Genomic DNA, 141,555 nt, shown 5'->3' with positions numbered 1-141,555 from the left:
CCTCCTCCAGGTATCTCAGGTATGGGGTCATCCAAGTTGAGCTATGTTCTACCTGCAGTACCGTGTTTGTCTTTTTAAAAGCAGGTGTACGGACATGCTGTATATATACCTCATAGGGGAGCTGTTCTAACTCTTCTTTGGTCAATCGACTAAGCAGGTCTGCTTCCTCATTTTCTTCCCGAGGTATTCTTTGAAATCTGACGATAACTCCCCGACCCGTGAGCTCGGCTTCTATAGTTTTTACTTTATCAAGATAGTTCTGCATGATGGGGTCCCTAGCCTGATATACTCCCGTCACCTGGTTGATCACCAACTAAGAGTCGCTATTCACCTCGAGGTCGGTTACTCCTACCTCCGAAGCTACCAACATTCCATTTACCAGGGCTTCATATTCGGCCATATTGTTAGAAGCCGTAAATTCTAAACGCAAGGCATAACATACTTTAAAACCTTCTGGCCCTTTAAGCATTATCCCAGCGCCACTACCCTCAGCACCTGATGCTCCGTCTACATACAGCTTCCAGCTAAATTCTTGGGGGAGCTCTCCCTCTCCCCCCTTTCTTGATATTTCTGAGGATGATCCTCCCTTCTCCTCATTGAATGCGCACTCCGCTATGAAGTCAGCTAGAGCTTGAGATTTTATGGCTGTTCGAGGTCGGTACTCTAGACAGTAAGGGCTAATTTCTACGGACCATGCCAACATCCGCCCTGAAGTTTCTGGCCTACGTCGAATCTTTTTTAAGGGTTGGTCTGTCATCACGACTCCTTGGTGGCTTTCTAGGTAAACTCTGAATTTCCGGACTGCCAGCAATAAGGCGTAAGCCAATTTTTCAATGTTCGAATATCTGACCTCAGTGTCTCTGAGTACCTTGCTAACGTAGAAAACAGGTTTCTGTTCTCCTTCTTCCACCCTTACTAGCACTACGCTGACTGCTTGTTCTGAGGCCGCCAGATATATCAGGAGTTCTTCTCCTTTTATGGGACTGCTGAGCACATGGGGCGAGCTAAGATACTTCTTAAGCTCTAGGAAGGCCTTTTGGCAATCTTCTGTCCATTCGAAATTCGGTACCTTCCTCAACTTTTGGAAGAATGGCAAGCACATTTCTGCCGACCTCGACATGAATCGGTTAAGCGCTACTACTCTCCCGGTTAGTCTCTGAACATCTCTTACACAGGTCGATTCTGGCATATTCAGTATGGCTTCCACTTTCTCCGGATTGGGCTCAATGCCTTTACCACTCACCATGTACCCCAAAAATTTTCCTCCCCTAATGAAGAAAGCACATTTTGCTGGGTTCAACTTCATTCTGTATTGATCTAACACCCCAAATATCTCCCTCAAATCTGCTATGTGTTGTTGGAAAGTTGAACTTTTGACCACCATATCATCCACATACACTTCCAGATTTCGACCGATCTGGTTTTTGAAGATTTTATTCATCAACCTCTGATAAGTTGCCCCGGCATTTCTCAATCCAAAGGGCATAGCTCTATAACAGTAAGTTCCATCTTCAGTTATAAATGAGGTCTTTTCCTCATCCGACCTTTCCATTGGGATTTGATGATAACCCGACATAGCATCCAAAGAAGACATATAATCAAAACCGGCCGTTGAGTCGACCATTTTATTAATATCGGGGAGGGGGTAACAATCTTTAGGGCAGGCCTTATTTAGGTCGGTAAAATCTATACACATCCTGTATTTGCCATTGGCTTTTTTGACTAACACCGGATTTGCCAACCATTGTGGGTACATGACTTCCCTAATAAAGCCTGCCTCTTCTAGCTTCTGCACTTCTTCCCGGGTGGCCTGCTGCTTCTCTTTTCCCACTACTCTCTTCTTTTGCTTCACCGGTCTGGCCTCGGGGAGAACATTCAATCGGTGTGTCATTACTTTAGGGTCAATTCCCGGCATGTCTGAGGGCTTCCATGCGAAGGTCGGTGCGTGACTTCGGATCAGGGTCATGACTTTGCCTTTTTGTTCTTTGGTGAGGCTGGCATTAAGACTGAAAACATTGTTTGCATCTGCTTCTGATAAGGGGAAGGTTTCCAACTCTCCAACTGGCTCTGTCCGGGCTTCTTTTGTTTCATCTCTGACCTCCAGAACTTCCGAGTCGAGTGCTTCTCCAGTTGAGCTCGGCTCTGTTACTGTGGCCAAGTATACCGTCCTTGCTTCTTCCTGGCTGCCCCGGACCATTCCCACTCCTTCTTCCGTTGGGAACTTGAGTGCCAAATACCTGATGCTAGTGACAGCTTCAAAGTCGAACAACGCCGGTCTCCCCAAAATCGCATTGTAGCTCAGTGGGAGTTTGACCACCAAAAACACCTCATGATGGGTGCGAGCTCTGGGTGCTTCTCCCAGGGTAAGAGCCAGCTTCACCTTTCCTTCTACAAGTACTGGTGCTCCTCCGATCCCCTTGATTGGTGACTGGTCCCGAACCAGCTGTTCTTCTGGGATTCTCATCTGCTGGAAAACCCGATATGGCAGCAAGTTGACCTTACTCCCGTCATCTACCAGAACCTTCTTTACTCGAAAATTATTAATGACAGCCTCAATGACGAGCGCATCATCATGGGGCATCTGAATGCCTTGTGCATCTTCCGGAGAGAAAGTGATAGTCATGGGAGAGTGCTCAACGATCTGCATGACTTCACTATTGCTGGTCTCCCCTTCCCTGTTTCTCTTCTTTCCTCGACGGCTCATCCGTCCTCCCGTTCCTCCAACAATCATGTTGATGGTCCCACTGGACCCATCATTCACTGGTCCAGCTCCTATTCTCCTAGGCGTCTGAGTTGTCGGACCAGGCTGAGGCCTCTGTCCCTCTGGTTTCTTCACAAAATTTTTGAGGTGCCCCTTTTGATCAGCCTCTCAATCTCCGCGATTAACTGAAAACAGTTATTCGTATCGTGCCCATGGCTCCGGTGATACTGACAATACTTGTCAGGATTTCTTTGATCTGCTTCCGACTTCATGGGTTTGGGCCACTGGAGGAACTCCTTATCCTGGACTGCCATGAGCACTTCGGCTCTGGAAGCGTTGAGGGGGGTTGGTTTCTCGGGAACCCAAGGAGGGAGCACTCTTGGTTCAAGAGCCCGAGGAGGAGGAGGAGGCCTTTGATCCCTTCTCTCCCAGGCCTGCTTGTACGGCTCAGGTCTCTTTCCATGTTTCTTCTCATGTCTCTCCGGCCTCCTCTCCTCCGGGGCCTTCTCTTTTCCTGCCATTCCTTTAGCAAATCTACTCGTCACTAAGGCGTCATCCTGTCTTATATACTTCTCCGCCCTCGTCATCAACTCAGCCAGTGAGGTCGGAGGTTTCCTGCTCAAAGAACCAAAGAACTCGGCAGAGGTTGTTCCTTTTTGCATGGCCTCCACCGCCCTTCCTTCATCCAGCTCGGAAATCTGCAGGGCCTCCGTATTGAAGCGGGCGACATACTCTCTAAGTGATTCTCCTTCTTTCTGTTTCATTGTTTCTAGATAGCTCGTCTTCCTATCTGCTGGCACCCCGGCTATGAACCGGCTGATGAAGCGGGTGGCAAGATCTCCAAAACTTTTAATGCTTCCGGCCTCCAGGCTGTTGAACCACGCCCGCGCTGGTCCCGAGAGCGTTGTTGGGAACACCTTACACATTAAGGCATCTGACAGAGTTTGCAACTCCATGAAGGTCTTATAGTTCATGACGTGCTCCCTCGGGTTACCAGCTCCGTTATAGGCCGCCATCGGCGGCATCATAAACTTCTTGGGAACGGTCTCCTGCTGCACTATCTTTGAGAAAGGAGAAGAAGTGGGCAAGGAGGTTTGGCTCTAATCTTTCTTACCTAGCTCGGCTAAGAGCTGCTCCTTCAACCTTTTCAACTTTTGGTCCATTTTCTCGTCTGCTAAACCGGATCTTCCCTCCAAGCTGCATTCCTCTTCTTCTGCTGTAGTTCCCGTTGTTTCGGCAGAATAGTTGTCCGCCCCCTCATTTCTATCATCTCTCTTGCCCTCCTCCCATGGATTCGGGCCTCCGGTTCTTCCTCTTCCTCGGTATCACGGCTGTTAGTTTGGGGGCGGTCAAAGGTAGGTCGGGGTTCATTGGTTCTGGGTTCCTCCACCACTGGGAGTGCATTTACTGGGGTGCTAAGGCCCCTCTGTTGCATTATCTGCCCCAACCAGTGAGCAGTAGTCTGTAGCTGGAGAGCCATGGTTTGAATGTCCTGGTTAGACAGGGTCACGGTGGGATTAAGAGGAATAGGCGTTTGGTTATTCAACGTTGTAGGGCTAGAAAAGGAGAACTGCTGCCCATCTTGGGCAGAGCTCAGGTCATTCGGAATATTAAGGTTATTTTCTTGGTGGTTTGCCATTGTGGATCTCAGTGGGTTTTGAAAGTGAAAACTCCGGTGATGAAAAGATCTCCTTCGTTTCCCACAGACGGCGCCAATTAATGATCTGAGATCCAATAGAATAGGGTTTTACAAGGGTTTTGGTATTGAGAAAAATAGACTTAAACTTTCTGGGGAGGGGATTCCCCTTTTATCCATTTCGCTATGCTTGCTGGTGACGTGTAAAGGCCTCTCCATGATTGGGACACGCGTCTCTGACATACAGATTCGGGCGTACGAGGGTATCAGCCGCCTGCTCCATGCGTAACGGCCTCTGATTCTCCTCGTGCGTACGCTCGAGCAGATCTGCTAGGTTGTCTGAGTATGGCTCTGGAAACTGGGCTGGGCCGAGAGTCGGGCCGGACGCTGAACCTGAGAGGAGAGGGCCTGCTGGTCGCGGACTGGACCGATCCGAATGAAGAAGCTTGGTTGAGCCCGGCCTTGAAGGTTGAATGAGCCAGACTTGTTGTGCATATCAGGTGTGTGGGCCTCTACGTTATGGGCCATTGGCTGTGGTCAAGCCCCAGATAGTCTGAAAAGTTAAAGGCTTGATCTTCATATCTTATTGATCGGATTTTTCTATTACTTGGTCAAATCGGATGGCTACAAAACCTTTCCGTATTTTGTATACATATGTCTCAATCCAACGGATTTTTTTTATATGCATTATTAGTATCAATGATTGAAAAAAGAGTATGCTTCAACAAATTTTCAGTAAAACAAACATATTTCAAACAAACAACAATTAATTAATTTATTACATCATATTTATTTTAAAAAATATTATTTAATTTTATAATATAGAAAAATTTATAAGGTAACTCATTTATTTTGATTAATCAGTTTCATTATTGATTTTAATCAATTAATCAGTTTCATTATTGATTTTAATCAATTAATCAGTTTCATTATTGATTTAAATCAATAAGTATTATAAATAAATATAAAATATTTTTAATATGAATAAATTAATTAGTAAATATTTTATAAAATTAATAGAATAACTATAATAAATTTTTTATACCGTAAAATTAAATAATAAAATAATTAATAAAAAAATTAATTAATAATTTTTTTAAAATCGAATGTCGTCAATTAATAAGTTTTATAACTTTGTGATAATGTCCGAGAGAACATGAAATGAATAAGGTTTGAGTATAATGAAATTAAATATTATTTTAAAAATAAAAATTAACACTACATTTATTTACTCGTTATATTTTATTCAATTGAAAACAGTCCTCCAAGCTTTGCCAAACTATGTTATGAGTTTGTTTTTACTGTCTCGGACTTTATGTGCTGATTTGTAGCGTATGATGACCCGATATTGGTGGAGTAAGGGTGCTGATCAAAATCGTGGTATTCATTGGCTGGGTTGGCATAGAATGGCGAAGCACAGACTGGATGGCGGGTTAGGGTTTAAATCGCTCCATGAGTTTAACTTAGCCATGCTTGGTAAGCAAGGTTGGAATATTATTACCAGGCCTCATTCTTTAGTGGTCTGCGTTCTTAAGGCTTGTTATTTTCCGACAACGTCTTTTTTTAAAGTTTCTTTGGGCCACAATCCTAGCTTTTTGTGGCGTAGTATATGGGCGATTCGAAGTCTGGTTAAAGCTGGTGCTTATTGGAGAATTGGGAATGGCATGTCAGTTTCTATTTGGTCTCACCCTTGGTTGAAAGAGGCGCTCGACTCATTGGTTTCTACACCCCTCCTCTGAATTGTACTCTTTCTGTTGTTGCAGATCTTATGATCGGCCATAGATGGAATGAGAGTTTAATAGCTCAGTTGTTCAATGACAGAGATATGAGTTGTATTTTGAACATCCTTCTAAGTCTTTTTTTCGCACCCAGATACGTGGTGCTGGAAGTTTGCGTCCAAGGGTCACTATTCTGTCAAGAGTGCTTACAGATTTCTGGTTGCTGGGTTTCGACATAGGGAAGGTAGTGAGATATGGAGTTGTTTTTGGAAGACGAAGGTGCCTCCTAAAGTGCTTAATTTCTGTTGGTGTGCTTTAGTTAATGTTGTTCCTTGCCTCTTTTTGCTTCAGTCCAGGAGAGTTCCAGTTGATTTGATGTGTTCGTTGTGTCATGAGGCTCCTGAGACTGTCTTGCATATTCTTGTTCAATGTCCTTTTGCTCGCAGTTGCTGGTTGAGTTCGCCTGTGGGTTGGCCTGCTGTATAGATTTAATAGATAGAAAATTCTAAAATTTATATGTAATTTAACTAAAATTTAATTTATGGATATAATGAAATGACTCTATGTTCTTTGATAGAAAAATAATGTGGGTGGATATAGTGACAATAAAAAAAAAAAAGAGAAATGAAAGTGATAAGAAAAGTGAGATATAGTGTAAATATAATGTTTAAAATAGAAGATAAAAAAATAGAAATTTAAAAAAAAAAGAAAAATAAATAAGGTATATTGTGATAAAAAAAAATAGGAAAAAAAATTATATTAGAAAACAATAATAATAATAAAAAGAATAATAGTTAATTAATTAAGGATTAAATTATGAATTTGTAATTTATGTAGGTATATTAAATTAATAGAATTATATAATATGACAATGTTTAAAAGTAAGGTTTTAAAGTGGTGTTGTAAAATGATAAAGTATTATAGTTGCATAATTGACAGTGACACTGTATTGCACGTTTTTGTCCCTGTTTAAATGTATAAATTATTTAAAGTGTGGCCCTGGTAAGTTTGATGGGAATTGTGAGTTAGTTTAAGGGTGTGGCATGCCATATACAGATCTTGCAGTACTGCACTACAATTACACGGATTTTTGGGATACAATGAGGTATCCTACAGTCATAGACTCGGCTTTTAAGCCATACAGTTATTTGGCACTTTGTGCCCTACAGCTACAGTTTCCTTATCTAACTTAACAGTCCCATTTAAATTTATAGGGGCCAACAGAAAAATAATAAATAAATAAAAGTATTAAGAGAAAATAAAACCTTTTACATGATGAAGAAAAAGAAAAGATTGTGAAATGAAAATATGTATATATGTAAAATAATAATATGATTTAGCTTATGTCAAATGATTTGTTATATAGTTATTTGTTGTTTGTTTGTTTGAATTACTGTTATTACATGAATTTTGATTTAAATTTTTATTTATATAAAAAAAAGTTGAGCACCACTAAGCAATTTACTTAGCGCGTAGGAATTTATTTTTCCTCGCGCAGGTTGTAGATTCAAAGAGCAGTAGATCAAGATCTGCATCAACCCAGCCAAAGTTACATCCTCATCTATATTGGGGTATATTTTGTAAATTTTTATATGAACTTGATTTTGGAAATATGGCATGTACATAAGGTTTTAGAGATAAAGTTGAATATGGTTTGAAACAGATATAGTTAAATATTTTAATTTTAGTGTAAATGTGGATGATTAGTATAAGTTTCTGTGTTGAGATTAATGAAATGTTATGAAGCGTTTGATCGAAATTGAAACTGTTTTGATGTTGAAAGAAGTTTGGGGGTTAAGGCTGATATTGATAGAAGTGTGATATTACTTTTTACAGGTGAAATTAAGTCCATATTTTAGGGGAAACTCTGCCGGATTTTCAGGAAAAAAAAAAAGTCATGATGTTCATGATACAAAGTAAAGGAAAGATAAGAGAATTGTTACAAATGTAATGTCTCCGACTCGATTAATTAAATAATCGGGTAGGGGGTGTTACACCTGCATTCTCCGTTGCCTCGCTTAGGGAGTGGTTCTCTTTAGCCTTCCTTACTGCTTCTGTGGAGAATGCTTCCCTTATTCTAATGATATGTTGGGCTTTGTGGCATAACAGAAATAATTTTGTTTGGAAAGCTCAGGGTCGAACTGCGAGTGGTGTGTTCTTCATGGCACTGAATTTTTTGCAGCAATGGAGGGTGTAACAGCCCGGCCCCGTACGACCGGCCCTGTTACCGCTCACAGCCCGTGACCTTCCTCTGGGCCCAGCCACTGTGAGCAGCTCTTAACATCCCTTCACCCTCACGGGTTCCAAGCAGGATTTGTCCCTCGGGGAAGCCATTACGGCCCGCCCTAGCCCGAGTGGATTTGGCCCAATTCCTTCCTCTGGGAATTAGGTCGCCTCCCCCACTGCTCGAACCCTTGACCTCCCACTTTAAGGGAATAGTCTGGTGAGAGTGAGTACCAATTGTTCCAATTGCCAGGGCGTAGTCAAAGGCTCCTGGACTTTGCTATACCTGCCAGGGCGTAGTCAAAGGCTCCTGGACTTCCTGTCTGAGACTATTGGATCATTCAGCATTCACTCACATCACCAAATAACGATGCAATGCAACATATTCGTGAATACTAATGCAATCAACCTATAGCATAAACATGATGCATGAGATATGCTAAAAGCAGTTTGTGGTTCAATTAAAAATCATCAGTTTAGTTCCACTCACCTCTGGCTATCTAGACTGACTAACTCTGCAGGCTCTGAACCTCTGGAGCAGTACTCACTGCTGCTCTCTCTGGTTCCTCTGGTCTGTACCTATACAGATGGACTCAAATGAGGGACCAAACAAGCGTAGAAATAACTCTCTTAAACTCCCCAAGAATCCCCTTAAACTCACTCAACTATCCATGCAAAGCATGCAAAAGAAAGCTGGACAGGACACTTTCGGCGGCAGGTTCGGCGGCCGAAAGTCCTCTCCAGAGACGAAACTCAAGCACCTTCGGCGGCACCTTCGGCGGCCGAATCCCCCAAACAGAGCCGAACATGCAAAACAGGCTGTGGCAGCCAAACCACCATGCAAGAGGTTCGGCGGCCGAATGAACCTTCGGCTGCCGAACCTGAGTTCATCCAGAACTCAGCTTCAACGGCAAACCATCTTCTCCATCCCTTCAACCACTCAAACCATATATACTCCAACTCCTCAACACACATATGATCACAGGGGTCCAAAACTATCTAATAACCCCAAACAACCAAGCAAACATAACACAGAAACATGTATACATGCATAACTCACCAAAACCACTACTTCTCACCTACACATGCATCTCTCTCCCTTAACTTCCATAAAACCTTCAGAAAACACATAAACAGGTTCAAGAGCATTACTTACCTCCTGGAACAAGAAGCTGAACACTCTGAACTACGAAAAACGGACCAACTCTCCTCAAACGCTCAAACTCGCACAAACGAAGCTTTTTGCTTCAAAACATTCAAAACTAAGTTTGTTTTCACTTCAAACCTGTCCACACCTGTGAAACCCTTAGCCTGAGCAAAGCGTGCAGATAAAGCATGGGAGATGTGACCAACTTTTGGACATGATCTGGTGATAACACCTGTCCAAAATGCTGACTAAGGGATACAAAACTGCTGGCTAAGCAACTCAGCTTCGGCTGCCGAATCGCATGCAAAACCATGCAACATTCGGAGGCCGAACCTGAATTCGGAAGCCGAACATTGGGCACTTTCGGCGGCCGAACTTACCTTCGGCGGCCGAACTTGGCTCCTCTGCCTTGGTTCATTTCAACTCCAAACTTGGTTCCATGTACCTGTAACACAATAAACCACACAACATTTCTTAAGAAACTCATATCTCCTACCCTCTAGAGGATTCTGACATCCCGGAGTCCACCGGACGACAAGAATTCCGGTGCCGAACTCTAGCCGGGTATTACAGAGGGGGCCTGCTCTGATTCTACTAGCTGCACCAATGTTGTGTCGGCTTTGACTGTCTGGTCTCCTCCACTGCAGGGTTGGATTAAGGTTAATATTGATGCCTCTTTAAACTCACAACGAAGTTCACTAGGCTTCGACTGTGTCGTCCGAGATGCTAATGGTAGATTTATGGCGGCTAAAGCAGGCTGTTTTTGCAGTCAGATGGAGGTTAAGTGTGCTGAGGCAATGGCTTTTCGAGAGGCGTTGAGCTGGATTAAAGAGTGCGGATGGGATCGAGTTCTTTTCGAATCGGATGCTCAGGTTCTTGTTGTGTCCATTAACAATATTTCGTTAAATGATTTATTATCTTTTAGTCTTTTGGTTCAAGATTGTAAATTGCTTCTATCCAGTTATGAAGATGCAAGATGTGATTTTATTCACAGGTCTGCGAATGATGTCGTTCATGTTCTAGCAACATCGGCTCATTCTGAATTAAATCAAAGAGTTTTGGTTCATATCCCTCCTCCTCATATAGTTTCTTTGATCGTTTTGTATTAATGATATTTCTCTTATTTTAAAAAAAATAACATTCATCAATAATTTAAAATTATTAATATATATTATATAATTGCAATACATGATAATTTTCTATAATTAATTATATTATACATATTTTTAGAAGCAAAAAAATATGGATTTATTTTGTCGGGTTTGAATTTATAATAAAAATAAAAAATATTAAAGAATAAATATAAATATCACCGAATAATATACAAAGGCGAAAGAAGTCACGGTAACGCCTCAAAAGTGCGAGTCAAAGTCGTATCGATCAACAAAACAAATAAAAAATTATCAGCCTTTATTTCTTCCGCCTCCAAAAAGGCACGACACAGATCAAAGCTAGTGCTTACCTTTTTCATTCTCCACTAATTTTCTCGCCCCTCAAACACTCCCTAAATGCCCGCCAATACACACACACCTCTTCTCCAACCACCAGCGTCCATCCCTTTCCTCAGAAAATTATTTAGTTCTTCCACTGGTGTATGCGTAGAATCATATTTTCTCGTCAATTCAAGTGAAAACTGTATTGTTTGAGCAGTTCTTGCGAGTGAAAACTATAATAGCAAGACTGCCATACATTTTCAAGACCTATAATACCAATATCAATAAAGAAGATCGAGAATTCCAAAATCGAGAGTTCCATGATCGAATAAACAAGAGCAACAAGTTTACTTGTGTTTTAGACCGGTGATCGTCGATGGTTGAGAGCTCTGTAAGTGGTGCCTGGGGAAATTCTAATTCATTTATCGAGTATATTAAGATGGAAAATAAAGATGGAATGATTTTTCCCCGCTTGTACTCTGCTTTACCAACATCAACAACATCCTCATTCTCGTCACCACTGCAGAAAGACGAAGCCGGTCACCGGAAAAAGAAAATTAAGAGGAAGTTCTTGTTTGCAGTTAAGGCTGTACTCTTCGAGACATCGTTTGTGAGTTTTTTTTTTTCTTATATATATACGCACACTGTTTGTTGAAATGTTATAAACATGAGATAGATTGGTGCTCTGTTTCTGAATTTTGGGTATTGCATGCTTTGTTATTTGACAGGCTAAGATGATAAAGAAAAAAGCGTTTCAGAGAAAAATGAAGCAAGCTAAAACTGATCCATTAACAAAAGTAGAAAAGGATTTGAACCATGTGAAGGGAAACTCACCGTTTAGAAAATTTTCCAAGAAAAGTGATGGAACGAGTATAACTTTTGCTCGTTCTTCGATTTCTTCTGCCTGGTCTTCACGTAATTCATCACCGAATCCAGGGAATTCCAAGCCATTCGTTGACAATAGACTTTCATTTGAATCGTGCAGTTCATTGGAGACCAAAAAGAAGCAAGACATGGAGCAAGATAATAATGGAAAAGGGTATCATAGTTCAAATACAGGGCTGTTATTGCTTCTCGTGACTCTCTTGGTTTTGGTCTTTTGGGGCAAGGTATATGCTATCTTGTGCACTTCGACATGGCTTTTCTTCGTCCCTAACTGCAACTCTGGAAAAAGATTACAGAGAATTAAGGCTAATTCTCACTCTATGGATTTCGAGGAGTACAAGAAGAAGATCGTTATGGACAGGAACCGCAGCCGTCATACGTAACTCTTGTTAGTTGGGACCATTGAGATAAGATTATAATTTTGTAGTTTTTCTAAGTGTATATAGTTATTACTTGTGCAAGTTTTTACATTTTTTGGGATATAAAGCTAGTAGCAGACATGCATTAATGCAAGCTAAGGCCTTATTGTTTTTGATTTTTTCTTTCCTTCCCAACTTTCTTGCGGTGGCATCAAAATCTTAGTACGTTTCTTCAGGAAAAAAAGAAGAAGGTAAAGTACATGAAAACAAAACAAATCTATGGATTTAGGAGTCTATTGATTTAGTTTTCTGGTATTTAAAAGGAAAATATGAACTTTAAATTTTACCAGTCAAATTAAACTTGTGGCCTGTGAGCACTTAAAAAGTAACTCCACCTGAAACTTTCCAAATCACATTTCCATACACGTATTTTAATCGAAATTGAGATTCCACTCATTATTGAAATTTGAGTAATTCATTCAATTGTCTGATTAAAAAAAAAAAAAAAAGAAAAAGCATGGAATCAATGGAGCTGTCCTTTAAAAAGTTCCAGATATTTTCTTTGTTTAAAAAAAAATCTGGGACTTTTGTTGCTCAAACTGCATTGTTTCACTAATATTTTTGTTAAAATATTATTATCATCATCAGTGAAAAGTAAAAGTTCTTTGAAAGATTAAGTTATTCCATAAATAATAATTTAAGAATTAAAGTTTCTAATATATAACAATTTTAGAATTAAAGTTTGATTAAATTTAAAAACTGGAGGATTGAAGTTTGATACCTTCAGCAAAAAAAAAACTTTGATACGTTTTAAAGAATTAATGTTGAAAAATAATTATAATGTTGTAAGTTTATTAATAAATCTCATCAACTGAAATTTTGAAAACAAAAGCACGAAAGTGAAGGATTTTTTTTTTATTTTTTTCTCGGAAGAAAGTGAAGGATTCTGCTGCTTGAGGAAATAAATATATACATATATTTTCGGATGAAAGGAAATTTCTAACTCTGTTATTAACCCAAAAATATATAAAGGGACGCCTCTGGCCTCTCCTCTATCTTCTTTCTGCTGTTCAGGTGAGCAAAAACCCTGAGCTAGTAAACCCTGGCACAAGAATGAAAAATCCCAGCTTAGGGCTTCCAAGTTTCAGCAACAGCTCTCTCTGGTAGCTAATTGTTAACCAAATCATTCATTCATGGTCACCAAGTTCTTCCTCAGACCCAACCCTGTTCCCCTCACCATTGTCTCCCCGACCCACTTGTTCCTCTTCCCCAAGCCCCCTCTCTCCAAGCTCACCACTATTTCTCTTTTGTCGACAGCTACTCATGCGATAATCGCCCAAGCAGAAGCCCTCCCCTATGGACCTTCTCTTCTCAAAGGAAAAATCCCATTTCAATACTCACCACAACAACAACAGCATCAAGTGCAATACTGTCAATCCCAATTGGGTGCAAAACTCCTTAATGGGAATAAACAAAGCCAGGAGGACGATGAACAAGAGGACCACGGTGATGGTGATAGCGTAATAGACAAGGAAAAATTCACTCGGGTCTTTGAAATAGCTGCCCTTCGAGTCCCTGCCAAAGATTGTTTTGCTCTGGAGAGCAGACTTCGAGGCCATTTATTGAATTGGCCGCGAATTCGCAACATTGCTAGAGTGCCTGGAGATGAAGTGGAAGAAGAGCTCGCGCCTCTCTTGGGAGCCACCCAAAATGGGAACACAGATGAGGAAGGAAATTTTGATGCCTTGAATCGAAGGATCTACGGGAGAGCCGAGGGTGATGGTGAAGAATTAAGTCCTGTTTTGTATAGGGAAAGATTGGCGAAGGAGTTTAATGCTAGGGGGTTTGTTAGGTTTAGGAATTTAGCTAAGGTTTCGAGGCCGCCAAGGAAGAAGAGAAAGCAAGGAGAAGGAGAGGAGAAGAAGAGAGAGAGAAATGAGAGGAAGGGGAGAGATGAATTTTCTATGGTGGAGGTCGTGGAAGAGGATGTCGGAGAGGATTGGAAAGGGTTGTTAGGGGATGAGTTTAAGGGAAGAAGCAAATGGAGGGGCTCAACAAGGCTGTTGCTTTTGGATGAGAGCTACGCTGATAAGGGAGTGGAGGATTTGCCTCAGGCTATCAAGGTGGCTAATCCAAATACCTTTGGTACTTTGCGAGTCTGTTTCATACTGTTTCTCTTTTTGGCCTTCGTGGCATTTGTATTGCTCTTGTTTGTGACTTTGTATTATATTGTTTCTTGTCATGATTCAGCAATGTCAGTTACTTTTCTTATACAAATGGCTGTGCAAGAAGTTCACTGTTCCTTATTATGCTTAAATGTTGCTTTGTTAGTTGATTTTCGTTTATTTTAGTTAGGTAGCGTTTCTGTTACTTTACTTTGTACTTCCTGTGTTTTACAAAACTGTTGGATGATAATCAATAATATGGTTAAATTTTCTAATATCATTTAGAAGGAAAGATTGGTGATGCGATGATTCATGTGTAGAAAACTGTCTTTATTTGATTGTCTTATATGCATCCTCGCTTTGTTTCTTTTGATGCTTGGACTCTGTAGGCAGTTAAATGTTGTTCCTTTAGTTCAGTGTATAAAATATTGTCAACAAACTTTTAAAGATGTGATTGGCTATCACATATTAATTCATGCGTTACCCTGCTTAAGTCCTTACATCTAGAGGGTCTAGGCCTTCTATTACTTGAAATTCTTTATCAATAAGCAATGTTCCTAAACCATATTCACTTTGTCACTAATAGTGAATTGGCTATTGTTCTCTTTCCCTCTCTTTTATTGTGCACCATCTTGGTGTATCCTACACTGGGATTGGAATCATTCTATACATCGTAGCCTTAATTGCAGTTGCTCCATGGAGCTTGATCTGCCGAACCACAACATCAATGTTCCTTTGCAGCATTATTTGATTATGTGATCATGACAAGTTTCAATATTATATCTTTTTGTGTTACAGCTAAAATGATCATCCTCTTCTTCAGGTGGCTTTACAAGAATCTATGCGAGAATACTCAACTTCTACCTTTGAGCTTATTAGATGCAAGTTGACTTTGTTTTATGATTACTGGCAGATGAATGAGGTATTTCTCACCCAAGCTACGGTTATCTTGTGTGTCTGCCCATTTGTTTTTCTCTGTTCAAATTCATCTCTAGCCTATGGAGGTAGATTGATTCATTCAAGTGAATTTTGAACTCATGAATGTTATACTATATCCTCCTTTGATGAGAGAGTAGTGGGGTTACTTATGCTTCTCAGAGACAGGAAATTTCCTCATATTTATGCCCCTCTTGTGTGCCTTCAACTGAACCGGGTTACTAACAAACAACTTGGTCGTGTTTGGGCTGGTTTATCTGAAAATAAACCAAGTCTAGAAATCTCTTTGGCGGTTGTTTATCTTTGCTCTTGTTTTGATGTAGGCTCATGAACAGGTGCAACAGGAACCTGATAATGAAAAATTTGTGCATTCTATAATTGTTAAGTTTATTTTATGGTTCTTTTACCTGTTTATTTTAATTGTCTAAAAGTAGATTTTTGAGTAATTAAAACAATCCTCATTCAAAGTTTAAATTATGATGTTAAATGATCCAAACTTGAGCATACATGCTTAAGGAAGTCGGAATCGAGGTCAAGCTGACTTAAAGCTTGATCAGAATCTGTACATTGTTATTTTGAATAAAGCTGCTTGAATTGGAGGGATCTATTAATAAGTACAACCGTCTTGCAGCACTACACTCCTACCCATACCTTAGATTTCTTTTAGTTGCTGCCATTGGTAGGTAGGTTGGTTGGTTGTACAGGTGTTCAATTTCTCACACCAGTAAACTAGGAGGTCATGCTGCATCTATACTTTTGCAGGTCCTGGAGGCCTTGCTACCTCAAGGTATGATTATTCCATCAGCTTTTGAAACAATTGGGCATATTGCCCGCTTGAACTTGAGAGATGAGCATCTTCCCTACAAGAATCTTATAGCAAAGGTGCTTAGTTCTTGAGTGTAATTTCTAAATATAATGTAGAATAGAAAAGCATGTGTAAGATATTTCATAATGGCTGTATTTTACAGGTAGTTCTGGATAAAAATAAGCCAAAGATACAAACTGTTGTAAATAAGATTGACGCCATACACAATGATTACAGAACAATGCAGCTTGAGGTTTTAGCTGGAAACCGCTCCCTTGTCACCATGGTAGTTGAGAATGGATTACGATTCCATGTTGATTTGGCAACGGTGTATGTATGCTTTGCTTGCAACCTACTTTGGAATTCAATTGTAATATTTAGATGACTGGTCTTATGTTATGTATCAACCAGATGAGGGTGCTCCTTTCTTTCTCTCTTGTTTAGTTGGAAGTTGGAACTCCAACATGATCCTGTAGTTGATGCTGTTTAGTAACTATTGTTCTTGAGGTTCAGCTGTTCAGGTGGACCCAGCATCAGTGGTACCTAAAAAAATTTGTTTGTGATTTATAAACCCCCCAAAGTCGTTTATTAGTGGTTTTCTCTTAAAACAGTGTATGTGTTATATGGTCCAGAAATCCTTGGTGCCTAATATGCTGTGTTTTTGTGGTCATCTAACGTTTCTGTTGCAAACTCTTAACATATTCTTATTTATTGCAGGTATTGGAATTCAAGGCTTGCAACTGAAAGACAAAGGCTTCTGAATGGCTTTACACGTAGTGATGTTGTTTGTATGTGTAACCTTCGCTAAATTTGAGTTCATACACATGCAGAATTTTATTGTTAAGCATGTAGCTAGAGTTGTGAGCTAATGGATTCCCATATTTGATCTCTAGTTCTTACTATGATCTTGAAGTGCTGAATTGTTTCTTTTTATGATATTATTCAATTGATAGGCGACGTTTTTTCTGGTGTTGGTCCAATGGCCTTGTCTGCTGCAAAGATAGTGAAACGTGTTTATGCCAATGATTTGAACCCTCATGCAGTTGATTATTTAGAGAGAAATAGTGTCTTGAACAAGCTTGAGAAGAAGATTGAGGTATAATGGAGTGGCTTATATGTAAAATTGGTGTACACATGTTAACAATTATGCTTCACATTGAGGATCTTGTCTTGTCATTTTATAGGTATTCAATATGGACGGAAGGAGATTCATAAGTGCTGTGTTCTCAAGTGAGAAAGCTCAGACCATTACACAGGTGGTCATGAATCTGCCAAATGATGCATCAGAATATCTAGGTTTGTTATGTTTTCTTAATTCAACTCTTTTCTTTTGTTATTTTCAGCAAAATTCAGATTTAAAGGTTGACCAAATAATTTAGAATCTCTGTTCTGTTAGAACATTACTTCCATATCTAAGTCATGCATTTATTTATTATCACTTAATGAATGTTTTGGCGTTTTATTGTTTTTGTTTTTGGACTTGGGACCTAATTGTGAGAGAGATATATACTCTTCAATAATTTCTTTATTTTGTCTGGATTAGAAAGCTGGTTGTCAAAGTGAGGTTCGAGAAACTCAAGTTTCTTGGATAATCTGTGTTAGAAAAGTTGTATTGTTAGACACTTATGACTAATTCCATAATTGACATAGGCAAATAGGAGAATGACCAGATAACTGTTAGCCTAGAACCTGACAGTTTCTTAACAACAAATTTGAGAACTCTCTCTCAATGTTGTTGCCTCTATTAACAGATGCATTTAGGGGGATATTGAAAGATAACCACAAGAAGAAAGAACTTACTTTGCCTATGATCCATGTTTATGGATTCTCCAAAGCTCGAGATCCAGAATTTGACTTTCATGAGGTATGTTGCCAAAATCATCAAAGGAATCTTTATATGTCCTTTTTCCTGATTGCATGAGAAACTTAGTTGCACATATTCTGTTTTACATCTCTCTTCTGCCCCTGATCCTCTGCTATTTATTTTATTTTATTTTTTTAGTATTGTTGTGAAATTTATTTTCTGAACACTGTAATTGTAGAGAATAAGGATTGCATTGACAGAGGTGGCAGTTGATGTAGAAATGCGTAGGGTACGCCTGGTTGCTCCTGGAAAATGGATGCTGTGTGCATCATTTAGGCTTCCTGAGAGTGTAGCATATGCAAATACTATGTTAAGTAAATAAATCAAGTTCATATAAGAGTACGGTTCTTTCAGTTTTTATATCGTAATCAATTGAGATTCAATGTTAGTATGTTGCCATGAGCTCAGTTGTTTGATCTAATGGACTTACTTCTAAGAATAGTTGGGCGAACATGTGCGCCAGAAATTGGCAGTCTTGTTTTAAATATATGTGCGCTGTGCATATGTATAAGAGATTGTCATCATAAATGATACATGGTTTTGATTGTGTGGTGAAACTGCAACAATTTACCTTAGCAATATGGAAAAATACTGTAAATTTGCCTCAAATTCCCGAATTTATTAAATTGCTATTCCTGTATGCTTGCGTGATTTAAATTATCAATTCAGATTTTTTTTTGTCTGACCAATTCAGATTTAACAAGGTTGGTTTCTTCGGTAACTTGGATCCAACGAGGATGGTTTTATTATTATTTTTTCCTTGCTAACTGTCCAAGAGAGAGATTTACTGTAAATTTTCCGCTTGAGAAAAAAATCACGGGTCCATCTTACTGGTCGCGACTGCCATTCTTTAATACAAAATATTCAGTAGCCCACCTCCGCAATAGTGCAAGATCTCAAGCTGAACCCAACCTTAAGCGCATCTCTTTGAATAAGAAGCCAGGAAGGAGGCATCACCTGGCTTTCGCCCTTTCTCTACACAGGGAGCAAGGATTATACTGAGAACAGATCAATTAGTCTCGAGGAAAATGGCTTATTCACCTCTTCATTTGGTGAGTTAGATTTCAATTTGCAACCGTCCTTTGTTCCATCTAGACGTTTCATAGGCATAATTGGCTTTGATGTCCGAGTCTTTATTATGTAGAGTCTTATTATTATTATTGCAGTCTGAATTCAAAACACAACTAACAAATGACAACGACATCTTCACGCATCCAATGCATAAACTGTAAATAAATGCTGGAGAAACCTGAATATTTGATTCACAGATTTGTCCTGTTTGGACGGCTCAGATTCATTCCCCCCAAACATTTGCATGCCCATTGATTTTGTCCTTCAGAAACAGATCTTTGTGCATGACATGTTGGCCTGAGTGGGCTATGTCATATGGAATTCTATTTAGGAGTAAGGTTTGGGAGAAGATGGTGTGTGTGGGGTTGATGGGTAGGGGCAAAAATGGGGAAGAGAAGGCAGAGAAACAGTCGGAGGAAAAAAGGGGAAAGCAAATCTCAGTTGAGATTGAGATCTAAATAATTACATGTATCTGTGTGGTCCTTATGTGAGTTTTCATTTATGGATGGAGAGATGTGAGAGGATCTTTGGGTATTTTATCCTAAAATAGTTAGATCTTTCACAAGTTGTATAAAGCCAAAACTAACAGTTACTCTAACTTGAGGTTCCCTTGGGCAACCCCACTGGAAAACAACAATGCTTACCACCTTTCTCTCTCTCTCTCTCCCTCATTTATATAACAAAACCCTCTTCCCCTTTCTTAATACATGCCCCTTCTACGTAATGATGCTGGAAATGGCCATGTGATAGAGGCTAACTGTATTTACCTCCCTTGAGTTGCATTACCTACGTTTCATATTTCCTTTTTCAGAACCAAATATGGGTTATTTTTCCTATTCATCCGACACAACTTGTAGCTGGCTTCCCAATTTTATAAACACCACCCATTCAAAGTTATCTTTATTTCACATCTTACCTTTTTACTAAAAAACTCTCTGATTTTAATTACGCGTTATTTTTATTATTATGATTATGTAGACCTGCATATGAAGTTCAATTTTTGTCATACTTTTATTTTTTACTAAATGACTATCACTGAGATTTAATCTAATAATAAAAGAAAAATGTATAAATAGAGTAAATTAAAAATAAATTCACACAAAAATACTAATAAATAAAATTTAATTAGCACGTGAGCTATCGTCTTTGAAGCAAAACATGATGGAGCAATAGCTTAAGAGATGGGTATACAAAGCACACATACACGATAATAGTGCCCAAATCCCAATGTATTCCATGCAGGGCACAATCTGCTTCTCAGAACCCAAGAATCCACCATGTCTGTCTAAACCCAGCAAGGCAGCAACCCACTTACACGTGTCTCCTCACACGTGCTATCTCTCCCCTTCCCAGCCGCCTCTGCTCTTCTCCTCTCCTTCACACTTTCTCTCAAGTACCACCAAATTATAATTCTCTACACAGCCACAGCTAGCAGTAGCGTCCCAGAAGGTTTCAGTAGGACCACGAAATCAAACCATCACCTAGATTGGCTTGTGAGGATCGACTAGTGGCCAATGGGCTTCATGGCCTCAAAATGCGATGAGAGAATTTCCCATAAATAGAAAAAAAAAAAAAAACAACTCTAAGCCCACAACCATACGTGGCCAGAAATGATTGGCTGTTATGACCTAGGAGGACGGCGGGAGTACGTACACCCTACCACCATGACATGCGTTTTGATGGTGATTAAGATCTTCTCCCAGAATCATGTTTCAACACTCGTTCGTTTAGTCACGCGGTTTAGATTTGTTTGTTGGCCAACCCAAAAGCAAAACTACTTTTACAATTTACGTTTCGCATGTTATCCATATGATTTGGACATCCTCTCCTCCAATCCACCCAAATTCAAAATAATATATCTCTTTTTTCTTTATTTTTTTTACCGTTAGAATAATGCTTTCTTAGGAACAGATTAATGTCTGTCTAATACTTTAATGTTTTATACATATATTATTTGATTAATTTAAATTCATCCCTCTTAAACTCAGTAAGAGTACAAAATATTTCTCTTAAATTTTAAAATTAATATATATTTAAATTTTAAATTTAAAATTTTAATTAAAAAAATTATTTTGTGAATTCTTTATTAAATAAAACTAAATCCTTATAAATATCGTATAATTTAAATTATATTTGATATATTAGCGATTTGACTAGTTATTGGTGGTTAAATTGTTAGTTGTTTATATAATGTTATAGAGCAGGAGCGTTCGGTATAAAATAAATACTAAATTAGTTGTTAAATATAAAATAATAATAAATAATATAAATAAATATATAAATTTATAAAAATTATAAAAAATGTAATTATAAGAGAAAAAATTAATAATTGTCAACCATTAAACTTTAGGAAGAATAGCTTTTCAATATTAATTAGTTAACCATTAGATTATATAGTAGTTACTAAATAATAAAAACTAACATTTTAACTAAATAACAAACAGCATGTTGCTGAACAAAACGTTAATGCAATAGAGATTAACTGAATGATTATATGCTAATATATATAACTGAATTTTAAGTACCACTAATAATGTTGATTTATTGAATTTAAATTTGGATAAATATGAAATAAAAAAGATTATATGTATTAGACACACATACAGTTAGGGTCTTTAATTACGTCCATTAGTCTGATCTTTTATGGCATGTTCGTAGCTCATGATGAGAACGTGCTTAGATATATACTAATGGTTTGAAGTCGCTATACAATGCAGCAACTGATCTGATCTGATGCTGATATTATCCGCTACTACCGTTACACGTATTCATATTAATATAAAATCATAAATTAATGAACGGATTATTTCCAGTTATTAAATTTTAAAAGGTAAATAACTATTCTAAACAAATAAATATATAATAATTAATTAGTAAAAATAATTACTTTTATTTATAAAAAAAATTATCTTTTTAAACAAATAAAGATATAAATGTATGATTGTTTGTTTATATGCATAGCACGCGGGTTGACATTGAGTTATGTCTGTAAGAGGACACATTATTTGCTACTCTTCTTGTTTGTCTTAATTAGCACTATCATTAACAGCTAGATTATGCAATAAGACACATGAATTTTGGTATTTACTCTAAATTAGGACATGTAAGATAAAGTTTAGGAAAAAAAAAAGATTGTCGGAAAGCTTCTGGTGCAGGTAGTGCATGTGGTAGGTCTTCTCTACATATATAATGGGGTGTGAAAGGATTATGGGAATGTTAATGATAAATATATGTTGCTGATCATTTCCATTAAAAGATTGCTTCTTGAGGATGCAGTGTGAAATTCAAGCTTATCTGCTCACTGACTTGCTAATTTTGGCTTTCTATTATCTGATAGGGCTTCAGGCATTTGTTTTGCCAGATTCTTCCTTCACCATTTTCCAACTACTCATCCTTGCATTAACAAAATGTCTACCACTTTGTGTTGGCTAACTTCTGGGATTATAACCCCATATCACTAATATTATCCATCTCTAATTATTTAATTATATATATATGTATAACTTAAAATAATATAAATATTTTTTATTATTTTAAAAAATATTTTATTAAAAAAGGATTTGATGCTGGGATGAACCGACAGCGGCTGATTTCGATTTGAATTCATTGTGATTAGTGTGTATTTTATAAAAAAAAATATATATATATATATAAATAGGTAGGTTACCATATAAGAATGTACCACATGGACTCAGCTTTTTGATGTTTCCAAATGTGAAGAAGGCATCATTGCAACCCTAGCTATACAATAGCCAGATTCATATATTCATGACCAAATCTTACTCCCTATGATTGCCCAAAGCTCCACTCCCCTTCTGCCTTTGATCATCACAATCTCACCACCGTCGAAGTGCCACCACTGTGCTGCAAAACATCAACTAATCTATTTGTTGTTGTTTTTTTTTCTATCAAATTTTGATTATCACCAAAAAATTAAAAGAACCCTAATCATATTTTCCCATTTTGGACAAAACTGACACTGTGCTATAATGCAAAACTGCTTTCTTGTTTTTACATTTTCCCCACAGGATAATATCCCTCATGTCTCCTATCGTGCCTGGTACAATCGGCTAACTTATCTAAGATCTTAACACGTGTCACTGGGCCCACTGTAAAAAACTAATTTGCTCTCCTTGGCCCGTGTTCTGCAATCTTCCGTGGACAGTTCACCTTCATATGGGGAGTGAAATGCACGAGCGGTAACTGAGAATAGGGTTACTCTGTCGGCATTTGGGTGTTAAAAAGCAAAGGAGCTATTTCCAAAATCATTTTGCTGTTTCCAGGGACACTCTTCGATGGAGGAGGAAGTTCCACTTACCGTAGTATATCTGGAAATAGCAATTCTGAGTGACTAAACCATGCCGTTTTGGCGTTTCACCCGGGTTCATAACCGGTGCTTCTGCTAGTGCCAGCTTAATTAACCCACTTCTCTCCTCCTCCTCCTCCTCTCCTCTCTCTCTCTCTCTCTCTCTCTCTATACATATATATGGAAACACGGAGGTGAGGACAAAGCACCATTTGTCTCTCATCAACCTCTGAAATCCCCAAGCTCTGTTCAAAATCAAACTCACCTCTCTGTCTCTTTCTCTCTGAGAGGAACAGTCCAGACTTCAATGGCTGCTCCACTTCCGTTCTTCCTCTTGGAGCAAAACCAAGGAACCTCCAAAATCCACACTGAATCAGGTTCTTCCAAACCCGAACCCACAAGTAACCGGGGCAGAAAACCAAGCAAAGGTCCACCAGCTTGCAAGAAACAGCCCCAAAGAGGTATGGGTATAGCTAAGCTAGAGAACCTCAGGTCCCAAGAACGATTGAAGCAAATGAAGGAAACACAACTCGAGTCTTTTAATTTTCAACCCGCTCAGTCTCTTGTGCCTGATCCGATTCATAGTGTTCCGATTCAGTTTGGCCCAGTAAGCTATGGCGTACCCATGTTTAATGGTGGCAGTTTTTTGGGTCTTGACCAGGGTTTACTGGTTAAACGGATGGAGAATGGTGCGCTTGCTGAGTTGAAAGGTAATCCTAGTTCGGGTCAGTTTTTGGTGAATCCCTACGTTTTTGGAGCTCCAGATACGAGAGTCTGCGGTGGCACTACTGCTGCTGTGTTTGGGACCTCGAAAGAGCTCTCTTCAATGCCAAAGCTGATGCAGCATCATGAGCACGCTCCCTCTCATGTCTGCTTTAAGGTTTGTGTTTGAGGCTTTTCTTCTTCTTCTTCTTCTTCTTCTTCTTTTCTCGCGAGGGGTCGGGTTGGGGAGGGTGGGGGGCGGGGAGAGGGGGGATCAGTGATATTAGTATTTCCGTTTGTTTCCGGGGGAATTATGTGAAAGAGAAAGGAAGGAGGACAACAATTTGTGTTGAGCCTCAAACTTAACCATGTCATATACACTGTTGTTATCTCTAATGAGTCTGAGACATCTCTTCTCCCAGATTTTTAAATAGCTTGTCCAACCCTCATGTGTATATATATATATATATATATATATATATATATATTGTGATGTACTCGTGTGTCAGATTCTTCTAGTGCCTGGCTAATGTTTGAATGTCTCAGTGGTTTCTGTTTGGCTTCCAAGAAAGTGAGGAAGGAAAAGAAAATAGTTTGGAGTTTTTCATTCTTCTTTTCTAAATAGATCTCCATTCTCTAACAAAGTTAGCCACATGGATGGTTTTACGTAGAAGACTGACTTGAGGGTTTTCTTATCTCGTATCCCGAATAAAAAAGCATTTCTGATTAAGTTATTATGTCTTATTTCGATACAATCTTCAAGTAAATTTTTTTTATTTTAATATTTGTTATCAATTTCTAATGAAAATCAATATTTTTTGCAGAAGAAGAGATTCATTATTGGGGAGAATATTGGATACAACAATGGAGCAAGAGAAAAGTTTGGAGAGATATCATCAACAAACAATGGTTCTGATTCCCTGGGATTGAATCTTGAAAATCACATCGACTTTAATGATCAACTGGGAGGATTCAGTAATAGAGCTGCAAGAAGTGCCTTCCATGCCAATCACAATCTAAGCGATGTAATTATATTAATCCAAGCAAATGGAGTAATTCTTATTTTCTTTACGATTTCCATGATGAATATCAATTAACTTGTTTGGTCTACGTGGGTATTGCAGGGTGTAGAGGTAGTGGCAATCCACAGGAAGGGAAACCAAACTGGTGGAAGTGTGTTGATGGAATATGAGTTTTTCCCGGAAAAAAAGAGTGGGAAAAGCAGCACATGTTTCAAGGAAATGGAATTTCCTGCAGAAGCTTCTGTTGCATTAGTGGGAAGTGGTGAAGCTTCCTGCGTTACAACTTCTGATTACAGTGGCTACAGTGCATCTAATGCTGCTTCTAATTCTGTTGATTTGTCCCTCAAGCTTTCATATTAGAGGCAAAGAGTAATGTCTATTTTGGTTTTGATGCTTTTGGGTATCTGTGTGTGTAAGATTACCCATACCCTATAAACCCAAAAAATTTATCTTCCATTTCGTTCTTGGACTGATACACCTACCAAAGGAATGCCCTATATATGCTCTCTCTCTTCAAGATTGTCAGAACTGCTTAGCTTTTATATGATCTGACCATTGTTCCACTTATAATCTATGTCCTACTCTTGTAAATCTCTATTAATTGTTTGTCACTAGCTTAGTTACTCTTATAAAGTGTTGATAGATCTACAGGGAATAGCATATTTAAGTATATAAATATTTCAGATACCAAACAGAGTGTCAAAATCTTTTGGCTACCCATGTCGGTGCTGTACCAGTACAGCAAACATGTCCGAAAGAAATTTTAGTTGGATGCATCACATTTAATTAGTGTTGTTTTTTGTTGTTTGTACATGTTTTAAAATTCTGTAACTTGTAATCTAGTCCCATCTGCATTAATCACATTAAACATATAACTAACTCTTATACTAATGGCTTTGCATGGATTAGGTTATTAACTGTTAACCACTTCTATCATGAAATAAGATTACAGAAATTTCTAACATTTTGGTTTAGGATTCATAAGAAGTTTTATAACATGCACATGCAATATGAAGAAGGGAAAGAATGATACCAAACAAGAAAATTAATTAATTTGTATTACCTTTCGTGAAAACAACTCTTCTGCATTTCTTTATATATATATATATATATATATATATATATATATTAAAGTATATATAGCTTTTGGTGTGTGAAGCTGAAAACCCTAGAGACAATCTCTCACTTGGTTTTGAGGTAGAATTTAATAGGGAGAAGGATTAGTGATTTCTGTTATAGAACAAGTTTACATCTGTTAAGTGCTGAAACACAAGAAGAGCATCTCTGGAATACCGTTTATGGGAGTCAAGCAACCTTTTTAAGGAGTGCTTTAAAGAAGGCGAAAAAGATGGGTAAAAAGCATGGCCGTAAAGACAAGTAAAGTTAAAAATGTAACCCTTGTTTTTTAACAGACATACTGGTGACTGGTGACTGGCTGCTGGCTGGCCAGTAAGCGGCTGCTAGGGCTGGCTACTGATGAGAGCACAGTACAGATAATGTACAAATCCTGCACATGCAGGCCACAGCACACTATATAACACACACTAGTACTAATCTGCAATAAGTATGTATATACAGAGAGAGAGAGAGAGAGGTTACTGGTAGTCTGTTGTTAGTTCTCAGAATAGTATTAGTAGAAAGGCTGTGAGGAAGCTTTTTCTAAGTTCGTTTTTATTGGTGGGTTGGTTGCTGATCAGTGATCAACCCTTGTCCTACTACTTACGATCACTCATCAGCTTTATTACCCTCCTCTCTCTCTCTCTCTCTCTCTCTCATCCCATCTCTCTTCTTGTATGTTTTTTTATTGGCAACAGAACTCTCCTTTTTTCTTATCTGTTGTTGTCTCTTTGCATCGGTGATGGTGATGTTAACTCCATTATTATTTGATCATTTTTCTATCCTGTCTTGTATCCGTTCTCTTCTTGGTAATCGAAGGCTACCGTTTTTGCAGAAGTTTCAACCGTACCCTAAAATTTGAATTATTTAAGAGCTGCATGCAAAAAAAGATGGATCCTTAAATAAATATATATATATATATATATAGATGTCTGGAATTGATATTTTGACTGATCTACAAAAACAATATGATTGAATGGGAAACCATATAATAGAACATAGAAAAAGAACGTGAACGGCAGGATTCGAACCTGCGCGGGCAGAGCCCACATGATTTCTAGTCATGCCCGATAACCACTCCGGCACGTCCACTTTTGAGCTTTTGTTTTCTTATTCCTTATAAGAACAGAAAGTTTGTAAGTTAAATATTTAATTAATGCATGTCCAAATAAATTTCATTTTATTTTCTTACATTTCCATCAAACCAAAGAAAGGGTGAGAGAAGAAAATTGACTAAAGAAAACATTGGGCTAAGGTCCCACTAAGAGAGTGAAGGCCCAACCCACGTAATGATTTATTCCCGTCACTTTCATGGGTTTCTTTTGTCTTTATTATATACTTTGCTCTCGGCTTTCCTCCCCTGTCCCTGTACTACCCACCTTACTTGCCACCATTTCTGTGCACTTAGCGTTTCGGTTTCTCTACCTTCAGCTTTCAAAGATGAATCCTCAACAGAACTCTGTAGATCCCGACCACCCTCAGCTCCCCACCATCAAGATCCACCACCCCTCCTCTCCTCGCCACCCCCACCACCTCGCCGCCACCCCTACCCCCACTGCTGGCGCTCGCCGCAAGATTGGCGTCGCCGTCGACCTCTCCGATGAGAGTGCTTACGCTGTTCGCTGGGCCGTCCACCACTATATCCGTCCAGGGGACGCCGTCATCCTTCTCCATGTCAGCCCTACCTCCGTCCTTTTCGGTGCTGACTGGGGTCCACTTCCCCTCCCCAGCCCCACCCAAACCCCTACTCACTCCTCACAGCATGACCTCAATAAAGACAATTTCAATTCATCTCATGAAGAGCACAGTGATGACAGTACTCAAAAACAGCGGCAGCTTGAGGATGATTTCGATGCTTTTACATCATCGAAAGTGGCGGATCTCGCCAAGCCGCTGAAGGAAGCACAGATCCCCTATAAGATCCACATAGTAAAGGACCATGACATGAAGGAGAGACTGTGTCTGGAGGTGGAGAGGTTGGGGTTGAGTGCGGTAATCATGGGGAGTAGAGGGTTTGGAGCAGCCAAACGAGGAAGCGATGGGAGGTTGGGTAGCGTGAGTGATTACTGTGTGCATCATTGCGTGTGTCCGGTGGTGGTGGTTAGATATCCAGACGACAAGGACGCTGGTGGAAATGGTGAAGGCGAGCCCATAGTTAATGTTAACGTCCCTGTGGAGGAGGAAGACGAGGAGGACGCCAACCGCAAAGGTCAGATTTTGCTCCTTGTTAAATGTTAATGGTTTCTGTTTGGTTTTGCAATTGTGTTCTAGGTTCTCTATAGGCTTTCTGATTATGATTAGCCTTCTTTTTTCGTGCACTGATCATGTGCTTGGTTTTGTTATATGATTGCGTAAGGTTTTTTAAAATTTTGTTGGTTTAGTTGAATTGTTGGATTGCTAGTTGCTCTGTGGTTCTTATAAGGCTGTTTACAATGATGAATGCGTCAAGTAATGGAGAGAGTATTTATATAGTTGGATAATTAATTAGCCAACAAACTTAATTTTCTGGAGGTGCTACTTATGATTGTGAAAATTGGATTATGTTTCATAGCAGTAAGATGTGTCATTACTAATTTGAGGGTTGTTTTGATGCAAATTGGTCTAGTTGCAGTGGCATGTCATGCAAGGCAATGTATATGAAACATTTAAGTTCATATTATTGACTTCGTGTAGTCATTCCTAGACCTTTTCTTAGTGCTTCAAGTTGTCTGCTTCTTCTCCAAAGTAGTTAATGGATATTATTATTTATTAGTAGCTAAAGCAGAGGATCCTTATTTATTACTTGCTGCCTCTGTAACTTTGTTGGTCTTGTTGATTGAATCTCTGTACGGAGAGTGGGAAAACGTCTCCTCACAATTGGTTGCAAGGTTATAGTTTCTAGCCTAATGCGAAACTAGTGAAAGGAATATTGAATTAATTGATCATGGGAAAGTTGGGCAAATGATCAAACAGCTTTATTGAATGGTTGCCTATGTTGTTGGATTTATGTAGGGCTTGATCATGTAAAAACTTGAGCATGAAATGTTCTCCCATATTGTCCTTTATCATGGTTAATTACTTAGAAATCCTATATTATCCTGTCTGTTCAGTAAATCTAATGGGGTGAAATGCATCGCATGTTATTGAAAAGAAGAGTGCTAATCTATCATGCTTAGTGACCCAACACGTGTTACAGTGACTAATTTTCCTTTCTTCCACCTTCACTCTATTCATATCAGCAAATGTACAAAATGCTAACTAGCTCATATCTGAATCAGATCTTTTGATGCCTTTGAAACTGTAATTAAACCATTTTGGTTACATATTAGTAAAAAGGCAAGGTTAATACTTGGTTATTAGAGGATGAGATTTTTTTAACAGTGTTTTTCTGTTGCTTCTAAGCATAATCACGGGGTGGGGTGGGGTGTTGGAAGGTTGGTTCAGATTAGGGAGTTATATTATATTCCATGCATCTTCTCTTGTTGTTTTCCCATCTAGAAAAGTATCACTAATGATGCTTACTGCAGTTTTATTGTTCTCTGCTTATGTCTTTATTTATTTCTTAGAATTCATCACAGGACTAGATAGACAATGATGTGAATCAAGGGTTTCTGTGTTCTGTTTAATTATAACATGTATTCAACATCACCATGTGATATAAGGCACTTGCATTTGAGACACTTGGAATATTTATCTAAATGGGCAGGCAGCTAGCTGGTAAACTAGTGAAGAAATTCAATGTGGATAGGTCATAGATGATAAAGGGTGAGGCCAATTAGACTAAATTAGTTGAAAAAGGTAATTTGTGGAACATCTTCAAGGATCTCATATGTTAGTATGTTATATAGTTGGCTAAGCACCAAGTATAATGTGGTCTGATTGAAATATGTAACACATTTGAAATGCAATGGAATACGTTTGCAGCTGATTACCATTATAAATTATTCTGAAATTTATATCATCAATTGCATGTTTTTATTGGACTTATTTTCCCCTTTCACATTAGGTGTTTTTCAAATGTTTTGTCTTGCTATGGGGTATAAATAGGTTATAAGGCAGTATTTTGAGCGTTTGACGCTTATCTTATGTAAAGCGTTGTTCCTTACCATCTCCATTTAATTTCTTTACTTCTTTCTTGGAGAGTTTGTTTATTATTGTTGAACAATGTTTGATTTTGTTTGGCTTGCTTATAGCTTGTTGATGTATATGTTAAAATATATGCCTGATCTATTGCTCTAGAAAGTGCTCAATCTCTACTTTGCTATTCTATCTATGTACACTGTTCATTGTGACCTCATGTTTCTCATCTCTGGTTGAAAAAGAGATAAGTTGTCATATCATGTGTTCTGACTGTTATTTTGCTCCTTGATGGTAATATTGATGTTTGATGGTCTCTTATGCATGGAAACGAGAGAACAGCGATAACATTTTGATCCCTTCTTCTTTCTTATGAATAATAGAACTTCAATTGTTGTAGAAATGTGGTCTTGGGGATCTAATTTCATCCAAATCCTTGTCACAAATGTAGTCTCAGCATCCATATTGTATTTTTAAGATGTATTTTATAGTCATAATATTGTGTGCAGACAAACAAAACCAAGACCTGTAAAAATGAAAAACTGGATGCATAGTCTTGGCATTTTTTATGAGTTCCTAATTTCCATAAGATTGCATGTTAAATGACATCATTTTTTTATATTTTTTCTCATTTAACAGATGTGTAGTCTTGAGCATGGGAGTCTTTAGTTAACTCCACTTCATAGCAGGTATGCTGGCGCCTGGCTGTTGCTTGAAATCTTAATTTGGTGTTTCATTCTTCCCTCCAACTTGATATTTTTTGGCCTTTTTCTTTTTGGATAACTTTATAATATTTCATGCTTTCGCACGTTAATATTTTTTCATCCATCCAAGGGAAACGCGCAGTAGCTCAGTATTTAATACATTAACCTTTCTCCACCAATTGATTGTGCCATGTAGAATCAATTATACATTTGGGCTGCGTTTTTATCTTACAGATAATGTAGCAGTCTTCAATCATCAGAGATTAGGTGGGGCATGGTAAGAGAGACGGTGTCGTTTTTGTTGGCTTACCTACAGTATTGAAGTTTGTAGAAACGCCATCTCTCTCTTGTGAACGGTTCCCATGTATGAATCTAGAGAGAAGTTGTGATATTTGTGTGGTTGATGAATGTAAGGTTTTCAGAATTTTTTTTTTTTCTAGGCCTTTGGAAAGGTGTTTTTACCAGGTTGTGACGTACGTCATTTTTCTCTTTAAGATTGCATCTCTCCGAGTTTATGTGCCGTTTCTAAAAAAATTGTTTTACCCATTACTAAACATCTCCGTTGGGCCGTTTTCATCTGGATGTAGGGCACATCATTCCATCTGTTCAACTTGAAATCGAGCCAAAAGCACCGACGATCGAGATTTCATTTAAAATTGTCACCGAATTGAATTGATTTATATATGCAATCAAATCTAAGCAAAAAGCAACACAACTAGTTTGATCTTGTATAGACATTACAAATTAATAAGAGATATGGTCGCAAATTCAAATAAATGTTTAAAACAAAATAATTACAAATAAGATTCCCATTATTTAGGTTCACTTTCTTTTGAGAATGACTGGAAGTTTCAATGAAATAACAAGTTTAATATATATTACAGAAAATAGATATTTGGAAAAAAAAAAAAAAAACAAGGCCGGAGTGTTGGGATGAACGACATTGCAAAGGCATGCTACTGCATTGTTGGCAGGAGGAGCTGTGAGGAGGTAATATGATGCTAAGCAAGTTTGGATAAGGGGGAGGCAATGCTAGACCAAGGTAGTGCATGCAGACTTGAAGGAAATAACAAGAAAAAGAAATCAAGTGGGAGGCGAAAAATAAACTTGGAATTCTAGGTGGAAAACAAGTAAAATAGGGAAGAAATGAGGATGAAGAGAACAAAATAATAATAATAATAGTAATAATAATAATAATAATAATAATAATAATGAGAGAAAGGAAAGATAGGTGGACGGCTAGAAGAGGAAGATTAGAGAAAAAACAGCAGGGTTTTGTGGAAAGAGTATTTATACATGAGGATTTGGTGGCTAAGATTGTTGCAAGTTGGGTGGTTATGATAATGAAAATAAGCAAAACAAATAGCAGCATGAGCTGATTTTGAACACAAGACCTGGAATTATTTGTAAGTGCATTTTATCATTAGTTACATACGCGTAAGTTCTTATAATTTTTCTAGAAGTCTTATTTCAAAGTTGATTATCGATCTGTAATCGGTCTGTTAAATTCTTTATGATTGGCATTAAAGAATGAGACCTGTAGAAAGAAAACGGTCATGGGTTCACCGAAAAATTTCCGGTGGAGACTCTCTAATGTTCAAATCAAATATGAAAATTTAGTGGAGTTTTTGGTGGAGATCCTCTGATATTCAAATCAGACATGAAAATTTAGTGGAGTTAAAGGAGGAAATAAAACAGAAAAGAGAAGATAATGGTGGTTCTTTATTTTTTCTGTACAATTGCAAGAAATAGATAGGATCTTTTTTTCCTGAAGGAGAGATCATTTTTAGAGTTAGTTCGATGTATAAATACATCTGAATAAAGTTGATGTCGTTGATGTTCCTGGTGCCGTGTACCTTCTGATGGGACATAAATGCCTTTATATAGGTGTATTAAGCGGTATATTAATGATATGTTACAGGAGAATAAATGTTGTATCAATGAAATGATCAACTCGTAGGAGGTTGATTTCATCAGATAATGTCGAATTTATCCAATTTATATAGGAGTGAGCTCCTTCCGATCAATAAAGTCAATCGCATTAACTTTCAAAGCCTCATTGTAGTACAGATTTTTTTATGAGGTTGGTCTGTCCGTTTTAGATTTTGATAAATTTAAAAGTATTGCTAGTCTGATTTTTTTTTACTCAATAGATCAGATTTTTTATTATTCGGTCTAATCAGAAAGAAAGATTTGATAATTCACGTGTATACATATAATGATTTTGGAGATTCAATTTTAGAAGTTTTATTTTTTTATACGTTATTATTTTTCTTATAAAAAATAAATTAATGTAAACTAATCAAATTAGATTGTTTTAAAAATTAAATTAAATTATTAATTTTTATTTAAGATGAGTATGGCTCATCCCATAACTGTCCTTTGCTTAGCAGCTCGAAAGAGAAACCATCAACGTTAACATCGATATTAAAGTAATTAAATTCAATTGATTAAAAAAAAAATACCAACTGAATATGGAATTTTTTTGAAAATTTTTTTTATCTCCTCCTTGGTATTGAAATGATTCCTAAACTAAGAAGAGTCTCAAAATAATATGATAATCAAAACTAAAGTCCAAAAGAAAAAAAAAGTCTAGGAATCCTAATATAGTAGAATCCTTTTGTGAAACCATATCAACATTAATTAAATTCAATTGAAAAAAAAAAAAAACACAAATTGAATATTGAATTTTTTTGAAATTTTATTTTTTTTTTATCTCCTCCTTCATGAAAAGGGATTGGAATTACTCTTAAACTCTGAAAAATCTCATAATAATAGATAATCAAAACTAAAGCCCAAAAAGAAAAAGTCTAGAAACCCTAATATGGTAGAATCCTTTTGTGCAACCGACACCCAAGGCACTGGTATTTCTTGAGCGTTAAGTTGAAACTTTAGTACCAGAATGAAAAAATATATACAGGCAAAACACACAGCTTACTTATCTCACAAATTATAAAATCAATTATAAGCTCATTGCCACAAGAAACAAAATCTTACCCAAGCAACAACAACTAAAAAAAAAAAAAAAACACTGGAGAGCAGAGGCGGAACTCTATAGTTTCAACAATTCCCTTAATCTTTCTTTACCCAAATTGTTTTGCTTTTAATTTTTTATATTTAAAAATAATTTTTATTTATAAATAAATGTAATTTAAAATCATTTTCATTGATAGTAGAGTAAAAGAGGGAAGATAACAGCATGGCAGCACAAAGGATCACAAATTATGTTTTTGCTTTGGTGGCATGTTTTTCTTCGATTCTGTGTAATTTAAGATTTGGTGTTGGCCTTTCCTTGCCCTTCTGGGAGGGAAGGATCTAATTTTTGTTGTTTTTATGGATTTTCCTCGCCTACGTTGATGTTTTTAGCTATTTTTTTTTGTTTGTCTTTATTTCACATAAATTAGACTTGTATTAATATGTTTTTGTTGATGTAACAGCGGGTAAAAAATAATTAAATAATTTTTAAATTAATTTTTTAATTAGTCTAAAATAATTAATGCAAGTTATTTATGGCTAAAATTCACTTATACAAGTTTTTAAATTTATTTTTTATTTGATTTAAAATAATTAATCTGCATAATCTAATATTTTGAGCTAATATATAGATATCCAATTTGTTAGCTAATCTCACGATGGGAAGCTGGTAAGCTACTCCCACTGTTGTAGACGTACTTTTTCTGAGAGGAATCGGCTACGCATGTAGTTGTTTGGCGTGTTATAGTTCTCTTGGCTTGTATGTTCTCCGTTTTACGAAGAGTCCTGGAGAAATTGGTGGATGATGGCTTTTCTGATATGGGATTGGGGTAATGGTGGTTGTTGGGACAGCAAATGGTGCTAGTGAGCTTGAAACCAAATAGTGCTTGATCATTTAGTGTTTTCTAGAGACTATGACTGTTGGGTTCAGTTCAGGTTGAGTTGGGCTGATCTGTCTGGATACTCTGGGTTGGGTTAATTTTCACAAGGTTTACACCTTGTAATTTTGCCCTATGGACCATTTTTTAATGCAACAACTGCACATGCTAAAAAAATATTCAAAATCATAAATAATTTATTAAATTATTAGTATTATAACTGTGAATTGTAAACAAAATATTCATCATAGCTATAGACCAATTATTTAAAAAAATAACTTTTAGATATATAGCTATCTCATTATTTAATTTTAATTTTTTAAAATTCTTTACTTTATCCACAAAATCATGTAGTGTTCTTGTCATTTTACATATTCATTATCCAAAGCAAGAACGCAGCATCAATTGTTTTTATAATTTATACCTACCTCGAGAGAGGACGGGTCTCTTTCAGTATATCTACACAGGAAGATAAGTACAGTACATAGAGAGAGAGCTTTTTATTGGCGCTTTCATGGCGCAATAGCTATGTGAACCAATCATTTTTTTTTTTCTTTCAAAAAGCAATGAGCTTGAACAAACGTTATTTATTTTAGAAATTTTTTAGCAATTTGGAATTGGACCCCACCCTACCAAACGTCCTAGCATCTATCTCATTGTATATATACAGTGGGTGATGAGAGGCATTAATGAATTTTTATCTTCAGCTACGTTAGTTGTTTATATCATTATGAATACTTAATTTTCTTTAGAAAATAAATTATGATAAAATTAAAATTCTCATACAATTTAGGTTAAAATTGATTGTTAATAGAAATGGGTCCCGAATTAATTTGGATCACTGGTAGTTCTCAAAATACATGTATATATATATTTTCTTTTAGTTAGATATGATTGTATTTTTTTTTTTGAAAATAGGGTTTGGGAGAATCGAACTTTAGACCTCTTAAGACTACAAGGATGCACTTTCCACCAGGCTAAATCTCGGAGTGCAGATATGATTGTATTTTGTAATTGTATATTTTTGGAAAGAATTATTCAAGAGAAAGATTATAAATAATGGCGTGATTACATTTATTGGAAGGCTTAAAGAAAGTGGTTTGAACCGAAGCTTTGCATAAACATCCCTATCTAATGATGAATTGAAGTGATCTCTAATTATTCCATCCCTAGCGTCAGACGGCAAGCTCAGTTTGGAGTCCAGGAAAGGTCTCATGATCTCTTATCTTATAATCCGATCCCCATTTGTTTTTTAGAGCAGGACTTGATAAGTCTTTTTCAGTTCCATTTTGATTCTCAAGCTCTTGATTTCGATTTATCGATCTTTAATTGAATTATCTACTTAATTAATAATTAAATAATTATTAATTAAGAAATTACAATATTTTATTTTTAACATTTTAGTCTTGTTTGATTAAGAATAACTTAATTAGTTAATTTAAATTATTTCTATTTAGTTGACATTTTTTACTTTTCGAAAAATTAATATTTTTCTCCTAATGTATAAGAAGTAATTTACTTATTTCAATCCAATTAAATTCTTAACTGTTAAAATCAAAGAAATAATGTTTTATACTTCCTTTTATTTATTTAATTTACTTACCTCCAATTAAATAAAGTCTAAATTACTTTTGAATTTTTATAATTTAAACTAAAGAAAGAAACTTTCTCTTTTTTTTTTTTTCTTATCTTCTCTTCTCTTTACAGTTTTAGACTACTTCCGCTCTATATCATAAAATGAAGTGATTTGATTTCTAATTATTTATTTTACTTTTTTTATTCAGTTTATCCTATGTTTAGATAATTTTCAAAAGGAAAATCCTTTGGATAAGTAGAAAATAAAAGTTAATTAAATGAAAATGGCAATAAATATAAAAGGAGTTCATGTAATTTTACAAAAATGTCACTTTTTTCTCAATTTCATTCAGAACTAATAATTTTATAAAGAAAAAATTCAAATAAATTTCTATAAAATTATATATGATTTTAATTTATTTTAAAATTAAAAATTTAAGTTAAAAAATTACAATTTTTATTTAAAATTATAACAATAAAAAATCCATTAAATTGAATTATCACAAAATATTTGACTTCAAATGAGAAGAATTCATCTTCCGATTGTATAAAACATAATTAAGAAAAATAAAATTTTATATTTTTATTAATCTTCTTTAATCAAATAAAATAAATTGTCACATCAAATCTACTTTATTTTCTTTCCTCCATCATTCCACCAATTGAAACGAGTTCTTTCAAGATAACTAGAAATCAATGATAAAAAAAAGCATGTAGGAGAGAGAAGAAAAAGAAATGGTCAAAAAATCCATCCACCACGAATGGAGGACAAGTTCCGAACAACTTTGAAAATTGACATTTATCAAACAAAGAAATAAAGCGGGACTTCAAGTGGTAGCCAATATCTCCTTCACCCTCTGGTCTTGTGGGCCTAGACATCCCATCCACACTCACATTGCTCCCTGTTCTTGTCACTGTTGCACCTCATTTCTCGACAGCCTCGACTACATGAATTTCATATCAACTTTATCTCATTATCTTTTTTTTTTTTGTTTGTTTTTTCCTTTTTAAATGGACATTTTATTAGGTTTTTGGACCTTCTCAACTTGTGTAATTGTTCATTGAACACTCCCTTGCTTTCTCAATATTATTTGATGTGATTGCTAATATATGTTTTGGTTGTTTGTAACAAAACCAACCCCACATATTAAATTTCATTCAATTTTTTAATCTAAATTAAGGAAAAAAAAATATCTTCTAAAGCTGTGAATTGAAAACAAGAAATCAAATCAAAGATGCCTAAAAAGTCATCACAATACAGGGAAATTTTGAACTCCCTAAAAAAAGCATGAATATCTTAGCATATGTAGCTAGCATAAGAAATGTACTACTACCAAAACCACATGGAGTGACGCAAGTGGACTTGTTTTCACCAATATTTTATACTAAACTCCAGTGGGGTTTTGTTTTCTGTCAACCATACACTCCATTTCTATGTCCATTGCGTGCTGCCACAAAAACCACATTTTTAACACCTTTATTCAACACCTCCTATCCTCCTCACACGTTTACTCCCCCAGGCCCTATGGTTTACATTTATCCCACCCACCGACTGGCTATAACCACATGCCATTTATATGCATTGATTTCTATATTCAAATATAGAAACTATGTATTATACCATTCCATATGTGACGAGCAAGGCCATGTTTGCCAAAGCCAAACCATTCAAAGCATCTTGTGGTACAAGTGATAGTAGCGTTTAATTATTGGCGCCTTTGCCTCCGTCTTTGTCACGGTCTGTATCGTGCTACCAAAAAATTTCCCCAATTAGGTTGTCAATCCCATGCCATAATCTTTACAACTCCTTCAGAATATGCACTCTCATGATTTCTACACGCCCACAAAATTACAGTCGACAAATTAAACCCAAGTCCAAAATTCACTATAAATACACTCAGCCTCTCAAATTTCAGATAATAAAATCCGAGAGTATTGCAAGACATGCAAATCGCATTATTATCTCATAATTTTGGAGATCTTAATTGTTTTAGAAGATAAACCAAGAAATTCAGTATTATAAAAATGTACTAGAACGCATTCACCCAATATCAACCAGACACACTATCATTTACACACACGATGGAAGTGTACTAATAAAAGGGAAAAAATCAACAAAAAAATTAGTTGGATTAGCATATAGTAATAGCAACTAAGTACTAATAATACCGGCATTAACTCATCATGAAATTGTATGGTTATCAAATGCGGAAGGAAGGAGTTAAGTTGGATTGAAATCAACGGCTGTGATCTCTGCTCAATCTGCTAATCCCAAGAATCGTTGCAGACGCGCTTTCTCTGTTGGATACCATTTCACTTTGGAGTCTCCTGAGGGAGTCAATGATGGCGGTTGATCTTGACTCTGCTTGACCATGATCATGATCATGATCATGATCATGATTATCTTCTACTTCAACATCTACACCTCCACCGCTTGTTCTTGCTTGCTTCGATGGTCTAAATGAAGCTATTGAATCCCCTTCATCGTTGCTTAGTCTTCCACAGCCCATATGACAAGAGGAACATCCATGCTCGTTCTGCATTCGTTCGATTCATTGCAATTATTAAAAATTGAAAAAATTAACAAAAAAAAATGAACAAATTATTAAAAATTTATATCCTATATCCACCAACTCCTCAGAAAAAAGGTATTTCAAGAACAGCAAAATGGAAAACGAGAAATCACATAGCGAAAAATAACAAACACATACATCAAAGTCAATATCGTCAATATCAGCACTATGCTCTCGCATCCGCTTCAACGCCGCCGCACTCGCTCCCGAATATCTACTCGAAATATCATATTCGCTGCTCGAAGAACTAGCCACCGGAGGTGAAGGCGATATAACCGACCACGGCACCACCTGATTTTCCCCATCCTCACCCTCCCCCCCCTCCTCCTCCTCTTCTTCTTCGTCGTCTTCTTCGTCGTCTTCTTCTTCGTCTTCTTCTTCGTCTTCATCTTCTTCTTCATCATAATCATAATTATTACTATCGTCCAATTCATCTAACTGTTCGTTTCCGTGGGTCTCGTCCCGATCCTGACCGACTTCAACTTTCTTTCCGTTGTGCAAAGAAAAACAAGATTCACAGATGGAAACGGTGGGCCCAAGCTTAGGACCAGAGGCTTTCCACGGCGTCGGAGATTGACAAACTTGGCAAAGAAGGTTTCTGCAATGCTTGGCCACAAGAAAATTAGCACAGTGAACCTTCTCATCGCAGTCCCAACACAAGCTAGCTTGATCAGATTCGCAATACATTCTCGCAGCGCCACCACACAACTCGCACCCTCTCATGTCTCTCTTACAGTTCTCTCTCTCTCTCTCTTTTTTTTTTTTTTCCCTTCTTTAGGGTTTCGAGTTTCGGTTTCAGAAGATGAATAGGAAGGATGATGAAAATCGCCGGAATTTATAGAAATCAAGCTAATATGTCGCATTTAATTACGTGGCATTTTTTATGCTACGAACGGTGGGCTTTCAGTGGAGGGCTTTTTGGGAATTCTCTGTTACTGTAAATAAATTAATAAATAAATAAAAATCTTGCCAGCTGCCTGCTTTGAGCCTTTCCTCTGCTTTACTTTCTTCGAAACGACTGTGCTTTGAAGAGTTCGAACTTCCCTACGCTAGAGACTATTTTATATATATCAATATTCCACTTGATACCTGCCACTTCCCTTCCGTCTGAAATTTGTGAGTGTTCATACGTGTACATTGTCGCAGTAGATAAAAGCTCTGCCCATCCATTATCTGAGGTGTTAAATATGCTGCGGTTATTTTGGAGCCACGTGGCGCACGAATTATGGAAGCGATTGCATGCAGACGGCAGACTGTCAATGAACATGAAATGGCAAGTTATTTATTAAATAAATAATTAATTATAATCTCAATTCCATTGTCAAATTTCTCATTCAGCAGCATTTACTTTGTGGATTAAAAAAAAATAATTATCATAATCAGAAGGATAGAGAGGTCGAAGTGATGATGTGTCGCACAGCTGTTGGGCTGCAGATTCCGAGCTATCCCACGTGTACAAATTTGGTCCACAACTGCAGCTAGCCCATGTGATTATCGCATGACTTCCATTCTCCGCTATTACGTGCCATGCGGGACCCCCTTGTATGTTACCCATGCTTTTGCTTCCCCATCAAAGCTCAAGGTCCCTTAGATCATCATTATTGAGATTACAATTAATATGTTTTTTCTTTTACATAATGTAAACATATCGCATTTTTTATGGCCAAAGAGATAATACAAAATAAAAGAGGGTTAATTCAGCCCATAAATCTAAACAATAAATTAATTTAACCATAATTTAGCCCATATTATCACCCATAATTTAAAAATATAAATTAATACCCGCAATTGAATATAATCGTATTTTTTCTCCCCTTATTGTCTATTTTGTAATGGTGTGAGGTTTGATTATTAAGGTATATGGTAACTTATTTTATTCGTTGAATAAAAAAAAAGCAGAGGGGCCAGTAAAAAAAAAAAGGAAAGTATGGGCCGGAAGATTCTATAGGGCGTGGGGCAACCCGCAACCATCACCCTGTCCGATGATGATGATGCCATTTGGATAATAATAATATATTTAATTAATAATGATATAAAATAGAGAGAGCAGGATGAGGTGGAAGGGGGTCACGTGAAATGTCCTAGGTGGCAAATGGAGGTGGAGGGAAATCTAGGTTGTTTTTATGGATAACTGGAGGCGGTGGTGTGCGGGACTTGGGAGGAAGAGACGGAAAGAAATATTTAGAAAAAAAAAAAACAAAGGTTCGTCGTATCAGGACTCGTGTGCTGAGAAGAGTATGGAATTGAATAAAGGACAAATGGAGATAGATAAAGTGACAACGACGGATGGTTCACAGTGATGTTTGCTGTGAGGCCCACACCTAGCTAGTACGCCTATTTCATTAGCGATACGTGTCCGTTGAACTCTTAGCTGTCTGTAGGGGAGGAATAATGAAGACAAGTTCAAATCCATTTTTATATATATTTTTTTCCTGAAATAAAATAAATTCATTTTAGTATTTACGATCAAATAGACCGTAAACTCTGCAGAAATAACAATTAAAGATGTTGTCATCCATATTTTTTGGTTATATTTTTGAATTTACAATAAAAAAAATTTATCTGATTTTAATTGCTATTTTTGTCAAGGAATAAATTTTAAAATCATCACTTTACTCTCACCTCATCTTGAATAATTGGATAGAATAACTTTATGCAGCTCCATTATGTTATAGCACTACTCATAATTTCTTCTTATTTTTTTAAAGAGAGAGAAAACATTCTACGGATATATAAAGAGAGGGGACTGTAGACAATAGATGGCCCATTGTTCAGAGGGATAGGGTGGGTTAAAAGTCCAGAACCGCCGCTCTGGGCATGTGAATAAGGACTCGTAATAATTAAGTTAGGTCCAGCAACAGGGAGGAACCCTAATTTAAAATGAGGGTGGGATGAATATCAAATATTGAATATAGATTTATGTAAATTCGATTCACATAAGTTTTTTTTAATAAATAAATAACTTATTTATCATTTAAAATTTATTCATTTAAATTAATAATACTAATTATTGACCTTAATTTTCAAAAAAAATTATAATAATTTATCTAAAATATCTTTTCTATAGTTATAATTTTTTCTTATATTGGTATTAAATAACTTAAAAATTAGAAAAAGTGTATATGACAATAAAAATTAATATTATTTTAAATTTTTTAAAATGGCAAATAATTTGGAAAAAAAGTTTTTTAAAATAATTATTATAACACTGAGGTAGTATTAATTTTGAATTGATTTAAAATTAAGTTTTAATTGATATATTTTTAAAAACAAAAAGCTCTCTTAATCCATTCTGGACATTTTTATTGTAGATGGGCTCAATTTATTTCTCAATTCTCACATACCAAAGGAAGGTCGCTCCCCACCCGGAGGAGCAGGAGACGACCACCATACGCGGCAAAAGAGAATGAGGACTGAGTCTCAAAAAAAATAAAAAAATCCAGAACGTTTTCTCTCTCTAGTTAGCGTCTTGATTGGAAGATGTCGAATGCTACAATGCTATAATAGGAAAAGTTATTTAATCGATAAGACTCTCCTAACATCAAGTCTCAAACAAAAGAGATTGTAGGCACTATTGGGAAATTACAACTCTTTTTGCAATTGGGCATATATATTCTTTCCATTTATGAGATTGTATATATATGGGAAGGTAGATAGCTAGGGTTCGGGTTTATGGTGCGTGAAAACGATGAACGTGGAATCAAATATGTTATACCACATCATGCTATAACGTATTAGCAACATTAGTATACTGCTGCTGGACATGACCTGCTACAGATTTGGATCAAAACTAATCATTCCCGTCAAAATTAAATAGAATATTGAATTTAATCCCCTTAATTTTTGGAAAAAATTGACCATAAATTCAATATAACATTCTGGTTAAAATTACTTGCTTTCTAAATAATTTTGCAAGTTCCAGAAAGAAAATAAGAAGCATTGCATTCATGTCTGCTATACTGTTTATAAAAGAACTGGCGAAAAGGGGAAAAAATCCTTTAAATGGTAAGACTAATTGCATTAAAGCTAGAAGAAACAACGATGATCCAGTCTTGTAAAGCTTATCCCTTTTGGATAGAACCTAACTTTTACAAGTGAAGGGAGGAAGGAGAAAGGTGTTATTTTGTACCCACCTTAATAATGAGGTAGTTTCCTAGAAAGTGCATGCTCACACTTAAAAAGCAAAATAATAAATTTTCCTGGAAGACGGAAAAGGCTCAGCTTAACTTCATTTACAACATAGGCAAAAAACAAAACGACTTCGTTGCTATATGTTCAGAATCCTGACACTAGCTGGTAGTTCGCGATGACCCATGTAGACATTCATCTGATACTTCAGAAGATGATGTTATAAATATCTCTTTACTACAGTTAGCTAACCAAATTAGGTAATGTCTTGAAGAATTGCAAGTTAAATTATTTTCAAAACATGGCATTACACTAATACCTGCGAATACATAAGAAACACATAACTTCTTACACAGGAAAATAACAGGAATAGAAGATAATTAATTTAGATATGGCTAACACATTTTTACATCAAATTCATAATCCATGCATTGTGCGGGTCCAACCATCATCCCTGGACTCAGTCTAAACATGAGAATGCAAAACTCCATCTGATTTATAGCTCCATCTCCATCCAAATCACCTTCCATCAACATGCACACAAGTTCATCATCCCTCATGTCCTGCAACCCCAACAAAATGCTGTTTCTCTTCAAGCTTTCAAACGTAATCAATCCCTTCTCACCATCCATTAGCAAACGAAATCCATTACATAATTCCATCATAAATCCTTCAGTTCCCAACTGCTCCATCATAGATGGAAAATAGTCCTCGAATTCAACCGCTTGATCTAATGCCATTAACGTTAGCAAAGCAAAAAGAAAATTATAAATTAACCAGAAGAAGAGAGAATGTTTTTGGAAGTGAAAAATGGAAGCTTGAGAGCGACGTAAGCAAAGATGGAAGGTTGAAATTTGAAGAAAGGAGGGGGGATTATATAAGAGGAAGAAGGAGAGCAAGACAGAAACTGCTCTTCCAGGAAAGGGCGGCCATTGAAACCGAACCCAACTAGGAAACAAAAAAAGAAAGGAGAGAGTATAAAATTTTAGTGTTAGTTGTGAGCTTCCTGTAGGTGTCTTTTTTGCTTGATCACCCTTCTTCCTGGAAGCTGCATTGGATCCCAAGATCTTTCTGTAGCTGTAAGTTTTAAATTAAAAGTAAAAGCGTTTGCTTCATTTGCACACAAAATGATGAATATTAATTTCTTAACACGTGCACAACATGTTGCTTCATTAATTATTGCAACAACCTTGATAAAGAAATACCAAACTTTTTATTTTTACTATTGAGTTTTAGATTGAAGAAAACAATATTGACATATAAAATCGATCCAAATAGGCATAGATAAAACTGTGCATGTGCCGTTAACGGCGGCCAAAACTCATCATGGAGATGTAGGGTCCCGCATGTATGCATGCATGCATATATATGTTCACATACATGTACGGTGGACGAATGATCATAATTCCTAAACATTCCAAAATGTGAAGCAGTAGCAAGAAAACTGTGCTGTGTTGCTGTAACAAGGTGGGATTGTTATTACTGGTTTGGGCTACGGCCTAATGTCCTCGAGAGTCCGGCTTATGTACCTTCCGGACGGTGAAGTGTTGAAGTTGAATTTCAACTTCATTTAAATCTCAATTTTGAAATTTTATTTAAAAATTTTCTAGAACGAGTGAAATTAGAGATTTCATTAAAAAATAAAATTGGATTCTTATTCAAATTTATGGATCGCGCGCCGCCACTGCTAATAATATATATATATATTTGAATTTTAGGTTGATTAAGAGGTGTGTAATTTGAAATGGAGGGGAGGAAATGATGGTGATGCAGTGAAGAAACAGTTTTATTATTTGTCAGTTTTTGTTTGATAGCTCCAACGTAATGGAAATTTCACTGCAATTTCCTTACTCATCCTTTGTGTACACATGTTTTTAATTAGACGGAAATTGTTGCAGTATTATAATACCAAGCCAACAAGTAGTGATTGTCGATTATAGGTTCATGTGATAATTCATTGACTAATGGTATCTTCTCTGTTGAAGAAGCAACTCTTATTCAGCAAATTCCCTTGAGCTTTCGAAATCACGAGGATGTGTGGATGTGGTATTTTGAGACCAAAGGTGTTTATACAGTCAAATCAGGTTATCAATTTCAGTATAATCAGTTATAACATGAACAAAGCTCAAATATGGAAGTTTATTTGGAGTTTAAGTCTACCACCTAAGGTAATCAACTTTTCTTGGCGAGCCTGTTGTGAGGTTTTGGTTCAAAGGCATGTGGAAACAACTAGCTAGGCTGTATCCAATCTGATTGCTTAATATTAGCATTAAACAATATTATGATTTTTTAATAATAATTATGTAATTTTCATGTTAAATTTGATATTTCATTGTATTTATTAAATGTTTTCTTTTGTAATTGTGAATGATTTATTAAATTTAAATTATTTGTTTTTTTTATCTTTTAACTTAAATTATTAATTTTTTTTATCAATCAGGTCCAACATTTGAAAATATAAAGTCAGTGTAGGATAAAGAGTATAATGATACTGGGTATCATTAGCATTGATTAGTCACAATTACTCATATAAATTTGTATTAAAAATAAATTAAAATCTATCATGCGAAACACTCCTTTCAAATTTACAATAAATTCTCCATCATTTCCATCATAGAAAAGTCTCAGAGGAGAAAACATTTTATCATGATCATGAAAGCGAAGACAGCATCCGATATATATCATCATCTCTGCCGGTGCGATCTTTGAGTTAGGCTTCATTATAAATCTGAAGTATTTAAAAAAAAAAATATATATATATATATATATTTATTTATCTTTATATTCAACACTTTAAAATTTAAATAATAAAATTATTAAATTAAATTTTAAAAATTAATAATAAATTATAATATAATTTTTAAAATTTTATATTATTAAAAAAACATACAATCCTTTAATTTAAATTTTATATTAAAATTAAATATATCTTATATTTTGTTATGTATAATATTAAATATATTATTTATTATAAATAAATTGATATTATATAAAATATCACATATAAATAATATATATTAAAATATTTTATTGAATATTTATACTCAATATTATAAATTATGTGTATACTTTTTATATTTGAAAAATTTTAAATCTGATTAATAATATTTAAATAAAATAAAATGTTATATATTTTAAATACTAAAATTTTATTTATGTAATTTAATTTTTTATTAATAATTTATAATATTATATAAAAATAGAGTGAATAATGAAATTAATAAAAAATAGTATTGTTATACTAAAAATATATATTTAAAAATTATTTTATTAGCTAAATAAAATTTTAAAATTATATTATAATTTATTTTTTTTAATTTAATTTAATTCTCTCATGATAAATTAAAAATATTTAACTTTAATATATAAAATTTAAAGTATTAAATACTATTTTAAATTATTGTAAATATTTAACTTTTTTAATACATAAATTTAAAATACAAATACGTAAATATTTTCATTAAAAAATTATATATGAAACTCATAAATTTATAATTTTGAGCTTCTGTTGATAAAATTTTTTCTTAGGCTTCTTCACAACGGGATCCGTTTACTTTGGGCCCAATACATGAATCTGATAGTGTACTTTTCGGTTTGTTGTGGCGAATTTGATGGTTGTAATAAATTTAAAGTCTATTGGGGTCGGTGGATTTGTTGGGTTTGCCATGTTTTGGGTCCAGAGAAATTGCGAGGTCGAATGGGAAATAGGAGTTCGTTAGGGAGAGAAACTAACCCTTTGTTTGGGAGAATATTTTTTAAAATTATAAAATTTATTTTAAGATTTTAAAATTTTGAAATTATATTTAGAAGAGATTGTGAGTTTTTAAAATAAGATTTTTAGAGATTTTTTAAGCCATTAAATTAGGTCTTTCTCTTTTCAAATAATAAAAATTTTAAAATAACTTTTACTAATCATTTAATCCTACGATTAAGACAATCAAGGGTAAAAAAATGTAACAAATCCTTAAATTTTGAGCAAATTAAGATTTGATTTATTTCATTTAAAAATTATAAAATTTAAATAATTCTTCAACAATATTAAAACTCTAATAAAAATTTTAAGAATAAAGTTTTTAAATATTATATTGAATTTGTTTACTCAATTTTAATTAAAATATATCATTATATTAATGATACTTTTGAGCTAAAACTAAAATCAGAACAAACAAAATAAAGAAAATTCATTCACCAGCCAATATATCAATACTTTTTCACTTCGGTTAAAAAAAATTTTTTTGAACAGCAAAATTAATTTTTAAGGTTGTGTTTGAATTGAATTTATATATGGTAAAAATTTATATAAATTGAGTTTATATAAATTTGCAATGTAAAATAATAGTAAAATTTATATTATAAATTTATATAATTTTAATTTAAATAAAAAATTTTTAAATAAATTTATGTATGAGTATTTATATGATGAAATTTCGAACAAATCTGAGAAAGTTGTTTGTGTTAAAATGTTATATGACATTTGTTAATATCCATTCAATGAAATTATTAATTAATATTTAGAATCTATCATTCGAAACACTCCTTTCAAATTTACAAGAAATTCTCCATCATTACCATGATAGAAAAGTCTCAGAGGAGAAAACATTTTATCATTATGATGAAAGCGAAGACAGCATCCGATATATATCATCATCTCTGCCTGTGCAATCTTTGAATTAGGCGCAATCTTTGAATTAGGCTTCATTATGAATTAGGCTTCATTATGAGGTGAGCAATACATAATTATAATAGATTAATAGATTATATAATCATAAACTAATTAATTGATAAAAAATTATTAGAAATTATTTTAACAAGATATTGTAATCTATATATATACCCGCTTATTTCAATAGAAAAATATATTGAAATTACTCAATAATTTTTTATTTTATTACATGGTATTAGAGCTATTTTCGTAAAAAAAATTTTTTTTTCTCATTAAGTTTTAAATTTTTTGAGACTTAAGCCTCCTGTTATTTTGTATTAACCATTTAGGATAATATTTATCTCTCACTATCCACTTAAGGAGAAGAAATTGCCTTACAGCTCTCTTGTTAGATCTATAGTTCATTTGTTGTTTGAGTATAAGGTGAAGGCATTTTTTTTTTATACTGTTCATTGGGTTAGGTTTTGTTGTCTTCCTTTAATTCCTTTGAAGATAAAGCACTGTAGAGTTTTGGTTAAAGAGTATAGAGCTTTGATTGAAATGAGTTTTGACAATAAGACCCATATTATTAAAATTATCCCAACGTCTTCGGTAACGGCTAAAATAGATAAAACATATCTTATTTCATCTTCATATAAATGGGTCATTGATTCTGGTGCCACGGATCACATGACAGGTAATTCTCATATTTTTACTAGTTTTCGATCTCATAAAGCACATTCTCCTATTATTATAGCTGATGAGTCAACCTATAATGTTGAGGGTTCTGAGACTGTTAAACCTACTCCTTCTATTACCCTATCATCCGTACTAAGTTTACCTAATCTTGCCTTTAATTTAACCTCTGTGAGTAAACTTATCAAAGACCTAAATTGTTGTGTTTTTTTTCCCTGATCATTGTCTCATTCAGGATCCTGTGACGAAATAGATTATTGGTAAAAAATATGTATTTGGGGCTCTCTACATTTTGGATGCATGGGTGCCTCAGCCTATTGCCTGCTCCAGTGCCGTGTCTCCGTTTGAAGCACATTGTCGATTGGGACACCCTTCTTTACCCGTTTTGAAGAAGCTATACCCTCAATTTCATGAGGTATCTTTAGTGGAATGTGAGTCATGTCATTTTACAAAACATCATTGAATCTCTTTAAGTCCTAGAGTCAATAAACGTGCTGAGTCTGCTTTTGAATTAGTTCATTCAGATGTTTGTAGCCCATGTACGATTGGATTTAAGATTGAATTTAGATATTTTAACATTTTTGTGGATGATTACTCTAGAATGACTTGGATTTATTTTATGAAGTATCGTTCAGAAGTGTTTTCTCATTTTTCTGCCTTTTGTACTGTAATCAAGACTCAATTTAATGTTCCTGTGAAAATTTTGCGGAGTGATAATGCTAAAGAATATATGTCAGAATCATTCCAGACTTATATGACTCAATAGGGTATTCTTCACCAATCGTCATGTGTTGATACACTCGCTCAAAATGAGGTAGCTAAAAGGAAGAATCGACATCTCATTGAGACTGCTAGAGCCCTGTTGTTTCAAATGCAAGTTCGTAAGCAATTTTGGACTGATGTTGTCTCTACTGCATGCTTTCTCATTAATTGCATGCCCTCCGCAGTACTAAACGGTAATACTCCCTATAATGTTCTCTTTCTTACAAAGCTATTATTTCCTCTTGAACCACGACTGTTTGGCAGTACTTGCTATGTTCGGAATGTCAGACCTCATGTGACTAAACTTGATTCTAAAGCTTTGAAGTGCCTTTTTTGGGATATTCTCGGCTTCAGAAGGGTTATCCGTGTTACTCTTCAAACCTCAACAAGTATATGGTCTCAACAAATGTAGTCTTTTCTAAGCAAGTTCCTTTTTATCCTGTTGGACAAACCTCTTCTGATCAAGAGGATGATGATGAGTGGCTCATCTATAGAATCATATCTAATGGTGGGACCTCTTCGAGTATGCCTTCTGCTGTACAATATGATGGTAACATTCCTCCTAATACTCAGCCTCCTGTTGAACCGTCAGTTGTTCAAGTTTACTCTTGGAGACCAGTACATGATGATACACATCCTGCACCAGAATCTTTTTCGCCATCAGATCCACCACTGAGTGACCATGACTTCCCCTTTAGTCTTCATAAAGGTCAACGATAGTGTAAATCTATCTATTCTATTGCTAACTTTCTATCTTATGATCACTTGTCTCCTTCTTTCACCTCCTTAATTGTCATTCTAGATGGCGTGATGCAATGTTTAAGGAGATCAAGACTCTAGATGAAAATTATACTTGGGATTTAGTTGATTTACCATCTGGCAAGAAGGCTGTGGACTGTAAATGGGTTTTTGCCATCAAAGTCAATCCAGATGGCTCCATAGCGAGGCTTAAGGCTTGTCTTGTTGCCAAAGGTTATGCCCAAACCTATAGCATTGACTATTCTGACACTTTTTTTCCAATGGCAAAAATGACCTCAGTTTGCTTGTTCATCTCCTTAGCTGCTTCTCAGCATTGGCTTTTACACCAATTAGATATTAAGAATGCATTTTTACATAGTGACCTCTAAGAGGAGGTGTATATGGAGCAACCATTAGGGTTTGTTGCTCAAGGGGAGTATGGGAAAGTCTATCATTTGAAGAAATTATTGTATGGTTTGAAGTAGAGTCCCCGTGCATGGTTTGGCAAGTTCAGTGAAGTTATTAAAAAATTTTGGGTTGAAAAAAAGCAAGTGTGACCATTCATTCTTCTATAGAAATTCAGATACTGATATTATTCTCCTTGTTGTATATGTCGATGTTGTATATATTGATGATATTGTCATTACATGGAATGATAGTACAAGGATCTATTCTCTCAGAAACTACTTGCATATGAGTTTTCATACTAAAGACTTTGGTCAACTTAAATATTTCTTAGGAGTCGAAGTCTTAAGGAGCAAAAAGGAAATTTTTTCTGTTTCAAAGAAAGTATGTCTTTGACTTATTTGCAGAAACTGGGAAGATGGGAGTTAAACCATGAAACACACCAATGATTCCTAATATATGTCTTACAAAAGATGACAGAGACCCTTATGATGATCCAGAGAGGTACAGGAGGTTGGTTGGAAAACTGAACTGTCTTTTAGTGATGACTCAGCCAGATATTGCTTTTGCAATAAGCGTTGTAAGCCAGTTCATGTCTGCACCTACGGTAAAACATTGGGCCGCTCTAGAACAAATTCTATGTTATCTAAAAGAGATTTCTGGATTTGGAATACTCTACAGAAATCATGGGCATACTGCACTTGAGTGTTTTTCTGATGCTGACTGAGCGGGATCCAAAAGTGATAGAAGGTCGACTACATACTACTTTGTATTTGTTGGAGGAAATCTAGTGTCTTGAAAAAGTAAGGAGCAAAATGTGATATCCAGATCCAGTACTGAGTCAGAATACATGGTCATGACTCAATCCACTTGTGAGATTATGTGGATAAATCATCTGCTGAAAAAAGTTGGTATGGATGTTGTGTCACCCGTGAAATTTTGGTGTGATAATCAGGTTGCTCTTCACATTGCTTCCAATCCAGTATACCATGAACGGACTAAGTATATTGAAGTTGATTGTTATTTTATTCGTGAGAAGATTCAAGAAATTTTAATATCCACCAGTTATGTGAAGATAGAAGAGCAACTGGGTGATCTATTCACCAAACCTTTAAATTGACTTCGAACATAATATTTTTATAATAAGTTGGGCATGATAAATATCTATAATCTAACTTGAGGGGAGTGTTTGAGGGGAGTGTTAGAGTGTGAACATAATCTATACATAATTATAAAAGATTACGTAATTATAGGCTAATTGATTGATAAAGAATTATTACGAGTTGCTTTAATAATGCCTTGTAATCTGTATATATACTCACTTATTTCAACAGAAAAATATACTGAAATTATTCAATTATTTTTTATTTTGTTATAAAATTCAAGGAGGTATTGAAAAAAAATATTTATATTTAATATTTTAAAATTTAAATAATAAAATTAAATTTTTTAAATTTATTTAATTATAATAAAAATAATAAATTAAATTAAAAAAATTAATAATAAATTATAATATAATTTTTAAAATTTATATTATTAATAAAATATACAATTTTTAATTTAAATTTTATATTAAAATTAAATATATTTTATATATTACGTATAATATTAAATATATATTTATTATAAATAAATTGATATTATATAAAATATCACATATAAATAATATATATTAAAATATTTTATTATATATTTATATTTAATATTATAAATTATGTATATATTTTTTATATTTAAAAAACTTTAATATAAATAAAATAAAATAATATATATTTTAAATGGTAAAATTTTGTTTACGTAATTTAATTTTTTATTAATAATTTATAATATTATATAAAAGTAAAAATAAAGAGTGAATGATGAAATTAATAAAAAAATAGTATTGTTGTAATAAAAATATATATTTAAAAATTATTTATTAGTTAAATTAAATTTTAAAATTATATTATAATTTAATATTAATTTTTTTAAATTCAATTTAATTCTTTTATGATAAATTTAAAAATTTTAATTTTAATATTTAAAATTTAAAGTATTATATATTATTTTAAATTATCATAAATATTTAAATTTTTTAGTATTTAAATTTAAAATATAAATATGTAAATTATATTCAGAAGAGATTGTGAATTTTTAAAATAAGATTTTTAGAGATTTTTTAAGCCATTAAATTAGGTCTTTCTCTTCGTTTCAAATAATAAATTTTTTAAAATAACTTTTACTAATCATCTAATCCTAGGATTAAGACAATCAAGGGTAAAAAAACGTAACAAATTGTTAAATTTTGAGCAAATTGAGATTTGATTTATTTCATTTAAAAATTATAAAATTTAAAATAATTCTTCAACAATATTAAAACTCTAGTATAACATTTAAAAATTTTAAGAATAAAATTTTTAAATATTATATTGAATTTGTTTACTCAATTTTAATTAAAATATATTATTATACTAATGAAAAAAAAAAGTACTTTTGAGCTAAAACTAAAATCAGAACAAACAAAATAAAGAAAATTCATTCACGAGCCAATATATCAATACTTTTTTTCTTCAGTTAAAAAAAATTATTATTGCAAATTTTTTAAACAGTAAAATTAATTTTTAAGGGTGTGTTTGAATTTAATTTATATTAACACAAATAATAATACTTACAGAATTAATCTGGTTGTAAGTGTATATGAATAAATATGAGAAATATCAGATTTCATTCCTCTTATTCTCGATCTCCATTTTAAAAAGTTTACGTGAATTTAATTTTATATATTTATATTATAAATTTATATGAATTCAATTTAAATAAAAAAATTAAAAAAATTTATGTAAAGTTTATGTTATGGATATAAAATTGATAAAGAATAGTTATATTTAACGAAATTTCACAAAATTTAAAAGTCTAATATTCAATTATTAGCGTACCCTTTTAGAAGGGATGGCAAAGGCATAAAAAAAATCTCCTTCTTTGTTTAGATTTGAGTCCTCTCTCTCCATTAAAAAAAAAAAATCCAATTATTATAAAAAGGAAAATATTTTATACAATCCTTATGATGGAGTAGTATCTTATTAATTTTAAAAATTATATTAAAAAAATTTTAAACTATTAAAAAATATATCATTTAATTTTTTATTAATTTTAAATATTAATTATTTTATTATTTAGCATATATTAATTTATTAGCTGTTATGTTTTATAAAAATATTTATAAATTAATTTTTTATATTAAAAATATTTTAAATTTTTATTGATTAAAATTAATAAAAATATTAATTAATAATTTTTTAAAAATTTTATAAATATTTAAATATATTTTTTAAAATTGGAGTGATTAATTAATGAGTTTTCAATTTTATATATGTTGAATAATATTTTTTTCATTAAAAACCGTTGAAATAAGAGTGAGCGGCAATCAAGATCCAAATAGCAACAAAGAAAATGAGGGTAGGTTTGATTGGAAATGTGAAAAGACCGAAAATGGGAATAAAAATCAAAAGTCCACACTAAGCATGTCTTCTGGTCTCCAAAGAAATGGAACCAATGATTTATTTATAAAGGTAAGAACTTGTCAAGCTTGAGAATTTGGACTCCGTCCTTATTTCAATTTTTTTTTTTTTTTTCTTCAAGTGGTCCTTATTTCAAATTGAATAGACTTGTGCCATTTTCTGCCTGTCCTTATGTCAAGTTATTTGCTTTGCTTGTCCATTTTCTGCGGTTGGCGGTCCACTCCACTTCTGCCAAATTGAAAACACTTTTACCAATTATTATTGGTCGATTTTCAATTTTCCATCGCTTAAAAAAAATAAAAAGCTTTTATTTAGTTTTATTTTTTAGGTAAATTTTAGTACTGAATTCTTTCAACTTGATTGAAGTCATGTCTTTTGTTTACCTGTGTTGCACGTTGGTGGTTGTTTATTTTATTGCTTCCATTGTTGTTGTGTGCCTCTTTCTGTACGTATTCTAGTGATCAGTCATTCTTATTGACGACTGAGACGGGTGCGTTGGTCTGATTAGTGCATTGTGGTGAAGTCGATGCATGAAAACTGCTGATTGGCTATCGGTTGTGTGTGAGTGGTCCGATTTTGATTTGATTCGTTTTATATTTAATTTCAGTTCAGTTAATTTTAGATTTAATTTTTAGTTTTGTGTGGTTTGGGCCTTTACTTTTCTGCAGCCCCTTCTGTATAGGCCAATCGGTGATGTACAAATGCAATATATGTCCAGCATTTGTCAGGGGGAAAAAAATTCAATTGCAAAATTTTCGGGCGCTCTAAACTAGGTCTTTATTCGCACTTATCAAATGACATTAGCTTTCCTCCTTGCGATTTTAATAAGACATTTTGATATACAGTTATTTGCCGTATCCATTTATATGCCTGTAGTGATGGAATAGAAAGGGCAAGGGATGATTCTAAGGAAATAGCGGGTTTTATGGTTATCGAGTTTAGTTCACGACGCTCACCAAGTGTTCGATGCATTGTTCAAACGAGGCATTGCTGGTTGTGGGTTTACTTGGTCTGACCGGCACATGTATGGTATGGTAGCGACATTTTGCGTACAGATGCAATTCGTCCACGCGCACTGTATTATATAATAATAATAACTTACCTTTCTGGAAGAAAAATATCCGAAAAAAAAAAGAGAAAAGCTTTATTTATCCATTATATGTAAATAAAATATTATATGCAATATATCAGTTTGTATTTTCTCTTTTTTCATAACTTACGTTTCTAAAGCAATGACATAAGTGCTTAATTTTTAATCCATTTTTTCTTTTCTTTATCCTCGTGTAATCGTTTAAGTTAAAAATGGTAGCTTCTTGCGGATCATAACCAGCAATTTCATCGTGTACATCCCAGACTTTAGGGCACAACCTTTCATGCTTCATGCAATTTCTGCATATTGGTGATGGGTTTTGCGATTCTTTTCTGTTCTTTTTTGTTGTCCACCATAAGAATCTTAACTGCACAAGACACTCTAACCCCAGCTCAATCCATGAGAGACGGCGAGACGCTGGTTTCAGCTGATGGGAACTTTGAACTTGGATTCTTCAGCCCAGACAATTCAAGTAGCAGAAGATACTTGGGAATTTGGTATAGGAAAATACCGATCAGGACAGTTGTGTGGGTAGCCAGCAGAGAAACTCCATTTACAAACACATCAGGAGTTCTAAAAGTAAATGAGCAAGGACTTCTGATCCTTCAGAATAGCACAAATAGTATAGTTTGGTCATCCAATACATCGAGCACTCCACAGAATCCAGTTGCCCAGCTCTTAGATTCAGGAAATCTTGTTGTCAAAGATGGTCTTGGTAGAAACGGTGAGTATATATTATGGCAGAGTTTTGATTTTCCATATGATACCTTGTTACCTGGCATGAAACTTGGATGGAACCTTGACATGGGTTTGGACATGTTTCTACAATCTTGGAAGAGCATAGATGATCCAGCTAAGGGTGATTTTAAGTGCTTGATAGATCTTCGAGGGTATCCTCAGCTTTTCATTATGAAGGGAAACATAATACAGTGCCGTAGCGGACCATGGAATGGTCTCCAGTTTACAGGGAGTCCTCAGCTGAAACCAAACCCGATATTTAATTTTATATTTGTGTCAAATAGGCATGAGATATATTATTCATACGAGCTAAAAAATAGTTCAGTTGTTTCAAGGTTAGTAATGAGTGATAAAGGGGTTCTGGAGCGGCATATTTGGGTTGATCGAACACAGAGTTGGACGCTATTCTTTGGAGTGCCAACAGATCAGTGTGACACTTACGCATTGTGTGGTCAATATGCCAGTTGCAACATCAATAACTATCCTGTATGTGCATGCTTGGAAGGGTTTGTACCCAAATCGCCCACGTCATGGAGTGCGTCAGATTGGTCAGATGGGTGTGTCCGAAGGACTCAACTCAAATGTCATAGTGGAGATGGATTTCGGAAGCACGTAGAAATGAAATTACCTGACACATCTTCTTCCTGGGTTGATAAGAGCTTAGGCCTGAAGGAATGTGAGGAAATGTGCCTAAGAAATTGTTCATGCATGGCATATGCAAATTCAGACATTAGAGGATCAGGATGTTTACTTTGGTTTGACGATCTAATTGACATGAGGGAATTCACTGAAGGTGGGCAAGACCTCTATATACGGATGGCTGCTTCAGAACTAGGTACCTTATTATTTTGTCTTTCTGGTTGCAATTTTAGCACATAAAAGCTATGACATTTTTTGTTATAATTGGCTTCCACTTGAGTTTGAACTCGGGATTTTACAGCTTTGTAAATAACTCCAGTACCACTAAGATAAATCCAAATGGTTTAGCACATAAAAGCTATGACATGGCCATTAACAACACTTTTATTGTTTCAGCTCCTACCAAGGAGAAAAAAAATTCGAATGAGAAGAGACAAGTTGCAATTGTTGTCAGCTGTCTCATCGTGGTTGGGGGATCCCTAGCATTGATATTGCTTTTGTGCATACGAAGACGAAAACGTCTGCAGCAAGGTAAACTGATATATGTACCTGCATTATATTGATTTCTATAGCAGAACTCTGCTAAATTCTATTACCAAAAGAACTTGCGCATTAGTTTTCTCTTCAAAAGGAAATTTCAGTCCTCTGGTTTTACACTGTGATCATGCACACATGCACAATCCATCTCTCCTCTCATTTCAGGAACGGTAAAACAGACTGATCCAGAAGATTATGTTGATTTTGGTGCAGAGGAAGACATTGAATTACCTTCCATTGATTTAACCACTATAAAAAACGCCACTGATAACTTTTCAAGCAACAATAAACTAGGAGAAGGTGGTTTTGGACCTGTATACAAGGTACCAATAAATATGTTGCTAAAGTAAGCCATCTTCTTATTACTAGTTGTTCCAACATCTGCAAGTGATGCTTTCCAGGGTATATTGTTGGATGGGCAAGAAATAGCAGTGAAAAGGCTTTCAGAAACATCTGGACAAGGTGGAAAAGAATTCAAAAATGAAGTTATATTGATTGCAAAGCTTCAGCATAGAAATCTGGTTAAGCTTCTTGGCTGCTGCATTCAAGGAGATGAAAGAATGTTAATCTATGAATACATGCCAAACAAAAGCTTGGATTCCTTTATTTTTGGTTTGGCATCTCTATATATGCTTTTTTGGCTTTTACATCAGCTCCTGATTTTTCACCCTTTAAGGTTTGAAGTTTAGATGGTCTAACTGTGTTCTGAAATTGATAGATCAAACAAGGAGCAAATTACTAGATTGGCATGTACGCTTCCACATCATTGGTGGAATTGCACGTGGTCTTCTTTATCTTCATCAAGATTCCAGATTGAGAATCATCCATAGAGATCTAAAAGCCAGCAATGTTTTACTAGACAGTGATATGAATCCAAAGATTTCAGACTTTGGCTTGGCCAGAACATTTGGAAAGGATCAAATTGCAGCAAATACGAAAAGGGTTGTTGGAACATAGTAAGTATACTATTTTGTTGGTGGCTTAAATTCTCCTATGTATTAAGCTTGTGTCTGAAGTGGATATGGATTCTAGTGAAGTATTTGTTCTGTTCACATTCGAAGTTTGTGAGAGCTACCACTGTCCTATTCTACCTTATTGAATCTGAAATTACTTCACCATTTGATCTCCAAAAACATAGATTGTAGGATGTTCATACTTGAAATAGAATAAATGTTGAGTACAGGCTGAACTTCGTGGTTTATTGTCTTCCCATGATTATATTCTCTCAACTAAAATGCCATATTAATGGATTTTGGATTTGTTAATTTTTCTGTAATATACACTTAGATAATGGTAACAGTTCTGTAATATTCTTTACGTTTTCTATGATATCTTGCAGTGGCTACATGTCACCTGAGTATGTAGTTGATGGGCTCTTCTCAGTAAAATCTGATGTTTTTAGCTTCGGCGTTTTAGTGCTAGAAATAATTAGTGGAAAGAGAAACAGAGGATTTTGTCATTCGGATCATGGCCTCAACCTTCTTGGACATGTAAGTAAACACAATAAATTTCCTCTTTTTCTGGCTCCATATCCAGATAATGTTCCACTGGAGGCAATACGCGCACACAGACACAAATATAGCTTTGTGAATTGAAAATCTATTAACATTCAGCTACTCTATTACTTAAAGCAGAGTCCAATTAACATATCCATAAATGTTTTAGGCATGGAGACTGTGGATGGAAGAGAGGGCCATAGAACTACTTGATCCGTTGTTAAGATGCTCTTGTTCTGTACCTCAAGTGCTACGGTGCATTCAAGTGGGTCTTTTATGTGTGCAGCGATTACCAGTAGACAGGCCAGACATGTCAGCAGTGGTTGTAATGTTGGGGAGTGAGAGTTCTCTTCCTCCGCCCAGGCAGCCCGGTTTTTATAATGAAAGAAATCCATTTGAAGCTGATTCTTCCTCAAGTAAGGAAGGCTTTTGGTCCAGGAATGAAATCACAACATCCATAGAGGCAAGATAACTTGACATCCAATTATGTTTTTCCCTCTTTTGTTTCTTTTCCTTTTTTATATATATAAAAAAAAAACCTTCATTTTTTTACTTTTTAATATTTGGGAAGAAGAGTTAGTATTGTAAAATTTGAAAATGGGAAAATTACTTTTTAGTCCCTGAGGTTTAACGTAATTAACACTTCTGTCCCTCTATTTTGGCGACCCAACACTTAAGTCCCTCACTTTCTCTTCCGTCCAAATTCGTAGTCCTTCCGTCCATTTAATCCGTTTGGTCAAAGAGTCAAAAGCGAGAGATGATAATTTTTTCCAGAAATACCCTTCTCTTAAATGTGAAATTTCTTTTTGTTTTTCTCTTTCATGTTTTTTCTAATTGCATTTCTCCAGTTGCAGAAGAAGAAGAAAGTTGCAGAAGAAGAAGAAAAGGAAAAGGAAGAAGAAGAAAGAAGAAGTGTAAATGAAAATAATTTATAAATAAAATAATTTTATTTAAATTTCTAATCATATTAAAAAAATAATTTTAACAATAAATTATAAAATTAAATTTGGCTAGCGACTCCATCTTCTACCTTGAGAAGATGCTCTCGCCGTTGCCCCTCTCACGCCGTACGCCCGATGATCGCCAAATGCTGCCGCCAGCCCGAGTTCCAGCAGTTCGTGCAACGATTGCTCCACCGTCGGCGCTACGAACCATCTCTGGCTGCCTTCATCGTCGATAGCTCACGAGAGGTTGCTTCGGTCTTCCTCAAATCGCCGATTCACACAGCAACTTCCTCCCTGGCGACGTCGAGGCTGCTAGGTTCATCCTGCTACCACTGTGTATGCCGTCCGTGCAATGTCGGTCGACAGCCCCTAAACCGGCGGATCGAGCAACGATTGCGCCTCTGTCGGCGCTGAGCCAACTCGGACCTCACCTTGTTGATGACAGCTCACGACGAAAGCCCAAACCGAGACCATCTCAATCTCGACCTCTACGAACGTGGGGACTGACGTACTCCATGTCCATGTCGCGGCCGTTGCAGTCAGGCAAGTATCACCGGGCGAGCATGCTGCAGACAGATCAGTCATGCATCCGCTAGCGATCGGCACTCATTTTCGCCTCGAGTGGTCCACAAAGAAGGAAGAGGGTTAATTTTGTCAATTCACGTGTCCCAAACGGCTATTTTGGACGGAAGGACTACGAATTTGGACGGAAGTGAAAGTGAGGGACTTAAGTGTTGGATCGCCAAAATAGAGGGACAGAAGTGTTAATTACGTTAAACCTCAGGGACTAAAAAGTAATTTTCCCTTTGAAAATCGAAAAGTTTTCATTTTTTACAATTCATGTGAACTCCAAAGCACCAGTTTTAAAAATCTCTCTTATAAATACAAGGGTCTCATCTCTTTTTCACCCATCTAATCCACTTCTACAAAAAAAAATACGCTAATTTTCAACGCAGTAATGCTTGAGAGGCAGGAAAATAACCTACCTTGTAGAAATTAAACAGAGATATGCACCGGATAATGGATGGAACCTTTTCCCAGAGAGGGAAATTACCTTTCAGTTGTTGAATTTAGAGTCTGATATGACTATAAAATATCAAGAAGTTGGACCAAATATAACGTTTTGTGCAAACAAAGAAATTATGCGCCTAATCTTTGTTTATTCAAAAGGAAAAAAATCTATCACGTTTTTCTATTTTTTGTGTCCATAAGAATTATCAGGCAAAACCCCGAAAATCACAACAAAACTTGAGAACTGGGTCCTTCAGATATTAATTATGAAGCTCATTCTCCTTCCCAAATTATATGTTTTTTTTAATATGGTAATTTATTAATTGTGAAAATAAATTTACCAATGAAACTATGAATAATATAAACTCATATGAGAATAAAATTAAAAACTATTAAATTTAATATTTAAATATAAATTTAAATATTTACTAGTTTATTAATCAATTCCACGTTATTTATTTCCGTTGATATATTCATTATTACAATAATTGTTTTATGTCAATAACTAATTTTTTAACTAAAATTAATTTATGTTAGTTTACTAATTTTGAACAAAGTTAGATTTAATATTTTAAAATTATCTTCTTTTATTTGAATAACTACTTAAATTTAATATTTCATAATCATAAAAAGATTATCATATTTCTCTTTCTGAATTATAGATAATGCGAAATATAAAATTAATAATTAATAATAATAAATAAACACAATAGAGATATAGTGTTATATGTATATACAATCACTCCATAACTATGCTTTCTTCTTAATTTAATAGGTTAAAATAAATAAACAATCAAGCACTATTAACACCAAATTAATTAATTAAATTTGTAGGTAAACATGATTTATTAATTTATATTTAGTTAAATTTTTTTAGACAGTAAAACCAAGAATTTGATTATGGACACCAATAAAATAAATGTGGATTTTAAATATGTAATATTAAAGTAATAAATCAATTTTGAGTTTTTCATATTAAAAGCTCTTTATCAATATATAATATATCACTTTTAATAATCAACTAAATTTAATCATTTATCCTTGTAATTTAAATTTCATTGCATATCTATTTTTTTTATTTGTTCTTTTTTCACGGTGAAGTTTTTTTTAAAAAGTTATGAATTTATTATTTATTTTTGAAAAAAAAATCTTTTAAATTATAACAAAAATTTTAATTAAATAAACTTAACGAAATTAAATTTAAATACAATCTATTTCTTTAACTAATTTAAGTTTAAAATAGAAATTTATTTAACCAATTAAATTCAACATTTTTAAATAATAATAAATATCTATATTATTTTTTATTATTCTCAGGACCGTCTTATATGAGAACGTTACGGATTCTTGCACGGTTCTCCAACTTCGTTCTTCTGTGAGGGCCCGACGCGGGAGTTTCCCACTTCCACAAAAATGCCCCTAACTGCTATGCTGGCCCAGTATCTACCTGTACGGCTGTACCTTCTTCCCTCTCGTTTCCGCGAGACACAGTCAATGGAGTAAGAAGTTCGACTCCCCTGTACAGGAAAGTTTGCAGCTTTTTTTTTTAAGAAGGAAAGAACAGCAGCAAGGATTGGTGTCTAGCTTCTAGTTTCATGTGTTTTTCTTTCCTCGAGTTTTTTCAGTGTATGTCTCTGGTTACTAACAGAAATAGAAATTCAATTGCCAATGTCACAGTTAGGCTTTGGTGCGCTTTTCTTATACTTCTTTTGCTTCTCCATCTTAAGAACCTCGGCCACTACGCTAGACATAATTAACCCAATTCAATCTTTAAGAGATGGAGACACTCTTGTTTCAGCTGGCAGAATTTTTGAACTGGGATTTTTCAGTCTTGCAGACTCTAATCGCCGATACCTAGGATTATGGTACAAGAAAATATCTCCTCGGACAATTGTCTGGGTAGCCAATAGAGAAACTCCTCTCTCCAATACTTCAGGGTCTCTAAATATTACTGCTCAAGGAGATCTTGTACTTGTCAATGGCACAAACGATAATTTTTGGTCATCAAATACATCAAACATAGCAAAGGATCCAGTTGCAGAGCTCTTGGATTCGGGAAATTTCGTTGTAAGAGATGCAAATGATAGTAACCCAGAGAACTTTCTGTGGCAGAGTTTTGATTATCCTGTCGACACAACACTGCCTGGAATGAAACTTGGTGTCAATTTAGTAACGGGTCACGAGACGTTTTCGTCATCTTGGAAGAGCTCAGAAGACCCAGCTTCAGGGCAATTTTCTGTGCACTTAGATCTTGGTGGGTATCCGCAACTTTTTCTCAAAAAGGAAAATAGAATACATTACAGAGCCGGGTCATGGAATGGCCTACGTCTCACAGGGACTCCTAATATGAAGCCTAATGCTTTCTTTAGTTATGAATTTGTATGGAATGATAAGGAGGTGTATTTCAAGTATGATATCCTGAATGATTCTAATTTAGTCAGGTATACAATATCTCCGTCGGGCCTATGGCAACGCTTCTCATGGGATGAAAGAGCAAATGACTGGGTGGTTATTGCTACAGCCCAGACAGATCAGTGTGAAAATTATGCATTCTGTGGGGCATTTGGTAGCTGTGAGATAAATAATTCTCCAGTATGTTTATGCCTAGATGGATTCATGCCCAAATCTCCCAGAGATTGGAATATGCTAGTTTGGTCAGATGGGTGTGTTCGGAGAACTCCACTAAACTGCAGTGATGGAGATGGCTTTCTGAAACATTCAGGGATTAAACTGCCAGACACATCATCTTCTTGGTTTGACCAGAAAATCGATCTTGCGCAATGTCGGGACTTGTGTTTGAGAAACTGCTCTTGCAGTGCATATGCAAATTTAGATGAAAGGGGAGGTGGAAGTGGATGCTTGCTTTGGTTCGATGATCTGATTGATATAAGAGGATTAGCTGCTAGCGGCCAAGACCTCTATGTAAGGGTGGCTGCTTCAGAATTAGGTATGTTTATGTGATGTAGAACCAATAGATATTGGCAAATAGAAATTAATTCTCAATTTATTTGCTCAAAATCAACAGTCAAAACAAAGCAAAATAAAATATTTATTTCCTAAGATAAGGTTTCCCACACATGTCCATGTTAGTCTTCCTGGCTTTGGCCTTCCTGCACCAGTTTATTGAAAAGATGGCACCAGTACAGAGGTTGGCTCTAACTCTGCCCCTCCCTCCTGTCAAGACAATAAAATTTTCTATTATTTTTTCGAGTTTCCTTACAACAAAAATAACCATGGAACATTCAAGTAGAATTATTTCTTAAGAATCTGGCTTGCTTGGATCAGAAATGTGTCCACTAACTGTATGTATTTCTGTGCTTTCAGAGAAAATTGAGAAGAAAAGGTCCATCAAGAAGATATCAGGAATTGTCGCTGGTATTGTTGCAGTGATCATCAGCATGCTAATAGTGTTTTGCATATGCAGGAGAAAAATAAGAAAATATGGTAAAGAAACTGATATATACATATAGATATGGAGTGTTCACTTGTTACTGGAGCTTTTTTTAATTGTAAATTTGCGTATTTTGTGTCTCAATCAACATATTATAGGAAGGACAAAGAAAAATAGCAGAAAAAATGATGAAAGTGAAGGCAAAGAAGAAGAAATGGAGTTGCCATTGTTCGATATGAACACAATAGTAGATGCTACTAATAACTTCTCAAGCAGCAACAAGCTTGGCGAAGGTGGTTTCGGATCTGTGTACAAGGTAATCTGCATATGCAATGTCTGTATGTTCAAATATAAATTACTAAAGCTCTATGATGATTTAGGGTACATCAAGCGAGGGGCAAGAAATAGCAGTAAAGAGGCTTTCAAAAAGTTCTGGCCAAGGACTGAGGGAGTTCAAAAATGAAGTGATATTAATTGCTAAACTTCAGCACCGAAACCTTGTAAAGCTTCTTGGTTGTTGCATTCATGAAGATGAGAAGATGTTAATTTATGAATACATGCCCAATAAAAGCTTAGACTTCTTTCTTTTTGGTTTGAATCTGCACCCAATAACATTTTGGTTAATTTATTTCATTTATGAATCGTTCTGACACGTATGGGATATTGATAGATCAAACAAGGAGGAGATTACTAGATTGGCATAAGCGCATGCACATTATTGAAGGAATTGCTCGAGGACTTGTTTACCTGCACCAGGATTCTCGACTCAGAATAATTCACAGAGACCTAAAAGCCAGCAACATTTTACTTGACAGAGACATGAATCCAAAAATTTCTGATTTTGGGCTTGCAAGAATATTTGGGGGAGATCAAACTGAGGCCAAAACAAAAAGAGTGGTTGGAACATAGTAAGTACTCTCAAGGCTTAGTTTATTCTTGTTAATCGAGTGTATCGAAACCTTTGTAATCTATGATGTTTTGTAGTGGCTATATGTCTCCTGAGTATGCAGTGGACGGACTCTTCTCTGTGAAATCTGATGTTTTTAGCTTTGGTGTCATGGTTTTAGAGATAGTGAGTGGAAAGAAAAACAGAGGATTTAATCATCCAGGCCATGAGCTTAACCTCCTGGGGCATGTAAGGTTTTAGAATAAAAAGGCTAGTGATCTTTAGTAAGCCAGTTCCTCTTAGCATAAGGAATTTGAGACGGCAGCATACTGATCTGTATTTCTGGGTTGTTGCAGGCATGGATCCTATGGACTAATGAGAAACCATTGGAACTGATTGATGATTGTCTAACAGAGTCGTGTGTTGCATCCCAAGTTGTAAGATGCATTGATGTGGCTCTACTGTGTGTACAAAAACGTCCGGAAGACAGGCCAAACATGGCTTCAGTGGTTGTGATGTTGAGTAGTGAGAATTCATTGCCTCAGCCCAAACAACCTGGTTTTTTCACAGAAAGGACTCCACTTGAAGCAGATAATTCATCAGACAAGCATGAAGGTTACTCTGCTAATGAAGTTAGTTTATCATTGTTGGAAGCTCGGTAAGCTATTACTGCTCAAGGTTTTAGAGGGATATTCTTCTATCAATCGAGTACTATATTTAGCACTATATTTAGAAATATTTATAAAAATTATTTATTTAAATTGTAAACGCCTCAATATAAGTTTTTACATCTTATGTTTTTTTTTGTTTCTCCCTTGAAACAATCCTCTTTAAGTTGTTATTTGTTGAGATCCTTGATTCCATTTGCTGGATAGATCTTCGTGCTTAATCGGATGCCGTCTTTTTTTCAAGCAATGATGGCATCATCAGGACAGTTATAGGAAGCTTTGCCGGGTAGCCATGGTTGTTTCGGGTCTTACCCGTTCTTTTGGTGCTAGGGTCTTTGGGAAATTCTCTTTCTTGTTGGGTTGGGCCTTTAGTCCATAGGCTTTGAATTTGTATTCTTTGGGTTGGGGTTTGCTTAGCCTGTAAGGCTGGTTCTAGGACCAATATCATCGAAACCAGTTCTCTACATTTGATTTTATTGTTGTGACTAAGAAAAAAAATGGAATCTACTAATTTCGAAAAAAATAAAAAAGAAAAAGAAAAGATGAAATCTACTGATGAATCATTCATTGGGTTCAGTTAAACATGCTCTAATTTTAAATTTTTTCTGGAAAAAGTTATTAGTTTGCTCATTTTCAGCATGTATACATGAAATTTTTCGACATGCAAAAATATACATAAACATCATGACATGCCTTTTGCTCTTAAAGACCCAAATAAAAAACGGGCTGATCAGCTCATTTTGCCTTACCAATTTACAGAAATATGTGCTGCTCAGATATCTACCAAGCAAATGATCCATACACTCAACAATGTACTGTACGAAAACCACAACGAAAAAAAAAAAGGGAAACAAGTGTTCATCTTGCAGCTAACAATGTGATGGTGATTTCATTTGCTGAACATGTATCAATCTTGCTAGATGATGATTCTTGCTCGAAAACTTTCCTTTCAGTGAAAAAACCAGGCTCTTTAGGTTCAGGCAATGCAATCTCACTACTTAACATCAATACCACAGTGGACATGTTAGGCCTGTCGTCTGGACTCTGTTGCACACATAGTAAACCAACATGGATGCAACGCATAGCTTCAGATAAAATGCAAGAATCATTTAAAGATTCATCCATCAACTCCGATGATTTCTCTTCTAAATGCAGTCTCCATGCCTGTAAATTTTCGGAAAATGATTAATTACATTATGCAGTTGACAAATGAAAATTTGATGTAACAATGTTGTTGACACTTACATGGCCAATAAGGTTGTGCTTGTGGTCTGGATGATAGAATCCTCTGTTTCTCTTCCCACTGATTATCTCTAGCACTAACACACCGAAACTAAATACATCTGATTTTATCGAAAATAGACCATCGATTGCATATTCTGGAGACATGTAACCACTGCAAAGAGTTGCTTATGGAAGTTAATAATTTTCGAGTACTAATAGATTGAACTTAGATGCGTTAGTTCTGAACAGACTTACTAAGTCCCGACAACTCTTTTTGTGTTTCCTTGAATTTCATTTCCCCCAAAACTCCTTGCCATGCCAAAATCTGAAATTTTTGGGTTCATATCGATGTCGAGCAATATATTACTAGCTTTTAGATCTCTGTGGATGATTCTCAATCTAGAATCTTGATGAAGATAAAGAAGTCCGCGAGCAATCCCATTAATGATGTGGAATCTCATGGGCCAATCCAACAATTTTCTCTGCTTTTGATCTGACAACAGAAAAATTAAAGTTAAGCCATGAAATATCTATGTTAACATCATTATGGGAGCAAAGATTTGAGACAGCAGTACCAAAAATGAAAGCGTCCAAGCTTTTGTTGGGCATGTATTCATAGATCAACATTTTTTCTTCTTGCTGGATGCAGCAACCCAGAAGCTTCACAAGGTTTCGGTGCTGAAGCTTGGCAATGAAGATGACTTCATTCTTGAATTCATCAAGTCCCTGTGTGGAATCCTTTGACAACCTCTTTACAGCAATCTCCCGTCCATCTTTCAATGTACCCTGAAAAATAATTTGCAATAATTATGAAAGCCTCCTGTTAGTAATTGTCGTGGTTGCTACTGGCTAGAGTAGATTTCATATGCTTAATAGCAAAACCTCAACAAAGTGTAAAAATAATTCCTCATTCAAGGCCATACTTTGTAAACAGGACCAAAACCACCTTCTCCGAGCTTATTGTATTCCGAAAAGTTCTCTGTGGCATTTGCTATTGTTAAGAAGTCAAATAGTGGGAGTTCTAAATCTCTTTCCCTGCTTTCATCAGTATAGTCTCTGTCTTGCATCCTTCCTATGCTTTCTGCAAACACTTCGCATATCAAAGATGTAGGAAGTTTCCTTGGTCTATTGGCCTTTAAAAGAAAAGAAAAAAAAAATCAAGGCACTTTCTTTTCTTGCTAAGTCTTACCTCTTCTTTGAAATCTCTTCCTTCTGAAATGAAACAGCAGGCATAGGCCTAGTAAAGCAGCAACAGCAACCAATACAGAGACAGCTATGATCCAGACTCGTGTTTGGCTCCTAGGCCTGTGAATGGACTCTGCATAATCAAATGGCCAAGTTGTAAAAGCAGTTCAAGGCCGTTATGCCTAAAATTGCACAACTCAGAAAATGGTTGGAGTGTGGCCCCTCCCCATTGGTATGGGGCTGCTGAGTTTGTTATCAGTGGGACAGAATGAAACAAGTGTAACTCCAGCAGAAATGGGGAAAAATATTATGAAATAATAATGCACCATTCTCTATTAGCTAATTACATTGGTTAAGGTACAGATTTTTTAATTTTTGCTAACAACATAAACAAGATATTTATGAGATTTTAGCAGATGAAAACCTATGTTTGCAATAAAATAAAATAACCTACTTAAACTAGCATGCAAGTATGGACTATATTGATAAAAGAAAGCAAACGCCTGTATTCATTCATCCATAAATTTTAGTTTTAAGTCCAATTTAGCGTAAAAATAAAAAATTTTAAGATCAGTTTGTTGATTTCTTAATTTAAATAAATGATTAAGAAGCTTATTTCTTTATTTTTGGATTAAATTTTCTTGAATATAGCCAAAAAACTAGAAACTCAATTACTTAATTTTCTTGATTATTTGGCTAAATTGAGTTTAGATTGAAACTTTTTAAACCTCTTCAATGAGCAGAGAGGTAAAATTAAGCATTAAGCCTAAAAGAGTAGGAAAAAGCTAGCTAGCAAAACAAGGGGAAAAAAAAAACAGAGGAAAGAGGAAAGAAGCTTACGTATGTGGTTGCGTAACTTGCGTTCCTATATTTTTAGTAATGAAATTTATATTTTTCTCTCATCTCTAATATCTCTTTCATTTACTAATGTTTAGAGCTCTTGTTGTTATATCTTTTAGAAAGCGAAGCTTTTTCCCTCTCACCAATCCAACAATCTTTCCTTAATAAAGTACATAATTAACTGAAAAATGAAAAAGAAGTATGACTGTATGCAACACGAAATGGGTTTCTTGCGTCAACAAAAGGCCAACAGAAAGAAGTATAAGAAACAACTTGGTATTTAATTCCGCAGTGTTCTTTGACCTTCTCAATTCAACTCAAGCAAACGAAAGGCAAAGGATTATCCCAATCTCTAAATTTTGGGCATGTTAAATTTTATTTTCTTTTTTTCTGTCGAAATTATATTTCTTTATCATGTGAAAGAAAAAAGAGAACTATTAGACAAAAGAAAAGATAAGTGAAAGAACTCGTACCCAAATCAGAGGCAGCCAGCCTTATGAAAAAATCTTGCCCATCTTCTGTGTAATGTCTGATATCAATAAGTTCCTCGAACCAAAGCAAGCATCCACTGCCATCTGTAATATTCAAAGTTGAATAAGCTGTACAAGAGCAATTCTTCAGGCACACACTCTCACATTCTTTAAGGTCCATGGTCCGATTAAACCATGATGTTCTTGTATCTGGCAATTTCACACTTGATATCCTCTGAAACCCCTCTCCTGCCCTGCAAATTGATTCATTCTTTCTTACGCATCCGCTTAACCAATCCCCCGAATCCCAGGCTTGCTCATCTTTGGGTACAAATCCATCCAGGCAAGCGCATGGCGGTGAATTGTTAATGTTACATGTTCCATATGCACCGCAAATTGCATATCTGTCGCAGTTATCCATCTGCGTCGTTAAGTACAGATTCCAAGTCTGAGTGCTATTCGACCATGTAACACGCTGGAAGATACCATCATTGTTTAGCACCATCATTGAAATAACGGATTTGCTAATAAGATCATACCTGTAATATATCTCCTGCTGATTGTAAACAAACTCGTAAGTATAAATTGGGTTTGGTTTCAAATTGGGCATCCCACTGAATCGAAGACCATTCCAAGGTCCAGAACGAAACACTATGTTCTCATCTTTTCTGATATAGATTTGGGGATATCCCCCGGGATCAAGCCTAGTTGTAGAATCTCCTAAAGAAGGATCGGTGGTGCTTTTCCAGGATACAAGATATCGATCATGGCCAGTTACCAAGTTTTTTCCAAACTTGATGCCTGGTAAAAACGTGTCACTTAAGAAATCAAAACTCTGCCACAAGTAATTATCCTCGTCAGTATCATTTGCCTCTCTAACAACAAGGTTCCCTGAATCCAAAAGCTGAGCTACTGGACTCTGCGCCTCTCTTGATGTGTTGGTGGACCATACTACAGTGTTCGTTGAATTATGGAGAACAAGAATTCCCTTGCTGGTTAGTTGCAGAACTCCGGATGAATCGTTGAGTGGCATTGCTCTGTTGGCAACCCAGACCACGGTATTATTAGAGAAAGGATACCAAATTCCAACATATCGACTGCTTGAACCGCTGTAGCCGAAAAAACCCAGAGCAAATCTGCCGCTAGGAGAAACTATAGTCTCGCCGTCTCTGATTGTCTGGTTGACAGATATGGTATCAACAGCAATGGAAACTATAAAGAAAGAGAAGAGAACAGAGAAGAAAGAAAGAAGAAGCTTAAAATCTTTCATGGAAATGTTAAATTTCATTGCCCAAAAAGAAAGGGTGCGTATTATTTTGGGATCAAATTTAGTCTCGAGTTGAGGCCTGAGGGATAATGAGGAGGAGGAGACAAAGCAAGTCTCTTTTGGCTTTCTTGTTGTAGGTTATGATCTACAAGGGTCCTGGAAGTCAGCTAACTTTACTTAAGAAATGAATTATGGGGCAAAAGATCTAGAATTTTTTGACTATGAAAAATATGGACAGAGGGAAAGTGGAAAACATTATATTTTTAGCAAAAGATTCGCAATAATGCAAAGGGTATTAGTTCAAATTTAGAGCTGTCAAAGTCGTGCTTAATACCAATACTGAGACTCAACTTGCAGGACAGAGTTGTTGCAGCCATTCAATTTTAGATCAGACTTATTTACTGTGGCTTTGGGTTGCTTCACAGGGTTGCAGACGTAGGTTATCGCTTTTTTCCCTTATTATAATAATAACAATAATACTATTTTTAATTGAGTTTTAAAAGTAAAAAAATATATATTTTTTTAAAAAAAAACAGAGGAATTAAATTAATAATTTTCTCTGGACACAATTACCCTTTCTTTTTCCCTCTTTTCTTTTAAAGCAGTATTAGAAATTTAGAACAGTAACTGATAAAGCAAGACAATTGAGTCAACACCGAATTGCAGCGTTTGACGCTAATGGCACTTTCGCTGTCGAACTCCTTCGGTAACACCACTCATCTTTATTTTCTTTTGCTATTAAAAATATAATAAAACATAGTGATATTTTGGGCAAAATCAATTAAGCTGTGGAAAATACTGGATTGAAATTCAACAGATGTGTCTAAAAAGGAAAGAAAGCAAAGCCATATCAAATCATAAGGTAGAGACTCTAATATGAAGTGGCACCAATTCTACATACAAATGCTGAATTTTAACTTTGATTGGCTTCCTTTTCTTATTTGTCTACCGAGATTTCAAAATTGGCCTACAAACACTGGCCACCCATGACAAGGACTGGACTGGTTTCTGGTGCCTCCAAAGGACAATTTGGAGACTTGTGGTTCTTGTATTAATAGAGAAGTATAACCGTAAACCAAAACCAATTACCCAAACCCAAAGGCAACTTTTGAAAGCTCCTTTCCTTGGTAGAAACCTGTAATCCTTCTCCCATGTCACTTTCAATACTTGAATCTCTCTAATCCTGCCCTCGTGCGCTCATTATTTAAAATTTATCGAACTTGAAATTACTTACGGTTAAACCATAAATTTATTATTATTTTTTTCTGCTAATTGATCATTTCATTTCTTTATTGAATTTAATTTATATATAATAAATGTCGTATCAAGTCATGTATAAAATAGATTATGATAAATATTTGTGTTTATTGTAGAATGGGATGGAGATGATCAATGTTATCTGTGATTTCTTAAAATATTATATATATGATTTGCCTTGCAAATGTGAGATTAGTAATTATATACATGAGATTATGATGCCATAAGCAAATACGTCAATATTCTTTATTTTCTCACCTGTTTTCATTTACATGATAAAGATGACAGAGTCATATGATATGCAAGGTAATGTAACTCAAATTTTAAGAAAATATATTATTTAATTCTTATTATAAGAAAAAATTTATTAATTAATTTGTTAATTAAAAAATTATTAAAATAATTATAAATTTTTAAAAAAATTATAAATTAATATTTTTGTTAATTTTAATTATTAAACATTTTATTATTTAATTCTTATGATTTAAAAAAATTGATCAGTTGAATTCTCAAATTTTTTTAAAAATTTATTAATCAGTTTTAATTGACCTTTCCACCAAGCTTACCCATTCTTCTGTGCAATTTTACCTTATTTTTTAAGAAGAGGTTCACCAATCCACCAAACGACACTATACCATATTTTGCAATAATGTAATCATCACAAGATTAATTTAGCTATAGATTTTAGCCCAACAGCCATTTAAAAATTATGTGTTCATCCATTATTTTTCTCCCAATGCCCCCCTTTTTTTACTCTTCAAGGCAATTAAAAAAAATTTGTCAAAGTCTCATCAAGTCAAGCGTTCAGACATGTCTACCACTTTACAACAACCCCAACTAATAAGGCATTTGCATTGTACAATATTGAAGGAGTGCAGCACTCTGCTTAAGTAAACCACAAGTTAATAAAAGTACCACTTGCCCAAATTAAGCCCTAATTTTGATTGATGAATTTTTTCAACTAATTCATGTTCTGCTGCCTTCCTATTAGTGATCAGGTGACATTTTCTTTTCTTGTTTAGCTTTATTACTTATTATATTTTGTATTCTTATCAATTACAAAAATTAAAAGTGATGAGGTCTTCTCCTGCACAGCTTGGCTGTTAGCTTTATTGCCTCCCAATTAACCCATGTAAGAAAACGATTACTCAATTTGTTTAAGCATTGCTTTGACAGCCTCAAATGTTGTTACTATTATTATTATCATTAGTGGCTACAGTTGAAGGCTCTACTAATTTTTCCTTAGTGCCATGGCTAAGATAGTCTATGAGGATTGAGACAATGTTGAAATTAATCTCATACTTTATTAATTGCATTATCTCTAATGCCCCATCTTATATTATTATTATTATTCAAAGAATGTCCTAAACTTAGAACAACATCTTTTATTATAATTAAAATAATTGGTATCCGAACATTTAATTTCAATGATTCTCATGTTTACAACTAACAACAAAAGTTGTCTAACTAATAAGGAATGTAAACTTGTCCGGTTATGAAATCTCGCGTTTTCCGCGCCCATTTCTTCCATATAAAACGGAGAATAACCATAGTACATCACTATCTTTGTTATTTGGCTAGTTTTGATTTTTTATTTTTTTTAATGCACATCTCATCAACAAAGTGAGGCCTATGGCCAGAAATAAACAAGACGCCACAAGCAACTCCTATCAAAACTTGGTCACCAACAAACCCTCTCATTTAAACCACATAACCCGGACCAAAAGCAAAGCTCACAAGTCTCTACAGTGCAGACCCCAAAGTGAGTAAGGTTTGGGCAGGATGGTTAGAATTCCATTCAAATATAAAAAAATCATTGAATTAAATTAATTTATAAATTTGATTTAATTTTTGATTAATTTTTATTTTTAAAAATTTTAATCATTTTAATTCTGCTTGATTTTAATTATTAAAACATTAATAAAATTAAATTGAACTAATTAATAATTAATAATATATTATTTTTAATAATATAGAGATTACATTATAATTAAAATTAAAATACTTTAATTAAATTTTAAAATATTAAAAATAAAATATAAAAAATAAAAATTTAATTAATCAAATTCAAATAAATAAATAAACTAAAGTGGATTCGATTTGATTTTATAAATATTAAATTTTTAATTTTTAATTTATTTAATTTGATTCGATTTTAATTCAAACTGATTAAATTATTAGAGCTAGATTCGAGTATAATCCAGAAAATAGCCTTCCACCAAAATTAAATATTTAATCTTATAACATATAATTAATATTAATTATTATTAAATATTTAAATATTTAATTTGTAAAAAAAAAAAAAAACAAATCCTGAGTAATTTAAAGTTTTATTAATAATTGGGTTTATGTGTCTGTGTGTATATAACTTCTGCAAAACCATAGTCTACGGTTACAAAAACGTTCATTTTGTGATATCACAATTCACAAACTAGATATATCATTTTCACACAATTATTTATGATAATGTGAACATGTCAATTTCTTCGTCTTCTTTTTTCTTTTTTTTTTTCTTTTGGTAGAAGAACCTATTATTTTCTTCTAGATGCTACTGCATAAAGTATGATAAATTTTTTTCTTTGCATTACGTAACTCTATGTCTTGTCTTTTATTCCAGTTTTAATGTTAGACAACTTCAGCGTTTCCACTCCGCTCTCCTCCACCTGCTCAATTTTTTTAAAATTTAGAAATGATAACTTATAAAATATATATTTTTTTAAATTTAAATTATTAATTTAATTATTTTAATTTATTTATAAATTCCATTACATAATTATTTCAAATCTAATTATCATTATCTAAATATTATTTATAATTTACATACATGTTGAATTAATCATTTATATAGATGAATTTAAATAACATATTCAATCTATAAAATCAAAGTTTTATATGCATACTAATTTTTTTAAGACGTGATAATCAACTATTGGAATATTGTATCATAGGATTGAAGACTCCGATAAAAAAAAATGTGTTTGCATTATTTGAACTGCTCTTTTTTTTCCCTTTGTTGAAGATGTAGATTTATTGCATAATAAGTTTGGGCCTAGAACAAGTACAGCACAGAAAACCAGTACACCAGAAAGCCTATATAACTAAAAAAGAAACAAAATTGTGAAAGCCCAAGCTAGATAAAAGCAAGGCCCAAAAAAATCTCCTAGATGCTGAAAACAAAGCTCAAGGACCCAACTCTGAGAGAGGAAATCTTCGAGCATGTTTGGAGATGAGTCAGGTGACACTGAAATCACAGAAAATAATGAATCCAAACCAGTTGGGCCTGCTTCAGTTGATAATGCCCAGACTAATCTGGGCCAATGACTTGGAAACGTCATAGTAGTTCATTGGCTTTTTTTTTTACATGTAAATCTACATGGTATAATAAATATTGAACATAATATGTGTTTATCGTGCATCTAGTAGAGCAATTGTCAGCCCATTTTGCAGAAGAGGAGCTTGCATGTTCTTGTGAAATTCACTTTAGACAAGATCCCTTCTGCGAAAAACCCTGGTCGAAATTTCAAATTTATGTGAACGGAATTCAACTATTAAGAAAATTAATCCTCTTTATAAAATTGTTGCCCATTGATCTTCCCACCAAAAATTGCCTTAATGCATTTAATCAGACCAGCTCTCATGATTTGGAGTTCCTATGGTTTTGTTAGGCATAAACTCGTAGATCAACGTGTTTTCATCAGGCTGGATTCAGAATCCTAGGAGTAGGAGCTTCACAACATTCCTATGCTGAAGTTTGGCAATATGCATGTCTTCATTCTTAATAATTTATCTGAAGACATGATGATTTTGCCTATGGGCTGCAGTTTGCTTTGCATAGAAATAAATCCTTCGCGTATTGCCTTAATGCATTTTGCTAATGGGATTGGTGAGAAGGACAGATTTGACCCAAAATAAATCAACTTCTTCGAATACTTGGTCTGCTGTCTATTGTCCACCCGGAATGACCAAGGCGGCAATAATTTAAAACCACATTTTTTTCTTATTATTTTATAATTAATTTACCATAATATGAAATCGTTCTTTTATAATTTTTTTTACTTATTAGCGTTTAGTTTAGTTACTAAGGATGAGTTATAAGGAGCACGTTTTGTATATGCAAACTTGCTCTCCATTGTTTTTCTTTAAACTTTTTTTATTTCTTTTTATATGTGCTCTCCATTATTGAATTGAATTATAAATGCAAAACGGAAATGTGATAAATGGTTAAAATATTTTAAAATAGTATTGTTTTAAAAATATGGACAAAATGTTATATGTGAATTATAAATGCCAAATATGTACAAAATGTTATTGTCTTAAAATATTTTTATTTGTATAAATTTTAAAATATTCAGATATTGAATTTTAAATTAATTGAAAAATATATATCTTTACCTTGTCATAATAAATTAATAATGATTTATTCCATTATTTACCTTGGGTATTTTTCTATTTCCCATGTATAATTACAAAAAAAAAAATTGTACAAATTCATGATTTGCTCTCAAGATAACAACATTCGAAAATTTAATTTTTATTTTGCATAAGAAACTTATACATCCTTAATAGAAGAGTTTCTTTTTGAATGGTTATAGTAAAAATAGCCAACATGTTTGAGTATTTTTAGTATTCGATCTAATTAAGTTATTATGTAATGAATTTGATTATTATAAGATTGAATTAGATTTGAATATTAATATTTATAATGAGTTTGAATTTAAATTTTATTTATAAAGTAATAATTATAGGAATGTATTTATATAAATAATTAATATAAAAAATTATATATTTTATAATAATAATTAAATTTGATATGATTTCAGATATTTTAAAATAAAATTTAATAAAAAATTTAGAGCGGATTGAAATATTAATCGAATTTAGATTCAAAGTACTGTGATTTTCCAGTTACGCCATTTCTTTGCATCCTTAGTAAACAGCAAAAAAAAAAAAAAACCTTCATACTTTTATTGACCTGTACAACGTTCATTGCATAATTTTTCCAACAATTTTGATAATTCTGCCCCTCCTTCCCCATTGCAGGTACCCCGAAACCCAGGTCATTGTTTCCTTTTAAATTACCCTTTTATCCCACAAAGACATTCTAAAAGCGTACCATACATTGACCTTTTTCATTGAAATGACCACTTTATCCCCTAATACCTTCCTAAAGCCTCCTGAGAATATCCACCTGCTTCCTTCGGACCTTCACTCACTATTACCATTCTACCCCTGACTACCTTCCTAGAAACCCATCTATCCCTCCAAGAAAATGGTCTCCACTTTCCTTCCTTACCTGTATCCTAGTTGTCTTCCATGGCCTCTGTCTCGGAAACCCCATCTAACCCCTATTTATAAACCCCCCATCAATTCATTTCTCTCACCCTCCGCAAAACCCACATAGCAGATTCTCCAATTGTAGGTATTTCTTTGTCGATTTTCATATCGTCTCCAACTACACAGATGGCGTCCTCACAAAACCAGAACCAGTCACCCAGCTTCCATGACTACCTTCCTCTTATGGCCCAGAAGCTTGGCGGCGATGGCCTAATCGGGGAGCTCTGCAATGGGTTCAATCTTTTGATGGATAGTGAAAGGGGTGTCATCACTTTCGAGAGTCTTAAAAGAAATTCTGCTGTATTGGGACTGCAAGATTTGAGTGATGATGATTTGAGGTGTATGTTAAAGGAAGGTGATTATGATGGTGATGGTGCACTGAGTCAGATGGAGTTCTGCGTTCTTATGTTCAGACTGAGCCCTGAGTTGATGGAAGAGTCCCAGTTTTTGGTCGAGGAGGCTCTTATGCAGGAGTTGAAGGATTTTTCTTATTGAATATTAATCATTCTTGGGCTTAGATTTCCCATTTATAATTTTTTTTTCTTTGCAATTCTTTTTCATTGCTAATGCTATTAGAATGTAAAAACTATATATAAAGATGACAAATTTACGGTTCAATTCTGTTTATTCTTTCTTTCTAAATTTCTTTGTTGAGTTGTATGATCTGTTCATTTACGAGGAATTTAGTTATTAATTAATGTTATGCTTGTGGCTTGTGAAGTTCTAATCCAGCAAGTCCAATCCCATGGAGTAGATGTAAATGTAGTTTCAGTTGAGGGGGTTTTAGTCAAAATTCAAAGCAGAATCAGAGGAAGTAGGTTTGAACTTGTCAAGCCTCCAACTGAGACGGACAGAAGCTCGAGTTCTTTACTGATAATTTCAATAAAAATTTCCATTTCATTAAATTAAGGAAAATAGTTATTTGTAGGGTTTTATTGAGGCAGAAGAAGGGATCTTTCCCATCCACAAATAGATCAGGCCCTGCAAAAATTCAGGGATTGTGTTAGAAATGAAGATTATATTGCTAAATATTAACATGAAATAATCACTGCCAACAATAATCATTATGAGCCCACTTGATCAATTATTGCTTAACAGTATTTTTAAAATCAGACCTTTTGTTTTTGTCCTTCACGGAGCTAGGGTGTCTAGGTTGAGGAGATGTAATATTTTCGCTACGGAGCATCGAAGCTTCCTGATGCCATGCTTCGCCTATTCTTATATTGTTGTTGCTGCAAGACACGCTTAGGAATGAACCAAGCATATCTAAAAGCTTGCATTCTTTTCAAAATCTCCACGTCTAAGACATTTTCAAGCAATTTGTCAAATTAGAAGAGGTGAAAATAGGAGTGTAATAAGGAGGAAAAAGCGAAGACTGCAAGGAATCTTCAATATTATTGTTAAAGTTGTAATTGAGGGAAAGAAAAAAAAAAGACCTTTTAAGGGTACATTTGTTAATATATTTTTTTTAATATTTAAAATAAACTAATACTAAGGGCTATTGACTCAAGAAAATAATAATTTTAATATTTGCTAATGTCTAAAGAGCCGGTAAAATAAATTAATATTAAAGGCTATTGACTAAAAATAATAATAATTTTGTAGATTTTTATAATCTAACATTTTAATTTTAAATGGAAAAGTTTTAATTTTTAAATTTATTATAATTGTAACAACTTTTTAAATTAATTTTAATTAAATTTAAATTAATTTACACAATATACTATATTATATGATATGATATTATATGTAATATCTTTTATTTTATCATATAAGTAATTTAATTAATTAAAATTCAATTTTAATTAAAATTTTAAAACTCTTAATTATATAAAATTTTTAAATTATATAATTAAAATATTTAATTTTTCTATACTTAAAATAATAATCTAATTGAGTATTTTAAGTAATTAAGAGTTTAAGATTTTAATTAAAATTTAATTTAATTTAATCAAGTTACTTATATGATAAAAATAATAACACATAATAGATGTGTTATGTGAGCTAATTTAAATATAATTAAAATTAATTTAAAAAGTTATTATAATTATAATAAATTTAAAAGTTAAATTTTGTAATTTAAAATTAAAAATTTAGAATTATAAATATGAAAACTGAAGAGTTTTTTTTACCAATAAGCCTAATGTTAAAGAAAGATTAAATTAGTTTCTAAACTTTTGAAAATATTATTAATATTATTATATATACATTTATCAATATTCTTTATTTTTTAATATTACAATTAATAAATAAAAAATATATTCTATAAAAATCAAAAATATTTTTTCAAAATATAAATTATTTTTCATAAACAATATTGTTAATTATGTTAATAAAATAATATTAAGAAATAATTTAAATGGACCTCGGGACGGGAGAGACAAACTTGACTATGGAGCTTTGCATATTTAGCTAATGGGCTTTCCAGAAAATAGTCTAGATTAATTTTTAATTACTGGGCTTTATTTTTCGTTGATTGCCTTTGTAGTCTGTATAGAGTAGACTGGAGGAACCATTCAATGTATCATGCATGTATTGTATAGTCATGATGCAAGAAGCCCACAAAGCCGTTTAAATTCTAATATCATGTTGGAATTATGGTTTTTGAATATTTTAGATAACCAAACGAGTTCAATTCTGTATAACTATTCTATTGTCTATGTAAATTAAAGCAAGTCACATCTCTTTATTTTAGACCAAACAGAAGAAAGAAGAAATTGATAACTCTGAAAGTTCAGAGGAGGACATGGAGCTCCCACTATTTGACCTTGTCACACTATCACATGCAACCAATGAATTTCAACACAGTTTCGAAATTAAAAAGATAAACACTTAGAGTGGAAAGAAAAGTTTTTTCATCCAAACCATAGTCTTGACCTTTGCCGGATTTTGCAAGTGTTCTGAGCTGGACCTTTTGCTGGGTGCTTTCTACGTAGCATTTAACAAAAAGCTTTTGGCATTTGGTTGCCTTCCAGGCTTAGAATTGTGGAAATAAGCAAGTTCATGGTAGTGGTTGATCCACTTTTAAGAGAGGCCTGTCATCTATTAGAAGTAAAGCGATGTATCCATATTAGCCTCTTGCATGTGTGCAACACCATGCTTAGGACGGGCCAAGCATGGCATCTGTGGTTATAATGTTAGATAGTGAGATTGCACTGCCGCAATCCAAAGAAACAGGCTTTTTTAAAGACAAAGGTCACTTGAAGCAGACTCATCCTCCAGCAATGCCGACTCTTCTTCGACCGATGAAATTTCTCTCCCGTTGCTGGATGCTAAATAGAGCTACTTTTAACTATATGCCTTGCCGCAATAGAGCTTGGTGATCATCAATATACTTTAATATGTTGTATTTCTTTGTTGGAGCAGGTGATAATTAAGCGTACATGGGCTTCACAATTTCTGGTTTAATAACTTGTAAGTGATTGCAACTAATGTAAGAACTAAACGGAATTGAAGGAAGGATGTTATTAACCCATATATGGTGGATTGCAAAAAATATTGATGCCTTTGACGCACAAATGACATAATTCTTATCTCTGAAGGATCCATCGTCTAACTAAAATAACAAATTTTTAGTACTTTTGAGTCTCAGATTTTCATTAAAATAAAAAAAGATTATTCAGACGGATGCTCAATATCTCAACATAATCCTAAAAATAATTAAAGATTGAGGTTTTATGTCTAAGCTCCATCTTACAATTAAGATCGCTCTAATGATTTCTTTGAATTTATCTCGTCACTGACGTTCATGTTTGTAAAAATTTTACAAATTTCAAACAATTTCAGAGGTCAGCTTTTGACAGGGAGTTTGCATAAGTGGTTTTGGTTCTTCAGGGTAGGCAGAGCTGGATTTTTGAACCAAGAAAATTCCGGACACTGTTCCACCATGCAATCCCCATGTTGGATATGGCTTTATAATTTTTCTTGCTTTTGGGGACATACCATTTTCCAGTATGGTCTTATCTTTATTTTTTTGAAGAAAAAAAAATTATCGAAGATGGTCCTGTCTTGTTAATTGGATTTTTCTTGCGTAAATTTTGCTTATGTTGTTTTTTTCTTGTTTTCAAAGGAACTTGCAAGAACAAACTTACATGTTGCATTTATCAAAATAGATGATACTTGCCGTGCTGCCCTATCTCGTTAGCATTGACATCATCAGAATAATGATTTTATGCATTAATTAGATGATAATTCTGTTTGAAAATAAGTTTCAATACGAAACTCTAACGACTCATAAAAATAAAAAATAAATAAAAGAAAACATTATCTGACGGATGGATACTAATAATTAAGGTTAATTCAATTAGATGACAAAAAAGGATGTGTAAGCGTGATGATTTAGAAGCATCACCTTCATATATATATATATATATTGTCAATAATCAGCTTGATAATTAACCTATTTACATAGAAAATTCTTTACTAGAAAAAAGCCCATAAATTAGTTTTTGATGGGTAATCCTTGAAACCTTAAAAAATATCTGTCATTGGGAGGAAAGTCGCAGACATGTCTTCTTCAACTTTGAGAAAGCAAATCAAGACACAATACAGAAGCTGTCTTCAAGGTATGATTATCCACTTATCCATTATTTCAGCCGGGGACAAAAAGAAATCAAGGAGAAACAATTTAATTATGTCTGCTATTGGATGTATGATTTGTAAATTAAACACAGTAATTTGACCAGCAAGAGCTTGTTTAAAACTTTGTTTGGATGAATACTGGAAGGGAAATTTCCTCTCTATGTTTGGATAACTAGAAAATAAAGGAGGATGGGAAAAAAAATGAAGCTATTTTCCTTTATTTACAAAAAAAATTAATGAAAAGCTAAATAGGTGAAAATACCACTTTATTTTTATTCTATAAATTATATTTATATAATAAATTTAAAAATTAAATAATAATGCGACCAAACCTATTAAATAATAAATCTAACATAAAAAATAATTTTACGTAGTTATGAAATATAAAAAATAGAAATAAAATATTCTATAAAATATTTAGTGTGAACCTCAAATATGCTGTCTGGATAGTCATAGCAAATAATCATAAAGAATAGCTTTGTATGCATTTAGTGGTGAAAATGAAGATATGAATAAAAACAAAGGGATACTTATGTAATTTCTTATTTAATGGTTCACTTCCATTTTTTGGAAGAATAATATACAAAGTAAAATAATCATTATTTTCTCTTCTCTCAAAATTTTTCATTGGTTAATTAAATAGGGGGAAAATTCTTGTGATGCTTATGTTTTACCGGTTATTTTCCATTCCCTCTCTTTTTCCCTCTTCCAATCACAGCGTAAGAGGTGATGTTTTAGGAGCATCAGCCTGATGCTGCTAGCCGACTTGTATTTAAAAATTTGTGTTCCAAAACCAAATTGCTGGAGGCCAGTCAGTGAATTTGACCGAGATTGTCGCATGGTATGCAACGTGTTTAGACAGCAACTATTTTGACCAGCTAAAGCTTAGATAATGCAACTATAAGCATGATATTTTACAAGCATCAGCTTCATGTCCTCAGCTTCTTTAACATGGTTGGTTCATGGATAGGTCCATAGCTGCCATTTATATCTAATATTTCAATACATTAATTCTTACACGCACCGAATACACTTGTCAAAATTTAAATTAATTGAATTAAATTTTTATATTTTATAAAAAAAATTATTTCAAAATAGAGGTAAAAGAAAAAAAAAAAAAAAGATAACGTTTTAAAGAAGAAAATAAGATTGACTATTATGGAGTGGCAGAGTCTATAGAATCCGTGAAGCAAAAGCCAATATAGCAATTCAGCATATATAGTCAAGGATATACACTACATGCAAATGCAACACGTTATGTGGGCCTCTTGAAAGGGGGAATGATGAAGCAAGGATTCATTATGGTAGCATCAGGTTTCTGATTTTCCAAGTAAAACCCATCACTTCCTTTTTTATAAACTTGCATTTCAAAAAAAAAAAAAAAAAAAAAAAGCTTTCTAGGACTAAAAAAGCCATAGATGCATTCTGCAAATCTGTACTGGAGCTATTATTTCTGCTTAGTTTTTAGAAACTGTGGAGGCAACCCAACCCACCTTAGTAATTAATTAAGTGGTTAAATAAATGAATATTATATAAGATTGTTTATAATATGAAAAGGATTTTTGCTGTCAATTGAACAAACAATTAATAGGATATTGTTAGGTAAGGGATCACCAATTGACTAACCACCACGTCAAGTTTTGTTAATTACAAATGAATTAGAAAGTGATTATGGATGAAGATTAATTATGAGAATGGACCATACCATACCATACCATACCATACCATACCATGCATTCCTTTGGATTTATGTGCGAGTGTGAGATCAACATGTAATGATAAAGAGTTGATTTTTTTGACCACATTTGCTTTGCAGTCCCAAAATCTTCTAAGTTTCCTGCATACGACGCCTCAAAATGCTGGGTTTGTTTGTAAGTGCTGCCAATGCCACACTTAGAAGTGCATATGTGGAGTGGCTCGCAATTATTCAACCTAATACAAACTTTAAGGCTCTTTTAGAATAAAATCACATACAAAGAGTTGATTTGCATTTTTACATAATTATATTTTTTACTTGAATTTTATTTTTTTAAATGAAATAATATAATTTTTCACTTATTAATTCTTTTAAATATATGAATTAATTAAAAAAATTGAATCCTTTTTAATTCTTGCAAATTTATATATATTTTTTATAAGTATATATATAAAGTGCGATTTGAATTTATAATTTTATTTAAATGTGTATCAGTGTAGTAGGTCAAATATTTAAGTTTTATTGTTATTAAACGCAGTGGTTTTTCAATTTTTTTTTAAATTTTTATTATATAAAAATTGGAAATTAGAACAAGCGGGAATTTCTATTGGCTTGGTATATTTGTAATTTCCAGTTTCTTTTGGTTATGGGTTTGGTCAGCATGCACTCTATGGTACGTCACCGGTCTAAAGTTTTGTGACCGCCCAAAAATTTTGAAGCGATCAAAACCCCACGCACCAATCAATGTTCCTATTCCTATTCCTATTTCACACAACCAATCCAATTCATTCTTCCCTACTCTCCATCATTCTACGCCTCAAATACGCTCCTGATACGCGGCAACGCCTGTATTGAAAATAAAAATTAATATCCATACACCTACATTTTTAAGGTTGTCGGCTCGTAACCCGTTCCGTTACTTGAAATTAAATCCTTTTTTTTATTAAATTATTCATTTAATACTAGTAATAATAATAGTAATTTTAATAGTACTAATGAGAAAGACAATTAAGAGGGATGGCCATCCAACGAATTTGCAGTAGGCAGATATGTCAATCTGTTGCCTGCATGCCTTATAGAAGTTATGAAGCCAGCAGGGCAGGCCCACCACCCACGCTACAATCCACAGGCACTCTCAGCCAGCACTCCTCTGTCTGCCCAATCCACCATGGCTTGTTTCTGGCAATTGACCTCAATATAATTTACTCTTTTTGTCTTGAAAAAAAAATTGTTGAAAGAAAATTATTTTACACTTATCTATTAATAGATAAGTTAAATTTTACAAATTAAATGAAGCTTTGCTTTGTATCATACTATTTTCACATGTTATCATGTTTGGAACTGGTATTTAATTTGTTAATCTCTAATTTAAAGAATACCATAAGAAAAGGAAATATAATAATTAGGTTATATCATAATGACGTTGTTTTCTTTATAATGCTTTAAAGAAACAAAACATTATTGGGGGTAGGTAGACTAGCCTACCAACTTTTAATTGAATTAAGTTATAAAATAATGCACTTTCTGAAACCAAATAGATAAAATATAATCTTAATGTATTAAGAGTTTGTCTTACTTTATAAATTTAAATTTAATTTTAAATACATATTTTTAATAACTCTAAGTACCTATTTAAAAAATATAATATATTGATTAAAATTTTCAATTAATATACTTATTTTTCACTTTCATTCAAAATCTCATAACTTTTGATATAATAAAACGATAACGAACCACTTCTCAGAACTATAATAGTCATAACAATCTCAGCAATTTATTTATTTTTTAAATAAATAAACATTGAAATCTTCAGAGAGAATTAGTTTGAAATGTCCAATGACGATGATGATGAGCGTGACAACAACCCATCATCATCATAACCCTCCTTAATCATTTCAATTTCCCGTGTAATCTAGTCATTCGAACTTTCTTTCTCCTCATGAAACGACGTCGTCATTCCACCCGCTTTTTGGAATTTTCCAATTTTTATTGTCCCAAATTCGTAGGCCTTTTTCCCTTCGGAATCTAAAATTAGAAAATAAATAACAAGAATAATCCCGTCTGCCTCTATAAATACGGGGCTTTGGCTTTCTTTTTTCTCCGTCAGCGTTCCTTTGCTTACAGAAGAAAAAGGGAAAAATCGCCTAGTCTGAAAGAGAACTGCTAGAATTTGCATGCTTCAATGGCTACCAAAGTCTATATTGTGTATGTCTCTCTCTCTCTGTCTTTCTCTCGCTTTATCCCTCCACACTTCAATACGTGTATACGTACAGTGTCATGTAATTCTCATTTGTGTTATTTGACTTTCTTTTAATGGTTATGTTTTGTTTACTGTGGATTTTCGTTTTGATCTTCTAAAACGGCGGCCTTCTCTGTTGATTCCGTGAATTTATCAGCTGACTTTTATTGTGATTTTTAATGTTTAATATGTGTGGAGATTGTGTTCCTCTTTTTTTTTTTTTCATTTGCTTGATCTTCATATTTTTGGATGATCAGAAAATGTAGAGAATTATAGAAATAGAAAATGAATTCTGGTCGTATTTTCTGGTAATTGATGCAATTGAAGCATCTGAGAGGCTTTTTCTTTTCAAACATTTTTTTTCCTTTTCCGTTGAGTTTGTTGGGGAGGAAGGAAGAGTCGAATAGAGGAAAGGAAGTGCATCCAGCTCATAGTTGGTGCCACCTGATGCATTTGTCCTCCGTTATGGACTACATCCATCTCCTCTTCCGTCATTTTCTCCTACCTTTCATGTTAAATTTTTATTTTTGAAGCAGAATTTGATGGGTCACTGCACTGTAAGCAAGTTTAAGGACTGTGACTTTATGTACTCTAACTAGACATTTAAAAGGGCTTTAGTTACATTTCTACAAAAGCGGAACCCAGCCACAACCACAGCTTTGATTTCATTCTTTTTAGAAGTTTTCTTGTTTTTTTTATGAATTAAGTTCTTACAGGTTGGAATGTTAATAATGCATAAATAATCAACCTTTTGGAAAAGTAAGAACACAAGAATTTGGTCATCGCTCAAAGTGGATATGCTGGGGTTCACTTCATTCATTTTTTTATGTTAGCATTCAGGCTTTGTAAATCTATAGCCGGTAAACATAAGACTTGGCTTATGTCATAGTGAAATTTTGTTCTAGTTTCGACCTGTCAGTGCCACCTTTAAGTAGCAAATGAATGCATGATTTGTTGAGTACCAGTGTGGCAACATCTGTTGACACGCATTACAGAGGAGGCCTATGAATTATGCTTTGCCGTAGCATTATAAAGGCTTAGTTTAGAGCAGCCATCATCTGACCTAAATTTGCTACATTTAAAGTCCAGTAATCAATTTAATCCAGTCTCAATGGTTTCACATGCCTTGCTTTTTACATTCATGTCATATTGAAACATGATCTTTTTAGCAGACTAATTTCCTATGTTATTAGGAATAGTCAAGCGTATCATGATTCCACTATTTGTTGAGCTGGTGTGGACCAGTGAGGCCACAATCATTGTGCATTCATTGTTGATGTACTGATCTGGTGGTCCATACTTGATCATTTCGTTCATGATATTATTGGCACTATGTCCACCTAGATCTTTATTTTAGTGTCTACAGGTTCTTATGTTCATTGTTAATGGATGATGAGCTTGTGCACAGTGGGCTTTATTGCTGATATAAAACCTAATGGAGAACATTTTGCATGTGCATATGTTTATTCAGCCAGGTTAGACAGCTAGAGAGCACAGGAATGGATATGTTGCTGTAATGGTGCAACAGAAAATGATGCTATGCAATTTCTAAACAAATTTAGGATAAATGTGGTGTTGTTATGTCTGTGATTATAAAAAGAAGAAAAGAAAATAATAGAAGAAAGGAGAGCACATGGAATTGTACCTCATATTTGTTTTTGTCTAATGTCATTGGCTTACATTATATGGCTCCTTTTCAAAATTTATATTGCTGTTTCAGGTACTATTCCATGTATGGACATGTAGAGAAGCTGGCAGAAGAGATCAAGAAGGGGGCGGCATCTGTGGAAGGTGTGGAAGCCAAATTATGGCAGGTAAGAAAGTGCATTCAGCATCACCTTGTAGGCTCATGCACTTCAGACTGTTGTAATTTTGAATTATTAAGTTTGGCTTCATGTTGGTCCCAGCATACAGTTATGCAAGGTTATCACAAGCGGTAAAAATTTCAAAGGTAGAAAAGAAGAAAATGGGTCATAAACCTAAAATTATTGGACTTAGTAAAGTAAGCAGGTTATTTTATTGGTATGTTAGACTCTATCTCAAAGTCATTTCTTGTCGCAACTAAGTGGGGAATAATTTTGAAGCTTCTCTTGAGCTGAGTTGGCATTTTTGGATTCTGGTTTTCCATCATATTGTTAACTTCAATTTTTTCTTTTATGCATCCTGATACAGGATTCTCTATTAGGGATTATAGATCTACTTATTTGGGAAAAATTTAGGAAACTGTATTTTTATTTGTTTAGTATTTCTGATTAGTGTTTGTTTAGTTTTTCCTTGTTGTTTTGGGATTTCTTGTCCTAGTACTAGTGGGACCAATGACAGTACTATTGATACCTGGTCATCTAGGCATTTTGATATATATTATTATGATTATTATTGGCAATTGAGAATTTGAGTGTTCTTGGTTCTGCATCATATCCATATTTCAATAACCCCTATGTTGTGTAAGAACCCCATGCCAAAATAATACTGTTGTGCCTTTTTCTTTTTTGTTTTTGTCCCCCATAATTAGACAAATCAGTCAGTTGTCTCATATTTTTGCACTTCTTGTAAAACTGTTATCTAGTTAATTTTCAACCTCATATTGTGATCTATTATATGTTTATACAAGTTTCTTGATTAGCTAACTTGCTGCATTACAATCCTGCTGTTCAGTCTTCTTTGAAATTTCATGTCTATGTATGAGTAATGCTAATGAATACAGTTTTCTGTGCTCATTTGCTTTGAGCATTTTTGGTAGCTGTGTCTATATGTTGATAAGCAGCCAGAATTTTCAAAAAAGCATGTAATAATTTGGTTGATTTTAAATAGTAGTTCTTACGTATTAAAGTTGCATCTTTAAGTGATCTAGTTGGAATGTGCTGCAGGTTCCTGAGACCCTGCCAGAGGAGGTGCTTGGAAAGATGAGTGCACCACCAAAGAGTGATGTGCCAATCATTACACCCAATGAACTTGCTGATGCTGATGGCTTTATTTTTGGCTTCCCAACAAGATTTGGAATGATGGCTGCCCAATTTAAAGCATTTTTGGATGCAACTGGTGGCTTATGGAGAACACAGCAGCTTGCAGGTAAACCTGCTGGAATCTTCTATAGCACTGGTTCTCAAGGTGGTGGACAAGAGACTACAGCGTAAGCCCCTAAGCCCCTGTTAGCCAACCAAGTCAACTAAAATGTGAGTTACAGAAAGTAAATATTTTTGTCCTGAAAATTTTGAAATTGGCACAGGTTGACTGCTATCACTCAGCTTGTTCACCACGGCATGATATTTGTTCCCATTGGTTACACATTCGGTGCTGGCATGTTTGAAATGGAAAAATTGAAAGGTGGAAGTCCTTATGGAGCAGGAACTTATGCTGGGGATGGGTCAAGACAGCCATCTGATCTGGAGTTGGAGCAGGCCTTTCACCAGGGCAAGTACATCGCTACCATCACAAAGAGGCTCAAGGGAGCTGCCTGATTTCATTTTATACGCAAGTACAGTTCAGTCTTATATTTTTCAACCCAATAGATTGTGTTTGTGAACAATAATTATTGCTTTCTTGGTTATAGGTTTTATATGTGTGTTGTATAACAGTGGTTTCTCTCAAATGAAAAAAAAAGGCTGTTCAATTCAATTCTGTACCATGTTTTCCGCTTTGTCGGATCACATGATATTTCTTATCATTTTCCCTATTTTGTGGGTCTGTACCAATAGTTTAAGCGCTGCAATGAACAAGAATTATATAAAATATGATGTGATTGAATTAAATGCGTATTTCATATGCACGTGTAAACTTAATGCCCTGCTGAGATCCCAGTCTTGATTATGCAGATCTAAACCATAGTATTTACACCGACTCTTGAGAATGTGAAATATATATATATATATATTGATACTCCACGTTTAAAAGTCCGAGTCTATGAAAGTGGATCGGTTGGAGCCTCACAATGTTGGAGATAAACACACGTACTGCAAAGCCAAAGCTTATTAGCCATATCATATACTCCTTTCCCATGTCAGTGGTAAAAGCCGAGTTTAGTTCCTAGTTTTCTTATATCCAAACCCTTGTTTGTGGATGAAGATGAAGTTTTTGAAACTAAGTCATGCTTTTAAGTTCCACAACCATGGATAAATCCTCATTCCTCTTCTTCCAGCTTTGACCTGTCTTTCCATTTCTTGCTTCAGGCTTGGATTGGATCTACCTTCTTAATACTGCCAAATTTCATCCCTGCTACAGCCCCTTGCACATCTTTTGGCCAGAAAATCGCCTCAGAAGTATGCATTCCAACCAGGAAGCACTAGGAGTTGAAAGCTCCGTTTGGAATTCTAGTGGGGAAGTTTGAAAAAAAAAAAAACTGATTTAATTTTTTTAATGTTTTGAATTTCTTAAGACTAAAATATAATATTAAATTGAAATTTAAGAAGGTTTTTCCCTTGGAGCTAATTATATAAAAAAAATTGTAAGTTCTTAACAAAAAAATTTAAAATAGTTTTTTTTTTTTATAAATAACATCTCAAAACAATAAAGCTAATGCTAAACAGATCTCAAGTCTTCACTGAAAAAGAATTCCAACTACGAATAACCAAACCTGCATTTTGCACCCAAAGAATCATATGTGGTCCATAGTGTCGGTGATATTTTACTTGAAGTTTCTTCTTTGTAACATGAAGATTAGGTAAAAATTAGGTGAAATTTTATTTGTAAATTTTGCTATTTAAAGTTACCAATAAGCTTCGGCTTCACCTTCTGACGACCCACCATTTTGGAATATGACAAAAACTCTCTTCCAAAAGTAAGCCTATCATTCACATAAAAGGCAACAAGAAAGGCTGCCAGTAGATACAAGCATATGCAGCCACCTGATTGTTTCAGCTCACTGCAAATGATTAATAATCAATAAGCTTTCTCCAATTTGGATTACAGGGTTAGGTTTTGGCCATGAAGCAGAAGTCTCAGAATTATTCCCAATTAGCTCAATTGCATTATAGGGTTAGGTTCTGCAACTTGTTATTCTGTGTACTTAAAAAGATTAGGCTCCTTTGCAATCAATGAACCTTGAATTGTTCAAATCAGACAGCTGTTACCAAAGTTAACTCTTTTTAACTTTTCTCCCCCCTAATCATTTTTGTCAAGATACCCAATGACATGTGCTCTCATCCACTTTCTTTTTTGCCTTAATACCCTCACACAATACAAAAATTTTGTCTTTATTTTTATTTATCTGCCCATTTGCTGGGCTTTCTTGATCAGGATTTTCAATAAGCAATTCCTGGGTCTTCTCTGAAAATAATAAAGAAACCTGCCTACCAGTAGAACATATATGGCACATCTTCAACTGGAATATATCCACAGGAATTCCAGGACAATGGTACTATGATAATGTATCATAGACTCAGGTAATATAATATTTCATATCTTTATTTATGCTTGTGTAAATGGATACCCATTTGTTAGAGATCAAGAAAGGGTAAAGCATGAGAAGAATTTTTCCTATTGACATTGTGAAAGAATATAGATACGAGGCTTAGCATTACATCCAACCCACCATCTTAAGCCAATATATATGTTTATAGGCTCTTTCACTTTTATGGAAAAATTTATGACAAACTCCTGGAGTACTAAAAAGTTTTACCCCTTGTAAATTCAATATTTAGTTATCTTCTAAACTAGTGGATTCCATCTACTGGGAGAAATATTGAATAATCCATGTTCATCCCATCTTTAAACTAAAATTTTCATATTTGCATATTCAACATTCTCAATATTAGTCTTTTGAGTTTACTATTACAATTGAGGTCTCCAAGCAAAATAACTTTCTGTTTTGTTCGTGCTATCAACGTATACATCATAATTTTGTTTTAAAAGAAAATTATATATAATGCACTTATAATAATTCACTCTAGTAATTAAATTTATTTGATTAAACTAAAGAGGTTTCAATTTCAACCCTCCATTTCTAATCTCATTCTTTTATACTTTGGCCAAAAAAAAGGGAAATTAAGACTGGTGATAAATAACAAACTATTATATATAGTTTAGCAATATCTAATAAAATTCAGATTTTTTTTTAAATATGATTACTATTATGAAAAATATCATTTAAAATTATTTGTTTATAAATTATAAAATTTTTAAAACATTTTTTCCCAAATGGGGATTCAGAGTACAGCTCCATAATTTCCTGAATAATCAAATTTTGTAAAGGCTTTGGAAAGGGATATGGTACTTAATTACCACTGTTGCAATGTGTATAAAAACTAAACGAAAAATACATTATTGTTATAATAAAATTAATATACTCCAAAACATGAAATGGGATGATACTTTTTTTTAAATAATAATTTTGATTTTAAATTATATATATATATTATCTTTAAAAACTTAAAAATGAGTACTTTTATCTTTTTAATGGATTTATTTCATTTAATTTAATTAAATCAATAAATTTTAAATATAGTATAGTTTAAAATTTAGATATGTTTCGATTTATATATAGATAGATTTATATTTTTACAAATAATAATTCACACTAAATTTAAATTTTATATATTTAATATCCGCTATTCAAATTTGTTTATACATTAAATAATTAAATAAATAGAATTTAATTATGAAATTTGATTATTAAAATTTCAAAACATAAATTAATTGTCTAAATCATATTTGATGTTAAATTATTAAAATAAAATTATAAAATTAAATAATTTAAATTCAAGTAATAATAGTTGGATTTAAAGTGGTTAAATAAATTAAAATAAAATTTAATCGGATTTAGGTAGTATTAAATATATTATAAACAAACTCAGCTAACAATTAAGCTTGAGAGATACCATTCCTATTCCCTACTGCAAATTGAAGCATTTCCTTTGGCCAAAAAATTAAAAAACAGAAATAATAAAGAAAAGGCCCTTTGAGAATTAATAACTCAGGTTGGCAGGAAACAGTAAATGGAAAGTGCAATATAATATCTATAGGAAGGGCAAGCTTCAGTCTGTCATCTTTGAGTTGCAGGGAAAACTATACTAAGCTGGTGAAATATATTATCAATGCTTAGCTTCTTTCATTTATGTTTCTTACTAGAAAGTTCAATCAACTTTTCTCTATTTATTTATTTTTTATAATAATCTATGAAATTATAGATTCAATTCTGGTATATTCTGTCTCTTTTAATTTTTTTTTTAAAAATATTTTGTAGAAAATGAGTCAAACATATGTACCAATATTACCTTCTTTGCTTTATCTTAATTTTTTTTTTAAAAAAAATTGAATTATCTCTACATTTTAGGTATGCGAATGAGATGTTACAACTTATAAATTAATACATAAAAAGAAAGTAAACTTTTCATCTGAAAAAAAATTAAACATTCATTTAATCTAAACTTGTCTGAAAAGAGATTACTTTATACAAATAATATTAACAACTCATAAATTTCCAAATTTACTCTCAAAATTATTGGTATGGCCACCATATCCACTTTATTCAATTCAACTTATTATTATTCTATTAAGTAGACCAATCCTTATAATATTTCCATTAATTATTATTTGTTAACAAATAAAAAAGAAGATGATGTATGAGAATAAGAAAAGTTATTGGGTAATTGAACTAATAATTAGGGTTTCTAGGATTTTATTAAATGGAGAGAGAAGTAGGGCTTCTCTTTACTTCCAATAGAAGCTCCTCAATGTGACCATTCGATGAAAAGCATTAAAGCAAAGACTGATGGCATCTGCACTATTAAATTTATATACCTCTCATTCCCAACTATTAATTTTTTTTTTTTATAAAAAAAAAAAAAAAAAACTGAAAGAAAAGAGGAATTGGGCCATCCTCTGACTTCCACTAACAATATTCCAAACACATAAACAAATGAAAAGTGAGATTTCCAATCAAATGACATCCCCACACTCACTCCCCTATTCTGGAATTCAATTATTCCTTTCCCTTCTTTTTCTCTCCTTCTATATCCTTTCTTTCTCTTTAATTATAAAGCTTTTCCCAACTTTTTTCACAATTTATTTTATTAATAATTATTCTTAGATGAATTGATAATGTTTAAAATAAATTCAAAAAGAGACACTTAAATTAAATGCGAATCTATTAAATTAATTAAACTAATCTCATCAACATTGCTTTTAATTCCCTAAAATTAATCACTACTATAAATATATATAATCATATAATTCTTCAATTATTACATCAATTCATATGTTTCCAACTGGTCCCTGTATTGGCCAACCTGCATCATTTTGCCTGTGGCTGCCCAAGCACTGGGTGGGAATGTACCTTTGAAGGGTCATTTCCTTTTCTTTCTCTTTCAAAATTTCTCTCTATATTTTTCCTCCACTTCTGGACTTTGGCAGTTATGTATCTCTGTGTCTGTGTGTTTCTTCTTTTCTTTTATCGCAGATGATAATCTTATCATTCCCAAGTTGGCTAGGGTTTTTGATAAGATCAGATGCAACTTCTGCTCCTACTTGTGTAGAATCTGTTCTCCCGATTTTCACCCATTTCCCTTTCCTTCTATCTGAATGTTCCACCGAATGTAGGGGTCCAAAAATCAACTGTCGTCTCATGAGTTACCGGAAATGTGCTCGAAATCGGTACCAGACACAAACCTCGGCTCCTAAGATCTGGTTTTTGTCCTTCTGGGTCCTTGTTAGACTTGTCAGAACTCTGCACATTGATCAAGGAAAAATGCTATTAATTATGTCCATAATAATTAAGCAAATCCCATCATTAACCATTAACTCCCTCTAACAATATAAATACGAGGAAGAAGAATATTATACCTGCTGGTGGTGTATGGGAGCTCCACTTTTCATGTACGGGGTGCTTAGTACCTAATAATTAAATTTTAGGATGAATAAGGTATATATTATAAATGTGATTCTTGTGCTATGATAAAATATAAATTGTACATAAAACTCTAAATGGAAACTTACAGTGACTTGCTCATGGAGGAATTTGATGTATTCAATAGCTTCAGAGAGCACTGATGCTGTATCAGTCTGTCACATAATACAATACATGATTAAAATGGCAAGAGAGAAAGAGATAGAGAGGGGAAAAAAAGAATCATCATCGGCTTTCATGAAGAATGTAAAATGATCCTTTGATCACTATGTATAGTCTTTGTGAAAGTAAAGATTTAGCTGATCAGAAAATTAACGGGGAAAAATGAAGAATGAAAGGGAAAAAAATGTTACTTTTCCGAAAGGTGAAACCAATTGTTGGAGCGCAGTGATTCTGTCCCCCATCTTCTCTTTCCTCACCTAAGAGATATCAAAGTAGCAAAGAATTCTCAACTAATTGTATATACATGATTATTGTGATATTGTGAATGAAGAAAACTAAATACTTCCATCTTTTCAAAAAGGGTTTATCAAAATTTGATTTTACCTTAAAGGCTGGCATGGGCGATGGTGTTTCATTTCGAGGCCTTTTTGTTGCTGCTGGCTCACTCCCACTTTTCTTCACTACTGTACTCGAATCCCGTATTTCAGATATATTCTGCTGTAAAAGAAAGAAAGAAAAAAAAAGAGTGAACAGAAAGATTTCAATCCCTACATACTCACCCACCAACACTTTGTTCTATATTTCTGTATTTTTGATGCATAAGTACACAATCATACAATCTTTTGAATGTTAGTTGTCGTATGTATGGACATGATACCTTTGGTTTTTCTTCGAAATTTGATGTTGGAAATTGAGGTTGCAACGATGGGAAAAAGTTTGGACGAACATCACTCATGGAACTTGCAGATGCATTCCAAAAGGGGGCATTATTGGAGAAATGCAATTGGCTATGGGGAGGCTGTTTAGGGGGTGAATTTCTCAAGAACTGAGGCACCTTATTAGACCATGAAGGCACCAATTCATTACTACTAATCCCATAATTTGCCCCATATGGATAGCTCATCGGCCGGTTCTCGAAAGAAGCCTGTTGTGTCGGTTGATTATCTGATACCAGTAGACCTTGCAACATCGTTGAAGGGCTTCCGTAGATAGCAGTTGAATCCATCTGGAAACCAGATGACTGCAAAGCTTGACATGTCACAGTACTATCACTGGAGCTCTCATGAGGACTAAACTGCGGTTGATCTAAAGAAAAACCTCGGCCCATTTGCTTAAACTCATTCATGGAAGAATCCCCACTAAACATTCTCTCTCTCCACTGAACATGAGATGATCCGATCCCAGTTTCTTGCTGATAACTCGTGCTCGAATTCAAGTTCTCTTGCAGCATCGAACGGAAGCTGCCGTCAGTTTTATCACCGCGACTGCCATAACAAGTATCAACAAATTTGATTTATAAAGAATCAAAACAATTAATACCTAATTAGTGTAGCGTTTTCAAGTTGTTAAGAACAAACTAGACTTACAGTAAAGCATGGTTCCAATCCATGGCCTGGGAAGAGAGGCCTAAACCCATCATATGCAAGTCAGGACCAGAATCGTGGCCTTGTTGCAGCTTCTGGGTATCATGAAAAACTACAGAACTATCTGAGACGGTGGCAGACTCAATAGAAGACCTTCCTTTGACATCCACCATTTCCGATGGCCAAGCAAAGCTGCCTAAACTATTAAGCCCTGAAGATGAAGAAGAAGGGCCGGTATCAAACCTGTTCCTAGAAGACTCCCACCAGTTTGTGGTTGTGTTGAACTCATCCGCCATGGTTAAGAGGCAAAGGTTAAGCTGCCGATGCTGATACTTAATCTATTGTTGCTGTGTTGGAGGTTTTATACGGTTAATGTCGTAAGAATCTTAGGTTTTTTCTTTTGAGATTTTCTTTGTTTTATGGTGGTTACATAAAATGATAGAAAACGGTTCGCTGCATCTGAAGGATATTTATAGTGAGTAATGGAGCCATTTGGGTCTTTGTGGAGTAGCCGGAACGCTGGTGGTTGACATTTCTGGGGGTGAACTGATGGCTGATTAGACAAAGGAAAGGTCTTGCTGAAATTGAATTTTCTTTCTCTTTATTTTCTCTTATTTATTTACGTTGATATTTTTGGAGGACTGCCTTTTGCTTTACTTCAATGGAATGATGATAACGAAAATTTCTTCCCAATCAAAGCACGCCGCGTTAACATCCACTGGGTAATCAGGTGCCGCTTGGCGTGTCATAAGTAAGATAGAGAGCGTTCTGGTCATTTCCATAGTTTTCTTTTTTCTTTTTTTTTTTTTTCAATAAACTGTATTAATTTCAGGTGTTATATATATATTTACCGTAATCCATGAATTTAGATTTATTGAATTAGATATATATGATACTATTACTAATCTATCAACTCAACTACAAGCTACCTCATAAAGAAATTCCAGTCGTACGTGTTTATTGTGCACAGTCACGTGGCGTGTTATTCCTCGGACTCTTCTCAAATTAATTATGGTAACTAATGTATCTGTACAACTTCTATAATAAAAATTTAAGCTAGCAGTCATTCAACTTGTTATTATATCCAAATAATTAAGCTTATATACGGTTTAAATTAACTTATTTTTTATAATCCATCCAATATTTAAAGTTTGTAGGTTTGATAAATTTATATTTAAATGAATAGATTTTTATATATATATATTTTAAAAAAATTCAGAGGTAGTAGATTTTTGTTTTGACTTCCTCCAGACATGTGTGGTTTGATTAGATCAGCAAGACAAGACAATTGGGTTATTGAGAATCACCAGTTAGACGAAAAACATCACCTAGGACTAGGAAGTTGCAAATCAACTCAGCATTTCAAAAATCATGGTGGAAACGTCAAAATTGTTCTTTTATCACCTAAATTAAATTTTGTTGGTGAAAATACCCAATTCAAATTTTTTTAAATAAATAATTCTAAAATTGATATCATCATTTTTGTGAATGAATAACTAAAATTTACAAGATCACACCTCGAAAAATAAAATGAAATAACATGAATTTTGTTTCCGTCGATCAAAATTTTTGAGTTTGTATTTTTAGGATTAAATATTTTTAAAATTTAAAAAATTATGTTTTCATTAATAAATTTACTCAAAATAAATTTAAATTAGTCGAGTCGATAAATTTTAAAAAACTGATGAAATATATAAAAAAAAATATGATATAATCATTCGTTTTTATTAAAGATTAATTTAAAATCAACATACGGTCAACGTTAGTTTGATTTAGTCTTTATTAATTATTTTCTGTTCAGATCTTTTAGATTTATTTTTTTTTGGTTATTGAGTCAAGTCATTAGTAGTGGTAGTATTTTTTATTTTTATTTTATTAATTTCTTTATAATATTTATTTAAAAAGTGTTGAGATATTATTGTAATGTATTGAAGTGTGAAATATATTGTAATATCTGAATTATCAATTTTAAAATTCAGTTTATTAGTTTCAATTAATTATATTTTTTTAGTTATTTAATATATTATTTAATTTCAGTATTGTTCAAATTTAAATAATTAATTTATCCTCTATTTTTTAATAATCTTTCAATTTCCTCTCTCGAACAGTTCTCATATATTAATCTGATTATATTAATAAAAAATAAACGAAAATTCAATATCACTTATTATTCTATTTAATGTAGTTACTTAATTTTTAGAATAAGCTGTAAGATTTTTTTTTCTTGAAGTAGGTGAAGTTGAATAAATTGGTAATCGCCAGGATTTTTATGCACAGTGTGTTATGGTAAGAGTCATTTTAACAATTATAGTGGAATTGAATAACTTACGTGTGGTGTAAGTTGATGATTTAAAGTCAAGGATAAGATCATTTTGACCTTTGCCCAAAGTCAAGATGTGTGTGTGTATATATATATATATATATTTACAATAGCTTCCAATGCTTTATAGTAACAGGTGATGCATTATTTTCCTTTCTTCTAAGTTGTACCAACATCACCCCACTCATTATATGAAAATTTATTATATACTTATTTAATACATATAAAAACCTTATGTTGTTTAAAATTAAAATTTTATTTAAAATATAAATATAAATATAATATTCTAAGTTTTAATTAATTAAAAAGAATATTAATTTTATTTATTTGACAATAATTTTATTATTCTAGATTAGTTGAGATAAATCATGAGGAAACTAATTAGATACTTGAGCAAATCACCTAGCTAGAATTGAGATTTGGATTATATATATATATAATGGTGCCAATTTCGGCTGGGGTACAGCATACATATATACACCAAGAAAAAGAGAAATTGACAAAGCGCAATGTTGTATTCTATCAGAATAAAATTTTATATGCATATATATTGACTTGGAAAACTTGAAAAAAAATCATTAAAGGAAGATTATTGACTTGTGCAGTGAGGAGGAGGAGAGAGAAGGGGCGGCGGCAGTGGAGGAGAAGTCCGATGTGGACGGTGGAGGACAGGAGGAGAATGGAGTGAGGATGAGTATGACTTTGAAACTACAAGTCAACGAAGTGGGTTCCACGCGGCGTGCACGCGTGGGAAGACATCAGGGTCCCACTAAATATGAAGACAAAGCCTCCTCAAAGTCAGAGCCACGAAAGTGACTTATTATTAATGTAATTAAGTTTTTATGTTCAAATCCTAATCATTTGGTTCACACGTACTTATCCACTCATTCCCTCAAACCTCAAATCCTATGAATATATAGAAAAAGATTCACACCTCCAACCTTCTCTCTCTCTCTCTCTGTCTCTCTCTTATTACCTCCACTACTCATTTATTATTTTTCCTCTATTGCTAATCAATTTAACGGTAATCACCAGGATTGATTAATCCAATAATTATTTTTATAGCGAATTAAGAATAATTGAAATTTTGGTATCACAAGTAAAACTTTATAAAAGACATTAAAAAAAGTGACCTATGTAAACTCACGGATATAGTAGATAAAGGTTACCTAGAAGAGTAGAAATTTGCATATAAATGTTGGTGGGATGTTAGAATTTTAAGGAGAGGATTGTGTTGGCCAGTTGTTTATATGATGTTTTGTTGGACATGAGTGGATGTAGTTGGCAAGTGGCCAAGTGAAAGTGTCTAACTAGGATACATTCCCATTTCAGGTATCTAGCTAGCTACCCTATTATTTCAATATATTTCAACAATAAGTAGTGAAATTATTTTTAAATTAATCAATTCCAAATATGTTGATCGTAAATCTGCATTAGCAATCTAATTAAGAAGCATGCATGTATAATGATGGCGCACAATATCACGATCCGTGTGTAGTAGCCTAGCGACTGCCGACTAGTGAGAAAAAAATGAAACCATGATTGACTATTTTCCAATCTCCAATTATTATTATTCAGAACATATCATCTCACCGTAATATGCGCTAATTTTGTTTCTTCTTCTTGTAGACGTCCTGATCCAGCTTCAATTCGTCAATGGCAGTCCCCCACATTTATTTATTTATTTTCTCCTTCATATACTGTATTTTTTGCCAACTGCCTTCACAAACATGCATAAATAATTTATTAATTATTATTTATATTAAAATATCAAAATCATTTGACTGTAATTAAATAATTATAAAATAAAATATCAATTATATGGATATATTATAGTTGACCCTTTTTTTATTCCATCTATGTGTGCAAAGTCACACAAATAAGGATTAAATAGGTAGTTTAAATTTCCAATAAAATAAATTAAAGCTTATAAAATACTTTTTTGAATAAATATCTATAATTAATAGATTCGACTTAAAATATATTATTGCTAATAAAATATAGTATTAGAGAGAAGGGTTTGAAATAAAGTACGCCTCCTATTGTAATTCAGCTGCAACCTAAAACTCAGCCTAAATCCAAAGAAGACATTCCCTAGAAATACAACTAAATAACACAAACAAATAGGAAAAAATCATGATCCTCATATGAGAACTACCTCTGAATTGTACTCTGTTTCCTCAGCTGAGACACACATGAGGTAAAGAAGGCTACCTCATCTTCCTCCATCGAGGGGAAGGAATGGCTGCAACTAGTCACTAGAGTAGTGAAGACTTGTGCATATCAAAACAGATAACTAGAGATATGCTCTAACAATAATATAGTCTCTTAAATTACACATGTTTTGAGATAAATGATATATTTGTCACTAATAATATTTATTTAAAGTAAAATTTTATGAGTCTAAAAATATTAGATTATTCATTTTGAATAATTGTTTTGTCTAGTAGAAAACTCATAGTGTAATTATTCTATTATTTATTCTAATTATTGTCTATATTAAATAAGACAAATAAATATTTTTCTTTAAAAGAGTTATACACATACACAAATAATTTTATTTTGGCTGCGGCCTGTTTGTAGTAGAAAAAAATATTTTTTTAGATAAAAAAATAAAATTTTAAATTTTGATATGAAAATTTTAATAATCTAAAATACAGAAAAAGTAAATAAAATAAAATAAAATAAAATTACGATGAATTATATAACTGTATATGCCTGAGTTGAAGTCACTTATATTACTGTAGAATTAAAATTTTTATTAAGTATATAGTCAGTTAATAAATACAGTTGTATAGAATATAATACATGAGATAAAAATTTTATCACGCATTCGAGTATGTAAATTTATTTCAATATGAAATATATAAACGTTTGAAATTATTTTTATTAAATTTATAAGAAAAAAATATAATAATTAAGAAAAAAAAAATATGTTACGAACTTCAAACTATATTTTTAATAATTAATAAATTTATAAAAGCTCTCTTAATCTTTAAAATGCGAAAGTAGTAAATTAATCAAATGTAAAAGGAAAGAAGCTAAGAATTTTTTATATTTTTTTTACCTATAGCATAGTATTGATATATGCATCTAATTAATAGTATAATACATTAATTTAAAAATAATATTGAAATTTATGAAAATTTTACTTGAATGTAATTTATTGATATGACAGGTGGTAGCATATTGCGGAGCTAATTATTGGAAAGGTTATGCAATAAAAATGATGTCATAATGGTCTAAGCTTGAGGTGTGAAAGGTGAGCCTCCATCCATTTCTATGCAAACTAACAAGAATAAGCCCACACGAGCGAGCCCCACCAACACATACACACTTACCATTTAATATCAAACATAGGTAGCTATATAGGCTGTTCTGTTCATGTCAAATCTTAATTTCTTTTTCTTCAAGTCAACCACACCTTCCTCTAACCATTTAAGCTATAGTCAATTCATTAAGCATCAAATTTTTAATTACTCAGGGATTTCAACCGTAAGCCTTAAATTTTAAATTCTATATTGAAACCACACTAATAAAAATCAGTTTTTCTTGAGTTAAAAGGACACAAATGATAATAATAAAAAAATAGGCCTCTAAAGTCCAAATCCTACAAAACCAACTAAGAATTCCACTTGTGCCTTAAATTCGTATAAATAGCCAAAACACCACTTGCATACCTTTTAAAAGTAGCCTACTAAACAGACAAATGGAGTGATGGATTTCAATTTTTATTTTAAAACTACCAATTATTCATTTAATATTTTTTTAATGCTGATTTTGGTCTATAGTTTCTTATTCTAGCAAGATTTATTGTGGTTAAGAAAGTGGTGTCGTCACAAAAATAAATAACCTGCATATTCAACTAAATTTGTATATATAAGATTATATTCTTTTATCAAATACCATAGAATTTTAAATTTTTTCTTTGTTGGCTTATTTTGTCTAAATTCTTGTCATCCTCACCAACCTCCTGTTTTTGAAAATTGCAAATCTATTTTGGTGACTTGACTTCAATTGCACTTTAGGAATTTTACTCGTAGTTTCGAATTATATAATAAATTGTTTTAAAATATTATAAATTACTTAATTTCCAATTCTATGACACCGTGTTTGAAGAATTCATCATAAATAATTAAATTAAATAGTACTGATGATCTGAGATCCAATACAATATGGTTTTTACAAGGGTTTTGGTATTGAAAAATAAACTTAAACTTTCTGAGGAGGGGGTTCCCCTTTTATCCATTTCGCTATGCTTGCTGGTGACGTGTAAAGGCCTTTCCATGATTGGGACACGCGTCTCTGACATACAGATTCGGGTGTACGAGGGTATCAGCAACCTGCTCCATGCGTAACGGCCTCTGATTCTCCTCGTGCGTACGCTCGAGCGGATCTGCTAGGCTGTCTTAGTATGGCTCTGGATACTGGGCTGGGCCGAGAGTCGGGCCGGACGCTGAGCCTGAGAGGAGAGGGCCTGCTGGTCGTGGACTGGGCCGATCTGAGTGAAGAAGCTTGGTTGAGCCCGGCCTTGAAGGTTGAATGAGCCAGGCTTGTTGTGCATATCAGGTGCGTGGGCCTCTACGTTATGGGCCTTTGGCTGTAGTCAAGCCCCTGATCTGGGGTAAAGAAATCCAGCGGTCATCAATTGCCCCTTCACCTTCTCGGCAGTTATTGCTCCTACTGCCGAGGGGGTGAATATCAAGAACCATTATGACCGCGCCTGTTTGTGTTCAGGTGCCTTAATAACATCCTTTCATCTTTCTGTCGTTGTGCAGTTTCCGAATCCTATCTGCTCTTTCCCCTTTCTGGCTTTTCTCCATTCTTCGTGTTCTTTGCTGTCTTTGCTTTCCTGTCATCATTACCTGGACATGTCCTTTCTTTCCTTTTCCATGACTATCTTTTAAAATCCTGACACCGTTAGCTTAGAGTCTAGCATAGCTCTGCCCCGTGCTAACGCCTCAGGCTCCGGGTATATATCAACGCCAACTGTCCTTCATTCTCACATCCTCTGCCGGAACAAGAGGTTTTTCCTTTCCGTTTCTCTGTCTGCTTCTTTCCTCTAGCGAGATTGTTCTGTTTTATCTGCAAAGGATCCATTTGACGCCTTCTTCAAACGGAATGAGGTGAGCTTGAGTTTGTATTGCTTTGTTGCCCCAAAGGTTTGTTTTAATCTTGCTTTTATCATCTTGATGGAGAATTGTTTCTGACTTGTCTCTGTTTTGAAACTTTTTGCAGTACCTGAGATAAGAATGGGTCAGTTCAAAATTCTTGAAAATTTGATGTTACCTCTAAGGAGTCTGGACGGTGCTTTGGAGATCCTTCTGGTAGGGCGGCCGATGGGTGGGACTATTCGGCAAGCTGCTGAGACTGTTTTACCCAGGTCGTCTGGCCGGCCTCCTCCTCAGTTTGCTGTTCGAGCTCCAAAGAGGTTCTGGGCTGATGAGAGGTCTGCTCCTTATTCCGAGAAGAAAAAGGAAATTTTCTCAATGCCCCCGTCGTCTTCTTTTGATATAAATGGAAGTGGAGAGAATGATCAACTTATTGTTCCCTTTGATGTGAAGTACCAGTATTATGCGAGACTGAGATCTGCTGCACTCAGTCAAGCTTCTGGCGATGCCTTCGAATGTATGCTCTGCGATCTCCTTGGAGCCGTAACTAGAAAGCCCGTGTTTTCATGGTACATACGGACAAGCTCGGATATTATATCCTGTCCGTATGTAACGTGAATCACATCTGGGCAATCAGGGTGTCGACCTATTATAGGGGAACAGTGAGAAATACTTATGGGAATCAACTTGTTCAGTTCCCCTATAATAGCGAGACATATCTTGGTCTTTTCTGAAAAACTCACATTCCGAGCTGCGAGAAGTCCTCCGAACTGAAGACTAGAATAGTGGGGTAGGTGATAATCGTAGATGATGAAGTATCCGGATATGTAAATCCTTTAAGGATAGTCTTCCATTCTGTAATGTAGGCCTTTGTAACGTGCTGTAATGTACTTTTCTTTTAATGAAATTCTTGTTTTTTACACATACTTGTTCTTTCTCTGTCATGGATGAAGTACTGATACTGCTTTTCTTCGTAGCTTTAGCCAACTAAATTTTGTTCCGTTTTTTTTTTTTTTCCGAACTGAACTGACCGTATTTCGCGAACTCCTGCTTTTAGTCGATGAGCCGAGCTTTGGGCCTACTTAACCAGCTGGACGGTCGGTTTACTTTTCCGAGCTTGACTAACCGACCTGTGAGCTCGGTCTTTACTTGATGGATTGAGCTTTGAGCCTCCTTTAGCCGACCGAGCTCTCAAGTTATGTTTTTCGAGCTGGACTAATCCGACCTGTGAGCTCGGCCTTTTAATCCTTGAGTTAATTTCTGAGCTCTCAGCTCTGTATGATCCCGAGGTGCCCTTGTCGCCTCTTTCCGATCTCGCAGCCTTTGTTCAATAACGATAAATCAAATCTTATAACTTTTTAAGTGATGAGCAAGTCTGACCTTTATCATGCTCCCATTTACTTGTACTTTTGAGTTTTTTCTTGACTTGCCCCTCTGTTTCCTTGGTATTTACCATGGAGGTGGTGAATTTTGCAGGTTGAGTTGTTCCTGTGGGCTAAGTTGCTCTGACTGGCAAGTTGGGCTTGTATTATGTAGGTGGCGAATGGGCTTTTGATTGATGGGCTGTAATCACGGATCTGGCCCTTGACGGATGTGGAGAAGCCCAGTGATCTTTTTGCCCCTTTACCTTCTCACCGGTTATTTATCTACCCGTTGAGAGGGTAAACTTCGAGAGTAATTAATGATCGCGCCGCTCCAAGACAAAACTGTTCAGATCAACGTTCCGTCTCATTATTGCCTGTCATCTCGAATTCCTTCTGTCTTCTGAAGAAACTAGCTCTTTTCTGCTCTCTGTCTTCCTGCAACTCCTTCTGCATTTTTCACCCCCTTGTGTTCTCAGGTACGCTTCCTTGTTTTTCCATGGCAAGTTCAAGGCTTCCTGATATTGTTAACCTTGAGTCGCATATTACGCCCTCCAACATAACTAAGCATATTTCCCAAAGACTTTTAGATGCACCGTTGTATTTCATTCGAGCACCTCTTTCAAATGAAAGGATAGTCCTTCCTTACCCTCCCCCTCCGGGTTTGGTGGATCCCCAAGAGGGTCGTCGTATAGTGTTTTTCTTGAAGCAGAGAGAATTCCGTCTACCGTTTCCTTTTACCCCTTTCTTTATTGAGGTCTTTGAATACTTCGGGGTAACTCCTCGGATGTTATCCCCAAACTCCATTTTGTTCATGTCCTGTTTTGAGTCTGTCTGCCTGAGTTGGGGTTTTACACCCACGGCCTGTTTGTTTGTCACTTTTTTCCGCCTGGTTAGGTCGGCTCAAAATTTCTATTATTTTTCCCCCCGTAGTGGGTTATCTCTTTTCACGGGGTACAAGGACTCCATAAAGGGATGGGTGGAGAACTTCCTTGTGGCGGAGTTGAAATTAGGGTCCGCCCGAACGTGGGAGGTGGATCTAAGTTGGGCTCTGTTCCACCTGTAGTACCATGTTTGTCTTTTTAAAAGCAGGTGTACGAACATGCTGTATATATACTTCATCGGGAAGCTGTTCTAACTCCTCTTTGGTCAACCGACTAAGCAGGTCTGCTTCCTCATTTTCATCCCGAGGTATTCTTTGAAATCTGACGATAACTCCCCGACCCGTGAGCTTGGCTTCTATAGTTTTTACTTTATCAAGATAGTTCTGCATGATGGGGTCTCTAGCCTAATATACTCTCGTCACCTGGTTGATCACCAACTGAGAGTCGCTATTCACCTCGAGGTCGGTCACCCCTACCTCCGAAGCTACCAACATTCCATTTACCAGGGCTTCATATTCGGCCATATTGTTAGAAGCCGTAAATTCTAGACGCAAGGCATAACATACTTTAAAACCTTCTGGCCCCTTAAGCATTATCCCAGCGCCACTACCCTCAGCACCTGATGCTCCGTCTACATACAGCTTCCAGCTAAATTCTTGGGGGGGCTCTCTCTCTTCCTCTGTTCTTGATAACTCTGAGGATGATCCTCCTTTCTCCTCATTGAATGCGCACTCCGCTATGAAGTCAGCCAGAGCTTGGGATTTTATGGCTGTTAGAGGTCGGTACTCTAGACAGTGAGGGCTAATTTCTACAGACCATGCCAACATCCGCCCTGAAGTTTCCGGCCTATGTAGAATCTTTTTTAAGGGTTGGTCTGTCATCACGACTCCTTGGTGGCCTTCTAGATAAACTCTGAATTTTCGGACTGCTAGCAATAAGGCGTAAGCCAATTTTTCAATGTTCGAATATCTGACCTCAGTGTCTCTGAGTACCTTGCTAACGTAGAAAACAGGTTTCTACTCTTCTTCTTCCACCCTTACTAGCACTGCACTGACTGCTTGTTCTGAGGCCGCCAGATATATCAGAAGTTCTTCTCCTTTTATGGGACTGCTGAGCACGTGAGGCGAGCTAAGGTACTTCTTAAGCTCTATGAAGGCCTTTTGGCAATCTTCTGTCCATTCGAAATTCGGTACTTTTCTCAACTTTTTGAAGAATGGCAAGCACTTCTCTGCCGACCTCGACATGAATCGGTTAAGCGCTACTACTCTCCCGGTTAATCTCTGAACATCTCTTACACAGGTCGGTTCTGGCATATTTAGTATGGCTTCCACTTTCTCCGGATTAGGCTCAATGCCTTTACCACTCACCATGTACCCCAAAAATTTTCCTCCCCTAATGAAAAAGGCACATTTTGCTGGGTTCAACTTCATTCTGTATTGATCTAACACTCCAAATATCTCCCTCAGATCTGCTATGTGTTGTTGGAAAGTGGAACTTTTGACCACCATATCGTCTACATACACTTCCAGATTTCTACCGATCTGGTTTTTGAAGATTTTATTCATCAACCTCTGATACGTTGCCCCGGCATTTCTCAATCCAAAGGGCATAGCCCTATAACAATAAGTTACATCTTCAGTTATAAATGAGGTCTTTTCCTCATCCGACCTTTCCATTGGGATTTGATGATAACCCGACATAGCATCCAAAGAAGACATATAATCAAAACCGGCCGTCGAGTCGACCATTTTATTAATATCGGGTAGGGGATAACAATCTTTAGGGCAGGCCTTATTTAGGTCGGTAAAATCTATACACATCCTGTATTTGCCATTGGCTTTTTTGACTAACACAGGATTTGCCAACCACTGTGGGTACATGACTTCCCTAATAAAGCCTGCCTCTTCTAGCTTCTGCACTTCTTCCCGGGTGGCCTGTTGCTTCTCTCTTCCCACTACTCTCTTCTTTTGCTTTACTGGTTTGGCCTCGGGGAGGACATTCAATCGGTGTGTCATCACTTTGGGGTCAATTCCCGGCATGTCTGAAGGCTTCCACGCGAAAGTCGGCGCGTGACTTCGGATCAGGGCCACGACTTCACCTTTTTATTCTTTGGTGAGGCTGGCATTAAGACTGAAGACCTTGTTTGCATCTGCTCCTGATAAGGGGAAGGTTTCCAACTCTCCAACTGGCTCTGTCCGGGCTTCTTTTGTTTCATCTCTGACCTCCAGAACTTCCGAGTCGAGTCCTTCTCCAGTTGAGCTCGGCTCTGTTACTGTGGCCAAGTATACCGCCCTTGCTTCTTCCTGGCTGCCCCGGACCATTCCCACTCCTTCTTCCGTTGGGAACTTGAGTGCCAAATACCTGATGCTAGTGACAGCTTCAAAGTCGAACAATGCCGGTCTCCCCAAAATCGCATTGTAGCTCAGTGGGAGTTTGACCACCAAAAACACCTCATGATGGGTGCGAGCTCTGGGTGCTTCTCCCAAGGTAAGAGCCAGCTTCACCTTTCCTTCTACAAGTACCGGTGCTCCTCCGATCCCCTTGATTGGTGACTGGTCCCGAACCAGCTGTTCCTCTGGAATTCCCATCTGCTGAAACACTCGGTATGGTAGCAAGTTGACTTTACTCCCATCATCCACTAAGACCTTCTTTACCCGATAATTATGAATGACGGCTTCAATGACAAGCGCGTCATCATGGGGCATTTGAATACCCTGAGCATCTTCTGAGGAGAAAGTGATGATCATGGGAGAGTGGTCAACGATTTGCATGACTTCACTATTGCTGGTCTCTCCTTCCCGATTTCTCTTCTTTCCTCGACGGCTCATTCGTCCTCCCGTTCCTCCAACAATCATGTGGATGGTCCCACTGGACCCATCATTCACTGGTCCAGCTCCTATTCTCCTAGGTGTCTGAGTTGTCAGACCAGGCTGAGGCCTCTGTCCCTCTGGTTTCTTCACAAAATTTTTAAGGTGCTCCCTTTTTATTAGCCTCTCAATCTCCGCGATTAACTGAAAACAGTTATTCGTATCGTGCCCATGGCTCCGGTGGTACTGACAATACTTGTCAGGATTTCTTTGATCTGCTTCCGACTTCATGGGTTTGGGCCACTGGAGGAACTCCTTATCCTGGACTGCCATGAGCACTTCGGCTCTGGAAGCGTTGAGGGGGGTTGGTTTCTCGGGAACCCAAGGAGGGAGCACTCTTGGTTCAAGAGCCCGAGGAGGAGGTGGAGGTCTTTGATCCCTTCTCTCCCAGGCCTGTTTGTACGGCTCAGGCCTCTTTCCATGTTTCTTCTCGTGTCTCTCCGGCCTTCTCTCCTCCGGGGCTTTTTCTTTTCCGGCCATCCCTTTAGCAAATCTACTCGTCACTAAGGCGTCATCCTGCCTTATATACTTCTCAGCCAGTGAGGTCGGAGGTTTCCTGCTCAAAGAACCAAAGAACTCGGCAGAGGTTGTTCCCTTTTGCATGGCCTCCACCGCCCTTCCTTCATCCAGCTCGGGAATCTGCAGGGCCTCCGTATTGAAGCGGGCGACATACTCTCTGAGTGATTCACCTTCTTTCTGTTTCACTGTTTCTAGATAGCTCGTCTTCCTATCAGCTGGCACCCCGGCTATGAACCAGCTGATGAAGCGGGTGGCAAGATCTCCAAAACTTCTAATGCTTCCGGCCTCCAGGCTGTTGAACCACGCCCGCGCCGGTCCCGAGAGCGTTGTTGGGAACACCTTACACATTAAGGCATCTGACAGGGTTTGCAACTCCATGAAGGTCTTATAGTTCATGACATGCTCTCTCGGGTTACCAGCTCCATTATAGGCCGCCATCGGCGGCATCATAAACTTCTTGGGAACGGTCTCCTGCTGCACTATCTTTGAGAAGGGAGAAGAAGTGGGCAAGGAGGTTTGGCTCTGATCTTTCTTACCTAGCTCGGCTAAGAGCTGCTCTTTCAACCTTTTTAGCTTTTGGTTCATTTTCTCATCTTCCGGGCTGGATCCTTTGCCCCAGCTGTATTCCTCCCTGTATTCCTCCTCCCCTGTTTCAGCTCCCGTTTCCCTGGTTGTTCCGGCAGAATAGTTGTCCGCCTCCTCATTTTCTATCAACTCTCTTGCCCTTCTCCCATGGATTCGGGCCTCCGGTTCTTCCTCTTCCCCGGCATCGTGGCTGTTAGTTTGGAGGCGGTCAGGGGTAGGTCGGGGTTCATTGGTTCTGGGTTCCTCCACTACTGGGAGTGCATTTACTGGGGTGCTAAGGCCCCTTTGTTGCATTAGTTGCCCCAACCAGTGAGCAGTAGTCTGTAGCTGGAGAGCCATAGTTTGAATGTCCTGGTTAGACAGAGTCATGGTGGGAGTATTCCCTGCCAAGCTTGGCGAGGGATTAAGAGGAATAGGCGCTTGGTTATTCAACGTTGTAGGGCTAGAAAAGGAGAACTGCTGCCCATCTTGGGCAGAGCTCAGGTCATTTGGAATGTTAAGGTTACTTTCTTGGTGGTTTGCCATCGTGGATCTCAGTGGGTTTTGAAAGTGAAAACTCCGGTGATGAAAAGATCTCATTCATTTCCCACAGACGGCGCCAATTGATGATCTGAGATCCAATAGAATAGGGTTTTTACAAGGGTTTTGGTATTGAAAAATAAACTTAAACTTTCTGGGGAGGGGGTTCCCCTTTTATCCATTTCGTTATACTTGCTGGTGACGTGTAAAGGCCTTTCCATGATTGGGACACGCGTCTCTGACATACAGATTCGGGTGTACGAGGGTATCAGCAACCTGCTCCATGCGTAACGGCCTCTGATTCTCCTCGTGCGTACGCTCGAGCGGATCTGCTAGGCTGTCTTAGTATGGCTCTGGATACTGGGCTGGGCCGAGAGTCGGGCCGGACGTTGAGCCTGAGAGGAGAGGGCCTGCTGGTCGTGGACTGGGCCGATCTGAGTGAAAAAGCTTGGTTGAGCCCGGCCTTGAAGGTTGAATGAGCCAGGCTTGTTGTGCATATCAGGTGCGTGGGCCTCTACGTTATGGGCCTTTGGCTGTGGTCAAGCCCCTGATCTGAGGTAAAGAAATCCAGCGGTCATCAAGTACTAAAAAGATAAAATTTCCATTTTATAATTAAAATAATAATTTTTATTCAAAACAATTTATCATCTTATGTTCAGTTTGTTTATATTGATTGTACATTTCTCTCTCCTCCCTCCCTTTGTGCTCTTCATTTTCTTGTATCCCTCCATCCTTTTTTTTTTTTTTTTCCTTTTCTTATACAGTGTTGTTAATTATTTAAATACTTCATATTTAAAATAAAAAATTTTACAAGAATTTCATTTATTTAATTTCTTTTATTTAAAATAAGAAATTTTAATTTTTTAATTTAAAAAATTTTCATTTTAAAATAAATTAAAATAAAAGAGAAGGTGAATAAATAGAAAAATAGGTGGAATTGAAGTGTGCTATAAGCATAAAAAATAATTTAAATTTGTAGATAAAAGACAGCCAAAACAAAACATCATGTAAAAACAAGACAATTTCTTTTATCATTGACTTGTTTGAATTTAATGGATTTTGAAAATTAAATAATAATTTCCAGCATAAAAGAGACTTTCATTCAACAAGATGATAATAAGAAAAAAAAAATAAATAAAAAGAGTATAGTGGGGTTATGTCCTGTCCACCAAATTAGTCATACACCCTTTGGTGGGGTTGACATGGATCTTGAGTCTTGACCTTCTTTCATCAAACATTCTTTTGGTCATTATTTGAAACCCCACCTTTCCCTTCTTTTATTAATTCCCACAATTTTTGAGCACATTCAATTGCTTGTCCTCTTATGCTTTTCTAATCAAACATCCTTTTTCTTTTTTTCTGTCCTATAGGCTCTGTGTGGGCATTAGCAATTCTTTACCTTTGATTTTGAATTATTATGAAAAAATTTATACTATTTAATTGGTTTTTCTTAAACCCAATTGATGACACTATTTAATAATTAATGATTTTGTAGTGGCTCAAAATCCCATTTGAAAACTAATAGTGTCTCTTGTATTTATGTAGCTTAATTAATTTTCATTAATATATAGAATCCATGTCAATAACCATCTTAACACTTAATAATTTAAATTCCAACCTACACTGCATGATTATATATTATTAATTATTATTCAATTAAAAGTAAAAAAAATTAATAATAAATTTTTGGATGGATTAATTAAAAAAATTTGTTATCCTTTTTATAAAAATGAATGAGCTACAATTATTATAAGCTTGAGTTGATATCAAATACATTTACTAAACTATAATAAAACACGCTTTCTAGGTGTGGAGATTTAGCAATGGCTTACAGCTTCTAGCTTACCAGACCAACAGAGGAGATGGATAACATGATGCAATATTTACGTACAAGATGTATAATATATAAATTAAATAAGAAAATAATTATAGAAATATATAAAGAAAAAGGAATTGAATATCGTAATATTTACCTAAAAAATGTATAATATATAAATTAAATAAGAAAATAAATAAAGAAATAAAGAAATATATAAAGAAAAAGGAATTGAATAAGTTTATTTAGATGTCTGAAGAAAAGGATGACAGAGATAGATATTTAATATAAATTAAGTTATGTAATGATATGGGGATATGAAGAGAAGGAATTGTATGGACTTAGTCCTTACTTTGCATCAACCTTTCTCCTCTTCTCATCATTATATTTTAGGCCCAACCTCTACTTTCTACTCTTTTTTTTTTAAAAAAAAAACCCTAAAAAGAGGGAAGGATCTCAATGGACCACCGCTCTTCAATTTCAATCTCATATATACTTAATTAAATTGACTTATTCCAATGAAGATGCTTCTATTATTCTCTATAATTTCAAAATTATTAATTAATTTTTCTTCCTTGCTAAATCACACTCATAGATTGTTGTCTCACTTCATTCGTCAAATTATGATATGATGCCTCCTCTTTTTTCACCGTCAAATATTACCATTTTTGTTTAATAAATTTCCAATTTCATCAACTCCGTACTTGTTAACTATATATATATAATATTAGATTTTATTCTCCTAAAAAAAATATTTTTTCTTTTAATAATATGCATAAAAATTTATTTTTAAGTTATTTGTTTTTTCCTTTCAAACTTGAAATTTAAGACATTAATTTTTGCTATGTTAAAAGGTCCTACTTTTTTTTTTTATATGAAAGAAGGTATATTGATCAAGTAAATTGATGAACTATACAACAAAAAATACTTTCTTTTTTTCACTATAAAAATGAATATGAATTTAAGACATACTCTATAAATCCATTTATTTAACTATAATTTTGTAAATTGAATATCATAATTAAATTGATCAATATGATTATCAACTCTCTTAGATTGGTGTTAATAATTTATTTTTTTCATCCCATAAACTAGATATACAAATAGCCAATAGGAATGATTAGGAAAGCAGTGTGTAGGCATGATTTAAGCAGTAGCCAAAATATATATTTGGAATAAAATAAAAATACTTTACTAGGGAATATTTTTTCTCTTTTTCTTTTCTTAAAAAAAATCAAATAGATGTCAATTTCTCATATTATTGGCAATCCAATGTCCTTTGTTCTCTCCACCCACATGCATTTATCCATTTTTTTTTTTTGCATTCAATTTATAGTTATTACTTTAACTAAAATTTAATGTTAGATTTACTCAAAATTTTGCTGTAAACAAAGATCCAAGTTATGTACTTACTTTGAAATAGAGTGATTTTGGGCCTTGGGAACAACATTTAGTTATCAGTGGGACGGGCCACATCTTTCAGTGTTGGGCCAACGTATATGTATTATCATGTTAAGCTTCTCTTGGAATTGGGTAAATTAGAAAAATTCCCCAAAAAATCTTAAGTTTTCCAACTCAGCTCTCTATAAGTTGCTTTGTTTTAACTTTTAAAAAAGTCTAGTTTGATAATGGCACTGGTAGAGCGCACCACTGTATTCCGCCCATAAGTAATAAATTATCGTGAGTTTTGATATACCACTTCTTTTATAATTCTATTGTTATTTGTGTAGAGTTTATTTTGTTTTGTTCAAATTTTTTTGTTTATATTTATTTTGCATGTCTATTTGCTATGATTCGATAATTCGATATTTGTAGCTTATCGTTGGTTGATTTGTTATTATTATTGTTCTTTCGAGCGTTTGTTATTTTTAATTAATGATTTTTTAGAAGCATATACATTTTTGAGTGGATAGATTAAGTATGTAAATATCCATGAGTGGGTAGATTAAGTATGTAAATTGGATATTTTGTTGGTTGTAGTTGTAAATTTTTTTCACATGCTTTTGTTGCGTTCAATCGCGATGTAGTGGTGGTAATGGAATCCGTGCAAAGTGGATTCACTCTAGATTGGATAATTTGATTTTGTGGGTTAGATGAGTTGTTTGGTTTGATCTAATCTAAATTGAAATTTTGATTTATGCTTTCTACTTTCTTGTATTTTACTATTTGCCCATTTCATATGGGTCTTGAAATGCACTAATGCAATTCAAAAAAGTGTATCTAATTTTAACTTTTAAGTTAAAGTGTATGAAATATTTATAATCCCATAATCAATAAATTAAATTATTAGCTAAAAATAATTAAATAAACAAACATATATACTATAAAAAAAATATCATTAACTCTTTTGAGAATAAAAAAAACATCATTAGCACTAGCGTAGGGTTGAAAGCGATAAATGGGAATTTGGGCTTGAGTCATAGATTCTGCAATCTAATGGGCTTTTCTGGCCCATATACATATGAATTTTCTGAGCTCCTCCTGAGCTTTCATTCATGGACAATCGCGCTCATGGATCTTCTCTGCAACGCCTACTCCAACTCATCTGATGAAGAACCCGAACCCGAACCCGGACCTCAACCCAGTCCGGTTCTCAGACCTCAATTCAGAGCAGAGTATAGAACCGTCGCCGTCCCTCCTTCGAAGCGACCCAAACCCGATAGTTTTCAAAGTGAAGCTCCAATTCCCGGTAGATACCTATCCAAGCGAGAGCGAGGTCTCCTTGCTCAAGCACAAGCAGCTCCTGCCTCCGCTCGCCTAGACCAGAATCTTAATCTACCTCCTCCCACTTCACCTGGTAAATCTATTTTCTTGTCTTGTATGTACATTAGTTCATATTTCCTTTTTTTTTTTTTTTTTAATTGAAGTTACTGATCAGCTCTGGTATTGGAGCAAATATTGAAAGTGCATTATGAATTAATAACCCTTCCAGGCTACAAAGTTAGGTTAGTGATGCTAAAAGATAAAGGAAGAAAAAGCAACTCGGTTTGTTTGGTGTTGCCTCAATAACGACCATGCAGCGCCCTTTGTTGTGGATTTTGATCATGATTATATTCTTGTGCTCAGATTCTGCCACATACATAGCATTCGAAGTTGAAGTACATTATACATGACAATGACTTGGGAGATATCATAGTCTGGGAAATTTTTATTCTAGAATTTGTTTATATGGTCTAATGAAAGAGTTGGTTAGAAAAATGATTCCTTGGGAATTTCTAAATAAATGGCAAGGCCGTTTGATGGTCTTTGCCTACTGATGCCAGAATAATTTGCAAAATGATTTAATAAACCTTACAACGACAATAACACATTTCCAAATTCATTTTCATTCATCTCCTCCTCAGCTGATGGGAAATATCATACGTAACCAACTTTCATAGTGTAGGTTAAATTTTTTCAGTATATTGTAGTGTTTGTTCAGATTTTCATGTATTGTTCTATTTTTAAACACTCTATGAAATTTCCTGGATTTACTAGCTGAAGTTCTCTTTATTATTATCAGTTTGGGGAAGTATTGCAGATTCAGCTTTACCTCGTAATATTTTGTTATCCTTGAAACGAGCAAGGGGCCGTGCACAGCAAGGCCAAATATCTGAAAGGTTGTTTACAGCTCTGCATAGCCACACAAAGCCTGTCAATGCTCTCAGTTGGTCACAGAGTCATGGTATGAACTATTTATTGACATTATATATTCCCTCATTTCCTTTTGAATATTGTTTCTCTCTTGAGTTGCCCTGAAATATTGCATCATAACCTTGGATGATGGGATGTGTTACATAATGCTTCTGCAAGAATATAAATTTCATGTAATGTTGCCTTCTTGCTTTTATTTATAAATTTAATTGGCCTTATTGATATGTTCATTATAGTTTGTTTGCAGCTCATCTTCTTGCCTCTGCTGGGATGGATCACACCATATGCATATGGAATGTATGGAGCCAAGAGCAGAAAATAGCACAAACATTTGAGTTCCACAATGCTGCTGTGAAAGATGTGAAGTGGTCTCGGCATGGATTATCAGTGCTTTCTTGCGGATATGACTGCTCATCAAGGTTGATTGATGTTGAAAAGGGAGTAGAAACTCAGATTTTCAAGGAAGATCAGGTTGTTGGAGTTATCAAGTTCCATCCAGACAACTCCAATCTCTTCCTTTCTGGAGGATCAAAGGGCCGCATCAAACTATGGGACATTAGAACTGGAAAGGAGGTCCATGAGTACATAAGAGATCTAGGTCCAATACTTGATGTTGAGTTTACCATTAATGGCAAGCATTTTATTTCATCTAGTGATGTCAGTGGGGGCAATGTTAGTGAAAATTCAATTATTGTTTGGGATGTATCCCGACAGGTTCCACTATCCAACCAGGTATGGGACTTCTTCCCCCATTTCCTCCGTTCTATATCTTAATAGTTTCTTAGTATGGCTATTACCATGTCTCCGTTTTCGCCTGTTAAAGTGTGTGTTTGCCTATGTTTCCACTGGAAGTTACCACAAAACCAAAACATTCTTCTTTGTGTGTGTGTCTGCAGTGATCAGTCAACTTTATGCATGTCTTTAGTCGTGTAGTTACTAGTAATTTTACTGGTGTGAGTCTCACTCCAATTGTCTTTATGTGAAAATAGTTATCTCTTTCGCCTCCCTGCTCTCGTGCGTTGGACATTATATTTTAGAATCTGAACACAGCTCTGGTGGCAGATTAGTAACATTATTAATCCTTTTGTATTGTGAAGAGTTGGAGTAAAGAGTGAGAGAACAATAAGACAAAAGGAAATTAGCTAAAAGTGCTGTTATATAAAAGAAAATATGTGATATAAATAAGGCACACGTGCTGCAAGAAAATATAGGATGGCCTTAGTTGTAGGAACCTTCAATGCTAGATACTTGTTATGGATTTACTCTTACCTTTCAGTCACAAAGTCATGGGGACGTGGATTGATTCCATTAGTGCCTTGAAATGTTTTAAGTTCTTAGTTGCTGAGAAGAAAATCTGTAACCATCAAGCATGCTGATATTAGAGATTGAACAGAATGACTTCTCACCACTATGGATAACTGTTTATGGTGAGGAGTTTGCCTGCCCCACCCTATGAAAAAAAAGGGGTTTGGGGTGGTGGTCAGTCTAGATCTTTTCTTTTTAGGAATTAGGAGTCATCATATAAAAAATAAATAGTCTTCATATAAAGAATAAATAGTAAAATTATATGTATATATATATATATCTTATAAGTGGCCTTGATGAAAGATAAAACCCTAAACACTATATATAAAAAAATGACATCATTATTAATGCTGTCAAATACATATCTCTCTAAATGAATAACTAAACAGTCATTCATCAATTGATCATATACGCTGTACAATTTGATATTGATAAAGTTCATTACTGAAAATAGTTACAATAGAAATTTAAAAAGTTTTTTCTTTTGCGGGTGGGGGTTGGAGGGCATTGTAGGGCTTTTATTCTCTACATGCATCACTATGTATTTATCTCCTATGTTAGCATGGTGTATAAGTAATTAGTTTACCCAACCCTAGCTAATAGAGGCTTATGGATTGATTTGGCTGCTTCATATAAAGAGGATTTGGAAATGTATATTTTGACGGTTAAGTTTAAATTGGTCATCTCATATTATTATCAAATTCTGAAAGTGTGCAACATTGCCCTAAGCTTTTCTGAAGCTCACAAGTTTGTCCTTCCATTGGCAGTGAGAAAAATGGTGCAAAAAACTTCCTGTTCAGAAATGTGGTAGAATGGTAGGAGGCTTCTTTGGATCACTTAATGGAAATGAAATATACCTATTGAGATTGTACATATAATGTAATATAGCAAGATATCATGCACGAGATTGATAAAAAAAAAATCCATACATAATAACATATGAGTAAGCTAAATCTCAACTAAATAATGCTATATCAACTACTTCAATGCTTAAAAAAGTCCAAATCCAAAAATTTGGGGCATGTATTATAAATAACAACATTACATGAGACTTTTTTTTTTGTTATTGAGATCATTTGATTTGCTACCCTGGGTTACTGTATTCTGAATGCAGAATTTTCCAAATTGCTAATGAACCATGATTTGGACCATACAATTAGGAAACAAAGAGGTTGGGGTACGGTTCTGGTAATAATATCTTTGAATGTTTCAGGACTGTCTTGGAAACAGGATATTGCTTTCAGACTGATTTGTAATTTACCTGTTTTTTAAATGTAAACAAGTTCAATGAGTGGTCTACCGTTCGGGAGCTTTTTCCCAGATACACACTTCCACAGCCTCGAATTGTTTCTAGAGCTTGATACATGCACTTGAATAATTCATCTCAGGGGATGAGGTCCATCACTTTTCTTTTCCAGTTGGCAATCAACTAAACTGTCCTTGAATTGTTGCCTCTTGACATTTTCATCTTTTCCTAAAATATATATCTACTTGAACTTGCATGACTAAAGGTTTGATTATGTCCATTCTGTTATGAATTCTTTAAATCTGTTATTTTTGCACAGATAATCAGTAATGAGTGATATATATGTGTGTGTATATATATATATATATGCCTTTTTTATAAGGGAAATGACTAGTATTTAGTGACTCAAAAGTGACTTCCTACATTGAACTGTGTTACCTTTTTCTTGTCTCATTTTTGCTTGGTAAAATATAGGAAGTTGTTTGCTTTATCTTTTCTGATCATGTGAAATAGAATATCTGTGATCATTTTTCTTTGTGGGCCATTTGACAGCATGACTAGAAATACATTTGAAATTACATAACCATAAGCATTATTGAGACATTGCATCTACTGCTTTCAGGTCATGTTGATGGTAGCTGTATGACTTTTAGCATTTTGAGTGATAGATTTAGTTTACTTGGTAAGATTGAACGATTCATGGATGCCTTTATGTTTTGTAGGGAGATTTTTTTTTTTTGGTGGGGGTGGGGGGAAAGGGGGTTAGGATCTTGACTAGCATGTAGATCTTCTATTCATGGGGCATTTTGGTAGATTTGCTGAATATTGGGACAAATATTATGGTTCTGTTAGTGACCTACGTAGCCACCTACATAGCTAACCGCGTCCCTGGTAGTAGCCTAATCCCCTCAAAAGATAAGAGAGATTAGAGGCTGAGACTGCCCATAACCCGACACCAGATTTACGTCCTCTTTTGCATCCTTTTATGAGCACTTCAGTGGCTAATAAGCAAATATGAACCTTTTGAGTTCTAACATTGCCATCTAAATGTTGTAATTCCTATGCGTGTACTATATCAGGTTTATGTGGAAGCCTATACGTGTCCCTGTGTAAGATGCCACCCATTTGATCCTTGTTTTGTTGCCCAGTCAAATGGAAATTATATTGCAATCTTCTCTACAAATCCCCCATTCAAGCTAGACAAGTATAAAAGGTATGAAAGCCATGGGGTATCAGGGTTCCCCATTAAGTGCAACTTCAGCTCAGATGGTGAGAAGCTTGTTTCTGGCTCCTCAGACGGTTCCATATATTTCTACAGCTATAGATCATCAGATATTATCAAGAAAATCAAGGCATATGAGCAGGCCTGCATTGATGTTGCTTTCCACCCTATAATGCCTAATGTAATTGCTTCTTGTGGTTGGAATGGAGAGGTTTCTGTATTTGAGTGAGAGGAGAGCTTACTTTCACTTTATTTATGGGCATTGTTGGCTGCTGGAAAGCTTAGCCAAACAAACAAAATTGTAAGAAAAACTTTAGAAAGCAGGTGTCGTACATTTATGTTTTTGAAAGTGAAAAGAAATGGGTGAAATGTGCTAAGCCATGTTTGCTCACTTTATCATTGAGAATGCAAATATCCTAGTATTTTGCTTCAGGTGGTAAAATTTTGAATTTGCTCTTATTCCCTTTTTTTTTTTTTTTTTTTTCTGGCTGTCAAAAAAGCCTTCTATATAAGTTAATTACATGGATGTCCTTCTCATTGTTGTTTCCAAACGTAATCCAAGAAGAACAGGAAGGGTGCTTGTGTTTGGATTGGAATGAGAGCAAATTGCTCTATTGGGCCTTTTTATTTTTCTTTACTTATTATTACTATTATTATTATTTTTATATTTTTACAATCAATGCAAAGATGATAGCAGAGGAAGGGACCCTTGCAATTAATAGGGTGTTGCAGACAACCCTTAGATCTTATGGCTCATACGCGATAGCTGATCAAATCGCATGTAGGTTTCATTATTATTATTATTATTGTTATTATTCCCTTCATTGGTGGAGAGGTTAACCTGAAAGCTAAGAGTTGCCATTAGGCCAAGTCATCAAAATAATTTAAACTTCAAATTATATAAATCAAGTCTTTAATCGGAACAAACAAACCATCGTAAGATAAAAGTTCGTCCTTGATTGGTACTTAGTTGCAACATTAATTTCAGTAATCTATTTTTGTTTGAACAAACCCACTAATGGATCATATTGGTGGAATTAGAAAAATGAAAGATATCAAATATATATATGGTGATGAGTGTAACTTACTAGAAACAGGGTTGTGAATTGTTCATTAATTTGATAATTGCATTCTGAAAGGGTATAGAATTTAAGGATAATCAATAATGACAAACTCACCATCATCACATCAAGTTGCACTTGAAAGAGATGTGACCAATTCTGTCACCACGGAATATGATCTCTGTCTACTCTTAATAGTTTCAGTGCCACTCTTCTAATGGAGATTTCCACAAGCCTACCTTACCTAGGACTCAACCCTAAACTTAATTTTCCATATATTTTTTCTAAAAAAAAGAAAAAGGAAGAAAAGGGAAAGGGTTGCTGGTTATATGGTGTAGGCAGGTCTAATTTAGTCTAGATACCCCTAACCCATACCTACCATCATAAAAGAATTATTATTGATTGAGGAGGTGGTGAAGAAGTGGGGGCATACTGAAAGCTGTATTAAAATTCATCCACCTCTTAATAAGTTGATGAGAGAAAGAGAAGGAAAATAGAGAAGTGGGGGCCAAATATATACATACTTAAAACGAGACATAATTATTCAGTTTCCCTTTCCATTCTTCATGGGGGTCAATCGTAGAGGGGACAACACACTCCACCCCTCCCTTTTTAGATCCATTTGCTCATGCCCCTCTCTTCCAACACCACCACCTCATTTTCTATTAACATTTCATAGGCCAAGCAAACAAAAATGGCATAACAAAAACATCAAAGAGATATCTATATATCCATCTCCATATTAATTCCATTAATTGCCACTATCTCGACAAACCAGCAGTCTTCAAAACATGAATGGTCCACACAACTGTGTGTATTGGAGGATATGCTAATAATCTCTAATGGGTTTAATCCCATTTTTCAAGTGAGGAACACATTTTTCGAAACCTATTTTCGCCCATCTATCATGTATCCAAATATTATATTACATATTATTTGTGTATAGATTTCAACTGCCATATGAATATGTTCCCCACCTTGCTAGGTCTAAATAAGCACCTCCACATCCTCCTCAGCTTCTCTTTTTCTCTAAAATCCAATACATTATCTCTCTTTTTGTTCATTGAGAAGAAAAGGGTACAAATGTACCAACAAATGAAGCTCAATGTGGTTCAACTTCCATAATCAAAACAAAAGGTAAGTTTCAAGAATATCTGCATATGGTTGCAATCATAGTCTTAGAGAGAGAAGTGAGTGTGTGATTATACGTAAACTTTTCTTTCTTCTTGTACTAGTGGTCAAGCGGGTATTCGCGGTAGCGGGACCCAGCGGCCAGCCTAACCGGCGACAAGAAACGATGGGCTGAATGGTTAAAACCTAAGCAAAATATAGCCATCTCTAGCTAGGATTGGACATGAACTCTGTGGTCTATATGGCTTTGATGGATATTAATTTTGTTCCCCACTTCTCTTTCTTTTTGTATTAAGAAATACAAAACTACAATACAAGAGGAATCTAACACTATACTTAAGGATGGAGAATTGTTGTTTTGGAATCATCATTTAAATACAAACACAAATAATAAAAAAAGAAGAAAAAGATGTCAAATGTGCTGTAACACAATGTAAAAGCATGTAATCATGATAATATTTTACGTTCTTTTTATTTTTATTTTAATAGTGAAACTCTCATTAATATAATTTGTTTAATTCTCTTTTAATTAGAAAGAGAAAGCAATGGTAAAAATAATATTAGTTAATCGGCAGTTGTCTAGTCTTTTATGATCCATCTTTGTGCCAAGGTTTCAACTTTAGATTAATGTCTATCCTCTGCTACATGGTAGAGCTAGACCATAATCAAAATGTTTGTGCATCGACATATCAGCCCTTGATGAAATTGCAGCCCTAAAAAGTGAGCCGACAAACTCATTTTATTGGCATCACCATGTGATTTGTGGCTCATCCATTTGGTTGGTTCTTCCTTCTTTAGCATCCAAATAAAACTTAGCAAAAACAATGATCATCATAATTTTGTATTATATTTTATTTGGGTATTAAAAAGTTTCTTTTATTTACCCATTTAGGAAATATTCCTTAATTGTTAGACCATGTAGCCATTCAACAAGTTGCTGCCACTTTATATCTAGGAAAATGTATTATATTTTATCTTGTTCCACAATCCTAGACAAATATGCATGATTACAATCTAAGTCTTCATTTTAATAACAATTTCTTCTGCTAATCATATCTTTGAAAAGCTATAAATAAAAATCAAACGTTTTCATTTTCCATTATCATCACCAGTTCATGCCACCATGAAAATGCTGTTCTCTATATCCTCAGTCCAGCTAGAATCCAGTCTTTTTAAATTAGATATTCTATATGTATATATTTCCATCGTACTACCCTTTTCTTAATTAATTAAATTATTTTAAAGCAAGATTTCTTTTCAGCTTTTCCACTGCCTTTTGCTTTCTTCAAATACCATGTTCAATAGTAAGCTTTGTTACTCCATGCATGGACACATCGTCAACTATGTTACACACTATACCTTTTACCTTTAACTATCTCATGTCAAGTAAATATTATTTAATTAACACTAATCATAACAAATTAACAAAATCACTAATTAATACCAGCTAATCAGTTGCTGATATACGAATATTTATATCAAACACAGAAAATGAAGAATGCAGAATTTAATCACAAGCTTTTCTTTTTAAAAAAATAATATAATAAATTAGCGGCTAACATGATAGATAGATGTCCAACGCTTTGTTGCTTATTGATAACAAGTAGAAATATATATATATATATATATTCTGGAACAGAACAATGAAATGAGAGTTTATACAGTGACACAATAATTGAAGAGATTTGTTATAATCACTGTTGCATACATAGTCATCAATAATTCTAGATTCTTCTACAGGGTGGGAATCACTTAGTAAAAAGAACATCAAGAGTGTCCCCTAAATTTTGGGACACCTGACCCACAATAGTGGATGAACAGTAACTAGATAATATGTACTATACACATATTTTTATGAAAAAGAAAAAAAGCAAAGGCCAAATTTTAGCCCATGAAGATCGATGAACAACCAGAACCTAGCACTTATATCCTCAAAAGGGTAAAATTAATCAGTGTCCATGAAAGTGAAGGGCGAAGAAGCACGTTCCAAAGGCCAAAGTTAACGGAAACATTTCTTTCTTTGTTTCCCTTTTAATTATATTGTTGCTAAGAATAGTCATTCAAGAATAGGACGTAAATCAGCAGATGTACACAAAAATTAAATTATTTGAATTTAATTTATATTAATATTTAATTCATTCTAAATTTAATTAAAAAATAATTTAAATTCATCGTAAATTTAATTATTATTATCCAAATAAAATTTAAATTTATTTAATTTTATATATTTTAAATTCAATTATAATTACCTAAATAGGTTCATTTTAGATTTGTAAAAATACTCGACCGTTGTCATGATTTCTAATAAGGACTTTCACTTGCCCCATGATTAATATCCACGTTAAACAACTTCAAATTTGTTTGCCCTAACGTTCGTTCGATCATCACCGCTGTACAATACAATAACCTTTGGCCTAGCTAGTTCGTGTCTGTTAGATTTTCCTTATTCATTCATGTTATGTCAATGCCTCAATTTACACCTTAAGCTAGTCATACTCTTTTCTCCCATAAAAAAATTATTAAAAAATATTTCGATAAATGGTTTAATATTTTTTTAAGTGAGATTAAAATTTTAATTTTTAAAATAAAACATAATTTAAAATTTTAATTTAATGTATATATTAAAAATATAAAAAAGAAAATGAATTGACCTATTTATATTTATATGTGTATTTGTAATTTAAATATTTATTTTTTAATTATTTATATTAAAAAGGGTATTTTTTTTGTTTTAGTTTTAAAATTTAATTAGAATTCATGAGTTGTAATTAAATTGTGATAATTTATATTTATTAAAATATTTAATCAACCGACCATGTCTACTTGTATTCCAACCAACCAATTTGCAATGGAAAAAACAAAAACAAGTGGAAGAAAAGGAAGCAATAATGCAGAGAGTTGTGAAGTGGAGAAACATATGAAATGATTTGTCTTAAATCCACAAAAAAAAAATTAAGTTTTTATTTGAATTGAGCGATGTAAAAGAACATTCCTGGATATGGTACGAATCAGTACCAGCTAGCTCTCTTAGTGTACCTATACATTTCATGTCTTTTCATTTTTCTTTTTATCTTCCTTTCTATATATATATAATCATCACCATTATCTTCTTCTTCATGTCGGCAAAATCCACTCAATTTTTAGTGTCGGTAACAATTTTTCTTTCTTTTTTTTTTTTCTTCCAAATTCCCAGTCAAAGTTAACTTCCATTTCTACTTGAATCCTAAAATATTTAGGTGAAAGGAATAATCATAGCTAATTAAAGTTTCCACTATTACCATTCTAACTAATAGTTTTATTCTTACTTATCACATGCAAATTCATCGCTTCCACTTCGGATATCATTACACTTTATTAATTTCATATATATGCTTAAGTGGTTGTATTTTTTTTTCTAATACTTTCTAATGGATTATTAATAATATTTTACTAAATAATTTTAAAATTATTGGTAGTTACTAATAAATTATCAATAGATTTTTCATTAGTATTGTATATATTTTTAAATTTGTTAGTAAGTTAATTTATCAATGGATTTAAATTTATTGGATATTTAGTTTTTGTGAAAATGAAAATTATTTTCGTTTTATATAATAAATTTTTATTTTTTACATTAATTTTCTTTGATCTAAAACAATATTAATAAGGGTTTAAATTATATTGATAAAAATGTGTTTTTGGATTGCCCTGTGAATATCTAAAACAAAACAATAATTAATAAGCTCACATTTTTCCAATATGCTTCTTGCTAATTGCTTTTTCACTTGAACAAGATAAAATGATTGTAGCCCAATAATGAAGCAACCAACCTACTAGACTAGGATTTTTCTTTTAACTCATTCACGCTTTTTGCGTTCATCATCACACAAAACAAAATAAAATAAAACGAGAGATTTTTTAATTAATTAAAAAAAAATCATATTTTATCAAATTCAAAGCTCATATTCTAAATTCTCCTAGTATTCAAATAATGTATTTATGAATTTTTTTTTTAATTAGAATCAAGTGATAGCATGATTTAATAAGTTAAACTAAAATAGAAAAAAAAAAAAAAAAAAAAAAGAGAGAAAAGGGCAGGATCCTGGCTTAACGATGGGGTGATGAATATTGAATAAAACTGTATGGATTTGATAAAAATGTCTCCCTATTACATTCTATTTTGCAACATCATATCAGGGGGACCACATTATTGGTCTCTTCTTATTCTCTATTAACATTTCCCTTCTTCAATCCCAAATCACTCTATGATTCATCAATTTCAATACTCTCCTTTTATCTCTAATCATCTTTATTTTATATTACCCCATTACTATACTCTTTATGTTTCTAAATTAAATTTTATTTTATTACCCATTACTATTGATGATCTGAGATCCAATAGAATAAGGTTTTACAAGGGTTTTGTATTACTGAATAAGGCCTGAGCTTTCTGAGGAGGGGACTCCTCTTTTATACATTGTCTTGCTTGCTGGTGACGTGTAAAGGTCTCTCTAGGATTGGGCCACGCGTCTCTGCCATGCGGATTCGGAGGTACTAGGGTATCAGCCGCCTGCTCCATGCGTAACGGCCTCTGATTCCCCTCGTGCGTACGTTCGAGCGGATCTGCCAGGCTGTCTGGTGAATATTTTTCTGGATCCTGGGCTGGGCCGAGAGTTGGGCCGGACGCTAAGCCTGAGTGGAGAGGATGGGTCGAGTCCGGCCTTGAGGGTTAGATGAGCCAGGCTTGTTATGTGTATCAGGTGTGTAGACCTCTACGTCATGGGCCTTGGGCTGTGGTCAAGCCCCTGGCCCGGGGTGAAGGAATCCAGCGGTCATCAATTGCCCCTTCACCTTCTCGGCAGTTATTGCTCCAACTGCCGAGGGGGTGAATACCAAGAACTAGTATGATCGCGTCTGTTCGGGTTCAGGTGCCTTAATAACATCCTTTCATCTTTCAGTCGTTGTGCAGTTTCTGAATTCTATTTGCTCTTTTCTCTTTCTGTCTTTTTTCTATTCTTCTTGTCCTCTGCCGCCTTTGCTTTTTTTGTCATCATTATCTGGACATCTCATTTCTTTCCTTTCCCGTGAATATCTTTTAAGAATCTGACATCCCTGGCTTAGAGTCTAGTGTAGCTCTGCCCCGTACTAAGTCCTCAGGCTCCGAGTATATATCAGCGCCAGCTTTTCTTCATTCTTGAGCCTTCTGTTGAAATGAGAAATTCTTGTTTTATCTGTGGCAGGTCCATTTGACGCCTTCTTCAAACAGATTGCCTTGTGCCTCAGAGGTTTGTTTTGATTTTGCTCTTATCATCTTAAGGGAGAACTGTTTCTGACTTGTCTCTGTTTCGAAACTTTTTGCAGTTCCTGAAATAAAAATGGGTCAGCTCGAAATTCTTGAAAATTTGATGTTACCTCTAAGGCGTCTGGATGGTGCATTGAAGATCCTTCTGGTATGGCAGTCGAAGGGTGGGACCATTCGGGAAGCTGCTGAAACTGCTTTACCCAGGTCGTCTGGCCGGCCTCCTCCTCGCTTGTTGCCCGGGCTCCAAAGAAGTTCTGGGCTATTGAGGGGTTCGCTCTAACTTCACCTTTTTCCGCAGAGAAAAGGGGAATTTCCTCGATGCCCCTGTTGTCCTCTTTTGATATAAATGGGAGTGGCGCCGGCGCTCAGCTTGTTGTTCTTTTTGATGTGAAGTACCAGTATTATTATTCCCTTTGGTGTGAAGTACCAGTATTACGTGAGACTGGGATCTGCTGCACTCAGTCAGGTGTCCAGCGATTTCTTCGAATGTGTACTTCGCGATCTCTTCGGGGCCATAGCCCGAAGACTTATGTTTTTCATGTGTGGTGCATGGCCGGCATACAATATCTGAGCTTGTTCGAATGTATCGTGCATCACATTCGGGTAACCGAACGTTTGCCCAGGGGGACAGTGAGAAATGCTTATGGGAATCAACTTGTTCAGTTTCCCTATAATAGCGAGACAGATCTTGGCCTTTTCTGAAAAATTCACATTCCGAGCTACGAGAAGTTCTCCGAGCTGAAGACTAGAATAGTAGGGTAGGTGATAATCGTAGATGATGAAGTATCTGGATATGTAAATCCTTTAAGGATAGTCTTTCATCCCGTAGTGTAGGCCTTTGTAACGTGCTGTAATGTACTTTTCTTTTAATGAAGTTCTTGTTCTACTCTCATGCTTAAGCTGTTCTTCCTTTATCATGTGTGAAATACTTTAGATTGCTCGCCTTATAATTTTAACCAATTGGGCTCTGTCCTGCTTTTTTCCGAGCTGATCTAACCATATCTGCGAGCTCTGATGAGTTGAATTCCGGATCCACTTAGCCAACTGGACTTTCAAGTTTCCGAACTGGACTGCCTGACCGACCTATGAGCTCGGTCTTTACCTTGATGAATTGAGCTTTGTCTCCTTCATCCGGCCGGGCTCTCAGGTCATGTTGTCCGGGCTGGACTAACCGACCTGAGAGTTCTGTCTTTGCTTAGTGAAATGGGCTCTGAGTTTCCTTTAGCTGACCGAGCTCTCAAGTCGTGTTGTCTGAGCTGGACTAATCCGACCTCTGAGCTCGGCTTCTGATGAGTTGAACTCTAAGCTCTCAGTTCTGTATGATTCCGAGGTGCTCTTGGCGCCTCTTTCCGATCTCACATCCTTTGTTTAATAACGATAAATCAAATCTTATAACTTTTTAAGTGATGAGCAAGTCTGACCTTTATCATGCTCCCTTTTGCTTGTACTTTTGAGTCTTTTCATGACTTGCCCCTCTGTTTCCTCGGCATTTACCATAGGGATGGTAAAGTAGTAGGCTAAGTTTCTCTGACTGATGAGTTGGGCCTGTATTATGTGGATGGCGAATGGGCTTTTAAATGATGGGCTGTTATCGTATACTTGGCCCTTGATAGATGTAGATAAGCCCAGCGATCATCCTTTTGCCCCTTTACCGTCTCGCCGGTTATTACCTAACCGTTGAGAGGGTAAACTTCGAGAACAATTAATGATCGCGCCGCTCCAAGACAAAACTGTTCAGATCAACGCCCTGCCTCATAATTGCCTTTCTTTTCGAATTCCTTCTGTCTTTTGAAGAACTAGCTCTTGTCTGCTCTCTGTCTTCCTGCAACTCTTTGTACGGTTTTTCATCCCATTGTGTTCTCAGGTACGCTTCCTTGTTCTTCCATGGCAAGTTCAAAGCTTCCTGATGTTTTTGACCTTGAGTCGCATATTACACCTTCCAACATAACTAATCACATTTCCCGGAGGCTTTTAGATACTCCATTGTATCTTATTCGAGCACCTCTTCCAAATGAGAGGATAGTTCTTCCTTACCCTCGTCCTCCTGGTTTGGTGGATCCCCAAGAGGTTCGTAGCATAGTGTTTTTCCTGAAGCAGAGAGAATTTGGTTTACCGTTTCCTTTTACCCCTTTCTTTGTCGAGGTCTTTGAATACTTTGGGGTAACTCCTCGAATGTTATCCCCAAATTCCATTTTATTCATGTCCTGTTTCGAGTCTATCTGTCTGGGTTGGGGTTTCGCACCTACGGCCTGTCTGTTTGTCACTTTTTTTCGCCTGGTTAGGGCGAAGCAAAACTTCTATTACTTTTCCCCCCGTAATGGGCTGTCTCTTCTTACGGGCTACAAGGATTCTATAAAGGGATGGGTAGAGAATTTCCTTGTGGCGGAGTTAAAACTAGGGTCCTGCCGATCGTGGGATGTGGACCTAAGGTGGGGGGAGATCTTTCCGGGCTGCAACGATCTGCCCGAATTGAGTCTTATTGAGCAGGTCGGGCTGCTTCGACTGACTTCCGTTGAGAGGAAGTATGATGTCGAGAAGTGTATGTTTGCGTCCAACCTTAGGGATATCCGGGACATGGGTATAGTGCTTTGTCCGGCTATTCTGTTTCTTCTTTGCTCATAATATCAGGAAGTATGCTGACTCTTTATAACTTCTTGTTTCTTGCAGCTTCTGAGGTTAGAATGGATGGCATCAAATTCCCCAAGAATTTTGACCTGTCTCGGGAGAACATGCATGCAATTTTTGACGCCTTTGGGGATGGGCGTTCTGTAACTGAGATTGCTGCAGAGCTGGCTCAGGCCGCTTCCTCCAAGAAGGTCAGCCGACCTCCCGTCAAAGCTTCTTCTCGAACTTCCAAGCCGAGCTCTCGCAGCATCAAATCAGCTCGGCCATCTAGCCATGGTGGGTCGAGCTCAACCTCGACGCCTGCTGAAGGGTCTAGATCCGTTCCAGCCTCCTCAGGGGTCGTGAGGGAAACTTCCCTAGCTATTGTGGAGCAGACCCAAGCTACTGAACAAGTGGGGCAGAGTGCTGCCCATTCTACTGAGGGGGTGTCAGGGGGGAAATCTAAGTCCCCTATTGAAGACAATGAGACCTCTGGGACAGGGATGGAGATCGTCCTCCTAGAGGATCAAAGCCCAGAGGTTTCTGGCGAAGGTGCCCCTGCCCCTGTGAGGACTGAGCCTGAGGGATCTAAGGGCGTCTCCTCAAAGACCGGGGGCAAGCGTCCGACCTCTTCTGGAACGCCTGTCCCATCTCCTGCTCGGAAGAAGTCCAGGACTGCTGCGGGTCCTTCCCCACCTCTTTCTTCCATTGGGAAGGGGAAGGGTGTTTCTGTTGTTCCTTCGTCGTCCCCTGCTGACAACATTCTGGACCTGTCAGCATTTCCTCTGAGTCTCCGGCCTCTGCTGTTGCCGCACTTCTCAGGGAGCGGATGTTCGACGGGATAACAGAGGCTTCGGATCCTCGTCTGCTGGCCCTGACTGGTCACTTGGCCAGTTCTACCAAGGAGCAGGTGTCCTTTCAATCTCGCTCTCGTGAGGAGCTCGGATCCACGATTGGAGAAATGCTTCTGATGGTAAGTTATTTTTTTCACTTCTCTTTGAGTTTGCTTTGTTTCTTTTCTTGACAATTATTCTTCCGTACTAGGTGTTAGGCCTGGTTATGGAGGTGGATGCCCGTGACCTCTCTCTCCGGGAGTCCGTGGACCGCCGGATCGAGGAAGCGCGTCGCGATGAAAACCTGACTGCCACCAGCGACGCGAGGGGCCACCTGGCAGCCGCCCGGGAGCAGATCCAGGCTCTCCAAAGGGAGTTGCATTCTGCGCTGGAGGCCTCTAAAAGAGCTGAGGACAGAACGGCTGAGGCGGCAGAACATAGCAAATCCCTGGAATCAGAGCTGTCTCGTACTCGCAGGGTTCTCCAGGAGTCCGATGAGAGAGCAGCTGAGGTGGAAGCTCGTTGTGTAGAGGTTGTGAAGCAGCTGTCCTCTATGACAGCGGCCCTTCAAGAGAGGGATGAGGCTGTAAGCCAAAAAGCTGAGGTCCAGCGCCAATATGAGGCCTTAAAGGCCGATTTTGAAGGGCTTCAAGCTCACCTGAATGAGGTGAAGGCTCAGAGGGAAAGTGCCCTAGCCCGGGTGGAGGTCCTTGAGCAGGAATTGGGCACAAGTTCTGAACGTATCAAAGATCTGTCTTCATCGGCTGAAGAATTCAACCTTCGCCAACAACAGCTAAAGAATGAAGTCAGGGCTTTGGAGCGTAAATGTTTAGCCCTGCTCGAGGTGGTAAAGTGTGCCGAAGGGAAGGCTCAGCTAAAGCGTGAACAGTATATAGCAGAGTATCAGGAGTCTGATGAGCTGAAGGTTAAAATTGAACAGGCCTGTGAAGCTCATCTTCAGGACTACAAAGACTCTTCTGAGTTTAAGGAGTTTGTAGCTGAGGCTTGTGAAGAACATCTTAATGAGTATAAAGCTTCTGGTGAAATGAAACAGGCAATCTATGACAAGGCCTACCGTATGTATGTAACTGGCTACAATCGTGGTTTAAGAGAAGCTAGACAGGCTCCTGATATTCCTTTGGCCGAGCTTCGTAGGCGCGAAGTGGACTCAGATGGCGAGTCAGTGCTATACGGGGAGGATGATTTTCCTTTGCCCCGAGGAGATTCCCGGAGGAACATAGACCGGCCAGCTGAGTCTTCTTTAGGGGAATCCGAGCTAGGGTCGGAGGAAGATGATCTTGATTTTGAGAAAGATGGCCTCCACCCTGGGGCAGAAGTTGCCCCTATTATTAATGTTGAAAGCTCTGGCCCAAGGGACACCGAGCTTCCATCAGAGGTGGCTGTACATAGAGATAATGCAGGCGAGAGTGTTCTTACTGATGTAAGTCCTTTAAGGACTATTTATCCTCCTGCCTCGCCGGAGAGATAAATTGTAATAGTCATTAATGAAATATCAGTTTCCTTCTTTTTTATTCTTGTTTTTTTTATATTTCTTGAAATTTATCTCTACTCTTCGTACTTGTGATGTAAACTACATATTTTCATTCATAAGCTCTGAATTAATCTGAAGGTGCGAGCTCAGCTCGTGGCGGATAGTCTGAGAGAACAAATCTCGTACCTTTTTAATGGCAACTATCATGTCAGTTTTTGGCTTTTAGTCCTTCTTTCTTGGTTGTGATTTTGTATATTTGTTCCAGATAAACTGATTTTGGCTTTGATTATAGCCTTTTTATCCCCCTAAGGATTTCTTCATTTATGAGTCCTTCTATGGAGGGAGCTCGGCCTTTCTCTTTGGCCTTCGTATCTTGATCCTTTAAGGATATGAGTCTATCTGAGCTGAGAGCTCGGTCTTGGGCCTTTGTGAATATTGGTCCGAGCTGGGAGCTCGACCTCTTCGAAAGCCAAAGTTTTGGCGTTAGCGTCTTTTTCGAGGTTGGGGCTTCTTTAGCTTATTAGGCCTTTGTTCCTTTTTTCATAGGTCGGAACCTGACTATCCGAGCTGGAAACTCGGCCTTTTTCGTTCGTACCTTGAATTTTTGCGAAGATAAGTCTATCCGAGCTGGGAGCTCGGTTTCTTCTTTTTTTCTTTTTTTTTTTTTTTTTTTTTTTTTAACAGCTCTGGGCTCTTCTCTTTCCGAGGTCGGAATTGGATTTTATAAGTTGTCCCTGTGGTGTGGGAAAAAATTCTTTATTTCGGGAGGCTCTTAAGTCCTTCACCGACCTATTTTTGATTCTAGGAGATCTTACGGGATCCTGGTTCGCTTTGAATTTCCGGGACAACCTCGGGGCCTCGCCGGTTGTTTTTGATTCCAGGAGATCTTACGGGATCCTGTTTTTCTTTGAATTTCCGGGACGACCTCGGGGCCTCGCCGGTTGTTTTTTATTCCAGGAGATCTTACGGGATCCTGTTTTTCTTTGAATTTCCGGGACGACCTCGGGGCCTCGCCGGTTGTTTTTGATTCCAGGAGATCTTACGGGATCCTGTTTTTCTTTGAATTTTCGGGACGACCTCGGGGCCTCGCCGGTTGTTTTTGATTCCAGGAGATCTTACGGGATCCTGTTTTTCTTTGAATTTCCGGGACGACCTCGGGGCCTCGCCGGTTATTTTTGATTCCAGGAGATCTTACGGGATCCTGTTTTTCTTTGAATTTCCGGGACGACCTCGGGGCCTCGCCGGTTGTTTTTGATTCCAGGAGATCTTACGGGATCCTGTTTTTCTTTGAATTTCCGGGACGACCTCGGGGCCTCGCCGGTTGTTTTTGGTACCCGCTTTGGGGTTTTGTACAAGATTCAGGCTCATTGGCCTTACTGTCGCTTCGTCATCTCAGCTGATTTCGTGCCTAACTGAGGCCTTGTTTCATGTAGAACGTTATTCATAAAGATAATCACATTGTATAAGCAATTTGTATTTACTCATGTCTGTCAAAATACAACGTTTTTCTTTACGAATATTTCAAGGAAAATACCTTTTTAGGTGCTGGATGTTCCAAGCGTGGGGCTCGGGGTTTCCTTGCATATCTTCGATTCGGTATACCCCGGGCTTAACCACTCTTGTCACCTTGAATGGACCTTCCCAGGTCGGTGCTAGCTTGCCTGCGGCTGCTCTTTTTCCTGTAGCTTCCAGGTTTCGTAAAGTCAGGTCTCCCACCTTCAAGCTTCTTTCTCTGACCTTTTGATTGTAATATCTTGCCGCTCGTTGTTGATAAGCAGCAGTTCGGATTTGGGCTTCTTCCCTAACTTCTTCAAGAGCATCTAGGTTGCTCCTTAATTTGTCCCCATTAGCGTTCTCACTAACGAATTGAACTCGATGAGTGGGGATCTGCAACTCAACTGGGACTACAGCCTCTGTGCCATAAGCAAGTGCAAACGGGGTTTCTTGAGTGGGCGCTCTGGGAGTGGTTCGGAGTGCCCATAGAGTGCTATTGAGTTCTTCTGCCCAATTCTCCTTTGCGCCATCCAGCCGTTTCTTTAATCCTTGAAGGATAGCTCTATTAGTGACTTCCGTTTGGCCATTAGTCTGAGGATGAGCCACGGAGGAGAACTTATGCCATATGCCCATGTTCGTTGTGAAGGCTCTGAAAGTGCTGCAGTCGAATTGTCTGCCGTTGTCTGAGATAAGTACTCTTGGTATGCCAAATCTGCAGATGATATGTCCCCATACGAAATCTATCATCTTGCGAGCTGTGATTGTGGCTATTGCTTCTGCCTCTGGCCATTTCGAGAAATATTCCACAGCCACCACTACGAATTTCCTTTGCCCCGTAGTCTTGGGGAAAGGTCCCAGGATGTCAATTCTCCATTGTGAGAAAGGCCATGGACTAGATATGCTTGCTTGAGGAGTGGCAGGGGTCCTGATGGCATTAGCAAATCTCTGACATACGTCACACCTCCGGACAAACTCTTCTGCTTCTTTTTTAACAGTGGGCCAGTAGTATCCTTGCCTGAATATTTTGTTAGCTAATGTCCCTGCTCCCTCGTGAGCCCCACATAGGCCTCTATGTATTTCCTCCATTACCTTTGCAGCTTCCTCCGGACTCACACACCGGAGCCATGGGCTGGACTTCCCTTTTCTGTATAAAGTTCCCCTTATTACTTGGTAATTGGCAGCTCGCGCTGCTATCTTTTTGGCTTCAACTTTATCTTCGGGGAGTTCGCCCTTTTCCAAGTATCTCAGGTATGGAGTCATCCAAGTTGGGCTCTGTTCCACCTGCAGTACTGTGTTTGTCTTCTTGAAAGCAGGTGTGCTGACATGCTGTATGTATACTTCATCAGGGAGCTGCTCTAACTCTTCTTTGGTCAGTCGACTAAGCAGGTCTGCCTCCTCATTTTCATCTCGAGGTATCCTCTGAAATCTGGTAATAACTCCTCGGCTCGTGAGGTCGGCTTCCACAGTTTTTACTTTATCAAGATAACTCTGCATGATGGGATCTCTGGCCTGATATACTCCCGTTACCTGGTTGATCACCAGCTGAGAGTCACTATTTACTTCGAGGTCGGTTACCCCTATTTCCAAAGCTACCAACATTCCGTTCACCAAGGCTTCATATTCGGCCACATTATTAGAAGCTTTGAATTCTAGCCGTAAGGCATAACATACTTTAAAGCCCTCCGGCCCCTTAAGTATTATCCCAGCGCCACTGCCCTCAGAGCCTGATGCTCCGTCTACATATAGCTTCCAGTTGGACTCTTGGGACAGCTCTCCCTCTCCTTCTTTTCTTGGTATCTCCGAGGATGATCCTTCCTTCTCCTCGTTGAATGAGCATTCTGCTATGAAGTCAGCCAGCGCTTGAGATTTTATAGCTGTCCGAGGTCGGTACTCCAGACAGTAAGGGCTGATTTCCACGGACCATGCTAACATCCGTCCTGAAGTTTCCGGCCTACGTAGGATCTTCTTTAAAGGTTGGTCCGTCATCACAACTCCTTGGTGGCCTTCCAGATAAACTTTGAATTTCCGGACTGCTAACAACAAGGCATACGCCAATTTTTCTATGTTTGAATACCTGACTTCGGTATCTCTGAGCACCTTGCTGACGTAGAAGACAGGCTTCTGCTCTCCTTCTTCCACCCTTACTAGTACTGCGCTGACTGCTTGCTCTGAGGCTGCCAAGTATATCAGGAGTTCTTCCCCTTTTATGGGGCTGCTGAGCACGTGAGGCGAGCTGAGGTATTCCTTAAGCTCTGTGAAGGCTTTTTGGCAGTCTTCTGTCCATTCAAAATTCGGGACCTTCCTCAATTTTTTGAAGAATGGCAAACACTTTTCTGCCGACCTTGACATAAATCGGTGAAGCGCCACTACTCTCCCGGTTAATCTCTGGACGTCCCTTACACAGGTCGGCTCTGGCATATTCAATATGGCTTCCACCTTCTCCGGATTGGGCTCAATGCCTTTTCCACTCACCATGTATCCCAAGAACTTTCCTCCCCTGATGAAGAAAGCACACTTTGCTGGATTCAACTTCATCCTGTATTGGTCTAACACCCCAAATATCTCCCTTAAATCCGTTATGTGTTGTTGAAAAGTTGAACTTTTAACCACCATGTCATCCACATACACTTCTACATTCCTGCCGATCTGGTTCTTAAAGATTTTATTCATTAATCGTTGGTAAGTTGCCCCGGCGTTTCTTAATCCGAAGGGCATAGCTCTGTAGCAGTAAGTCCCGTCTTCAGTTATAAATGAGGTCTTCTCCTCATCCGTCTTTTCCATTGGGATTTGGTGGTAACCAGACATAGCATCCAAAGAAGACATATAATCAAAACCGGCCGTTGAGTCGACCATCTTATTAATATCGGGGAGGGGGTAACAATCTTTAGGGCAGGTCTTATTCAGGTCGGTAAAATCTATACACATCCTGTATTTGCCATTGGCTTTTTTGACTAACACAGGATTTGCCAACCACTGTGGGTACATAACCTCCCTAATAAAGCCTGCCTCTTCTAGCTTCTGCACTTCTTCCTAGGTAGCCTGCTGCTTCTCTCTTCCCACTACTCTCTTCTTTTGCTTTACTGGTCTGGCCTCGGGGAGGACATTCAATCGGTGTGTCATCACTTTGGGGTCAATTCCCGGCATGTCTGAGGGCTTCCATGCGAAGGTCGGCGAGTGACTTCGGATCAGGGCCATGGCTTCACCTTTTTGTTCCTTGGTGAGGCCGGCATTGAGACTGAAGACCTTACTCGCTTCTTCTTCTGATAGGGAGAAGGTCTCCAGCTCTCCAACGGGCTCTGTCCGGGCTTCCTTTGTCTCATCCCTGACCTCCAAAACTTCCGAATCAAGCGCTTCTCCGGTTGAGTTCGGTTCCGTCACTGTGGCCAAGTATACTGCCCTTGCTTCTTCCTGGCTGCCCCGGACCATTCCCACTCCTTCTTCCGTTGGGAACTTGAGTGCCAGATACCTGATGCTAGTGACAGCTTCAAAGTTGAACAACGCCGGCCTTCCCAAAATCGCATTGTAGCTCAGTGGGAGTTTGACCACCAAAAACACCTCATGATGGGTGCGAGCTCTGGGTGCTTCTCCCAAGGTAAGGGCCAGCTTCACCTTCCCTTCTACAAGTACAGGTGCTCCTCCGATCCCTTTGATGGGTGACTGGTCCCGAACCAGCTGTTCCTCTGGGATTCCCATCTGCTGGAAAACCCGATATGGCAATAAATTGACCTTACTCCCATCATCCACCAGAACCTTCTTCACCCGAAAATTATGAATGACTGCTTCAATGACAAGCGCGTCATCATGGGGCATCTGAATGCCCTGTGCATCCTCCGAAGAGAAAGCGATGGTCATGGGAGAGTGTTCAACGATCTGCATAACCTCGCCATTGCTGGTCTCCCCTTCCCGGTTTCTCTTCTTTCCTCGACGGTTCATCCGTCCTCCAGTTCCTCCCACAATCATATTAATAGTCCCACTGGACCCATCATTCACTGGTCCAGCTCCAGTTCTCCTGGGCATCTGGGCTGCCGGACCGGGTTGAGGCCTCTGCCCCTCCGGTTTCTTCACAAAATTTTTGAGATGCCCCCTTTTTATCAATCTTTCAATTTCCGCGATTAACTGAAAACAGTTATTTGTATCGTGGCCATGCGTCCGGTGGTACTGACAATACTTGTCAGGATTCCTCTGATCTACTTCTGACTTCAAAGGTTTGGGCCACTGGAGAAACTCCTTATCCTGGACAGCCATGAGCACCTCGGCTCTGGACGCATTTAATGGAGTCGGTTTCTCCGGGACCCAAGGAGGGAGCACTCTTGGTTCATGAGCCCTGGGAGGAGGGGGAGGCCTTTGATCCCTTCTTTCCCAGGCCTGCTTGTATGGCTCAAGCCTCTTTCCATGTTTCTTCTCGCGTTTCTCCGGCCTCCCCTCCTCCGAGGCTTTCTCTTTTCCTGCCACCCCTTTGGCAAATCTACTCGTTACTAAGGCGTCATCCTGCCTTATATACTTTTCCGCCCTCTTCATTAGCTCGGCCAGTGAGGTCGGAGGTTTCCTGCTCAGAGAACCAAAGAACTCGGCAGAGGTTGTTCCCTTTTGCATGGCCTCTACCGCCCTTCCTTCGTCAAGCTCGGGAATCTGCAGGGCCTCCGTATTGAAACGGGCGACATACTCTCTGAGGGATTCACCAGCTTTTTGTCTCACTGTTTCCAGATAGCTCGTCTTCCTATCTGCTGGCACCCCGGCTACGAACCGGCTAATGAAGCGGGTGGCAAGATCTCCGAAACTTTTAATGCTTCCGGCCTCCAGGTTGTTGAACCATGCCCTCGCTGGTCCCGAGAGCGTTGTTGGGAACACCTTGCACATCAGAGCATCTGACAGAGTTTGCAACTCCATGAAGGTCTTATAGTTCATGACATGCTCTCTCGGGTTACCAGCTCCATTATAGGCCGCCATCGGCGGCATCATAAACTTTTTGGGAACGGTCTCCTGCTGCATTAACTTTGAGAAGGGAGAAGAAGTAGGCAAGGAGGTTTGACTCTGGTCTTTCTTACCTAGCTCGGCTAGGAGCTGCTCCTTCAACCTTTTCAGCTTTTGGTTCATTTTCTCGTCTTCCGGGTTGGATCTTTTGCCCAAACTACATTCTTCCTCCTCTGTTTCAGTTCCCATTTCCCTGGTTGTTTCAGCAGAATAGTCGTTCACCTCTTCATTTTCTATCAACTCTCTTGCCCTTCTCCCATGGATTCGGGCCTCCGGTTCTTCCTCTTCTCCGGCATCGTGGTTGTTAGTTTGGAGGCGGGCAGAGGTAGGTTGGGGTTCATCGGTTCTGGGTTCCTCCACTACTGGGAGTGCGTTTACTGGGGTGCTAAGTCCCCTTTGTTGCATTATCTGCCCCAACCAGTGAGCAGTGGTTTGTAGCTGGAGAGCCATGGTTTGAATGTCTTGGTTAGACAGGGTCATGGTGGGAGTATTCCCTGCCAAGCTTGGCGAGGGATTAAGAGAAATAGGTGTTTGGTTATTCAACGTTGTAGGGCTAGAAAAGGAGAACTGCTGCCCCTCTTGGGCAGAGCTCAGGTCATTTGGAATATTAGGGTTACTTTCTTGGTGGTTTGCCATCGTGGATCTCAGTGGGTTTTGAAAATGAAAACTCCGGTGATGAAAAGATCTCCTTCGTTTCCCACAGACGGCGCCAATTGATGATCTGAGATCCAATAGAATAAGGTTTTACAAGGGTTTTGTATTACTGAATAAGGCCTGAGCTTTCTGAGGAGGGGACTCCTCTTTTATACATTGTCTTGCTTGCTGGTGACGTGTAAAGGTCTCTCTAGGATTGGGCCACGCGTCTCTGCCATGCGGATTCGGAGGTACTAGGGTATCAGCCGCCTGCTCCATGCGTAACGGCCTCTGATTCCTCTCGTGCGTACGTTCGAGCGGATCTGCCAGGCTGTCTGGTGAATATTTTTCTGGATCCTGGGCTGGGCCGAGAGTTGGGCCGGACGCTAAGCCTGAGTGGAGAGGATGGGTCGAGTCCGGCCTTGAGAGTTGGATGAACCAGGCTTGTTATGTGTATCAGGTGTGTGGGCCTCTACGTCATGGGCCTTGGGCTGTGGTCAAGCCCCTAGCCCGGGATGAAGGAATCCAGCGGTCATCAACTATAATTAAATTTTTTAAATTATATAATTAATAAAAATTATATTTTTATAAAAATAAAATAAATAAAAATCATAAAGGGGACGAACATTTTCATAAATCTCATCTCTAGTTATTATTATATACACACCTCTTGGTTCTCCATTTACCAATTTTCCTTGAGATATTAAAAACAGAAAATAATATATAAAAAAGAAATTATGTTGTGATGGAAAAGTCAACAGTCAAAGATTTGCATTACTGTGTGTGTCTCCCACATACACTCCTCACCACACTCACATTACATTCGCCAAAAGCCCTCTCCTCACCAAGCACTATGCACCCCATTTGGGTTCGGCCCTACCTGCCTCTTCACTCTTTTTTAATCCACTTTTTCTTTAATTAAAATTTCCACATTAATTACATTTTAAAAAAATATTCTTATTTATTGATCATTGCCCTTTTTTTTTATTTTTCATGTGAGGAAATTTTTAACCATCAGATGGTGGATGCGTTGACTTTTGTCAAATTTATATTCTTGGGTGATTTGATTTGCGCTCATTAATTTATGTATATACTTGAATTATTGTTCTGTCGCACTAATTTTAGTGAATTCCTAGCCGCTGGATAAAGTGACTGGTTGTTCCGTTGACTCATATGCTATTTAATGTACAAATCTAAGATACATTTCTCTTAGGCCGCCGGATCAATCTGATAGGTCGGTCCGTTTGACCTTTTAGATTTGTTTAATGGAAGAGAATTGCGGTCATGTTGGGGTTATGCATATTTTAGTTTAGAGCACAAAATTATGTTGGGTTTCTAGCCTTCGGATCGTATGACCGGTCGGTCCATTGACCCGAGAAGATGGTCCCCATGTAAGACACGTGACATTTCTTAAGTTATACAAAAAGTGAATTGGCCACTGGAGATACGAATGGGGCATATACACGTGGCAAAAGTCGAGACATCTTGGTGGAGTCCCATGTGATGACGTGGCAATGATACATACATACATATATATATATATATATATATATATATATATATATATTTTAAAGAGGACTCAAAGGATATGGGTAAATGGGTGTGAACTTTCGGTGATTACAACCTGATCTGGCGATTTCTTTCTTACACTCCACGATCGCCGATCATTGACCTCCTTAATTTTCCATTTTTAATTGAAGTTTTTGCCGGAAATATTCTTCTATTTTAATTTTCTGCAACATTATTCTACTCGATGCTCATTATTGAGATCGACATACGTTGTCAGTTTCACCATAATGATTTTTTACAACTAAATCGCATCTGATTTTATTCCAATAAAAATAAATAAATAGATAATTAACAATAACAAAAAAACTAACAAGAAAATATTCTGACGAGTTGATTATCAATAATTGAATAGTAGAGTTTGATAATTAGATCACTGAACTATTAGCTTAGCTAAATGATAAAGATAGTATAAAAAGATAGCATTTTTTTTTTAAAAAAAAAAAAAAAAAAAAAAAGACAAAAAATCATAGTGCGCTTTGTTATCAATCAATGAAAAGTGGTAGGAAAATTGTGAAGATTAACTGTGTGTTTGACTCTAAAACATGAAAATTTTATAGAATAAATATTAGGTATGAATTTATTTTCCAAGTTGAATGTAGATTTTCCAGGCATTATTTGATTCCTCTCCTTCAAACATGCTGTTGGGACATCCTTATCAGAGTGAACTATTGAAAAAATAAGCCAAACAAACATACTTTTCATGAAAAAAGTCCAAAAGAGTTTAGTTTTTTTTATTATTATTTTTGCCTTTCTCAAAAGTTAATTTGATATACAAATTAATTTAGTTGTATTGTCAAAATATCAATTTTTTTTTTTCAGAATTTGTGGTCTTTTAATAACAAATTAATCTCTATCATGTTACAAGAACTGCAAATTCATTTTCAATAAATAAAATAAATAATAATATATTTTAATATTTAACCTAGGGACACCTTTTATAAATCTATAAAATTGCTGCTTGAAAATTATATTGTTCCAATTATTTTATTATAAAATAAAATATTTTATTTTGAAAAAAAAAACTTTGACAACTTTAATAAGTAGAGCTAAAAGCCTAAAACATTTGACCATTGTTTTCCAAATGCTCACCAAATTTACTAATTACAAAAACAAAGATTACACATTTCCTCGTGTGAGTTCCTAGTTTTTGTCCAAGTGCACTTTCTTGCTACACTAAAAAATCCCAACAATAATAAGTGCAAATCAGTTATGGGTCTATTTCATCATCCACTAATGCCATGTTAGGTTAACCATTACCCCCATTTTTCAACCATATACACTATCTACGTTTATACTTGTATATTACCTAATTTATTTCTTTATTAATATTTAATTTTATTATATAAAAATAATTATTTTTCTATATAACACTAAACATTTAAAATAAGTTATAAGCTGTCACAGTAAAATAGGATCAACTGATAAGAGTAATACAATAATTATATAAAATAAATTATGAATTGTCATTGTAAAATATAATCACGTGACAAGAGTCTAGTATGCTAATGCGCGGTCTCACCCATA

General features: G+C 35.6%; 13 protein-coding genes and 1 non-coding gene across 19 annotated transcripts; 9 read left to right on the top strand and 5 right to left on the bottom strand.

Moving 5' to 3' along the window:
- The first annotated feature begins 10,880 nt into the window (after nucleotides 1-10,880).
- Nucleotides 10,881-12,253, top strand: LOC110602635. The gene is made up of 2 exons (XM_021740203.2): nucleotides 10,881-11,468; nucleotides 11,587-12,253. Exons 1-2 carry the CDS (start codon nucleotides 11,235-11,237, stop codon nucleotides 12,124-12,126), a joined length of 774 nt encoding a protein of 257 aa, XP_021595895.1. The 5' UTR covers nucleotides 10,881-11,234; the 3' UTR covers nucleotides 12,127-12,253.
- An 850-nt stretch (nucleotides 12,254-13,103) lies between these two features.
- On the top strand, nucleotides 13,104-18,429 carry LOC110601926 (tRNA (guanine(37)-N1)-methyltransferase 1). 2 transcript variants are annotated; one of them, XM_021739334.2, is made up of 9 exons: nucleotides 13,104-14,225; nucleotides 15,091-15,189; nucleotides 15,966-16,085; nucleotides 16,172-16,338; nucleotides 16,726-16,796; nucleotides 16,962-17,104; nucleotides 17,193-17,304; nucleotides 17,760-17,872; nucleotides 18,051-18,429. In XM_021739334.2, exons 1-9 carry the CDS (start codon nucleotides 13,296-13,298, stop codon nucleotides 18,192-18,194), a joined length of 1,899 nt encoding a protein of 632 aa, XP_021595026.1. In that variant the 5' UTR covers nucleotides 13,104-13,295; the 3' UTR covers nucleotides 18,195-18,429. The 2 variants fall into 2 exon arrangements, with proteins under 2 accessions (XP_021595026.1, XP_043807242.1); XM_043951307.1 differs by lacking the exon at nucleotides 17,760-17,872.
- Nucleotides 18,430-23,264: 4,835 nt separating this feature from the next.
- Nucleotides 23,265-25,547, top strand: LOC122721941. The gene is made up of 3 exons (XM_043951308.1): nucleotides 23,265-24,129; nucleotides 24,776-24,976; nucleotides 25,076-25,547. The coding sequence occupies exons 1-3, from the start codon at nucleotides 23,557-23,559 to the stop codon at nucleotides 25,331-25,333; spliced, it is 1,032 nt and encodes a 343-aa protein (XP_043807243.1). The 5' UTR covers nucleotides 23,265-23,556; the 3' UTR covers nucleotides 25,334-25,547.
- Nucleotides 25,548-27,099: 1,552 nt separating this feature from the next.
- Nucleotides 27,100-27,181, bottom strand: TRNAS-AGA. The gene has a single exon. It is a non-coding gene; the product is annotated as a tRNA-Ser (tRNA).
- Nucleotides 27,182-27,437: 256 nt separating this feature from the next.
- LOC110602263 (universal stress protein PHOS32) lies at nucleotides 27,438-31,364 on the top strand. 2 transcript variants are annotated; one of them, XM_021739744.2, is made up of 3 exons: nucleotides 27,442-28,298; nucleotides 30,785-30,834; nucleotides 31,084-31,364. In XM_021739744.2, the coding sequence occupies exons 1-2, from the start codon at nucleotides 27,530-27,532 to the stop codon at nucleotides 30,790-30,792; spliced, it is 777 nt and encodes a 258-aa protein (XP_021595436.1). In that variant the 5' UTR covers nucleotides 27,442-27,529; the 3' UTR covers nucleotides 30,793-30,834; nucleotides 31,084-31,364. The 2 variants fall into 2 exon arrangements, with proteins under 2 accessions (XP_021595435.1, XP_021595436.1); XM_021739743.2 differs by lacking the exon at nucleotides 30,785-30,834 and having other exon boundaries at nucleotides 27,438-28,298.
- Nucleotides 31,365-38,273: 6,909 nt separating this feature from the next.
- LOC110600714 (E3 ubiquitin-protein ligase CIP8) lies at nucleotides 38,274-39,670 on the bottom strand. The gene is made up of 2 exons (XM_021737555.2): nucleotides 38,987-39,670; nucleotides 38,274-38,812 (listed from the first exon to the last, which is right to left on the bottom strand). The coding sequence occupies exons 1-2, from the start codon at nucleotides 39,569-39,571 to the stop codon at nucleotides 38,513-38,515; spliced, it is 885 nt and encodes a 294-aa protein (XP_021593247.1). The 5' UTR covers nucleotides 39,572-39,670; the 3' UTR covers nucleotides 38,274-38,512.
- A 3,613-nt stretch (nucleotides 39,671-43,283) lies between these two features.
- Nucleotides 43,284-43,716, bottom strand: LOC110601600 (calcium-binding protein KRP1). Its single transcript, XM_021738792.1, has 2 exons — nucleotides 43,387-43,716; nucleotides 43,284-43,295 (listed from the first exon to the last, which is right to left on the bottom strand). Exons 1-2 carry the CDS (start codon nucleotides 43,714-43,716, stop codon nucleotides 43,284-43,286), a joined length of 342 nt encoding a protein of 113 aa, XP_021594484.1.
- A 10,130-nt stretch (nucleotides 43,717-53,846) lies between these two features.
- On the top strand, nucleotides 53,847-58,886 carry LOC110602253 (G-type lectin S-receptor-like serine/threonine-protein kinase At4g27290). 2 transcript variants are annotated; one of them, XM_043950969.1, is made up of 9 exons: nucleotides 53,847-54,277; nucleotides 54,385-54,489; nucleotides 54,593-56,379; nucleotides 56,580-56,714; nucleotides 56,886-57,043; nucleotides 57,122-57,332; nucleotides 57,439-57,676; nucleotides 58,060-58,210; nucleotides 58,386-58,886. In XM_043950969.1, the coding sequence occupies exons 3-9, from the start codon at nucleotides 55,119-55,121 to the stop codon at nucleotides 58,686-58,688; spliced, it is 2,457 nt and encodes an 818-aa protein (XP_043806904.1). In that variant the 5' UTR covers nucleotides 53,847-54,277; nucleotides 54,385-54,489; nucleotides 54,593-55,118; the 3' UTR covers nucleotides 58,689-58,886. The 2 variants fall into 2 exon arrangements, with proteins under 2 accessions (XP_043806904.1, XP_021595419.1); XM_021739727.2 differs by having other exon boundaries at nucleotides 53,851-56,379; nucleotides 56,934-57,043.
- Nucleotides 58,887-61,530: 2,644 nt separating this feature from the next.
- On the top strand, nucleotides 61,531-66,834 carry LOC110602251 (G-type lectin S-receptor-like serine/threonine-protein kinase At4g27290). Of its 2 annotated transcripts, XM_021739721.2 has the most exons (8): nucleotides 61,531-63,118; nucleotides 63,496-63,615; nucleotides 63,721-63,878; nucleotides 63,943-64,153; nucleotides 64,233-64,470; nucleotides 64,547-64,697; nucleotides 64,805-65,106; nucleotides 65,876-66,834. In XM_021739721.2, the coding sequence occupies exons 1-8, from the start codon at nucleotides 61,840-61,842 to the stop codon at nucleotides 66,303-66,305; spliced, it is 2,889 nt and encodes a 962-aa protein (XP_021595413.2). In that variant the 5' UTR covers nucleotides 61,531-61,839; the 3' UTR covers nucleotides 66,306-66,834. The 2 variants fall into 2 exon arrangements, with proteins under 2 accessions (XP_021595413.2, XP_021595415.2); XM_021739723.2 differs by lacking the exons at nucleotides 61,531-63,118; nucleotides 63,496-63,615; nucleotides 63,943-64,153 and having other exon boundaries at nucleotides 63,737-63,878.
- LOC110602250 (G-type lectin S-receptor-like serine/threonine-protein kinase At4g27290) lies at nucleotides 66,311-70,123 on the bottom strand. The gene is made up of 6 exons (XM_043951129.1): nucleotides 68,839-70,123; nucleotides 67,530-67,658; nucleotides 67,264-67,421; nucleotides 66,916-67,126; nucleotides 66,596-66,833; nucleotides 66,311-66,512 (listed from the first exon to the last, which is right to left on the bottom strand). The coding sequence occupies exons 1-6, from the start codon at nucleotides 70,121-70,123 to the stop codon at nucleotides 66,311-66,313; spliced, it is 2,223 nt and encodes a 740-aa protein (XP_043807064.1).
- A 6,540-nt stretch (nucleotides 70,124-76,663) lies between these two features.
- LOC110601183 (calcium-binding protein KRP1) lies at nucleotides 76,664-77,311 on the top strand. The gene has a single exon (XM_021738230.2). It carries the CDS (start codon nucleotides 76,820-76,822, stop codon nucleotides 77,186-77,188), a length of 369 nt encoding a protein of 122 aa, XP_021593922.1. The 5' UTR covers nucleotides 76,664-76,819; the 3' UTR covers nucleotides 77,189-77,311.
- Nucleotides 77,312-85,028: 7,717 nt separating this feature from the next.
- Nucleotides 85,029-88,958, top strand: LOC110600759 (probable NAD(P)H dehydrogenase (quinone) FQR1-like 1). Its single transcript, XM_021737623.2, has 4 exons — nucleotides 85,029-85,175; nucleotides 86,930-87,023; nucleotides 88,077-88,339; nucleotides 88,436-88,958. Exons 1-4 carry the CDS (start codon nucleotides 85,153-85,155, stop codon nucleotides 88,665-88,667), a joined length of 612 nt encoding a protein of 203 aa, XP_021593315.1. The 5' UTR covers nucleotides 85,029-85,152; the 3' UTR covers nucleotides 88,668-88,958.
- A 4,314-nt stretch (nucleotides 88,959-93,272) lies between these two features.
- LOC110601182 (transcription factor bHLH123) lies at nucleotides 93,273-96,183 on the bottom strand. 2 transcript variants are annotated; one of them, XM_021738229.2, is made up of 7 exons: nucleotides 95,578-96,183; nucleotides 94,869-95,475; nucleotides 94,595-94,705; nucleotides 94,402-94,467; nucleotides 94,138-94,203; nucleotides 93,985-94,035; nucleotides 93,273-93,868 (listed from the first exon to the last, which is right to left on the bottom strand). In XM_021738229.2, the coding sequence occupies exons 1-7, from the start codon at nucleotides 95,868-95,870 to the stop codon at nucleotides 93,716-93,718; spliced, it is 1,347 nt and encodes a 448-aa protein (XP_021593921.1). In that variant the 5' UTR covers nucleotides 95,871-96,183; the 3' UTR covers nucleotides 93,273-93,715. The 2 variants fall into 2 exon arrangements, with proteins under 2 accessions (XP_021593921.1, XP_021593920.1); XM_021738228.2 differs by having other exon boundaries at nucleotides 94,595-94,708; nucleotides 95,578-96,181.
- A 17,840-nt stretch (nucleotides 96,184-114,023) lies between these two features.
- On the top strand, nucleotides 114,024-119,394 carry LOC110600712 (WD repeat-containing protein 25). Its single transcript, XM_021737553.2, has 4 exons — nucleotides 114,024-114,353; nucleotides 115,059-115,220; nucleotides 115,437-115,921; nucleotides 118,820-119,394. Exons 1-4 carry the CDS (start codon nucleotides 114,068-114,070, stop codon nucleotides 119,189-119,191), a joined length of 1,305 nt encoding a protein of 434 aa, XP_021593245.1. The 5' UTR covers nucleotides 114,024-114,067; the 3' UTR covers nucleotides 119,192-119,394.
- The last annotated feature ends 22,161 nt before the right edge of the window (nucleotides 119,395-141,555 follow it).

The sequence above is a fragment of the Manihot esculenta genome, chromosome 15 (genome assembly GCF_001659605.2).
Source record: "Manihot esculenta cultivar AM560-2 chromosome 15, M.esculenta_v8, whole genome shotgun sequence".
Classification (NCBI taxonomy): domain Eukaryota; kingdom Viridiplantae; phylum Streptophyta; class Magnoliopsida; order Malpighiales; family Euphorbiaceae; genus Manihot; species Manihot esculenta.
The sequence above is the reverse complement of the archived record's forward strand: the minus strand, read 5'-3'. Positions and strand labels throughout refer to the sequence as shown.

Bases quoted from the DNA above. Each gene is read 5' to 3' on its own strand.
- LOC110602635 (XM_021740203.2), top strand. From the start codon at position 11,235: ATGGTTGAGAGCTCTGTAAGTGGTGCCTGGGGAAATTCTAATTCATTT. The intron at 11,469-11,586 runs GTGAGTTTTTTT...GTTATTTGACAG, and splicing joins TACTCTTCGAGACATCGTTT to GCTAAGATGATAAAGAAAAA.
- LOC110601926 (XM_021739334.2), top strand. From the start codon at position 13,296: ATGGTCACCAAGTTCTTCCTCAGACCCAACCCTGTTCCCCTCACCATT. The intron at 15,190-15,965 runs GTATTTCTCACC...ATACTTTTGCAG, and splicing joins ATTACTGGCAGATGAATGAG to GTCCTGGAGGCCTTGCTACC. The intron at 17,105-17,192 runs GTATAATGGAGT...GTCATTTTATAG, and splicing joins AGCTTGAGAAGAAGATTGAG to GTATTCAATATGGACGGAAG.
- LOC122721941 (XM_043951308.1), top strand. From the start codon at position 23,557: ATGGCTGCTCCACTTCCGTTCTTCCTCTTGGAGCAAAACCAAGGAACC. The intron at 24,130-24,775 runs GTTTGTGTTTGA...TATTTTTTGCAG, and splicing joins CCTCTCATGTCTGCTTTAAG to AAGAAGAGATTCATTATTGG. The intron at 24,977-25,075 runs GTAATTATATTA...TGGGTATTGCAG, and splicing joins CCAATCACAATCTAAGCGAT to GGTGTAGAGGTAGTGGCAAT.
- LOC110602263 (XM_021739743.2), top strand. From the start codon at position 27,530: ATGAATCCTCAACAGAACTCTGTAGATCCCGACCACCCTCAGCTCCCC. The intron at 28,299-31,083 runs GTCAGATTTTGC...TTTATCTTACAG, and splicing joins GGAGGACGCCAACCGCAAAG to ATAATGTAGCAGTCTTCAAT.
- LOC110600714 (XM_021737555.2), bottom strand. From the start codon at position 39,571: ATGAGAGGGTGCGAGTTGTGTGGTGGCGCTGCGAGAATGTATTGCGAA. The intron at 38,813-38,986 runs GTATGTGTTTGT...GAACGAATGCAG, and splicing joins TTGACGATATTGACTTTGAT to AACGAGCATGGATGTTCCTC.
- LOC110601600 (XM_021738792.1), bottom strand. From the start codon at position 43,716: ATGGCATTAGATCAAGCGGTTGAATTCGAGGACTATTTTCCATCTATG.
- LOC110602253 (XM_043950969.1), top strand. From the start codon at position 55,119: ATGGGTTTTGCGATTCTTTTCTGTTCTTTTTTGTTGTCCACCATAAGA. The intron at 56,715-56,885 runs GTAAACTGATAT...CTCTCATTTCAG, and splicing joins ACGAAAACGTCTGCAGCAAG to GAACGGTAAAACAGACTGAT. The intron at 57,333-57,438 runs GTTTGGCATCTC...TGAAATTGATAG, and splicing joins CTTGGATTCCTTTATTTTTG to ATCAAACAAGGAGCAAATTA.
- LOC110602251 (XM_021739721.2), top strand. From the start codon at position 61,840: ATGTCACAGTTAGGCTTTGGTGCGCTTTTCTTATACTTCTTTTGCTTC. The intron at 63,879-63,942 runs GTAATCTGCATA...ATGATGATTTAG, and splicing joins GTTTCGGATCTGTGTACAAG to GGTACATCAAGCGAGGGGCA. The intron at 64,698-64,804 runs GTAAGGTTTTAG...GGGTTGTTGCAG, and splicing joins AGCTTAACCTCCTGGGGCAT to GCATGGATCCTATGGACTAA.
- LOC110602250 (XM_043951129.1), bottom strand. From the start codon at position 70,123: ATGAAATTTAACATTTCCATGAAAGATTTTAAGCTTCTTCTTTCTTTC. The intron at 67,127-67,263 runs GTATGGCCTTGA...ATTATTTTTCAG, and splicing joins GTTTTGGTCCTGTTTACAAA to GGTACATTGAAAGATGGACG. The intron at 66,834-66,915 runs GTACTGCTGTCT...TTCTGTTGTCAG, and splicing joins CTTGGACGCTTTCATTTTTG to ATCAAAAGCAGAGAAAATTG.
- LOC110601183 (XM_021738230.2), top strand. From the start codon at position 76,820: ATGGCGTCCTCACAAAACCAGAACCAGTCACCCAGCTTCCATGACTAC.
- LOC110600759 (XM_021737623.2), top strand. From the start codon at position 85,153: ATGGCTACCAAAGTCTATATTGT. The intron at 85,176-86,929 runs GTATGTCTCTCT...TTGCTGTTTCAG, and splicing joins GCTACCAAAGTCTATATTGT to GTACTATTCCATGTATGGAC. The intron at 87,024-88,076 runs GTAAGAAAGTGC...AATGTGCTGCAG, and splicing joins TGGAAGCCAAATTATGGCAG to GTTCCTGAGACCCTGCCAGA.
- LOC110601182 (XM_021738228.2), bottom strand. From the start codon at position 95,870: ATGGCGGATGAGTTCAACACAACCACAAACTGGTGGGAGTCTTCTAGG. The intron at 94,468-94,594 runs GTAAAATCAAAT...GATATCTCTTAG, and splicing joins CGCCCATGCCAGCCTTTAAG to GTGAGGAAAGAGAAGATGGG. The intron at 94,036-94,137 runs GTAAGTTTCCAT...TTTAATTATTAG, and splicing joins TCCTCCATGAGCAAGTCACT to GTACTAAGCACCCCGTACAT.
- LOC110600712 (XM_021737553.2), top strand. From the start codon at position 114,068: ATGGATCTTCTCTGCAACGCCTACTCCAACTCATCTGATGAAGAACCC. The intron at 114,354-115,058 runs GTAAATCTATTT...TATTATTATCAG, and splicing joins ACCTCCTCCCACTTCACCTG to TTTGGGGAAGTATTGCAGAT. The intron at 115,221-115,436 runs GTATGAACTATT...GTTTGTTTGCAG, and splicing joins CAGTTGGTCACAGAGTCATG to CTCATCTTCTTGCCTCTGCT.